This window comes from Nicotiana attenuata, chromosome 11 (genome assembly GCF_001879085.1).
Source record: "Nicotiana attenuata strain UT chromosome 11, NIATTr2, whole genome shotgun sequence".
NCBI classification, from domain to species: domain Eukaryota; kingdom Viridiplantae; phylum Streptophyta; class Magnoliopsida; order Solanales; family Solanaceae; genus Nicotiana; species Nicotiana attenuata.
The window spans coordinates 39,019,976-39,164,154 of NC_031999.1; the positions used below are offsets into that span (position 1 = coordinate 39,019,976).

General features: G+C 42.4%; 1 long non-coding RNA gene across 1 annotated transcript; it reads right to left on the reverse strand.

The window, feature by feature from the left end:
• Nucleotides 38,456–41,703, reverse strand: LOC109234369. The gene is made up of 4 exons (XR_002069195.1): nucleotides 41,302–41,703; nucleotides 39,619–39,773; nucleotides 39,307–39,402; nucleotides 38,456–38,709 (listed from the first exon to the last, which is right to left on the reverse strand). It is a non-coding gene; the product is annotated as an uncharacterized LOC109234369 (long non-coding RNA).

Here is a 144,179-nt window from a genome sequence, read left to right on the forward strand (position 1 = left end):
ATTCTACTCACTATTCATTAAAAATCTTGCATCTAGGGATTGTTTGAGCTATTCATTAGCAGTGTTGTAGTAAATAGGTTAGTTCCCTATGGGATTCGATTTCGGACTTGAACTGGATTATATTTGCAGCGAATGCTTAGTCCTATTAATAAGGCATAGTTCGGCGTGATCAGGAATCAAGGGGGATTTCAATGAGGTAAGTATTTTGAGCCCTAATACGTGTGATTATGGTAATTTTTAGTTGTTTAAGCATGAACTTGGTAGAAATTAAGAATGAAATTGAGGGGTTAGGGCTTGGAAATTGAAGAGTTTAATTTGAAGATTTGAGGGACTATTTGATGTCGGATTTTGATAATTTTGGTAAGTATAGACTCATGAGTGGAAGGACTTTCTAGTTTTGTGATTTTTGTCGGATTCCGAGATGTGGGCCCGGGCCCGGGTTTGGGTGAATTTCGGGATTTTGGTCTAAATTGATAGTTTTTCATATGGAATTGGTTTCTTGGCCTATATTGATTGCATTGTATTGCTTTTGGTCAGACTCGGGACGTTTGGAGGCCGATTCCTGAGGCAAGGGCGTCGCAGAGTAGGGATTTGACTGGTTTGAGGTAAGTAATGATTGTAAATCTTATCCTGAGGGTATGAAGCCCCGAATTTGACATTGTTTCACTATTTTGAGGTGATGCACATGCTAGATGACGAGCGTGTGGGCGTGCACCGTTGGGGATTGTGACTTGGTACGTCCCGTAGCAACTATTAAGTTGCGTATTTGACTGAAAACTATATAATACTTATGTGTTAGAAAGAATTCTATAACTTGGGTTGGAAGCCATATTTTGGGCCTCGTGCCAAAGTTGTTCGGACCCTTAGGGGCCTTTTCTTATTATTTCCTCACTGTTTTGATTTAAGATATGTACTCAGTCATGCTATGTTTTACTGATTTCATAACTCAGTCTTTATTACTCTATTTTGATGCATAAAATGATATTTTGGGCTTAACACCCTGTTTTTTTGATAGCCCGAGTGGCTTGAGAGGTTTATGGCCGAGTGAGGCCAAGGGCCTGTTTTTGTGAGGATATTTATGGGATCGGGCTGCACGTCGTAAGATGTTGTTACTGATTCATGATTTTGTGAGGCAGAGGGCCTGATTGATTTATGCCACGAGGTGGCTTGTTATAGCGCTTGGGCTGTTAGAGCCTCTCCGGAGTATGCACACCCCTAGTGAGCGCGGGTACCCTCAGTGATTGGAATGATGTTTTGCCCGAGGGGCTGTTCTTGATTCATGTTGTGCCCGAGGGGCTGCTTACGAGTGACTGTGAGGTTTGTCAGAGGGGCTGATTCTATGCGATGTTATATCCGAGGGGCGGTTTGTGATTCATGTTGCCCGAGGGGCTGTATACGAACTATGTTTTTACCCGAGGGGCTATTATGATTTTCATCAGTTTTACTCTAAATTGCATTTAGCTTTTGTTAAATCTATTGAAAAGCTTCTTCAAATGATTTTTTACTGAAAAACTGGGTTTTTAAACGAGAGGATTTGACTCATATATTGATTTGAAAGCATGTTGAACTTATTGAGTTTTTATGACATGGATTTTATGTGTTCCCTACTGCTCAGTCTTTATTTACCTTTATTACTTACTGAGTTGGCGTACTCACATTACTCCTTGCACCTTGTGTGCAGATCCAGGAGTTGCTGGACGTGCTAGCGAGCGTTGATTTTCATCCGTCGCGGATATTTTGAAGTTGGCAAGGTAGTTGCATAGCGATCGTAACCTTGCCCTTCTCCCTCCTATCTCCCTATAGATATTAGTAGTTGATTTCCAGACTATTTTAGTCTTGCTTTATTTCGGAACAATTTTAGTATTTTCTCATGACTTAGTGACACCTAGGTCGGGCTTTTATTTCCGCTGTTGGTCCGAATTTATCACTTTTATGGAAATTTCAGTATGAAAAAGGTTATTATCTAAATTTTAATGAAATGTCGAATTATTTTGGGAATTTGTTGGCTGGCCTAGTTCCATGATAGGCGTCATTACAGCGGGGTTAGTTTTGGGATCGTGACAGTGTCGTTTGTATAAAGTGACGTGATGGAAAGGGAGTTGTTAGGGGATAATGGCTGATAGTTTAGCACATATTTTTATTTTAATATTATTTTATTACTTTTTATTTATTTATTTAAAGAAAGGTAAAGTAAAATACATAAATAAAAACGTTAACCCACTTGTTTTAGACAAAGAAAAAATATAAATAAACTAAATTAAATATATACACTATAATTTGAATGATACTAAGAAAATATATAGTCACTAGCTTACTTGTAAAACCGTAAATTAGAAAAAACTAAAAAAAGTTTTTGTTGTAATTTTTTTTCTCCTTACAAATAGAAAATAAAATTTGTATGAGTATATGAACATTTTTTGTAATTTCTAGTTTTTGTTTCGAAAATAAAACCTATTAAAAGTAAGATAAAAGTTTAAAATACGAAGATTAGACCTCAAAGAAATATTTACACTAAAATATTATTAAATTTGGGTATGGTCAAAAATAAGTTGTTCACAGCATGCCCCTCTTTGCTTGGAAACCTCAAGAGCTTTCAGGCATAGTAAATGAACACGGTGTCTAATTTTTTACCTTACTATTATGTGAAAAGGAAAAGAAGATAAAAGAAAAAGATGCGATCGAGCCATGGTTTTAGGAAGCCTACATATCCTGGGTTATAAGGGGAATCGAGCCACGTGTAGTTCAAGTGAAAAATGACTGATAGAGTATATTTAGATGGAGAGTCGAGCGAACTACCGTCGAGGTTCCGATCCGCGGTTCCTACTGTTACATCAAAATGAAAAGGAAAGTAAATACTCTTGAAATCTAAGAGTTACAAAATTCCTATCTTAATGCCGTTTCGATGCTCTCGATGCAATAGACTATGAAATATTCTCACATGGTTGTTTCTTGATCAGATGATGAGAAGATTGATCTTGAGACCCTATGTCTCTGCAAGCATTATGTCAAAGTTTGTTGTAGCCGGTACTGAGATCAAAAATTCCACTTTCTTTGGCAAGAGCTGGAATCTTAATTTTTACACCTCCAATCCGTGATTTGCGGAAAAACCTACAAGCCATCACAAACAAACAAAACGAACAAAAAAATTCTGTCCCAGTTTGCACAGGAAATTTTTGTGAGTTATTAAAAACATAATAAACTATCTTTGCTATTGAAGAATGAAGAATTGAAAAGATATGGTTTATTTTAATTATAGGGGATGTCGTACCCTATGTTAACAAGAAGGAAGGCAACTAGGGAGTAACGACCCAACCGGTCGTTTTGAGAATTTACACTTTGCTCGGTTGTTTGAGCGCATGAGTAGTTCCATATGATGTATTACGACTTATGTGTATCGTCGTTTTTGATTTTCAGGTTATTCATAATTTATTTGGAAGAATGATTCTCAGCTAGAAGATTTAAATTTGAAAGGTTTGACTAAGTCTTTAATTTTTAGTATTTGACCTCGGATTGGATTTTTGATGTTTCTGTTAGCTCCGTTGGGTGAATTTGGAGCTAGGAGCGCATCCAGATCGTGATTTGGAGGTCCGTAGTGGAATTTGGCTTGAAATGGCGAAAGTTGGGATTTCAGAAAGTTTAACTGGGAGTGGACTTCTTTATATCAATTTCGGAAGATGGAGTAGGTCCGTAATGTCAAATGTGACTTTTGTGCAAATCGGACGTGATTTGATAGGTTTTAGCATCAGTTGTGGAAGTGGAGGTTTCAAAGTTCAATGATTTCGAATTGAGGTGTGAGTCGTCATTTCGATGTTGTTATGTGTTTTTTGAGGCCCCGAGTAGGTCCGTGTTATCTTATATGACTTGTTGGTATGTTTCGACGGGGTCCCTACGGACTCGGGCGTGTTTTGGATTCATTTCAGATCATTTTCTTCAATGTTGCTATTGCTGGTGCTGGTGGGACCGCACTTGCGGTTGGTATGTGCAGGTGCGGTGGTCGTAGAAGCGACAAAGTGGTCGCATGAGCGAAAATAGTGCTGGGTGAGGAATATCGCAGAAGCGAAGACTTGGGCGCATATGCGGATGTGTAGGTGTCAAGTGATGGAGAGCAGGAGCGAGGTTTTTTGCAGGTGCGGATGGTGGCTCGCACCTGCAATGTCGCATAAGCGGGTATGTTGTTCGTAGGTGCGAGGGTCGATTCCTCAGTTGATTCTGCAGAAGCGGAGGTTATGTCGCAGAAGCGATGCCGCAGAAGCGGCTAATGTGTTCGCAGATGCGGAAGTGCTGGACAGAATGTTAAATACAAGGGTTCGCGATTTTGGCTTCATTTTTACATTTCCAAGTGCGGATTGGGCAATTTTGGAGCAATATTCATCACAAGGATTGGGGTAAGTGTTCTACACTCGTTCTTGGTTATATTTCGTGAATCTATTTTCGATTTTAGCTTTTGGTTGATGAATTGAAAGAGGAAATTGGGGGTTTTGGCCTAAAATTTTATAATATGAATTTTTGAGTTTTAAATAACGAATTTGAGTTGGAATGGAGTGAAACTAGTATGGTTGGACTCGTAATTGAATGGGTTGTCGGATTTTGAGAGTTTTGTCGGGTTTCGAGGTGCGGTCCCAGGTGTGATTTTTGGCCGGATTGGGGATTTGACTTAGGATTCAATCTTTATCATTTGTAATTGCTTCCTTGGGCTTTATCTGATGTATTTGTGTTGCTTTTGGGTAGTTTTTGAGCCGTTCGGATGCGTGATGGAATTCTTGGGGCATCACTTGGTTCGCTCGGCATCTGGAATTGGCTGGCTTAAGATAAGTAACTCTTCTAAACTTAGTGATGAGGTAACCCCGAATTATGTGCTATGTGATTGGAGTTGAGGTGATGCACATGCTAGGTGACGGGCGTGTGGGCGTGCACCCTGTGAGTTGTAACTCTCTTGTTTCCAGGGCACTGTTTAGTCACCCACTTTGTTGATATTTGTGTTTTTCACCATGTGATAAATTAATTGAGCTGTACATCATGCTAGATACCATGTTTTAGGCTTTATGATGATATTGTCGGGACCCCTAGCGGTCGTTTCTTGCTGTCCTCTCATCGATTTCATTGATATTTCGTACTCAGTCAAATTCATGTATTCATATCATATCTCAGTCTCAGTTGTTACTTACTGATAAATCATATCATTATTCCGAGTCAGTTTTCATGACATTGTGAGCCCGCAGGTGAGACTGGAGAGATTTATGACTGAGCGAGGTCGAGAAATTGATTTTGAGTGACAGTTATGGGCGGGCTGCACACCGCAACAGTTATATTGATGATTATGATAGCGCTTGGCCTGAAGGAGCCCCTCCGGAGTGTACACACTCCTAGTGAGCGCAGATGATATTATTGAGTAATGGATTTCCCTAGACATGGATTTGTTCGAAGTATCTGATATCTAGAGATGGATTTCTCCACAGGGTTGGATTGCCCTTTTTCCTCGGTACTGGTGACTTATAGTCAGTGTTGTATATGTTCCGGGATGGATTTCCCTGGGCCACATGGTCCATATACAGTACAGAGTGGTTGAGCATTCGTATATGTAATGCAACCAGGGGATGTAGTACCATGTGTTGGCAATAAGATGAGGATCGTGCACTGTGGGATGCTACTAGGAAATGTCGTACCCTATGTTGGCAGAAAGTAATGCAGGTAGTGGATGTAGTACCATGTGTGTGCAATAAGACGAGGCTCGTGGCACTCTGGGATGCTACTAGGGAATGTCGTACCCTGTGTTGTCAATAATGCATCCAGGGGATATAGTACCCTGTGTTGGCAATAAGATGAGGCTCATGGCACTCGGGATGCAATTAGGGAATGTCGTACCCTATGTTGGCAGAATGTAATGCAACCAAGAGATGTAGTATCCTATATTGAAGATAGGGTATTGGTTCGCTACAATGAAAATAAAAATAAAATGATGATATGTATATTGGAAGAAAATCAAGGATTTGTAAACTTCACTTGGTGGTATTCATCTTTTCACGAACTTTTCCAAAAATTGTTCTGTTCTGTTTTGAACAAAGAAAGATTCGTTAGTTTAAAATGGTGATCAGTTTGTGGCCTTGATTATTTCACTCTCTTGATCTTGGCTCATCTTCTTTAATGATTTCAACTGCAACTGGTTATTTCCTTAATAATAACTGCATTTCTGAACCCAATGAACCATCGGCTTTTCCAATCTTTGCCATGATGGTTGGTCGCGTGAGACTTAACCTATTCAACTTTATATTGCCTTTGTGGGCATTTCTCTTTTGACTTCTTTCTTCCAAATTCTTCAATTTCGGAGCATTGAAAAACTTTTGGCTATTCAAACTTTGCCAATGATTGTTAGTCGTGTGGGGCTTAACCTTTCAGCTTTATACAAAGTTCGAATTCAAATTAATTGTCCCCAGTGGAGTCGCTAGAGCTGTCACACCTCTTTTTTCCCACACAACGCCTATTACGCGGTTGAGTTATAAGAGTTTTTCCAATTAAAGTGACGTTTTGAAAAAGGATTATTATTATTTGGAGTCGCTACTTGGAAATTAGTTTTGGTGTTTCAAGTCACCTTTTATTTGAATCCCTCGTCAAACGGATGATTTGACTCTAAATTTATGGTCTACGAAAACTGAAGACTGAGTAAGGAATTCTGTTGACCGAGGCAAAGGTGTAAGGAACCCCTCGAGTCGTGTGGTTCTAGCATGGTCCCTTTTATTGATTAATGTAATACTTAAATCAATTTTTGGATATTCTTGTAATTTATTGATCATGGTTTGCCTACTATCGCTTAATTAATTATTATATTTTATTAACTATTTTCATCAAGATGCAGTACGCACACAAGGTATTCTTCTTTGAAGTTGGATGTTAAACCAAGGTATGGGAATGTACACATGGTTAAAACATAATTATTGTAAATTTAAAGGTAACAAGACGTGGAATGCACACATGATCCTTATATTATTTAAGAATATCAATCCAAGGTACGGGTATGAAGGCTAATAGCGTGTAACGACCCAGCCAGTTATTTTGAGAGTTAGAGCCCCGATCCCCTATTAACTGCTTTCCCCATATCTATTTCTGCTATTGTGACTCGCCGGGAGGTTTCATTTTTGTTTTTTTGAAGTATTTGGGACACTTAGTCCCTAAGCGGAGGCTTAAGTCTAAGAATTGGGACTGTGGTCCAAACTGTGTGAAGACGATTCCGTAGTGGAGTTCCGTCGATTCCGTTAGCTCCGTTGGGTTATTTTGCGCTTAGGGGCGTGTCCGGATTATGTTTTGGAGGTCTGTAGCTCAGTTGAATTTTTGGAGATTTGGACCAGTAGTGGAATTTTTTATATCGGGATCGGAATCCAATTTCGGAAGTTGTAGTAGGTCCGTAGTGTTAAATATGACTTGTGAGCAAAATTTGGGGTCAATCGGACATAGTTTGGTTGGTTTCGGCATTGGTTATCGAATTTGGGAGTTTCAAGTTCTTTAAGTTTGAATTGGAGGATGATTCGTGATTTTAGCGTTGTTTGATGTGATTTGAGGGCTCGACTATGTCCATATGGTGTTTTAGGATTGGTTGGTGTGTTTGGTTGAAGTCCCGAGGGACTCGTATGTGTTTTGAGTGTAGAACGGATTGAGTTTTGGACTTAGGCAGCTGTTGCACCTGGTGCAATCGCACCTGCGCACTTTGGGCCATAGGTGTGGTGTTGCAGAAGCGGCCATCGAGCCACATATGCGGTTTTGGCCCTGTCCAGTTAAGGCTGCAGGGGCGATGTTCGACCGCAGAAGCGGTGGAGGACCACGGGAGCGGGCTCGCAGGTGCGGCCCTGTGCTCGCAGATGCGGTCCCAGCCCATTAACGTTTCCTTCGCACTTGCGATGGATTTTCCGCAGGTCTGGGGCTATAGATGCAGTTGATGGCTCGCAGAAGCGGAATCTGTAGCAGAAAAAAGGAAAATTTTGAGGGTTTGAATTCATTCTTATTTTTGGACTTGGAAGCTCGGAAATCTGTGATTCTTCGAGGGATTTTAGACAGAGCTTTGGGGTAACGATTCCTAACTCGTTTTTGTTGTATTTCATTAATCCATAGTTATTTTCTTCATCAATTAAGGAATTTGGGAGAGAAGTTTGGAAAAAGGGGGAAAAGTTCTTCAATCGAATTTTTGGGTTTTGATTTGGATTTAGACATCGGATTTGGATAAATTTGGTACAAGTGAACTCGTGAGTGAATGGGTGTTCTTATTTGGTAACTTTTACTCGATTTCGAGACGTGGGCTCGGGGTGGCTTTTTGGAGCGAATTTCCAATTTCTTGTTTTAGCTTTGATTTCGGTAGCTAGATTAGTTCCTTGTAGTTGTATTCATGTTGTGTAATTGATTTGGCTTGATTTTGGCCATCCGGAGCTAGATATTCGTGGAAGGAGCATTATGACGGATTGATTTGAGCTTGGTTCGAGGTAAGTGGCTTGCCTAACCTTGTGTGGGGGAACTCCCCTTAGGATTTTGTACTGTTTTGATATGTGAGCGCCGTGTACGTGAGGTGACGAATGCGTACACGGGCTATTTGTTGTAAAACTCCATTTTTCACTAATTCATAACCTGTTTTCCTTATTTGAACTACACTAGCATGCCTACGTGTTTTAACTGCCTATCTGAACTCTGTACAACATGCTTGTTGAAATTACTTGCTTTTATTGACTTGAACTTAGTCGAAACTGTAGGTTTTGTTGTTGTATCTGTTATTTCTATTGGATGAGCTGCATATTTACTCTAGGACTACCGAATGGTATTCGTGGAGATCCCCCTGCACTGCATATTTACTTTGGAACTACAGAACGGTATTTCGGGAGATCCCCCTGAACATTTACGCTTGGGACTACGGGACGGTATCTTGAGAGATCCCCTGTTGTTATCACTGTGTTCTGAACTGTTGTCTTTCATTGATTCTATTCCTGTTAGATTTCAGTATTTAATTTTTACTGTGATATTTCATTCTATCTTATTTCATTATGTTTATACCTGTAGGGCCCTGACCAGATCTCATCACTACTCGACCGAGGTTAGGCTTGGCACTTACTGGGTACCGTTGTGGTGTACTCATGCCCTTTCCTGCACTTGTTTTTCGTGTGCAGATCCAGGTTCATCTTACCAGCCTCATCACTAGTTGTAGTTGATGCTGCTAATTGGAGACTTCAAGGTACATCTGCCCGCGCCCGCAGATCCTCGAAGTTCCCCTCTATCCCCCCATATGTTCATTTTTCCTTCTTAATGTAGAAATGATGTATAGAACAGTTAATACTTGTTAGTAGCTTGTGACTTATGGTATTTCAGATTTTGGGAATTGTTTGGTACATTTCAGAGGTGACTATTGTATATGCCGAGTGGCATTCAGTTGCTTATTGGACATTTGTTACTGTTAGTAGTTGATGTTCCCGCTTTTATTTCATTTCTGCAAAGTGTTAGGCTTACCTAGTCGTAGAGACTAGGTGCCGTCACGATAACTCACGGAGGGAGAAATTGTGTCATGACAGGTTGGTATCAGAGATCTAGGTTCATAGGAGTCGTGAGTCACAAGCCGGTTTATTAGAGTCTCTCGGATCGGTATAGAGACTTCTGTGCTTATCTTCGGGAGGCTATGGAACTGTTAGGAAAATTCCACTTCATTTGATTCCTTGTCATGCGAGATTATTGACTTCAAAATTCTAAACTTCTGTCTTCTATTCTCTCATAGATGGTGAGGACACGTGCAGCCGGAGATGATCGGGCACCCACGCCAATTGCTAGAGCCACCCGAGGCCAGGGCCGGGGTAGATGCCGAGGACGCCCACATGATGCAGCTAGAGCACGCGAGCGAGTTGCTACAAAGGAGCCACCAGTAGCTCCAATCGGACCACATGCGCCTAATACGCCTACTGCTACTACTCAGCTCTTCAGGAGACCCTTGCACAGTTCATCAGCATGTACAACACTCTAGCTCAGGCATGGTTGATTCCCCTTGCTGCAGCCAAATCTCGGGCCGGGGAAGAGCACAAACTCCCACCGCCCGCACCCCAGAGCTGTGGGTTCAGGTTGATCAGATCCCAGTGGCTATACCGGTACCACCTATAGCCCCAGCTCAGGCCAAGGGTAAGGCAACAATTTCAGAGGAGGAGCTGTGGAGGCTCGAGAGGTACAAGAAGTAAGACCCTCCTACATTCAATGTTCTAGCATCAGAGGAAGCATAGGGATTTCTGGAGTAGTGCCACCGTATCCTCCGTACTATAGGAATATCAGAGTCGAGTGGGGTTTCTTTCATTGCCTTTCAGCTTTGAGGAGCAGACTATCAGTGGTGGCGTACTTATGAGTTGGATAGTCCGGTTGAGGCGGCTTCCCTTACATGGACTCAATTCTCAGACATGTTTTGAGAGAGTACGTCCCTTAGAGCCTCAGGAACGCATGACGCTCGGAGTTTGAGCAGTTGCACTAGGGTATGACAATTTCAGAGTATGCAGTCCGTTTCAATGACATGGATAGACATGCACCGGCCTTGGTTTCTACAATTCGAGAGAGGGTCCACTAGTTTATTGAGGGACTCATTCCCATCATCAGGACTAGCATGGTCCGAGAGTTAGAGATGGATATCTCGTATTAGCAAGTGGTGAGTATTGCTAGGAGGGTAGAGGGAATGCTTGCTTGGGATAGGGAGGAGAGAGAGGCCAAGTGGTCTCGAGAGTCGGGCCATTTTTCTGGTGCTCGTGCCCTAGCTGCACTTTGTCATGGTAGGGGCTATATAAGTCACCCCGTTCATTCAACTCTTCCAGCTGCCAGTGGTATTCGAACTCCTACTAGACCTTAGGAGCCTTATTATGCACCTCCAGTATCTAATGTGCCTCCTGCACGGGGTGCTATCAGCAGTCAGTCCAGCAGACCTGACCCGAGCGATTCACAGCTGCTACATCCTCCTAGAGCTTGTTTTGAGTGTGTCAACACTCGCCATATGGTGAGGGATTTCCCCAGACTTAGGAGGGGTGCACCTCCACAAACTTCTCAGCCACAACGTTCTCCACTAAGTCCTCAGGCTATGATTACAGCACCAGCTGCCACCCCACCTACTCAGCTAGCTCAAGGTGGAGGCCGGGGAGGTGGAGGTCTCCCCAAAGAGGGAGGCCGGGCCAGATACTATGCCCTTCCTGCTCGTACAGAGGCTGTTTGCTTCCGATTCAGTCATTACAGGTATTGTTCCAATCTATCATAGAGATGCATCGGTTCTATTCGATCCAGGCTCCAGTTATTCTTTGAGTTTTCGTGTTTATGTGTCTACTCTTGCGGGAGATTTTGTTGTTCTGGACCGCATGTATCGATTGTGTTTGATTACTCTTAGTGGTTTTGAGACCAACGCTGATTTATTATTGCTCATCATGGTAGATTTTGATGTTATCTTGGGCATGGACTGGTTATTGCCCCATTATGCTCTTCGTGATTGTCACGCCAAGACCGTGACGTTGGATATGCCAGGTGTACCGCGATTAGAGTGGATGGGTATCTTAGATTACACTCCCAGCAGAGTTATTTCATTTCTTAAAGCTCAACAAATGGTTGAGAAGGGGTTTGAAGCGTATCTAGCCTATGTGAGAGATGTCAGTATTGATACCCCTATAGTTGAGTCAGTCCAAGTGGTGAGGGATTTCCCTGATTTGTTTCCAGCTGATCTTTCGGGCATGCCGCTCGACAGAGATATTGATTTTGGCATTGATTTGTTGCCGGACTCTCAGCCCATCTCTATTCCTCCTTACTGTATGGACCCTCATGAGTTGAAGGAGTTGAAGGAACAATTACAGGAATTGCTTGATAAGGGCTTCATTCGGCCCAGTGTGTGACATTGGGGAGCTCCTGTCTTGTTTGTGAAGAAAAAGGATGGTTCTATGTGTATGTGCATTGATTATCTCGAGTTAAACAAAGTTACAGTGAAGAACCGGTATCATTTACCTCGTATTGATGACCTATTTGATAAGCTACAGGGTGCCAGGGTGTTTTCCAAGATTTACTTGCGATCAGGTTATCAACAGTTGAAGATTCGGGAGCTAGATATCCTGAAGAGTGCTTTCAGGACTCGGCATGGTCATTACGAGCTCCTTGTAATGTCATTTGGGCTGACCAACGCCCCAAGAGCATTTATGCATTTAATACATAGTGTATTTTGGCCTTATCTTGACTCGTTCATCATTGTCTTTATTGATGAAATTCTGGTGTACTCCCAAAGTCGGAAAGATCATGAGCATCACTTGAGGATAGTTCTTCAGACCTTAATAGAAAAGAAGCTATATGCAAAGTTCCCAAAATGTGAGTTCTGGTTGGATTCTGTGGCATTTTTGGGTCACGTGGTGTCGAGTGAAGGGATCAAGGTGGATCCGAAGAAAGTGGAAGCGATGCAGAGTTGGTCCAGACTATCCTCAGCTACAGAGATCGGGAGCTTTGTTGGTTTGGCAGGTTATTATTGTCAATTTGTTGAGGGATTCTCATTTATTGCAACACTTATGACTAGGCTGACCTAGAAGGGTGCTTCGTTCAGGTGGACGCAAGAGTATGAGGAGAGCTTCCAGAAGCTCAAGACAGCTTTGACTACAGCCCTAGTATGGGTATTACCTTCAAGTTCGGGGTCTTATAAAGTTTATTATAATGCATCGCGAGTTGGTCTCGACGCGTTGTTAATGCAGGACCATAGGATGATTGTCTACGCATCCAGACAGCTGAAGGTGCATGAAAAGAACCATCCTATCCGCGACCTTGAGTTAGCTGCTATTTTTCATGCCCTAAAGATATGGAGGCACTATTTGCATGGTGTCCCTTGTGAAATCTACACTAATCACAGGAGTTTGCAGCATCTATTCAAGCAGAAGGATCTTAATTTGCGTCAGAGGAGGGGGTTGAGCTGCTTAAGGATTATGACATCACCATTTGCTACCACCCTAGGAAGGCCAATGTAGTGGCCAATGCCTTGAGTCGCCGGGCAGAGAGTTTGGGGAGTTTAGCATATCTACCAGCAGTAGAGAGGCCCATGGCGTTGGATGTTCAGGCCTTAGCAAGCCAGTTTGTGAGGTTGGATATTTCTGAGCTGAGTTGATTATTGGCTTCTATGGTCTCTCGGTCTTCTCTTTATGATTGTATCTGGGAGCGTCAGTATGATGACCCCCATCTACTTGTCCTTAGGGACACGGTCCGGCATGGTGATGTTAAGGAGGTCACTATTGGGGATGGTGCATTAAGGATGCAAGGTAGGATATGTGTGCCTAATGTAGACGGTTTGCATGAGTTGATTCTTCAGGAGGCTCATAGCTCGCGGTACTCCATTCATCAGAGTGCCGCGAAGATGTATCAAGACTTGAGGCAGCATTATTGGTGGCGTAGGATGAAGAAAGACATAGTGGAGTATGTTGCTCGGCGTCTAAATTGTCAGCAGGTGAAGTATGAGAATCAGGCCGGGTGGATTGCTTTAGAAGTTGGAGATTCCGAAGTGGAAATGGGAGCGGATCACTATAGATTTCGTTGTTGGACTCCCACGGGCTCAGCGGAAGTTTGATGCAGTATGGGTGATTGTGGAAAGGCTGACCAAGTCAGCTCATTTCCTTCCAGTGATGACTACCTATTCTTCCGAGCAGCTAGCTCGAGTTTATATCTGGGAGATTGTCGAACTTCATGGCCTGCTGGTATCTATCATCTCTAACCGGGGAACGCAGTTTACATCACGGTTCTGGAGAGCCATACTGCATGAGTTGGGTACTCGGGTGGAGTTGAGCACATCACTTCACCCTTAGACGAACGGGCACTCCGAGGGCACAATTAAGATTCTTGAGGATATGCTTCGTTCGTGTGTGATGGGGTTTTGAGGTTCTTGGGATCAGTTCTTTCCACTTGCGGAGTTTGCCTACAACAACAGTTATCAGTCCAGCATTCAGATGGCACCGTATAAGGCTTTGCATGGTAGGTGGTGTCGGTCCCCAGTAGGTTGGTTCAAGCCTGTCGAGGCTAGATTATTGTATACGGACTTGGTTCAGTATGCCTTGGAGAAGGTTAAGGTGATTCAGGATAGACTTCGCACATCCTAGTCCAGACAAAAGATATATGCGGACCGGAAGGTTTGCGATATAGCATTCATTGTTGGAGAGCGGGTCTTGCTCCGAGGTTCGCCTATGAAGGGTGTCATGAGGTACGAAAAGAAAGGCAAGATGAGCCCCAGGTTCATTGGTCCATTTAAGTTCTTGCAACGAATTGGGGAGGTTGCTCATGAGCTTGCCTTACCTCCCGGCTGTCACGCCCCGATCTTGGGGGCGAGACTGGCACCTGGTGCCTCACCTATCCTTGCGTACCAACTTGCAACTAAGGAACTCTGAACATATGATGTCATACTTTGGCCATGGGACACATTGCAAGACAACTGCGAAATGTCAATATAATACTGGGCCGACAAGGCCATCACAATTATTACAGCTGACAAACCAACCAAATGTACATACAAGGCCTACAAGCCCAACATGAAAGGCATGGAGCTTACTGATTAAGCTGAACTTGGGCAACACTTAATGAGGAGGCCTACTCGTCTGTCTGTCTGAACCTGCACGCATGAATGCAACACCCCCAGAAAAGGGACGTCAGTACGAAATAATGTACCGAGTATGTAAGGCAATATACTGAAAGCTGAAATTGAACTAATAATAATAACAGCAAGTAGCTGAAGTCAAAGATAATCTGAAGATATGCTTACCTATTGGTACTGACTCAACTCTCTCAATATAGTAAGTAAAATAGTTGTCCGGCCCTATAAGGCTCGGTATATATATATAACTGCTCTGCCGTAGTAGGCTTGCTCATAGGCGCTCGACCATACTAGGCTTTGTATCTCGACCAACTGGGCTCGCTCATAGGCGCTCGGCCACAGTAGGCTCGGTATATAACTTACCATCTGATCAAATGTTGCCCAATAGGGGCCTGTCCATCGATTATAGCTCAATGGTAATGAAAATACTGTAATACTGTATATATACATTCTCTGCTCTCTTGACTGGAATAAGACAATACTCAATTGAATATGAAGTACCGATAAGGAGAATTCTGTAATTTATGGGACTAGGAAAATATACATAAATTCCAGAATATGAATTTCTCTTTATGGCTCATTATCAAACTCGTGTAATTACGAGATCATGCAAAATGAAGAAAGAGATTAGCCTTAACATACCTGGAGTAGGAAAAAATTCTCATGATATTCTTGGAAAAGGTTGCACCGTACTCCCTTAGAATTGTAAAATCCCGTTGCTATAACGCAGTGTAACTTTGTATGAAAATTATGCCAATAATGCGACACTTTGCTTAACTAATTCACGTTTCTTCTGATCAATTATGAGTCTTAGAAATTGGAATTTTGAAGCTCTACCCGTAAGCTCTTTTTTGTACATTTATGCAACTTCCTCTTAGTTTATACATAGTAGTCCTTGTAAGACACCAATTCTAATATACACATGCCACCTAGCATATAAATAAATAGTCATCATATGGGCTTTGCATGGCTGCCACACAAGGCTTAAGACTTAACCAAATCATTATCAATTACCAGTTTAATTAACTTGGTAATTTCCCACTAATCTAATAATTAACCAATTATTCACATAATTAAGAATTATCTCAAATTACTTAAAATACTACTCACTTTTCACATACCTTATACACCTTACTATCATGGTCATGTGGTACCTCGTATGGTACTAGTCCATAAATAGCGAGTATTTTAGATCGGTCGTGTTTTATCCCAACATGCCAAACTTGGACGGAAATTCATTTTCTTTGACATCCTTCCCCTCTTACCTTCAAGAATTTACTTATCACTTGTTTGAAATAGTCTAATACTTATAATCCCAAAATAAATCTCATTCCTGAACATACGTCGATTAACGTATGAAAATGTGGAATGTAATATCTCATTGCCGAGCTTATGTCAATTTATTTATGGTGTACTTCTACGTACGAAAATATTGGGTGTAACACCGGCCTAGCAGGAGTCCATCCGGTATTTCATGTTTCGATGCTCCAGAGGTATCGCGGCGATCCGTCTCATGTGTTGCTTTTCAGCTCAGTCCAGTTGGAAGATGATCTATCTTATGTTGAGGAGCCAGTGGCTATTTTGGACAGGCAGGTTCAAAAGCTGAGGTCAAAGAACATTGCATCAGTGAAGGTTCAGTAATGGGGTCAGCCGGTTAAGGAGGCAACCTGGGAGACCGAGCAGGATATGCACGGACGTTATCCTCATCTTTTCACCAATTCAAGTATGTCGCTATGCTCGTTCGAGGACGAACGATTATTTTAAGAGGGGGAGGATGTAACAACCTGGCCGATCGATTTAAGTGTAAGAGCCCTGATCCCCTATTAACTGCTTTGCCCATATCTATTTCTGCTATTGTGACCGTCGGGAGGTTTCATTTTGGTTTTTGGAAGTGTTTGGGACACTTAGTCCCTAAATAGAGGCTTAAGTCTTAGAATTTGGACCGTGGATGGAACTATATGAATACGATTCCAGAATGGAGTTCTGTTGATTTCGTTAGCTCCATTGGGTGATTTTGGGCTTAGGGGCATGTCCGGATTGTGGTTTGGAGGTCCTTAGCTCATTTACACTTGAAATGGTGAAAGTTAAATTTTTGGAGATTTGGACCGGTAGTGCTATTTTCGATATCGGTGTCGGATTCTAAATCTAGAAGTTGGAGTAGCTCCGTAGTGTTGAATATGACTTGTGTGCAAAATTTGGGGACAATCGGACGTGGTTTGGTTGGTTTCGGCATCGGTTGTCGAATTTGGATGTTTTAAGTTCTTTAAGTTTGAATTGGAGGATGATTCGTAATTTTAACATTGTTTGATGTGATTTGAGGGATCGACTAAGTCCATATGGTATTTTAGGATTGGCTGGTATATTTGGTTGAAGTCCCGGGGGCCTCGGGTGTGTTTCGGATGTTCAACAGATTGAGTTTGGGACTTAGGCAATTGCAGAAACTGCTGCACTTGGTGTAATCGCACCTGCGCACTTTGGGCGGTAGGTGCGATGTTGCAGAAGCGGCCATGGAGCCGTAGATGCGGTTTTGGACCTGTCCATCTGAGGTCATAGGTGCGATGTTAGACTGCAGAAGCGGCGGAGGACCGCAGGAGCGGGCGCGTAGGTGTGGGCCAGTGCTCACAGATGCGATCCCAGCCAATTTAAGTTGCCTTTGCACCTGCGATGGATTTTTTGCAGGTACGGGACTGCAGATGCGGTTGAAGGCTCGCAAAAGCAGAATCTCTCGCAGAAAAAGGGGAAATTTTGAGGGTTTGAATTCATTCTTCATTTTTGGACATCGGAGCTGGGAAATTAGCAATTCTTCAAGGGATTTTGAGAGAGAGCTTTGGGGTAACGATTCCTAACTCTTTTTTGGTTGTATTTCATTAATCCATAGTTGTTTTCTTCATCAAATTAAGGAATTTGGGTGAGAAGTTGGGAAAATGGGGGAAAAGTTCTTCAACCGAATTTTTGGATTTTGATTGGGATTTAGACATCAGAATTGGATAAATTTGGTACGAGTGAACTCGTGCGGGAATGGGTGTTCATATTTGGTAACTTTTACTCGATTCCTAGACGTAGGCCCGGAGAGGCTTTTTGGGGTGAATTTCCAATTTCTTGTTTTAGCTTTGATTTCGGTAGCTAGATTAGTTCCTTGTAGTTGTAATCATGTTGTGTAATTGATTTGGCTAGATTTGGACCATCCAGAGCCGGATATTCGTGGAAAGAACATTGTGACGGATTGATTTGAGCTTGGTTCGAAGTAAGTGGCTTGCCTAACCATGTATGGGGGAACTCCCCTCAGGATTTGGTACTGTTTTGATATGTGAGCGCCGTGTACGTGAGGTGACGAGTACGTACACAGGCTATTTGTTGTAAAACTCCATTTTCCACTAATTCATAACCTGTTTTTCCTTATTTGAACTACACTAGCATGCCTACACATCTTAACTGCCTATCTGAACTCTGTACAGCATGCTTGTTGAAATTACTTGCTTTCCTTGACTTGAACTTAGTCGAAACTGTAGGTTTTATTGCTGTATCTGTTATTTCTATTGGATGAGCCGCATATTTACTCTAGGACTACGGAATGGTATTCCTGGAGATCCCCCTGCACTGCATATTTACTTTGGGACTACGGAACGGTATTTCGGGAGATCCCCCTGAACATTTACGCTTGGGACTACGGGACGGTATCTTGAGAGATCCCCTGTTGTTATCACTGTGTTCTGAACTGTTGTCTTTCATTGATTCTATTCCTGATAGATTTTCGTATTTAGTTTTTACTGTTGTATTTCATTCTGTCTTATTTCATTATATTTATAATAGTAGGGCCCTAACCTGATCTCGTCACTACTCGATCGAGGTTAGGCTTGGCACATACTGGGTACCGTTGTGGTGTACTCATGCCCTTTCCTGCACATATTTTTCGTGTGCAGATCTAAGTTCATCTTACCAGCCTCATCAGTAGTTGCAGTCGCTGCTGCTTATTGAAGACTTCAAGGTACATCTGCCCGCGCCCGCAGATCCTCGGAGTCCCCCTCTATCCCCCCTATGTTCATTTTTCCTTCTTTCTGTAGAAATGATGTATAGAATAGTTAGGACTTCTTAGTAGCTTGTGACTTACGGTATTCTGAGTTTTGGGAATTGTGGTACATTTAAGAGGTGATAATTGTATATGCCGAGTGGTGTCACACCTCCTTTTTATTACACCCGCAAGGGTATAAAGGAGTTTTTCCACTTAAAGGACAATCGAAACGGGATTTATTATTAAGATTCAGAGTCCCCACTTGGGAGATTAATGGTGTCCCAAGTCACCGGTTGAATCCCGAACCGAGGAAATTATGACTTTGTTAACAGTCCGCGAACCAGAAATCCGAGTAAGAAATTCTATTAACCCGGGAGAAGGTGTTAGGCATTCCCAGGTTCCGTGGTTCTAGCACGGTCGCTCAACTGTTATATTTGGATTTATCTGATTTCAAAACATGTTTTAGCTTATGTACTTTTTAACCGTAAACTGCTTTTATTATTATTATTTTAACGAGAATTGCAACGTCGTGAAAACGTGTCTCGAACCACGTCACATAAATGCACCCATGGTTGTTGACACATTTCAACTTCATTGAGATTTGGATTTGGGTCACATAAATGTGCACTCGAGTTTAGGAAGGTAAAATTATTAAAAGGGCGCCTAGAGTGGCTAGCGTATTATTATCTTTGCGGGAGGCCGTGAAATTCACTAAACGGCACGCTCGAATTCTAAGTATTTTAATATAAGCATTTATTGAGGGCCCTGCAATTTGTGCATTTTTGTTTGGCGAGGCTCATCTCAATTATTATTTAAAGGCTAGTCCTAAAGTAAACTATGATTTTCTATTTTTAGTCTCTAATAACAAAAGGAAAGTCCTAATTAATGAATATTATAAATTTTGGGCCTCGAGTTAAAGTCCGACTTCAAGCAAAAGGGGGAACCTCTTAGTTTGAACCCGCTACCTAACTTGAAGCCCACAGCCTGCCATTTAAGTACCAACAAACCAATTGCCATTTCAGTATTGGGCCCAAAGAGCCCAAGCTACATGATACATGCACATATGGACAAAATTCCCAATAGACACAGACATTAGGCCTGAGATTAGCCCAAATCGGACAAGCGTATCAGGCTGCGTTGGGGCGATCAGAAGATCGAATCCCTGGAGCTGGCAAGCCACTGATTTGCTCAAACCTTTGCCCACCAAAATTATTCCAAACTCTTATGAGTGCATTCAATAATTGACAATAAGGTAAACAATGTATTCTTATTCAAGTTAACAGGATATTGATTACAAGTTAAGAGCCTAAATTCATACTTTGTCCATATCTAATTATCAAACAACTAACTAACTCAAATCAGTCAACAATTGATATTGCATGCTTAATACAAGTGAACTATTAATACTAACTACTGACCTAGAATTGCCAACGCTTGCCTTAAAACAATGTACTCAAGGAAACACAGGTTTTGACATTGAAAACTAGCCTACTTATATTAACTATTGCATTATGAAGTTGTTTAGGAAGCACGTTCGGCTTAGCATTGAACTCGATGTGGCCATCACCCATTGATTTCAACTTAATTGCATGTTTAAACTATTTCTGATTTTTAAATTTTAAACAGAAAAATGCTAAGCATAAAACAAGTACTAATTACAGCTAATAACTACAAATTAACAGTCCAAATAGTCCAATTAGGTACAAATTACACAGTCCGAGTTTCATTGATTATAGATCTAATTAGACTGCATTATACAGTTATATATCATTGATATCTAATTAACTACAGATGCGTCTTCCAGCAAACAAATGCTTGAATACTTTCATTTCATGTTCAATCTCGAAGCTACATAAACTTTGAGTTCAAATGTGTACCTGGGATTGAAATGCAAAAGTGAAGAAGAAATGGAGGTCAATGAAGCAGTGATGAACAGCAGCCCAGACTCAAAACAATGAAATCAATTTCAGCTCCTAAATTAACACAGCAAAACCAGGAACAAACAGCACCAGATCCAACACCAAAAGCACATGAAATCCAAACACAAATGGACCAAAATATGCTCAAAACCAACCAGAAACTCACTGAACTCGAACCAAACCCAAATCTAAAGATATTCAGGCCATTTTTACTCTTCTGTCGACTGGGAATCTCATCTACACCTGAAAATCTAACTCAAACTCTAAGAGAAATTCCAATAGAACATGACTTTTATAGAATTTTTCTACTGTTTTTGAGTTTTCCTGTTTGAATTTTTTTTGAGTTTTAGACTTCAGATCTGGAAATTGAGAGAATATTTTTGGGGGAAATTTTTAGGGGCTGAAACTTTGGGAATTTTTCAGGGGTTCCAAAACTTGTGATTCAAGGCACTATTCATGCCTTTTTATAGGCCAAATGAGGGGCAACCCCCAAATTTTCTGTTTTCCTTATTAGTCCCTCACTTATTAACTTGTTACTCAAGTTAGTGCACTATGTTTCTTGCAATTACTACTAAATCCCTAGTCTAGAAGGTCCTAGAAGACTCTAATATTAACTACCATGTTCTACTCAATTTCAAATTTCTAAACTATCCCTGAACTTTCACCTAAACTACAACTATAACCAAACAATTTCCAAATTTCAGAATTGAACTACTGAAGAGTAACCCCGACTTAAACTATTATTGGACTACTAAAGTAATAATCAACCACACAAGTGAAAAGAACCATTAACAAGTCCTGGATTCTAAAAACCGCGGATTCAACTGAATTAACTCAGAACACTGAAATTATAACAGGACAAAAAATCAAATTCACCCAAACTAATTAGTAAAAATAAAGATCAAGCACCAAACATGGTTTAATCAATCAGAACAAAAACTGAACTAAAAATCGAGCTATCCCTCACTAATGACAAAATTACAGAGTAAATTCATGCTAGTCGTTATCAGTGAGCTAAAATTCGAATAAACATGAAGATAAACACATAAGAACAGACAAAATAGATTTGACTACTGATTCTAAACGGAATGCCAAAATCGAAAGGAAAACAAAACCTAGATTAATTAATTTTTAAAGCAATAAGGGTCATGGAAGAGAAACAAGTGAAGAAGACCCAAGAAAACTCGCCTATGAGGTCCTAGGGTTCTTCCACTTCTTGGATTTGAAATTGGAACAACTCCAGCAATATTTGGACGTCACTGGTGGTGGATTCTTCATGAGGAGAGTAAGGAGGCTTTACGGTGTAATTTTGGTGGTGAATGGAGCCGGCGCCGCCGTGTGCGGTGGTGGCGCCGCCTAGGGTTTGGAAGATTTGGGGCTTTTGGTTGGGAGTTGGAGGAAAACAATGCCGGATATGGGACGGGGAGACGAAGACGAGGGGATGGTATGAATTTGGGTAGGTTTGGTTGTCCTCTGCCGCCGTGGGCGATTTTCGGCGGCGGAATTAGGGTGGAGGAAGGCGGTGTTACACTGGAGGTCTAGAGAGAGACGAAACGCAGGGGGGAGGGGTATGGTCAATCCGACCATTTTATATTTACGTGACTCCAATTCTTGGTCGTTGATCTGATCAACCTCGACGGCCAAGATCTTCCCCTGATGAAACGGGGTCGTTTTGTGTGGGGTGTGGGACTGGACCGGGTTGGGACGTGGGTTGGGCTGGCCTGGGGTGTGTTTGGGCCGGGCAAAAATTAATTAAATTGGCCCAAATCAAGTCTTCATGGAAACAGCCCTTTTCTTTAATTTGTTTCTTTTGTTGTTTCTNATCAAGTCTTCATGGAAACAACCATTTTCTTTAATTTGTTTTCTTTTGTGTTTCTCTTTTTATTTCTTTTGTTTATTTTCATTTTGTATTTTATATATTTTCTGATTTTATTAAATGCTAAACTTAAAATAAAATCAACAATTAACAATTACAAATGCAAAATGGACTATTTGTGTTATTTTCTTTATATTTAAAAGCAACTTAACTACTAATTAATCCTAAAATATGAAATTAAATCTAAACAAATGCCAAGTGTATTTTTTTATATTTTTCATATGAATTAAAATGCACAAATAAAATGCAAACAATTAACATAAAATGTCCTAAAAATCCACAAAATTGCAAAATAATGAAAGAAATTATTTTGTTTGAATTTTTGGGAATAATTCATATAGGGCAAAAATCACGTGCTCACAGCTGCCCCTCTTTTCTCGGGAACACGAAGAGTTCTCGGGCAAAGATAAGTGAGTGGATACGAGCGATTTTTGCCCGTTTGAATATTCCGTGTGAAGCATTCTTGAAGAGTCGACCACACCCTGCTTCGGAGGTTGCCTACATATCCTTGGCTAAAAATGAATCAGGTCGGTGTAGTTCGGGAAGGTTTGGTTGCTGGGACTACCAGGAGCTGTGATTTCACTGCTATTGCTGCTGCTACTGCTCGCTGACCTCCTTATTACACCATGTCAAAATAAAAAGAAGCTAGCCTAAGCTATGACCTATGAATTACAAAAAGGTCCTATCTATGTCTTCAAACTTGCTCTTGTGTTGCCTTGAACTTGTATTCTTCCGCTGGGATCCTTGCGTTGTTGCCTTGAATTGTGATTGGAGATGTTTTGCCATTCCTCCGAGTGATGCTTGACTGCTGAAGTTTGAAATATATGCCTCCATTCTCCGGGCGGGCTCCTGATTGCTGACGCTTGAAAAGTATTCCCTTATTCTCCAGGTGGGCTCCTGATTGCTGAACTTGAAACGTATTCCCTTGTTCTCCAGGTGGGCTCCTGATTGCTGAACTTGAAACGTATTCCGTTGTTCTCCAGGTGGGTTCCTGACTTCAACAAAACAGACAAACAAAGAAAATTTTCTGCCCCAGTGTAGTGGCTGGGCACATCATGTTATCAAATATTAAAAATTAAAGGATAGAATTTGAATTGTACTTCCCTTGTTCTCCAGGTGGGCACCTGATTGTTGAAACTCGAAATGTATTCCCTTTTTCTCCAGGTGGGCTCCTGATTGCTGAACTTGAAAAGTATTCCCTTATTCTCTAGGTGGGCTCCTGACTTCAACAAAATCGGCAAAACAAAGAAAATTTTCTGCCCCAGTTTTGCACTAGGAAGATTTGTGAGTTTGTTAGCAAAATGTAGATCACCTAAGCTATTGATGCAATGATGAGAGTAAAACTAAAGACTTGACTGGAATGCACGATCCTGTGAGTAAAACCAAGGACATTTGACTAGCAAATTCATAAGACTAGGTCTTCTATCTTAGGAGAAAGATTCCTCAGACTAAGATTTTGATCCTAGGAGAAGATTCATCAGACTAGGTTTTCTATCTTAGGAGAAAAGTTCATCAGACTAAGATTTGATCCTAGGAGAAAATTCATCAGACTAGGTTTTCTATCTTAGGAGAAAGATTCATCAGACTAAGATTTAGATCCTAGGAGAAAATTCATCAGACTAGGTTTTCTATCTTAGGAGAAAGATTCATCAGACTAAGATATAGATCCTGGGAGAAAGTTCATCAGACTAGGTTGTCTATCTTAGGAGAAGAATTCATCAGACTAAGATTTTGACCTAGGAGAAAGTTCATCAAACTAAGATTTAGATCCTAGGAGAAAATTCATCAGACTAGGTTTTCTATCTTAGGAGAAAGATTCATCGGACTAAGATGTTGATCCTAGGTGAAAATTCATCAGACTAGGTTTTCTATCTTAGGAGAAAGATTCATCGGACTAAGATGTTGATCCTAGGAGAAGATTCATCAGACTAGGTCCATTTTCATTATCTTAGGAGAAAGATTCATCAGACTAAGATTTTTATCCTAGGAGAAAGTTCATCAGACTAGGTTGTATATCTTAGGAGAACAATTCATCAGACTAAGATTTAGATCCTAGGAGAAAGTTCATCAGACTAGGTTTTCTATCTTAGGAGAAAGATTCATCGGACTAAGATGTTGATCCTAGGAGAAGATTCATCAGAATAGGTTCATTTTCATTATCTTAGGAGAAAGATTCATCAGAATAAGATTTCTATCTTGGAGAAAAATCCATCAGACTAGGACTTTTCATTCTAGGGGGAAAAAATGTGAAAACCAATGGCAGCATTTTATGCACGCTAACAAGACAGGCAAGGGCGAAGATTTGAGAAACTTCCCTTTTGTCGGCTCTCCTCTTCTTCCTTTTCTTTTTCTTTCATTTCTTTTTTTTTTAATTGTTGAACCAACTTTCTTGCACTGCTTTGTTCCTGTTTCAAACAAAGAAAACTTGTGAGTTTAAAATGTGATGGTTAGTTTGTGGCCTTGAACTTTGAGGCCGGCTGCTTCTGCATTTGCCAAGATGACTGATTTCCACTCGAAGACCTTGCTTGTTCCCGACATTCTCTACTTGTTGCATTGCATGAACTGGCATCCCCCAACCCTTTTGTCTCATATGAATCCCAAAGCACGTCTATTGCTCCCACTTCGTGTACATGATGTTCTTTCTTGACTTAACCACTGACCTCGGCCTTGAAGTTTATTGTTCCTTTACCCGCCTTGATAACTGATTCTCACTTGGAGACCTTGCTAACCACTTCCTTTGTTACCCTTAACGCAGAAAATACCTCTGATCCGTTCACCAAACACCCTCCATCTGATATGTACCAAACCTTTCGTTTTTTCCCGAAAATACCTTTGATCCGTTCACCCTAAACCCTTTCATTTGTTGCGTTGTTTCATAAATTGACAAATACCAAGCCCTTGCATTTCAAAAGGATCCCAAAGCATGTAGATTGTTTCCAACTCAGTGTGCCTGCTGTTTTTCCTAACTTATGACGATTTGATATGCTGGCCAGATCCTGTTTTGTTCAATTGGAAAGCTGGTGGCAGATTTTGAAGTCATTTCTCACTTGTTATGACCAAACAGACTAAGGAAGAGGGAGTAAATAAGACAAAAGGAACAGAGTAAAGGATAATGAAAAGAGATGATTCCTAACAAGAAAACTACAACGTAGAAACCTATCGAATGTGGATACCGACTCTGATGACCTTGACATGCACCTGCAGCCTATTCTGTTAAGAAAATCTGATGTTCAGTTCTTTTTGTACCCTTTCGCTGTGAAACTGGGCTTCAATGCTCCGCTTATCCGATTTGAATCACAATCCTTTTCGACTTGTAGTGCCCGAAGGGTTTTCACCATCAAGCCTCTCTAATTTTGGGCTTTTCTCTCACCTCACCATCGCCTTATGGTGCCCGTGAAAGTTTTCACCAATAAGACTCTCTCATTTTCGATTTCTCTCAGCTTTCGTCGCCTTGGGATACCCGTGAGGGTTCTCATCAACAAGACACTCTCATTCTTCATTTCCTTCGTTTGGACCGGAGTGTTGCCCCTGATATGATTCACCTCTACTCGCTTGACTTGGCATCTCTCGAAGACTGATCATAAGGTCTTCCTTTGGACTATAATGTGGGCTTTTGGATAGGGTTAGGAAGAAAGGGTATCAAAGGCTCAAAACAATTCAACATGGGTTCAAAATTACAACTTTCGGAATCAGATTTCCCACAACAACCACAACTTCTGCCCCAGTTTCTTCCTTGGGGACTTTGGACTTTTATTTCGGTGTGACTGAACCTCAAAGAGAGGCTGCCTACGTACCCTTTCGGGATCAAGTCAAACATAGTTCAGGTCATAGAATTACTTCGTTGTTGCGATCTTTCCCTTTCTTCCACTTTTCTTTTCTTTCTTTTCATTTCTTTTCTTTTCCTTCTCTTTTCTTTTCTTTTCTTTTCTTTTCTCTTCTTTTTTTCTTTTCTTTTCTTTTTCTCTTCTTTTTCTTTTCTTTTCTTTTCTTTTCTCTTCTTTTTTATTTCATTGTTTTTCTCTTGTTTCTCCACCTACTTTCCCCGCTCGGGCTTACGAGTTTTATTATTGATTCCGAAAGAAGGGTATGAAAGAAAATAACTGAGGCTCAAAGGGGTAACAAAGGATAAAGTGTTTGGATAGCAGAACAAAATGCCTTCGTCATTTCAATCTCCAAAACATGCCAAGTACAAACTACACAATTAAACAAACTAAGGAAAACATACGTAAGATCTTTTGATTGCACCAGAATTACTAACCATATCCACACATTTGCCTTCTACATTTGTCAATTACCCAGCACCATTGGACAACAATCTCGGTACCACGAACGGCCCCTGTAGACTTGGGGGAAAACTTGCCTTTGGTTTCAAACCGATGCAACATGATGCATTTCAACAGTATTTCTTTATGTTCTGTCTACCCTAGTTTCACACAATTTGGGCTCGAAGTGATTTCAAAATGCCCTTACTTATTCCCTCGAATGTCCTTACATCTTCAGCATTGTTTCTTCGCTTCATTACTAAACTGTCTTTTAAAACCAGGCTGAGAATTATGTTAGCATGTCATGTCACCAGAACCAACATGAAAAGAATTGTAAAAGGAGAAGAAAACTAAACAAAATGACTAGAAATGGCAGGAAACAGAGAATCGCATTAGACTGACGGTGGAAGGGTTTAAACAACAGAACAAACAAGCAAACCTAGACAGCACTAAACAAGCTATTACGTCTAAACAAACACGGCAAAGTGAAAAGATAGAAGGGTTTGAGTCACAAGACAATATCTGAATTACAACCCTGAAATAACCCGGACAACAGAAATGACAACAAAATAAACCACCAACACTCCACTCCGGCTGACCAAGAAATGGAGCGTCTTCCCAATTACCAAGCATGACATTTTAACCACTGAGTTTCGCATCAATGTTGCTGGAGCCTTCACCAATTTCAATATTGCTGATTTCATTCAACAAGTTTCCGAGAGGGTTCTCGTACTCCCTGTCACCATGGATCTTCCCCACAAAATGTGCATCATCATGTGCAGTTAAAGGCTTCTGTGCAATGTTCTGGGTGGCACTGTCCTGGACTGCAATTATCCCTTCCTGAATCATTCTTTCTATCTCTCTTTTCAAATCCTGGCAACTTTTGACATTGTGACCCTAGACATTGGAATGGTATTCACACCTTTTAGAAGGGTCAAAGCTTCTTGCACTCTTGTCCACATGATTCGGAGGAATGGGTGCAATCAGGTTATATTGCTTTAGTTTCTCAAACAAGTTTGCATACGACTCTCCCAAGGGGGTGAAAGTTTCCTGCTTCTGTGCCCTCTCTTGCTTGAAATTTTGGCTGGCCCGCAAACCTGCTCCAGGGGGATTCTTGTAGGCTCTTGGGGTGGGTAGGTGTTTTGAGTTGGGTAAGCATTTTGTGGGGTGGGTGCGCGCCATTGCGCATGGGTAGGATGTTGGGGATATGTTTGGGCATGGTGGACAGAGAAGTGGGGATAGTGTTGTGGTGGGCTATGTGGAGTGTGGGGGTAGGTTTGGGGATGGGGTCGAGGTTGGTTGTAATATGGTGATGGGCCCCTGGACCAAGCTCTTGATTCAACTACTGCCACATTTTCTTTCCTTTTCTTTACCACTACCCCTCCAGTGCCGCTCTGGACAGCCTGGGTAGTTGCCTTGATCGCGGAATAGCTCATGATTTTGTTGGATTTAAGCCCCTCCTCCACCATACTTCCCATTTTCACTACTTCGTTGAAAGATTTTCCCACTGCCGACACCAAGTGACCATAGTAGGTGGGCTCCAAAGCCTGCAAGAAGTAATCAACAATCTCGCTTTCTTTCATTGGAGGATCGACTCTTGCCGCCTGCTCTCTCCACCGAAAACCATACTCTCTGAAGCTTTCCCCGGGCTTCTTCTCAATTTTGGTCAGTGACAGACGGTCCGGGACAATTTCGAGATTATATTGAAAGTGGTCTGCAAACGCTTGGGCCAAATCATCCCACGCGTACCATCGGGCATGATCCTGTCGCGTGTACCATTCCAAGGCCACACCACTTAGACTTTGACTAAAGTACGCCATCAATAATTCATCCCTTCCCCCAGCTCCTCTCATTTTGCTGCAGAATCCCCTTAAATGGGCTACCGGATCACCATGTCCATCATATAAGTCAAACTTGGGTAGCTTGAATCCTGCTGGCAACTGGACATCGGGAAACAAGCACAAATCCTTGTAGGCCACACTGACTTGGCCACCCAATCCTTGCATGTTCCTGAAGGATTGCTCCAGGCTTTTTACTTTTCGAAACATCTCTTCCTGTTCCGGATTCTTAAGCGGCTTGTCAGTTTCCACCGGGAGCTCAAGGTGAGGGGTGTAGGAATATGGCTCAGGAGCTTTAAAGGTAGGCTCAGGAGGGTAGTACTGGCTGTCGTGAGTTTGAAACAATGGCTCACTGGAAGATCTTTGCAATGTGGCAGGTGGAGGCGTCACAAAGACAGGGGTGATTGGTGGAGGAGGGTTTTGTTTGGGTAGTGGAGCTTGGGGAGGATAGGAGGTGGTGCCATAACTATGTTGGTAGAAAGGGAAAGTTGGCGAGGAATTCACAGTAGGAGGCTCCTGGGACTGAGCCAAAGGTGGAATATATGCTGGATTGGCGGGATAAACTGGCACTGGCTGACCCTTAGCCCAGGCCTGATGCATCTCGGCCATCTGCTGCCTCAACTTATACATCTCTTCCCTCATTGCTTTGACATCCACCACGTCTACCTCTTTTGACGGGTCCATGATACTGGTATCTGATTCTTGGCCTGTCTTGTTCAGTTTATTTTTTGACCGGGTGTTGTAGGAATAGGTTGCCAGGATGCCAACCAACTAAACCACCTGCCTGGACTCATCATCAACGGCTTTGTTAGCAGTTAGAGCGTTAACAAATAGATAACTGCACATTTGGGGAATGAATGCACCTAAGTAGTTAACCATTTCTATTATGACTTTGCTTGGTTGCATGCGTCATCCCGGCTTTCATTTTTCTTTATTTGCCATGCCTTTCCTCTCATTCTTCCCTCGTGTTTTCCATTGTTTGTTTCTTGCCTTTCCCTATTTTCTTTTGCTTGTCTCTTTTATTTTTCCCTCTTTTCTTTTTTTTCTTTTTGCCTTGGTTTTTCCTTGTTCCTATTCGCTCCTTTCCTCAAAATTGTTTGTCCGCTCTTTTCTTTCCTTTGCTCCCTTTTTATTTTCTCTTGTTTGCTTTTGTTTCTTTCGTTTGGTTTCTTATTTTCTTTTTGTTTTTGTTTTTCCCTCTTTTGTTTTTCTTTCCTCTCTTGTTTTTCACTTCTTTCCTTTCATTCTTTTCTTGATTTTTCCTTTTTTTCATTTAGTTACGGTCGAATCCTATGGAGATTGCCTACGTATCACAACCCCGCGTGAATCAGACCGAGCGTAGTTCTTGCAAACAAATGCGAAAATAATAAAACGATTTTGGGGAATTTTTCTCAATTTTTCATTAATAACAACTGCGATTACAAAAGCTACCAGACTATTTGTTTTTCTTTTTCTCAAAAAGGGGAGTTACAAAAACAGACTCAAAAACAAAAATACAGACTCGATTAATTAGGAATACATCAAAGCTTCAAACCCTAGGGCCCGCGGGGCATCACCCGGCATTGCCACGGGCCTGCGCAAGACTGAGAAGGTTTCAATGTCAACTGGGTCATCCTGGACAAGGAGTTCTAAGGGAAAGTGTGACTATTTAAAGAAAGCTGACTTATTGTGACTTAAAAGAAAAGTGGCTATTTTTCAAAAATTTTATTTAAGAAAGCAAAGACTTGGTTTTGCAAATATGGCCTCTCAGCACTTCCGGGAGGGAGATTTTAAGGTTGTGCCCGCAAACCGTTTTAAAAATGACTCAGGGTGGCTGTTCTTGCAAAAACAGCCTTCCGGCGCCCTTTTGGGGACATTCGGCTTATTTTAAACAAGAATGGCGGCACCCGACTTATTTTGACAAAAAGTTAAAGTCTTGGTATTTTTGGCTATTTTTGAAAAAGGGTGCCTACGTATCTCACGTCCGGTGAGAATCAAACCAGCATAGTTCGGGCCAATAAAACTAACGATTTTCGAAAACAAGACTCTTTTTTTATTGACAAATACACTATTCCAACAAACTATTTTCTTCTCTTTTTTTTTCTTTTTTTTTCAAAAATATTCGGCAGAGTTTCGGCACTAGTTGGGTATTGGTGTTTCTAAAATAGGTAATTGGCTCTGCTATTTCTCTCCCTTTTTCAAAAATTTTTTCTAAATACTCCCAAGCCGGTCAGCATGCAAGTCCGAGACAAATAAATGCACATGCAACACGTAAGATGCATCAGGATGGTCTTTGTCATTTCAGGTTACCTGTCCTAGACGGACCCAACCCCTGTGTTGAGTCCCCTAAGTCAAATGCACATGATGCAAATAAGCATTCCTATTATGGATCCGGCATGATGTCAAGTTATTCTAGGTTCAAAACCTAGGTATATGTCCTAGACTGTGTACCCGAGCGGACAACTCGAGTCGAGGAGGGGGCTACGTACCGAGGACCCGCAAGATCGTCCGGCTTAGTAACTAGTCCGAGCCTCTTTCTTATTTCAGGGTATAGTAAGCACATCCCCGGAGGTGAGAAGAGAAGGGTATCGGCACAGCTTATATACAGTTCAGATAATATCAAAGCGGTAAAGCATTTAGCACAATTAGCAGGAAACATGTAGGAAAATCAGATAAAGCCAAACATAACAATTATTCTAAGCTCGAATTCTTAAACCCTGAACCGAAGTTCTGGGTTTGTGTCCCCAGCAGAGTCGCCAGAGCTATCACACCTCCTTTTCACTACACCCGCAAGGGTGTAAAGGAGTTTTTCCACTTAAAGGACAATCGGAATGGGATTTATTATTAAGATTCAGAGTCGCCACTTGGGAGATTAATGGTGTCCCAAGTCACCGGTTGAATCCCGAACCGAGGAAATTATAACTCTGTTAACAGTCTGCGAACCAGAAATCCGAGTAAGGAATTCTGTTAACCCGGGAGAAGGTGTTAGGCATTCCCGGGTTCCGTGGTTCTAGCACGGTCGCTCAACTGTTATATTTGGATTTATCTGATTTCAAAACATGTTATAGCTTATGTGCTTTTTAACCGTAAATCGCTTTTATTATTATTTTAACGAGAATTGCAACGTCGTGAAAATGTGTCTCAAACCACGTCACATAAATGCACCCATGGTTGTTGACACATTTCGACTTCGTTGAGATTTGGATTTGGGTCATATAAATGTGCACCCGAGTTTAGGAAGGTAAAATTATTAAAAGCGCACCTAGAGTGGCTAGCGTATTATTATCTTTGCGGGAGGCTGTGAAATTTACTAAACGGCACGCTCGAATTTTAAGTATTTTAATATAAGCATTTAATGAGGGCCCCGCAATTTGTGCATTTTTGTTTGGCGAGGCTCATCTCAATTATTATTTAAAGGCTAAGACAGATATTTTACAGAAGCTAAACATTGTGACTAAGAAATCCTCATATTCAAAAGTAACGTAGATATTTTCATATTTAAATGTAATGCTAAGACAGTAGCTTGTATCTCAACAAACAAATACATAGTAGAACTAAAATCTTCCACAGATTATTGTGCACATAAAATAACTAAGCAAGAGAGGAGTAAAAACCTTTGCAATGAAGCTTTTCAATATATTTTGAGAAAAATCCTACAATATCAACAGATGAGCGAAAATTGCGACCGCGAGCTGGATCCCCAAACTCGAACTGAACATACGTCTCTCCAAATTACTCTTGCTATAAAACAAGCTCGTATTTTATCTTTGTTACCCTTTCTCAATAATGAGAAACAATTTGAAAGAATCGAGTCGACCGCTAGAACTACTGGTTCTAAAGCCCGAAATAAATAGGCTTACTTTTTCTTCACTTGAATCATAATTACAAGAATCTAGATTTGAGTGAATCTAGATTTGAGTATCGTGTCGTAAGAAAAAAAAATGAATCGGAAAAAAAGATTTCTTTTTGTATTGAATTGAACGTGTTTATTCATTTTGACTACTTTAGCATATTTTCTCATACTAATTTCTACTCTACCTTCCCGGAGTTCATTCTCCGGAGAACTCCATTTAAATTATCTGGTGGACTCTTTCCAATCTACTTCCTTTATGATTTCGTTCGAAATCATATAAAGACAATTCCTATTTGATATAGCTATTTGTGCAAGTATTTTACGGTTAAGAAGCAATTGTCTCTTGTACAGATCGTGTATTAATCTACTATAACTATAGGATACTCCCCTTTCGCGAATTACAGTGTTTATCCTAAAGGTGTTTAACGGGTGGGCCGGGCCGGGCCGGGCCTATTTTTTTGGACCCGTACGGGTTACGGTCCGGGCCGGTTACGGGTTGGGTCTTAACGGATTTAGCGGGTTCGGGTTCATCCGGGTAATAATTGAACCATAAGGGTTACGGGTTGAGGGGGCCGGGCAGGGCCGGGTGTAGAATAATTTTAATTTTTTTTTTTGGATTTTGTATAAATATTGTAAGTTATAGTATTAATACAAAGTACTAACATAAAGAATACAAGGAAGATGGGAAAAAATTGCACTTATAAATTGCAAGTGCTATATTTATTTCAAAATTACAAAATTAAAGTTTGCATTTAAAAAGTAAATTAACAAATAAATAGTAAACTAAATTTTCATGCATAATAAATTAATAATACTTCAAATTAATCTAACAAACTAAATCATTAAGCATAAATACGTCTAATAATTTAAAATAACACAAATTGTCTTAAAATCTTAAAATAACACATATATAGCATATTTTAAAAATAATACGTTACCATCATATTCTATGATTTGAGCATTTATAGTTTTATACCCTAAATATATACACTATATGTTAAATTCCAACAATTTTAAATTATGTTAATTAGTATACAATAATTGGTATATTTATAGTATATTCATGGTATATTTATAGTATATTCATGGTATATTTATAGTATATTTACGGTATATTCATGTTATATTCACGTTCCGGGCCAGGCCGGTTAACCGGTTTAACGGCACTGTTCATCTAACGGGTTTTACCGGGCCGGGTAACCCGTTTCAAAAATTTAAACCATCCAAACCCATCCCAACCCCCCTACCCAGCCCAGCCCAGCCCCCCCTTACCGGTCCAGGCCTGTTTCGGGTTCTACCGGTCTGGGCCGATCCGGAACCTGGCTGACCCGGCCCGTTTAACACCCTTAGTTTATCCGAGTGATCCACAAACGACGTGTTTTCTAAAACACTCTGAAATCTCTTCTCTAATTATTTCTTTTACCTTCCTCTTAATTTTATTTTCTTCTCTCAAGTCTCGTTCTTTCTGCCTCCTCATTTTGAATGTGCTTTTTTCCTTTTGTTTATACATTAATGTGCTTTTAACTGTGTGATGATAATTGAATGGGAAATTATGGAGATTGTGTACTGTGTGTGCATATGACGTGAGGGAGTGGAGGTAAATTGTGAGACAGTCGTTTGTATAAAGTGACGTGATGGAAAGGGAGTTGTTAGGGGATAATGGCTGATAGTTTAGCACATATTTTTATTTTAATATTATTTTATTACTTTTTATTTATTTATTTAAAGAAAGGTAAAGTAAAATACATAAATAAAAATGTTAACCCACTTCTTTTAGACAAAGAAAAAATATAAATAAATTAAATTAAATATATACACTATAATTTGAATGATACTAAGAAAAATATATAAAGTCACTAGCTTACTTGTAAAATTGTAAATTAAAAGAAACCAAATATCTTTTTTGTTGTAAATTTTCTTTTTCTCCTTACAAATAGAAAGTACATTTTAAGTGTAAGTATATAAACATTTTTTGTAATTTTAATTTTTTTTTCAAAAATAAAACCCATTAGAAGTAAGATAAAAGTATAAAATATGAACATTAGACCTAAAAGAAATATTTACACTAAAATAGTATAAAGTTTTAGGTGTGGTCAAAAATTAGTTATTCACAACAATTACTCACAATACTCATGCATTATCAACAAGGTGACAATTCACATATCATGCAACTATAGTTCTAATATGACATTTGAGCTTCAAGAATTGATTTTACTCAACGAGGGCTCTTGTTCTATCATGTAGATCATGGTGGGCACCAAACTGTTTATCGTGAAAATGGTAATAACAATTAAATTTATTGATGGGACTCTAAAAATACGTGATCTATTTTTATGCTAGTTGTACAATAGTTGATGCTATGTATATGAAGTTTAAGGACGAGATGCATACTAAAATGGAGTCGTAATCGAACCGAAAGATAGCTGTTCAGGGCCTCGAGCTAGTCGATTTAAGGCCTCGAGGTAGATTCTCGAGCTCGGGCTCGGGCTAGTAGGGGCAGTCAGGGAAGGGCTAACAGATGCGATAATATTAAAGGAGGCTTTTTATGGTCAATGATAAACAATAAATGAAGAACACGTATGAAGATAATGAAATAATGCAACAATATCGAGAGGGTGTATTAGAGAGAAAAGAGAGAGAGAGTTATCATATATTTCATATAGAGTATATGGAGCAACATCAGTCCCTGTAAAGTAATAAAGATCCCCTTTATATAGAAGGGGGAAAGCTTATATGGTAAGACATACATTAATTGTAAAGATACGGAGATGGGACAACTAGATGTGACACCCTGATCTGAATTCAGGGTAGGTCGGCTAGGCCTTGTCAGACTCAGCCGCGTCTTGGGAACTCCCATTTTTATATTAGCCTCGACCAATATTCTCTTCAGGTCGGGTGTGGTTGGGCTCCGAGGAAGGAAACTTGGACGCATCTCTGTAGCCTCGAGGCTTCGAGGTAATTTTCCGAAACGCCTTAATGACTGGAAATCGGAACCCCCGATTCTGCCGTATACAGACTCCAAACTATTCCTCCTCTACGTTCCATTTGCCAAGCTCACTTAAAAAGTTAGCACCCAAACATTAGATCAATGAAAGGTTCACTCTTCTCTCACAAAAGAATGTCACAAGTACGACTTCAAGTACCATACGCTTTTCCCTCATGTAAATCACCACTAATGTAAGCTCACTCGATTCAAAATCAAGCAGGACTTCTTTCGGGTTATAATGAAGGCTTTTGGATTGGGGTAGGATACCATATGAGTAAGTGGTTACACCTTTCCTTAAGCACTCCACATTTTCATTTCTTGGCTGACAACTACCAATTCTTAGAGGCATTCTCTTTTTCTTGGGGGCTAGAGATACTTGATATCACTCTTTCTTGTTCATTTTATTCTTTTTCTCCCTTGATGCTCATGTCAGGAACCATTACCTCTTTTTGAATCCGTCAATCGTTCTTTTTATTCTCTTTCTTGCATTTTCTTTTTGCATTCTTTCTCTTTTCTTGCCTTTTCTTTTCATAGGGATCATTTATTTTCTCTTTTTGATACCTTGATACCTTTTTTAATATCCACTTATTTCACAAGAGTGTTACGGAAGGTCCGGGTGCCAAGAAAGGATTACGACAAAGCGGGTAAAGACTTATATCATGGTTATCGAATGAGAAAAATAATAGGCTCAAAGGGGGTTGACTAGGGATGACAACATTGGTTGGCTATAGAATGTTTAAATAGACCAAGGAAAGCCTACAATAATTTCCCAAACCAAGCAAACTTAGGATTTCACGTAGAAGCACATTTGCGGCAAGTTCTAGACCATTCGCATGGGTACTTGAACTAGCAACGAAAGATAACCTCAAACCTCACGTAACTAGATTGTAAAAGAGGATAGAGTCGAGAGCCTACAACAACCACAATCAAGTTAAAGATCACTATTGTCCAATAAACCACTTAATGATTATTAAAGTCAACTCAAGAGTCTCAATTTCACTAACTAGAGCTATTTTCTTTCAAAAACCTTGTTTCAAATCAGCAGCACATAGTTAAGTATATTGGTTCCATATGAAGCATGAATGACTCTTTTTTCGAGAATGACTTGATTAGGCCTTTTATTCATTACTATTACTATTATTATTACCTAAACACAAAGAAACAGACACATTCCCTTAAAAAGGTTGTCACACCATCCATCATCGGGAAGAGTCACCCGGTTCACATAAAAAACTACCCTTAGAAAGAACTGTAATATTAAGAAAACCAAAGGCTTATTATTTACGAAAACATAAAAAGAAACTACTAAAAAAATAAGAACTAAAGTGGAAAATTAAAGAAGATAATGAACAATAACTACTAAAGATAGATAAACTAAAAATAAGAAAAGGAACAGAATCATCAAATTATTATAGTCCAAATGTATCCAAAATGTGTCAATGTCAAATCAAATAAACTCCATCCCCCGAATAAAAGTAAGCATTGTCCCTAATGCTTAACAAAATAATAGCGAAAAGAGAGAGGGTGAAGAAAACTCCCTAAGAATCCTTGGACATCTCAGTGTCCCCAGCAATATCATCTCCCGTTGGGTCAGCCAACTGTATCTCATCATCATCATATCTGGGATTGGCAGGAGTGGCAAACATTTCACGCACTACCTCAGGCATGGCTCATCAAACTAGCCACCTGGTGCAGCCGGTGCATATGGATCTGAGATGGACTAGTCCGGGTCAAGTAACATAGCAGAAGGTAGATCCCCAGCCGTCGCAAGTCTAGTCACCTCTTTCCTAAGCTTGTCAATCGATCTCTTGCTTGCCTGGGACTTCCTCATCTTCTTCACTTCTTTGGACAACTCCTCAACAACTGACTCGTGCTGTACCAAAGTGTCCTTGATCATCTTCTGGCTGTCCAGAATCTTCTTCAACTTCTCATCAAGATCATAGGAGACCTATGGCCTATGTAAATGACTGCGTTGCAACAATACTAGATATGTCAGACAGCTTTGAAGTTGTTGTCTGCATCCAGTTGTTAATACTCGCCAATGTGTGGGAGACTCGCAAAGCAGATAATGGAGATGTAGTCATCGGCACGGGCCTCGGAGTGGTAGCAGGGGCTTCCCTGGGGGCTATGGTAGGACCTGAGGGTGGTGGCGGAGGCATAGCAGCAACACTAGAAGAGGGTCAGCATAGGTAGATAGAATGTCATCTATCACAGTGACTACCACTATCGGCTAATCAGACTGGCCTGTGGTGGTAGAAGGCTGAGCTCTTTTCTTTGGGTTGGTCACATCCATCAACGAATACCAGTAAAATGGCTTCTTCGGCGTCACCTTGGTATCATATGATCTTGGCTCTACCTTTGCATCAGTGAGGTACTCCATGATAGTGTTGGGATAAGGGTAGGACGTGTTGGTCTGCTGTGCTACCAATAAAATGTTGGACGACATCATGACATCCACATTAATTGGGTACCCAAACATGATAGAAGCCACAAGAACAACAAGAGGAAGTGGCAGATGAGTCTTATTTTGGCACGGATCAAGTCTGCTACAAACAAAGGTCTACTATCCCTTTGCCTCAAAGCTCAATATGATTCACTGAATGGGAACCCCAGCAATGATTCATGGTGGTGGTGGCCCTGGTGGTGTAAGATCTCCGTTAGCTATGGTCGTACTTCTTCATTCATAGCACACTTCTCTAGATAACACATCGGCTCCAAGTCCTCAAACCCCAAGTACGCATCTAGTGTGTGCTGATCAAACCACTACAACAAATTAGGCATTTAACCACACCTGAAAAGTGTGGTCTAAACTATCAGAAAGTGTGGCTTTTGATCATAGACCACACTTTTGGACCTACGGCAACGCTTTTCAAGGGGTGGCCTAAACAAGCGTAACATTTGCCCTAAGGCTACGCTTTTCATAAGGCAAAGGCTACACTTGCCTATGGCCACCCGTTTCATGTCCTAAGGCTACATTTCTAAAGCGAGGCCTTTATTACCTCATAGGCCACGCTTTTCAAGTGTGGCTCCTAAAGCTGCACTTCTAAAGCGTGGTCTTTGTTACTATGCTTTTAAAAAAAATTATATTTTTTTTGTATGTACCCTATAATTGTTTTTATTAATAAATACATATTTTATCATATATTTGAGGTCATTACTTAAGTATAAAGATCTCAAGTACTTCATTAATCAATAAAAAACGAGATTGTTTTAAACACATACATGCGCAATTTACTTCGAAAAAAGGAATACATTTTATGTACTGCAATCAACCAATAAAGCAAATTGCTTCAAGTAGCGTGCTAAATACGAACTTTACAAAATCAAATGTATTGTCCAAAGTCTCATCATTAACTTCAAATGTATCAAACCGACTTTGGCCACCACTTTTAATTGCATCACAAGAATTTTCCTACAAATTGAAAAAAAAACAAATATTAGATAGAAACCAATAGAGTGAAAACTAAAGGGAGAAGATTTCACACATAATTTTCGTACATAATGAATAAATATGGAGATTATCATCAGAACTCATATTCAATATAACAAAGGAACAACATGTTACTTAAATTCAATTCACACACCAGGTGCACTTGCCAAAATGTTGCATTCGTGGTAACATAACATCACAAAAATGCAATAAGATGAAAATATTCAATCAGATCAGAAGCTAGACTACGTTTCTATTTTCGATGGTGACTCAAAAACAGAACCCTCTAGCTCTATGTACTAGCAGTAGCACCAGGTGAAAATCCCTATGAAAATGGTAATACTAATGCATAAAAGAGAATTCAACATCCCAACAATAGTACTAACATCTTACTTTAGCATGTATAAATAATAAATGAATAAAAAAGTACCTTTTCAAGAATTGGACTATGAGTTAGAACAGAGGAATCTAAAAAATTTTGGTCTCTAGCAGCCTGTGCGTTACTTGAATCAACGTAGAAGGATAAGGTAGCTAACACACATCTAAATGACATATGACGAAGTTATAAATTATAAGTACCTTGACTGATTCTAGTGTTCATTCAGTTTGATTAATACTTGCAAAACGTAAACCCCTTTGATGTCAAGGTCACAATTCTTCATTGGCACAACAAACCTATAAAAGAAAAGAGTGATGTGAAATCTTTAGTTAGAAACTTTATTAGATGCGTTTCTTTATTTGTGGAGAAACGGAAAAAAAATATTTCAGTACGTGTAAGTTTTTATTCTCTCTCACAATATGAGAAGTTTTTAGCTACAACACTAATAAACAGTTATATTAGAGCAAGCCTGTCTTTGGATTTCAATCAGTAGATATTTTCAGAAAGGAGACCTGCAAGTTGAATCGCATCTTCTTGTCGGTAAACCACTGCAAAGTTTGACAACAGACAAGAAATTCTTGAATCATCCATTCTTGTAGAAGTTTCAAAAGGAGTGGAGCTAGACACAAGATAATAATGTCTAGTACTGACTCCCCTAAGCTCAATACTACAAAAGGCAAGAATAATAGTTAGACATAGAAGAGTGCTTAAGCCTACAATTGTATCGAACTAGTGAGTTAGTTGAATATTACGTAGATGTCTAATCATATACAAAAAGTAGTAGCACCAGAAAAACAGGGACAATTTTCATGTGCGAGAAAATTTATCTTTGACAAGCATAGCTATATCCCAGTATCATAGAGCATGTCTTCGACAAATACAAGTATTGTTTTGGTGGACGCCAGATGATTTTAAAAAATAAATATTGGCTAAAATAGACTACTATAGCAGGCAAGTAATTTCACCATATTAAGAACAATTTACTTAAGACGCATATAGAATAAGTTTTACATAAAGAGGCAAATCAAAAGTTTCAATTTTGTTGTTGTTGTTTTTTAGGGGAGAGGGGAGGCTGATAATTTCTTCACTTTGTTAGTAAGCTTTAATGAGACATGATAGCAACAGTCACTATGCTACAATAGAAAATGATAATTGTATTCTTTGTTTACTGAATGATGTAAAAGAATTAAATATAATATTTACTAAAAAGAATAATGTCAATCTACAGACAAATACATAATTTTGGACAAGAAATTGTAGAATAGCATGAAAACATGAAAATGACAAACTCAACAATATTTAAGACTTCTAGGCAATTCAGACAGAAGGCAATTAAATTTCATAAAAGAGCTTCAAGGGTAGTATAAGTCAAACATATACATAATTCAGGAAGAAGTAATTAAATCATGTAATATAGGACCATGAAACTACCTTGACTTTTTTCCCACTCTGAGACAATAATAGTATATGGCCATTTTACATACAAGCCAAGATATTTTATCTGCTGCTACTTTGTTCAAATTGTTCTTCCTCTAACTAAAATTGTATAATTTCTTATAGCACTCTTATTGATTCACTATATTAAATCCAAGCATGTAATTATTTAGCCAAATGTCTCCGATCCAATCAAACAATTTGTGTAGTCTCAAAATATTTGAGTTCTCCATTAAAAACAAAAGCTTTTAGTTTTATTCAAGTCAATCAAGTTGAGTTTCATCAAAGAACTTTGATATAGCTAAATCCTTGAGTTTCGTAGCTCTTTGTCATTTAAGTTGAAAGTTCAAATACCCTTGGCAATCTCGTACTCTTCCTTCATTTCCCAGAACAAGTAAAACAAACTTGAGTTTTTTGTTGTTGAAAGAAATGCTTTATTGACAGGAATAAAGGTATTTAAAAGTAGGTGAAACATTTTAGACGATAAAGGCAGTATAAAAATTCTAATATAATTATTTCAAGCCTCTCATGCTAAACCCACAAATGATCTATCCAAAAACTGAGACATTAAAAGATCTACAAATCGTGTAACACAAGTTTTTCCCAATTTCATAAGAAACGGACAATATCATAAATTCTCTGAGAAATCCATTTACTCCATATTCAGAAGAAAATCTAAATACTAATTTTTTTCGATTAAACCCAGAAACTGAATGAAAGTAAAATATCCTGTATATGGTCTCAAAAGAAATAGAAAAAACCTGAATGCCGAATCTTTCTTGTTGTCTTGAGAAACTGACTTATGTAACTCATATATTAGGAGATATCAAATAAAGTAAATTAGATCTCCTGCTTGTCAAGAACATCACCATTTGGGTGAAATCATTTTCTTCTTTCCCCTTTTTGACGAAGATTGGGTGCAATGGACATTTTTTTTTTTAAAATCAAGTGAAGAAGGTTGTGGGTTTCAAACCCTAGAGTAAAGGGGCAACTGGAATCGCTTAGACTTTTAGTGAAAATTTTTAGAGGGGAAGTGGAAAATTTTAGAGGGAATAGCTTAAGTGGGAAATTTTTGTGCGTATTTTTTTTTAATTCAAACCACGTCTGCACCGCATTACTTTTTATGTACCAAGGACAAGGATAACGCTTGTAAAGTGTTTCTTAATATCTGAATAAGCGTTCTCAAAAATTTTAACACTAGGCAATACTTGCAATGTGTAGTCATTGCACACAAAAAGCACGCTTTACCGGTGTAGCCCAAACTCCGTTGCCAAAAGCTCTTATCAAAGGACACCCTTACAAAAGCATTCCTATTGCTATTTTTTGGCAACATTTTTGAAGTGTTGCCTATAATAAGTGTTACCTTAGGCCAATTTTGTTGTAGTGAACCTCACCTTAAGGTTGCGTAATTTAGTCACCTTCGTCCCCTTCTTGATGGGAGAAACATTGCGTAGAACTCTCAGATGAGGTACTCCTTGGAATCCTCAACTCTATTAGTAAACCACATCCAAGCCTTTCTTGCTCTGAACTACCTCAACACTGCCAGGTTGTATTTATCTTAATCCTTCAACACAAACTGTCGCTCAAGTGTCAAGGATCTTGTCGACCACCATATGCGAAAGTTAGTGAAGGCAGCTAAGCTAACGATCCTATCCTCCCATATCTACTTTATCTTTGATCTCTCTACACCCGTAGATGTACCATCTCCCACTTTACCATCATCTGGGATATCCTGTACAGTCTGTGCATATGTGTCTTAGGCAGCTACTGGCTCAGAGGTCTGGCTAGCACTGTCGGACCCCTCGGAACTACTGTGAGATGAAGAGGCCTCATCTATGAGCTGAAATTGCCCCTGTAGCCTAGACTGTGTGGCTTCATGCTCTTCCAAAATAGAGGCTAAGTTGCCCTCGGATGCTTCCCTAGACAGGACATAACAACTAGATTCGGAGAGGTTTGTACCCCTCCCTCTGCCTGCAATAGTCTTCTTTCGGATAGTTTTCGGCTAGCCAAGGGGCAAGGTACCTCTACCTGGACCCCTAGAAGATCCACCTCCTCCTTTTGTAGTTTCTTTGTGTCCTCGTGAGAGAACCATTGTCTATATCAAAGCAAAGAGGATTGTTAGTTGCATGTTGTCATTCAATACATTCAAGACATATGTAGACAAGGAAAATCATTATTGACATAGTGAGGTTACGACAAAAACAACAGGCTGCTAGAACTGGGAGCTGCGGTATGCACATTTTTTATGTGCGGCTGCAGAAAGGAAGTGCAGACCGCACATTTGCAAGTGCGGCTGCACTTCAGTCAAAAAACATCAGAGGCTCAGAAGCCTACTCTATGAAGATAGTGCGGAGGCTATTTTGTGGCCGCATAATACATATGCAGTCTGCACAATTTGGAGTGCGGCGTCACTAAGATTTTTACGGTCCGCACAATTGAAGTGCAGCCGCAGAAGTACCCGCCTGCAGCAGGTTACCCAAAACACCAAACTGCGGATCGCACAAACTCAAGTGCGGCCGCAGATTTCAAAAGTTACGAAGAGGCTGTCTTTTTTTAGTTTAGATGTTACCATTACTTGTAAAATAGACATGGCACCATGGTTTACACATGAAATTTTACTAACCCAACCCGTTATGGTATATATTAACAACTACCACGTTCAAATCTACCCCACATGGACATATGGATGAACTCTAATAACAGATTGCCTAAAAATATACTAAAATTTCGAAAATTAAATGAACACAAAAATTTAACATGAAATGAAGCATACCAGATAGAGTGAGTACACTGGGTGTGTAATAACAGGTAGGTGTCTGTAGGGACAGTGGAAATCTCTCAAGAAACTTGCAAAGTAATAGTGATTGTGAGGAGAGTGAAGAGTGTAAAATGAACTGAAACTTCTATTTATACCAAGAGCCTTAAGAGGGAAAAGGGATCATGTGCGGCCATAGATTTCCATGTGCGGATCGCACACTATAACCTAGGTCAGCCTTCTCTGATCTTAATTTGTGGTCCGCACGTTTTTTAGTGCGGCCATAGATTTCCACTTGCGGTCGCAGATTAGCCCCGCACTGACAGCCTCAAACTTCAGAGAGTTGACATTTTTACACTTTGGCAAGATTCCAATTGTGCGGTCCGCATGTGAAATATACAGTCGCGAATGTCCGTCTGCTGTGCCACATGAAATTGCGCGGTCTGCACAAATAAAGTGCGGTCAGCAGATCCTTGAACACAGCCAATATTTATTTTTATTTTTAGTTCACCCTTCTTGCAAGTCATAGATGAACCTGTAGCACACTTCAAATCAAGTTATAACACAAATAACATCTAACTACAAAAGAAAAAGGAAAAGAACATGGGTTGCCTCCTAGAAGCGCCTGATTTAACGTCGCAGTACGACACAATGCCAAATCTCTCTCAAGTGAAGTAAAGGATTGCCACCATGTGGCTATCTCCAACCTTGCCCAAGTAGTGCTTCACCCGGTGACCATCGACTCAGAATACTTATTGTTTTTGTTCTTCAAGTCTAATGCACCAAAAGGTGTGAAACCAATAATTTTAAATGGACCACTCCACTTGGATTTTAGTATCCAGGGAAACATTCTCAACATTGAGTTAAACAACAATACAATGTCGCCCACCTTAAAATCTTTGTTCCAAATGTATTTTTCATTAAGATATTTCATCTTTTTTTTACAAGGATGAACTCGCATATGCATGGTACCAGAACTCATCCAATTCATTCAAATGTGCAACTTGCAAGTTAATGGCTACATCCCTATCAAGATTCAACTTCTTTAGAGCCCACATTGCCTTTTGCTCTAGTTCCACCTGAAGATGACAAGATTTTCCAAACACCAACCAGTATGGAGACATTCCGATAGGTGTTTTGTAAGCCGTCTGACAAGCCTATAACGCATCGTCAAGCTTCTTGTATCAATCCGTCTGATTAGCGTTCACCATTTTAGACGTGATACTCTTTCTCTCCCGGTTTGAGAATTCCACTTGCCCACTAGCTTGTAGGTGATAGGGAGTTGTGACCTTGTGAGTAACACCGTACTTGATAGGTAAAGTGTCAAAATTTTTGTTGCAAAAGTGTGACCCAACATCGCTTATGATTGCACATGGAGTACCAAATCATGTAAAAATATTTTTCTTCGAGAAAGACACTACACTTCTCGCCTCATTGTTGGATAAACCGATGGCCTCAACACGTTTGGATGCATAATCCATCGTGATCAAGATGTAGGTGTTTCCACAAGAGCTCACAAAAGGGAACATGAAGTAAATACCCCAAACATCGAAAATAGATATCTCCAAAATGGTTATGAGAGGCATTTCATTTTTCTTTGAGATTCCAGTGGCTCGTTGACATTCATCACATCTTTTAACCAACTCACTAGCATCCTTATAAAGAGTATGCCAACTGAAACCACAACGAAGCACTTTGGCCGTCGTTGTTGCTTTACCATGATGATCACCATATGGCAAAGAATGACAAGCCCCAAGAATATCACCTTGCTCTTCTTCCAGTACGCACCTTCTAATCACCCCATCCGTACAAATCCAGAAAAGGTATGGTTCATCCCAATAATATTCTTGACAATCTCTTTTGAGCTTCTTCCTTTGGTTTGAAGAGAACTCATCCGGAATGATTCCACACACAAGAAACTTTGCCAAGTATGTGAACCATGGCACCTCTTTCATTGAAATTGCCAAAAGTTTCTCATTGAGGAAGGAGTCATTGATTTCAAGGCCATCATGCGGCCCTCCCCTCCTCTTCCAAACGAGACAAGTGGTCCGCCACTTGGTTTTCACTAGCTTTTCTATCTTGGATGTCAATATCAAACTCTTGCAACAAAAGCACCCATCTCATCAACTGAGCTTCGGAGTCCTTTTTGCTCATAACACAACGAAGTGTCGCATGATCCGTGTGAACAAACACTTTTGCACCCATCAAGTACGGGCAGAACTTCTCAATTGCAAATAAAATAGCAAGGATCTCTTTCTCTGTAATGGTATAGTTGATTTTGGCACTATCGATGGTCTTATTAGCATAGTAGACCGTATGAAAAATCTTGTTAATACGTTGCCACAATAGTAAGACTTCCTCCATCATTGCACACTTCTCCAAATACTCCTTTGGCTCAACATCCTCGAAGCACAAGTATGCGTTTAGCGTATATTTATCAAACCTGACCTTGAGGTTGTGTACTTTGGTCACCTTCGTCCCTTTTTTTATATGAGCCATATTGGCATTGAATTCACGGACGAGGTATTCTTTGGAATCATCTACCCTCTGGGTGAACCTCATCTACCCCTTTCGTTCCCTAAACTGTCTCAATATAGCTGGGTTGTACTTCTCCAAATCCTTCAACGAAAACTGTCGCTCAAGAGTTATCGACGTCACTGGCCACCACATATGAAAACCGGTAAAGGCGGCTAGGCTGACAAAGTGATCCTCCAAAGCTTCTTTCTTATTTGATCTTTCAGGCCCTGTAGATGTAGCATCTCCCCCTCTACCATCATCGGGGTTATTATGTGTTATATGTGCCTCAAGGACTGGTGTAGCTGATGGCTTAGAAGCCTGACTATCACTCTCTGGTCCCTCAAAGGTGCTGTGGGATGAAGACGGCTTGTCCCTAAGCTGGTATTCTTCTGCGGCCTTGACTGTGTGGCCAATTTCTCTTCTTGAATAGAGGCTGAGTTTCCTTTTGACACTTCCCTAGATGGGACATAAAAGTTAGACTCGGAGAGGTCTGCACCTCTCCCTCTGCCGGATGTTCCTTATTTATTATCATCTTCTTTTGGCCAAGGGGCAAGGCACTTTTGCCTCGACCCCGAGAAGATTCATCTCTCCCTCTTGAAGTGTCGCCTCGTCCTCTTGATTATACCTTTGTCAGTATCAAGCAAAGGAGATTGTTAGTTGCAGTTCATTGTTCAAACACATAAAGGAGAAATACAAGAAAAGGAGAAACCATAGGACATAATGAGGGTTGTACGGTTGAGTCATGCTTGCAGGATAAGGGATATGCAGTCTGCATAATTTAACCTGCGGCCGCAGATGGGGGCTCGCGATCTGCATATTTTTGTTGTGCGGCCGTAGGCCCGTATGTCATATGTATAAGTTTGTATATCATGTTGGGTCGTCATATGTTGAGTACTGACGAGTTTTCTGGCTCATTTACCCATGATAGTATGATAAGAAAGATACGTTACATTGGTACTCGGTTGAGTAAGGCACCGGGTGCCTGTCGCGGCCCTTCGGTTTGGGTCGTGACAGAAACCTTGTGAAAATATTCTTCTTCGAGAAAGCCACCACATTTCTTGCCTTATTGTTGAGTAAAGCAACGACCTCAACCCATTTGGACACATAATCCACCGTGACCATGATGTAGGTGTTCCCACAGGAACTCATAAAAGGGCCCATGAAGTCAATACCCCACACATCGATAATATCAATCTCCAAAATGGTTGTGAGAGGCACTTTATTTTTCTTTGAGATTCCATTGGCACGTTGACTTTCATCACCTCTTTAACTCACTAGCATCTTTGTAAAGAGTAGGCCAATAGACACCACAACTAAACACTTTGTCCGCTGTTCTTGCTCCACCATGATGGCCACCATATGGAGAAGAATGATAAGCCTCAAAACTTCACCTTGCTCTTCTTCCGATGCACATCTTCTAATCACCCAATCCTTACAAATTCGGAAAAGGTATGGTTTATCCCAATAATAATCTTGACAATCCCATTTGAGCTTTTTCCTTTGGCTTGAAGAGAACTCATACGGATTGATTCCACACACAAGAAAATTTGCTAAATCCGCGAACCATGGCACCTCTTTCATTAAAATAGTCAAGAGCTGCTCATTGGGGAAGGAGTCATTGATATCAAGGCCATCAGGCAGCCTCCCCTCCTCCTCCAAACGAGACAAGTGGTCCGCCACTTGGTTTTCACTATCTTTTCTATACTGGATGTCAATATCAAACTCTTGCAACAAGAGCACCCATCTCATCAACTGAGCTTCAGAGTCCTTTTTGCTCAGAACATAACGAAGTGCCACATGATCCGTGTGGACAGACACTTTTGCACCAACCAAGTACGGGCAAAACTTCTCAATTACAAACAAAATAGCAAGGAGCTCTTTCTCTATCACGGTATCATTGATTTGGGCACTATCCATGGTCTTATTAGCATAGTAGACCGTATGAAAAATCTTGTTGATGCGTTTCCCCAAAATAGCCCTAACCGCTTCATCACTTGCATCACATATGAGTTCAAAAGGCACACTCTAATTTGGAGCGATGATGATGGGAGTAGTTTTCAACTTGAGCTTCAACAATTCAAAAGATCTCATGCACTCATCATTGAAGTTAAACTTAGAATCCTTCTCAAGAAGCTTGCACAACGGGTTCACCACATTAGAGAAATCTTTGATGAAGCGCCGGTAAAAACCCGCGTGGCCTAAGAAACTTTGCATACCCTTCATCGAAGTTGGGGTGAAAGCTTAGAAATCACCTCAATCTCTTCCTTGGCAACTTCAATTCCATTCCTTCAGATTTTGTGGCCAAGGACAATGCCTTCCTCGACCATGAAATGTCATTTATCCCGATTGAGCACCAAATTGGCTTCTTCACATCTAGCCAACACTTTGTCCAAATTTTCTAGAAAATCATCAAAAGAATCTCCAACCACCGAGAAGTCATCCATGAAAACTTCAAGGTAGTCCTCTGCCTTGTCCGTGAAAATAGCCATCATACACCTTTGAAAAGTCGTCGGTGCATTGCACAAACCAAATGGCATCCGCTTGAAAGCAAAAGTACCATAGGGACATGTAAAGGTTGTTTTCTCTTGATCTTCCAGAGCAATGAGAATTTTGTTGTAGCCTGAGTACCCATCAAGAAAGCAATAGAAAGCACGGCCGGCCAATCTATCGAGCATTCGATCTAAGAAAGGAAGTGGAAAGTGATCCTTCCTTATGACTTTGTTGAGCTTGCGATAGTCCGTACACACCCTCCAACCGGTCACCGTTCTTGTAGGAATCAACTCATTCTTGTCATTTCTGGCCACCGTCATGCCCCCTTCTTTGGGACACATTGAACTGGAGAAGTCCACGAACTATTAGAGATGGAGTAGACAACTCCGACATCCAACCATTTGATAATCTCCTTCTTGACAACTTTTTGCATAGCCTCGTTGAGCCTCCTTTGATTTTCAATAGATGGTTTGATGCCATCCTCCAATTTGATCTTATGAATGCAAAAGGCGGGGCTTATCCCTTTAATATCCGCCAAGGTCCACCCTATAGCCTTCTTCCTCTTTTGTAGCACCGCAAATGTGGAATCTACCTGCACGTTAGTCAAATAAGAGGAAAGAATAACCGGTAAAGTAGAACAAGGACCAAGAAATTCATACCGAAGATATGGAGGCAATGGCTTCAACTCCAAGGTAGGAGGCTCTTCAATAGAAGGCTTTGTAGGAGGAGTTGTCCTATTTTCAAGATATAAGGACAATTTCCGGCAGTGCATAGTTGTACGACCCCATTCCTTGCGAAGAGTTCACACATTCCATGAAGCCATCCATCTCGTTATCATCAAAGTTGAGCAAGACCGCCTCCAACGTATCACCAACATTGATTGTAGCACTTTTTTCATCAGCAATAAGATCAGTCACAAAGTCCACAAAAGAACACACCTCATTGCTATTTGGTTTTCGCATGGACTTACACACGTGAAATACCACTTTTTCATCACCAAACCAAAAAGTGAGTTCTCCGGCTTCTACATCACAAAGAGCCTTACCCGTAGCAAGGAAAGGTCTCCCAAGAATGATTGGCACATCATAATCTACTTCACAATCTAGAATGGCAAAGTCCGTCCGAAGAATGAATTTATCAACCCAGACCAAAACTTCTTCAATCACACTCAATTTTTCATGGTACGATCGGCCATTTGCAATCTCATAAAAGTGGGTCTTGGTTGCCCAATCCCCAAAGTCTTGAAAACCGAATAGGGCATCAAATTTATACTTGCCCCAAGCAAAGAGATTTTTCAAACTCGGCACTCCCAATTGTTCAAGGAATCGTGAAAGCACCGGGATCCTCCAACTTAGGAGGCATTGAAGGAACAATCGCACTCACTTGATGAGTGACTCTGATAGTCTAAAAATTCATCGAACGCTTCTTCGTCACAATATCTTTCATAAACTTTGCATAACCGGGCATTTGTTCCAAACTTTATACCAATGTCGAAGACTCTTCATCCTTTGAATGAACTTCTTGAATTGATTCTTGCCATTTTACTTGGCAAGTCTTTGAGGGTATGAAGGTGGAGACTTAGGCAATGGTGCCTTTGCCTTTTGCACTACCGTCTCTGGTATGTCAATTATGTGTTCCCTAGATGGGTTCACCTCCTCTTGAGTCTCTTCCACACTATCATCAATATCAATCTGAACTTTCTCATTTGCTTGAACAACATTGTTTGGGATCTCTTCTTCTTGCATTATTTGGCCATCATCAACAAGCCACCTTCCACTTGAAGTGGGTGCATTCCTGCCTCTTCCACTTCTTGTGATAACCACCATACCATGACCCGTATTGTTACCACTCTTCGGGTTTACCACCGTGTCACTTGGTAGTGAACCCTTAGGATGAGAATTTAGAGCTTGAGAGATTTTCCCCATTTGAACATCTAGATTTCGGATTGATGTGTTGTATAAGGCAAGTTGGGCATCCGAATCAGTATTCTTTTCCATTATTTGCTTTAACATACATTCAATACGTCCCATCTTATTATTTGAAGAACTTGAACCATGGTAAGGATAAGGAGGTGGGTTGTCGGTTGTTGATACATTGGGGGCCTTTAAAAACTCGACCCCCGATTACCTTGATTGTTACCCCAACTACCTTGGCGTTGTCCCCCCAATTTCCTTCGTTGTTTCCACTCCAGTTTCCTTGATTATTGTTGTTTTTCCAATTCCCTTGATTGTTAGAACTCCAATTGCCATGGTTATTTTGTGGTCGCCATTGTTGTAGGTTTGGACTTTGGAAGATGTTTCTTTTCCCTTGGAAATTGTTCACATATTGCACTTAATCTTGTTGCTCATTATAAGAATCATCTTGATCAAAACCGCCATCATATTTCACATAGTTCTCCACTTGGGCTTGCATTTGTGGACCCTTAGTCCTCTTCTTGTTCAACAAAACATCCATTCCCTCCATAGCATGAACTCTCTTAGGGGCTTGCACTTTATTTAGTTGGGCCTTTGCTAGTTGAGTCATGGTAGTGGCCAATTCGGCAATGGCTTGCCCATGATCTTGCAATTCTTTGTGGAGGTGGATCATATTCGGATCCCCTTGTGGGACATTGTCCCGGGATTTCCAAGCTGATGACGTCTCCGCTATTTCATCTAGAATGTCACACGCCTTCGCATAAGGCATAGTTATGAAGTTCCTACCGGCTAGTTTATTAACTACACACTGGTTGATTGTGTCAATCCCACGATAAAAGGGTTGTTGCAACATGTTCTCCATCATATCGTTGTTGGGACATTCCTTAACCATTGTTCTGTAGCGCTCCCAAATTTTGCGTAGTGGTTCATTCGGCTCTTGTTTGAATGCCGACATCTCATCTCAAAGTGTATCCATGTGCCCGGGAGAGAAAAACTTAGAAATGAACTTGGCCGCCAACTCATCCCAACTGTGAATTGAATGTTTCGGCAAACGTTCAAACCAATCTAAATCTTTCCCCCGTAGAGAGAAGGGAAAAATCCTTAGCCTCAATGCATCCTTAGAAATATTAGTTTGCTTTCTCCCCCAGTATGTATCCATAAAGCCCTTCAAATGTTTATAAGCATTTTGAGTTGGAGCACCGTTAAAGAAACCCAATAGCTCAAGCAAACTGAGCATCACATTGGCGATTGGAAAGTTGTCCTCACTAATACGGGGAGGGACTATTTCACTAGAACCTTCATTGGGCAATATCCAGTATGGAGGCAATTGTGGTAGATGTGGTGGAGGTGAGGATTAAACAAGCATGTTGTCTTGTGGTCCCCGGCCTCTTCGATTAGCTTGTGGCACTTGAGGTGCCTCATTGAGTTGTTCCTCCTCACCATCAAAGTCCCCTAAAGGCAAATTTCTGGGATCATCATTGCCATGATTGTACCAACGATTTCTTAAACATGTTATTATCACGAAATGGAAAGAAGATATTTCAAAAACACACTCAAATATATAGCTAACACCATTTTAACTCCCCTGAAACGGTGCCAAAAGTTGATCAACTCCCAATACACACTCAACAATGAGTGGAAGAGATCGCTGGAAGAATAGTACCCAATTGTGAGTCGGGGCCAATTTCCTCAGGGAGATAAGTTAGGGTGTTAGAGTGTATACTTGATGCGTGAAGAAGAAATAGCCTAAATACACTTCCAATCAAGTTTGTTTTGCAAATTACTTCTATAAACTACACTATCAATGTTTAACTAGAGAGATGAAACTAAAAGTTGACTAATTATTTTTGGTTGTTTTCAAATAGGTAAAAAGCCTAGGGATGTAACCTTCGCCTAGGTGTTCGCCTAATTTGTTAATTACGTTAACACTTGATTTATTGATTGGGGTGTATTACAGCTCTCAACTCTAAGTTACACACTCAATACCTCTCGATCATAGAGTGATTTTGCCCAATTTTGCTTTCTCAAGCCCAAATGGGTATTATGCTAAGTAGTTGATATGAGCTCAAGTTGGTTTTTTCCTATCTCTAGTTCAAGCCCTTTAATTAGGCTAGTCAAATCCTTGACTAGCTCAATTTCTTGTTAGCTAAGCTTTCTTAGACAAGGTCTCTCTTTCTCAATTAAAGACCAAGTCAAAAGGCACTTATCAATGTTTGCAACCATTAATTTTAAAGTTAATGCATGAACAAGGCTAAATAACAAGCACCTAATCATAAACAAGCATTAAATTAAATACCCATAAGGTTTACACACTAGGGTTGGGTTACAACCATAGTAAATGTCTAGCTACTCATAGTGGAGAATGAAGAAAACAAAGAAGAAACACTAATTAAAGCCATAATATAAAATTAAAATGATAAACTATGATGTTTTTATCCCAAAATGATCAAAAATCACCCAAAATGGTAAAATACAACGGCTACATCTAAAAAAACTTCAAAACTTGACTAAAAATTGATTCTCGTCTATTTATAGTAGCCCAAAATTCATTGACAAAAATGCCCTTCGGTATGTTCTGCGGCCACATTATTCCTTGTGTGGTCCGCACATTGATTGAATCTGTAAGTTGAGAGATTTTGTAGCCACACCATTTGATATGCTGCTGCATTTAAACTTCTACGGCCACAAAGGCTTCAATCTTGGTCATTTTGCACACTTTCTGAACTTTTTGAATTCTTGTCAGTGCGACCATGTTCTGTGGCCGCACAAATTGTGTGTGGTGAGGATTTCTCTTCAATCTCTTATGGGTTTCTACATCAGATCTGCCACAGCAGAGAGATTTTTGCGGTCCGCACTCTTCTGCGGCCCTAGAAATACTTCTGCGGACCACACTTCTAGTCTGTTGCGCTTCTTATTGCCATGTGAGCCAGAATACTCCTTTTTGAGTTGAATTTCTTCATTAGAGTCCAAATATCCAACATTCCTACAATTTTAATACTTTCATTAGTTTTGGGAACATAAATCAACACTTTCGGACTAAAACTAAAGGAAGAAGATACTAATAAATGGTTAAAATCCACACTTTTCACAAACGTTCGAAAAACTTCCTCAAGTCGTCCAAATGTTTTGAACTCTTTCGGGACTTGATGATAACATCATCCACCTATACCTCGATCTCTTTGTGAATCATGTGGTGAAAGAGGGTTGTCATGGCCCTCATATAAGTAGCATCAATGTTTTGAGATGAACGACATGACTCTGTAGCAGTAAACTCCCCAAGGTGTAGTGAACACTGTCTTTTGTACATCTTTTTCGTGCATCGGGATCTTGTGGTACGTAGCGGAACAATCTACGAATGACTGCAATTCATGCTTCGTGTAGTTGTCGATGAGGATGTGAATATCCGGCAAAGGGAAATCATCCTTCGGGTTGGCTTTGTTGAGATATCGATAATCCGCACATATCTGATCTTCCCATCCTTGTTGGGAACTGGGATGATATTTTCCAACTATGTGGAATAATTGGTGACCCTCACTATATTCGCCACTATGTGCTTGGTTACTTCTTCTTTTTTCCTTAAACTCAAGTCAAGTTTGAACTTTCTAGGTTTTTGTTTGACGAGTGATTTAGCAAGATCGGTAGGCAATCGATGCGAAACGATATCAGTGCTTAACCCAGGCATGTCATTGTATGACCTGTCATGGGCGGCTTTCCATCCTTGTCCCATGATCCCAACACCTAGCGCCATGGTCGGCCTAGTGGTCTTGGCCACGCCAAGTGTCAATCGCGCATGTGCCTATGTCGCCCCTAGCGAGCTGCAGACAGGTGCCAACAGCGCCGTGCGCACTGACTCTGATGCTAAAGACAAGGTTGCGGCCAACGGATAGGCTTCTACTTTGTAGGAATCTAAGTCCCTTTCATTGTAAATATAAAGCAGTTTTATTTCATGTATTTCCATTATGTCTCCATAGCGTAGTTAGGTCAAGTCCTGTAACTTTGATTTATTTTTTTAAGCACAATTAGGGGGGGGGGGGGTCAAGCAACCAAACTTTCTTGTAAGTAAACAATTGTCTAAATTGGTGTCTCTCCCCCTCGACACCGTGTTGCTTTTCTGTAGTAGAATTCATTAATGTAGTCAAGCTTTCTTTCATTCTCAGTTCTCTTTTCTGTTCTCTCAATTTCTCTTGACATTGGTTTTCTCATACGGCACTGACAATCTTGTCTAGCGTAGGGAGGGGACCTCAATTGGCAGATAGTAACTACACGAATATCGGTTGCTTAGCCTTACGCCGTCCTTCCAAGGAATCTCAGAAACGCGTCGCGTAACATTTGGTATCAAAGCCTAGGCTCGACATCGGACGAGGGAACACATTGCCATTACCACTATTTCTGACCATGGTGAATCATGAGGACCGCATTGCAGCCCTCGAAGAGACGGTTGACGTATTACGACCCATCATGGATATAGTGCCTAATCTAAGAACTAACCTAGTGCAAAGGTTGGATGACCTGGACCGGAGGATGCGGCAGGCCGAAAGTGACATAGCGAACATCAGTCGTGACTCTAAGGGAGACGGGCACAATGAAGCCATAGAGGCAATCGAACCTTTTGGTAAATTCGAGGGCCTCCAACAGGAGCGTGCCGAGGATTTAGCCTTCAAGGCATAAGAGACAGACAAGGTGATGGCCATGCAACAAACTATAGAAAACTTGACAGACCAGCACAATGTTGTCAATGTCGCACTACAAGACCTACTTTGAGGAGGCGGAAATCAGATCGAGGGTGTGGTGAACCTCGCCCAGGTGCCACAAAAGCTTGATATTCCCGGGCCAAAACCAAAAAATGGAGCTAGGAATGCCAAAGAAGTGGAGAAGTTCATCTTCAACATCGAACAGAACTTCAATGTTGTGGTGGAGTTAGAAGAAGTGAAAAATTTACAAACTGCTGCCATGTATCTACAGGTGAGGCTAAACTATGGTGGTGGCTGAAATACGAAGCCATTAGGGCCGGTGAGGATACCCTCGATACATGGGCTGAACGGAAGGCAGCCATAGGCCTACAGTTCATCCCCAAAAATGTTGAGTGTAATACAAGAAGAAAGCTACGGGAGCTCCGCCAGACCAAGTCAGTGCAGGACCACGTGCGGTCATTCTCCGCGCTCATGCTGAGCATACCGAATATGAGAGACAAAGACAAACTCTTTACATTCCTAGAAGGTTTGAAACCTTATGCCTGTATAGAACTATAATGACCAAGGGTAGACACATTACCCAAGGTGATCCAAGCAGCGGAATGCCTTGGTGGCTATCAAGTGGAATCTCAGAAGGATAGGCCTCAACTGCCTATCCGAGGGGGATACAAAGGGGGCCATCCTGGAAATGGTGGCCCTAGCAGAAGTGGATGAGAACGATGTGCTACCAAATCTAAGGCCCCTGTCTCAGGCAACAATAGTGTTGCATCGAGGAACAACGATCGGGGGAGGAAGCCCCCTTCAAGATGCCCTCATTGCGGCGGGCCACATTAGAATAATAAATTCCCAATACATAGATGAACGCCCATCAAACTTTTGATGGTGGGATGGATGACGACACATATGATGCTGACTAGACCAAACCTTTAGGTGCCTTCAACGCACTTGTTTGTTATATTTCTGAGGCCGTAGCGGGGACCAGTACTGATATCCTCAAAAAGAAGGACCAATGCCCATTGACCAAGAAAGAGAAAAGGAAGGCAGATGATGGGCCTCATTTTAACCAAGGGAAGACCTTGATGTTCGCCGATATGAAAGCTAATGGCAAGCCCTTTCGGGCGATGATAGACATGGCACTACCCACAACTACTTAGCCTCAACTCAGGTAGAATGCCTTGGTCTAGTTGTGGGAAAGGGCAGAGGTCGTGTCAAGGCTATGATCTCACCGCCTTAGTCGGTGGGTAGAATATCCAAACGAGTGCCAGGGAATCTTGGTCCTTATGAAGGAAAAGTCTACTTGCGCGTGGTGTTCATTACTTCGAGTTGATAGTTGGGCTGGAATTCATAAGGCAAACCAACACCATTCCGGTACCTTATGCCGACATGCTACTGATGAAGGGAGCAAAAGGGGCCAGCCCTATATTCTTCCCTGCACAACCATAAAGATGGCCGCTGAGAACATCTCGACCTTGTAGTTGAAGAAGGGAGTCAAAAGACATGAACCTACATTCCTGGATACCCTCTATTGAAGATACAAAACTCTCTTCGGGTCCCATTCCTGCACCCGTGAAGGAGATGCTACTGGAGTTTGAAGATGTCATGCCACAAGACATGCCAAAGCTACTCCTGCCTAGGTGCCAAAATTTGACGAGCTCATAACATACACTTAAATATGCTCGCTAGTCGAATATAGTAAAATATGATATCGTATCCACATGGATTGGATTTAAACAGTACTATCATAGTTTGTAGCTTGATTGCTATCCAAAATGATCAACAGTTGAGATTTATGTGATTAAAACTACAATTAACTAAGGATCTAGAGCTATTGACTAGTGACGATCAACGTAAGTAATGAGCAAGGAAAGATATCAATTGGAGAAAATAGGGTATTGATAGGATAGGTGTAAGACAATTGTTTGGGGTTTAACTCTAGATAATTCACTTCTAATGTTCAAGTGATTCTCTCGAATTCACTCGATTATTACTTCAACCATTTAGTAGAAACTCCTCTCTCGATTAAGTCTCCACCTCACAAAATAAACCAATTTAAGCACCATGAAGATATGTAAGAATTTGTAGTGGACTTGTCTTTAGGAGAACCTCTCTCGATTATCCTCCTAACTAGGTTTAATCAATAATTCAATTAGCCTCTTTCGATAGCTTTTCTGTCAAACTACTTGTCCAGCTTTTCTCTATAGAGCTTTCGGGGAAAGGTAGAGCAGGCATTTGCTCGCTCACATCATGTTCCTCCCTTCTCAAAGTTTCCTCCTTCTTCTTGGTTTCAGCTGTCTTTTGGCCTTTCTTCTTCTTATCAACTTCAATTTTCAACTTCGCCCCATTTTTTTTCCAGGTAGCACCTCTGTTTGGACCGGAATGGGATCTTTCAATACTTGTCCGCTTCTCAAGGTGACAGCATTCATTGTTTCTTTTGGGATTCTTCTCAGTATCAGCTAGAGAGTTTTTGGAATTCTCTCAAACAATATAGATGCAATTTGTCCCACTTGCTTCTCCAAGTTTCTCAAACCTGTGCCAAGTTCTTTGATAGCTGCACCATGTTCCCGTATAGCTGAGCTATGAGCTTCAAGTCTATCATTAGTTTTAGTAATAAAAGCCTACATTAGATCTTCCATGCCATATTAAGTAGGCTGTTGAGGCTGAAACTGCTGCCTCTGCTGATTTTGGAAGTATGGAGTTCCTTGTCCCATAAATCTGGGGTTGTTTTGTATCCATGCATTTGATGTGCCACCGGGAGATCTCCATGAAAAACCGGGGTGCTTCTGACCTATTGCATTGATGTTATAATTCCCAACAGCATTAACTTCCTCAATTGAGGCTTGACACTCATGAGTAGGGTGTCCCCTTCCACATATATCACATGCTGCATGAGGCTCATTGTTCTAAGGTCAGCTTCCTTATTTTTTTGGCCATGGCATCAAGTTGTACCTGCACAGATATGGTAGCATCAACTTGGTGAACACCAGTTGATCTTCTTCTTTCAGCAATCTCAAAAGGCCACTGATTTGCATCTTCAGATAACTCGTCTAGAATTATGACTATCTCCTCTGGAGTCTTTTTCATCAACGGGCCTCCAGCTGCATTGCTCAATGTTCTGCGTGAGGCTGGTGTCAATCCATCCCAAAAGTTTTGGAGTTGCATCCAGAGTTCAATTCCACTATTTTGACACTTTCGAACTAACTCCTTAAACCTCTCCCATGATTCAAACACAGTTTTAGTCTCGTTCTGACAGAAGTTATGGATTTCGTTTCTAAACTTGCGCATTTTAGCTGATGAGAAATATTTATCGAGCAATTTTCTGGTCATCTCATCCCATGTTCTAATCGATCCCTTGGGCAAGCTTCGAAGCTAGTGCTTTGCATCATCTTTGAGTGTGAAAGGGAATGCCCTTAAGTAAACTGCATCTTGTGACACACCATTGTATTGAAAGGTGTTCATAATCTCTTTGAAGTCCATTAGATGGTTGTTTGGATCTTCGTTTGTCTTTCCTATGAAGAAACATAAATTTTGAAGGGTTTGGAGCAACCCTTGATTCAACTCAAAATTATTAGTTGCAACTGGAGGAGGTCTAATACTTCATAATCCTTGGTTGTAGACCGCTCTAGCATAATCGCCAAGTGGTCTCCCAGCACCAGGAGCTATGTTTCCGAACTGGTCTGGAACCAAAGGTTAATTATGAGCAATTCTCCGAGCCCTCTCCTCTTTATATATAATTTGAGCATCTCCAATAGTTGTTTCCTTAGCATCCCGTGCAGCTTTTTCTCTTTGTCGGGCTACCTCGCTTGTAGCCAAATCAATATTATCATCATCTCCGGCCATAATTTCATTGGTTGAGGATTGCCCAAGCTTCTCTAGATTCTTGGGGATATTCCTTTCCTTCTCAACTATCGCAGTTGTTTCTCGATTTCTGGTTGATATGGTAGCACTTCCTTCCCAGAAGATCGTTTTATGCACCAATATAACCTGTAGCCTGCGCTCAGTCAAACAACACCAAACGTAAAAAGAGAAAAAGAAAATAAAAAGAAATATTCCTAAATTAGCACTACAAACTATCTCCAACACTATTGATTGCCAATCACTGGCTTGACGCCAAAATTTGACGAGCTCAGAACATGCACTTATATATGCTCGCTACTCGAATATAGTAAAATACTATATTGTGTCCACAAGAATTGGAGTTAAATAGTATTATCATAGTTTGTAGCTAGATTTCCATCAAAGATGATCAACCGTTGAGATTTATGTGATTAAAACTACCATTAACTAAGGATCTAGAGCTATGTATACGGTAAAAATCAGAAGGTCCGATTTTGTTATCACTAAGGCACCTCGTGAAGACCGTCCCAAAAGGCTCGAGGTTGGGTTCGGGATTCGACCCTCGAGGGTTCCTAATGTTCGACCTCGAGATAGTGCAAATCAATAATTATCATGAGAAAGCAGGAAGTTCCCAAGGCATATGATCTAAAGCTGACAAAACCTGCAAGAGAAGCCCTGGTCTGTACCAAACTAGCAAATAGTTGTACCAGCTATTTTTCTTTGTAATAAATGCATCTACACCATGTTCGGATTTCCCCTCATATATAAAGGGGGTCCTTATCATTTTGTAAGGGATATGTGGAATACAACATTCAATACAAGAACATTCTCTCCTCTCTAACTTAAACATATTCTCTTGATTTCACTACTTATATTTATTGCCTACATTTATTGTGTGCTATTAATTGTTCTTCATTTACTATTCATTATTGGTCATAAAGAGCCTTCATCAAAGCTCTAAAAGTTGTTTGTCCTTCATCTAGTGTCCATAGCCTAGCATCGAGTTTGACCTCGAGGCCCCGGATAACCAGGCTCGTGTCCCCGATTCTCATCCACTTGGTTTGCTTGAACATACTATCTTCGAGCTCTTATCTTATTTTCTAGTCTCTTACTTAGCATCTATTGCTTAAGAACTAGCATAAAAATAAATCACGTATTTTTAGAACCACAAAATCAAATCTAATTGTTATTACCATTTTCATAGTAAACACGCTATTGACTAGTGACGATCGACGAAAGTAATGAGCAAGGAAAGATATCAATTGGAGAAAATAGGGTTTTGATAGGATAGGTACAAAACAATTGTTTGGGGTTTAACTCTAGATAATTCACTTCTAATATTCAAGTGATTCTCTCGAACACTCGATTATTAGTTCAACCATTTAGTAGAAACTCCTCTCTCGATTAAGTCTCAGCCTCACAAGACAAATAAATTTACGCTCTATTAAGATATGTAAGAATTCGTGGTGGATTGGTCTTTAGGAGAACCTCTCTGGATTATCCTCCTAACTAGGTTTAATCAACAATTCAATTAGCCTCTTTCGATTACAAAGTAGAATTAATGAATTCAACTAACATAATAATGCGAAGATATCACAAGTTATGCCACTCTCGATTACATGAACAAGTGAATGTAGATGCAATGTTTAAAACATCCAAAACGATTGAATGCATAAAACTACAGTTATAATCCACAAACAAATATCAATACACCAAATCCATCAAACCCTAAAGAGATCTACTCCATAGATATGGAGTAATTCAACATAAATATGTTTAAGTTAAAGGAAAACATAAAACGATCCAAACTCTTGTCTTGAGTGATGATTGAATGATGAAATCCTTGTGATTTTGCTTCTTCGCCTCCTCCGTAGCTTCTTTAGGTCTCAGATGGGTCAGAAGTCCCAAAATAATGTTTTCCATGTATATATACCAATTAGGGTCGGACCTAAGTGAAAAACACCTTTTCCTACGCGAAATAGGACAATTACTCTGTAAAATTTGTACATGCGGGGTGCTGGTGGGACTTATCACTACATGCTGCTCCACGCGCTACGGCTGTGGTGATTTCTCAGAGGCCGGAATTATCTTGACTTTTTTATATCCAGATGTAGCCCTCATCCCCTGAACACGATCTCGGCTTAATTCCTTGGGCTTTTACTCAGACTTCAAAGCTCCAAATAGCTTGAATTAGTTCTATAACATCTACATCACTTGGAATCACTCCTACAAGTCATAAAAGACACAATTAGTGCAAAATACTAGCAATTAAAGTGCAGCCAATTAGTGTGTAATAAGCGACTAAAACACGAGATTATAGCATACCATCAACTGTGGACCATGAGATTAAGTTGGTGTCAGGTGCGAAGCCACCCGCCCAGGCGCCTTACAGAATGTCACAACCTGAGCTCACCAAGCTTCGGAGACAGTTGACGGAAATGCTAGACACGGGGATCATTGTGACCTCCAAGTCCCTTTATGGGTCCCATGTGCTATTCTAAAAGAAATAGGATGGCACCCTACGGCGTTATGTGGATTATCGGGCCCTAAGCAAAATCACCGTGAAGAACAAGTACTCTGTCCCGCTAATGGCAGACTTGTTCGATAGATTGGGTGGTCCCACAGTGTTCACCAAAATTGACCTGAAGGCAGGTTACTGGGAAGTCTAAATTGCTGAAGGAGATGAACACAAGACGACTTGTGTGACAAGATATGGGTCGTACGACTTCTTGGTCATGCCATTCAGCTTGACTACTGCCCCAGCCACATTTTGCACATTGGTGAACTAAGTCTTTTGAGAGTACATCAACAAGTTCGTAGTAGTCTACTTGGACGACATTGTGATATATAGCAAGATGTTGGAGGAACACTTGGAGTACCCGCGGAAGGTCCTAGCCCGACTATGGGAGAACGAACTATCTGTGAAGTTGTCCATGTGTACATTCGCCCAAAAGCAGATTGACTTCCTCGAATATGTCATCAAGGAAAGATAGACCAACAAAAGATTCAGGTTGTTACAGATTGGCCGTCTCCCAAGGATATCTATGCCTTGAGGGCTTGTGAAACTTTTATCGGTGATTTATGAAGGATTACTCGCTCATTGCATTGCCATTGACAGAACTCCTAAAGAAAGTTACGCCTTGGGATTGGGGTCCCAAGCGAGCGGTGGCCTTCAAGGCATTGAAAGCGGTTATGTCTAGTAGCCCCGTCTTGGCCCTTTCTGGTTTGGCCAAGCCATTCGAAGTACAGTCGGATGCCTCCCACTATGCTCTAGGTGGAGTCTTGCTACAAGAGGGGTATCTTGTAGCGTACGAGAGCCAAAAGTTGAAGGATGCAGAACGACGCTATGCCGCCCACGAAAAAGAATTATTGGTTGTCGTCTATTCCTTACGCCTTTGGAGGCACTATCTGCTGGTAACCCTATTAGTGGCCAAGACAGACAACACTATTGTTAGCCGTTTCATGACCAAGCCAAATTTGAATGGCCGACAGGACAAGTGGCAGGAATTCCCAGTGGAATTTCATTTCAACCTAGAGTATCAAAGCGGGAATACCAACCAAGTTGCTGATGCACTCAGTCGAAGGGCCGACTTAGCATCGGTGTGCCTACTTGCCACCCTAAGGGGGAGCGAATCGGCCACCACTATAAGAGGCCAGATACAAGATCTACTCCCAATGAATCCTGCTGCATAGTATTTGGTTGACTTGGTAGGACATGGTAAGACTCGTCAATCTACATGGAAGATGGGTTCCTCAAGGTGAAAGGGAACCAAATTTATGTTCCTAAAGGAGGAGATCTACGAAGGACTCTTTTGATGGAATGCCATGATACTTTGTGGGCTAGCCATCCAGGTGAAGAATGCACCATGGCGTTGTTGAACCGTGCTTATTATTGGCCTCAAATGGCTGATGATGTTGCTCAGTATGTGAAAACCTGCTTTGTATTTCAGAAAGACAAGTCAGACCACTTGACACAAGCGGGACTTTTGGATATATTTTCTATTCCAAAGAGACCTTGGGAAAGCGTTTCACTTCATTTCATCACCGGGCTACCCAAGGTCGGAGATCTCACAACTATCTTAGTTGTAGTATATCGATTTTCCAAGTATGCTACATTTATAGGTGCCCCACAATATATATCAGCAGAAGATACAGCTCAACTCTTCTTCCCTCATGTCAAATATTGGGGTCTGCCTAAATACATCGTTAGTGATCGCGACTCTTGCTTCATTAGCAACTATTGGACTTAGCTCTTTAAGTGCCTCGGGACCAAATTGAGCCATAGTTCAAGTTTTCATCTACAATTTGATGGCCAGACAGAGCGGTTGAATGGCATGCTGGCGGAATATCTCCGCCATTTTGTTACCGGATAGCAGAAGAATTGGTGAAGCTTCTGGATGCTGCTTAACTGTGTTTCAATTCACAAAAGAGCTCTAGTACAAAAAACTGCTTTTGAAATTGTTATCAGGTGTATTTAGTCTGATTCAAGACTAGGGAAATTGATGTACGTTTGACTTCGATTGCCAAGAAATAAATGAAGATCACCAAGATCTTTCATGGCGAAGTGTGTACCTAGTCGCTGAATGAAATAAGGGAGAGGAGCTGAAAGCCACTCTTTAGTTGGGTTACAACAACCGCTACTACCATACACTGTGAATGCTCCAAACATGTTGAAATCCCCTGAGCGACAAGCTTCTCGAAGGAATGGAAGCGAAGTTTGGAGATAGTGAAGAGATATCTGGTCAATGCCCAAAAGTGGATGAAGAAGCATGCCGATAAAAATTGTCTCTTTGTTGAATACCATGTAGGAGACAAAGTGATGGTGAAAATTCCAAAGCAATTCTTTTTTTATAGGGGTCCATGACCCTCGCTATTGCAAATATACATTGGACCTTTGTCCGTTGAGAAGAACATTGGGAAAGTTGCATACCGGGTGGATAGCCCAGCCCGGTGGAAGATTCATCCAGTCTTCCATGTCAGTCTTCTAAAATCTTTTCGAGAAGACATGGAGGAACCTTCATGGAGCCAACTCACAATACTGTACGCGGCTAAAATCGGAGAGCCCGATTTTACGACCGTTGTACCTCGCCGAAGTTTCACCTTGAAGACCCGAGGCACAGCTCGGCGTTCGTCCTCGAGGATCCTTAATGACTGACCTCGGGGCAGTGCAAATTGATGGTTATCATGGGCGAGCGGGAAGTTCCCAAGGCGCGTGATCAAAGCTGACAAAACATGCAAGAGAAGCACTAGTCTGTACCAAACTAGCGAATAGTTGTACCACCTATATTTTTCTTGTAATAATTACCCATGTACTATGTTGGGGTTTCCCTTCCTATATAAACGGGACCCTTACTATTTTGTAAATATATACAACACACTACATTGAATATAAGAACAAGAACATTCTCTGCTCTCTAATTTAAACTTATTCTCCTTTGATCTTATTACTTACATTTATTGCTTACATTTATTACATATTCATTGATCGTTCTTTATTTACTGCTCATTATTGATCATAAAGAGCCCCCATCAAGGCCATTTAGAACTGTTAGTTCTCCGTTGGCTGTTCACAGCCTAACGTATAACTCGACCTCGAGGCCCCGTACCAGCCAGCTTGAGGCCCTGATTCTTAGCCATTTGGTTTGCTTAATATGTTACCTTTAAGCTCTTATCCTATTTTCTAATCTCACACTTAGCATCCATTGCTTAACAAACTAGCATAAAAATAAATTACGTATTATTAAAACCACAAAATCAAATCTAATTGTAATAACCATTTTCAAGGTAAACAGTTTGGCGCCCACCGTGGGGCTAAAAAATAGTTGTGATTGTTTTCCTGCTGGTTTGCTACATAACGCAAGTTGTTTTTCACGCTTTTTCTTGTCCAAGAATCTTTGGTTTCAGGTCAAAATGTCAAACTCGGTGGATGCATAGGAGAACAACGGTCCTGAGGACCATGGAAAGAATGATATAGCTGGTCTAGGTATTGGTGTACCACCACGAAACCCTGAGGATGCACCAAAACCAATTCCCATGGACGTTGTCGCACGCAACGACCAACACGTCGATATATGTCCCATACCAACAGGATTATAAACCAAGAGAACCAACAGGGAGCTCGAAAAAAATCCAGCCCGAAAAGAAAGAGAGGCCGACGGAGAAACAGAACGGAAAAACCCCAGCACGTCGTTCATATGATCATCGAAGGGACCGATGTTCCCCAAGGACCCGTGATCAAGCGGACAAATCCGGGGCTGCATGCCCGAGGGAGTCCTTGCCTTAAGTGAAGAGGACTTCGAGACCTTGTCTCATCCCCATAACGACGCATTGGTAATTTTATTTCTCTTGAATAACGTTCAAATTACACGTGTACTCGTAGATCCAGGTAGCTCGGCCAATGTAATCAGGTCGAAGGTGGTGGAGCAACTCGAATTGCTCGATAAAATCATACCTACCTCCCGAGTCCTCAGCGGTTTCAACAAGGCCGGCGAAACAACAAAAGGGGAGATCACCCTCCCGGTCAACGTGTCCGATACAGTTCGAAACACAAAATTTCATGTCATTGAAGGTGACATGAGATATAATGCATTACTTGGAAGGCCATGGATACACACATGAGGACAGTACCGTCAACTCTTCACCAGAAGATAAAGTTTTCGACAGAAGACGGTATAAAAACGGTATATGGAGAACAACATGCAACGAAGAAGATGTTCGCAGTTCATGAGGAGCCAACAACCTCAATACCCACCACCTCAGAGGAGCCGGAGGACAAACATACCCCCGAGAACGATGAAGAAGACTTCCTGGCCGCCCGAACCTTCATTGCCCCCGAAGAATCGGATGCCACAAAAATCAACGGTTGAAGAGCTGGAACAAGCCGTTTTGATCGAGCATCTCCCATATCGGAAGGCATACCTGGGAACGGGATTAACCCCCGAACTCAGGAGAAAATTAATTCAATTCCTTATTAATATCATTGATTGCTTTGCGTAGTCCCATTTAGATATCACAGGGATCCCGCCGGAAATTACCACCCATCGACTAAGTGTCAACCCCAGGTTCAAACCGGTGAAGCAAAAAAGAAGACCTCAGTCCGAGGTAAAACGTGCGTTCATCAAGGATGAGGTAACAAAACTCATCAAAATAGGATCTATTAGGGAAGTAGAATATCCCGAATGATTAGCCAACGTGGTGGTAGTTCGCAAAAAAGGGAATAGTTAAAAATGTGCGTAGATTATAAATATTTGAATAGAGCATGCCCCAAAGATTCATTCCCGTTTCCCGACATCGACCGCTTGATCGATGCTACGGCAGGCCACGAGATCCTCACCTTTCTCGATGCCTTCTCGGGGTATAATCAAATTCAGATGAACCCCGAGGATAGGGAAAAAAACTTGTTCATCACGAAGTACGATACGTACTGCTATAAGGTGATGCCCTTCGGGCTAAAAAATGCAGGAGCCACATACCAACGCCTAGTTAATAAAATGTTCAAAAACCAAATAGGCAATTCCATGGAAGTTTACATTGATGATATGTTAGTTAAGTCCCTGCGTGCAGAGGACCATTTAACTCATTTGCAGGAGACATTCGACATCCTCAGAAGCTACAACATGAAACTCAATCCCAAGAAATGTACCTTCGGAGTGGGTTTGGGCAAATTTTTAGGCTTCACTGTGTCAAACAGGGGGATTGAGATAAATCCCGATAAAATCAAAGACATCGAACAAATCTCGATAGTGAACAATGTAAAGGTCGTACAATGGCTGATTGGACGAATAGCAGCTTTGGGCCGATTCATATCAAGGTCATCAGACAGGAGTCATCATTTCTTCTCCCTACTTAAAAAGAAAAACAGCTTCGAATGGACTCCGGAATGCCAACGTGCTTTAGAGGAGTTGAAGCGATACCTGACAAACCCACCTTTACTCTACACCCCAAAGGAGGATGAGACACTATATTTGTACCTGGCTGTGTCCGAGGTAGCGGTAAGTGGTGTGCTAGTTCGAGAAGAGCAAGGTACGCAATCCCTATCTATTATGTAAGTCAGACCCTGGGAGATTCCGAAACCAGGTATCCGCACCTAGAAAAGTTAGCTCTTGCATTAATAAGTGCATCTCGAAAATTAAAGCCTTATTTCCAATGCCATCGTATTTGTGTTTTAAAAATGTATCTTCTCCAAAGCATATTGCATAAGCCCGAACTGTCAGGCCGTCTGGCCAAATGGGCAATTGAACTCGGGGGGTACGATATCAAATACCAACCCCGAACGGCCATCATGTCCCAGATCCTGATGGATTTTGTGGCCGACTTCACACCTGCCCTCGTGCCCGAGGTAGAGAAAGAACTCCTACTAATAACGGGCGCATCTTCAGGGGTATGGACCTTGTTTACAGACGGCGTCTCGAACGTGAAATGGTCCAGACTCGGCATAGTCCTGAAGCCACCTACGGGCGGCATGATTAGGCAATCTATGAAAACTACGAAATTGACTAACAACAAAGCCGAGTATGAGGCTATGATTGCAGGTCTGGAATTGGCCAAAGGCCTAGGAGAAGAAGTCATTGAAGCAAAATGTGATTCCCTTCTGGTAGTAAATCAGTTAAATGGGTCCTACAAGCTCGGTACCATGGAAGGCGAACAGCTTCCGAGCAATTAGAACATATCAATGCTCAAAACGCTACTACTGCTAAGGAGATCGATGGAAAATGCCGAAGCATCCCCCCAGCTTGAAGACCTTAGGTTTTAAAGCATGCGTTGCACTCTTTTCCTTCGATCGGGATATTATCCCAGGAAGGGTTTTACCGACAAGGCTTTTAACGAGGCAACATCAATATGCTACCTGAGGAAAACTTAACAAGTATTCAAGGCTTCTCTTCAACCAACCTCGAATATTGGGGGGCACCCCGGGAGATCACCCCCTCAAAGAAGTCAAGATCGCAAAAATAGGGTCTCAATAGGAAAATGATGTATCGGGCCAAACGGTCGAATGAACCGTGTCCGCATTGAATAATTGAACCCTTGACGGCGAAAACATGTATACTTGTGCCAAGTATTCAAGGAATATTTTTCCATCAAACGCTTTGCGCTTCAAAGAAATTCGATATTTTTTCAAGAAACGGCTCCAGAGCCAGAAATTTCCCGAGCACTCGGGGACTGATATCAAAAACTCAAAGTCATACGACCTCTATGTCGGAAACATCAAACTCGTAAGCCCTCAATGAGGCAACTCCTAGTTTACACAAAATGGCTCCAGAGCCAAAAGACTCTCCACGTCTCGGGGACTGTCGCTAACTGTCACCACACCGATCTGTCAAACTCGAGGTTATAAGACCCCATGCGGGCAACCTCAAGCTCACAAAACTTTTACAAGGCAATACCAAATCTGTGAGACCTCAAGCAAGGCATGAGTTATACTTTTACCAAGTAACCAAATCTGTAAGACCTCAAATAAGGCATGATAAAATTTATGAGAGCTTAAAAGAGGCGTAATCCCGATCTTAAAGTTGAGGCTATATATTCGAACTTGTAAGACCCCTAAAAAGGCATACCCTCGATATAGACGACGAAGCTACATCACTCGGGGACTAATTGGCTATGGCCAAATACAATGACTACGATCACAAGGCTGTACCAGCCAAACTAACACGACTCGGGGTCGCCCGACCGTCGCCAATAAACTCACAGGCCTTCAAATTACTTCGAAAATACTTCGAAAAGAACCGGTTAATCAGGCTACCCTCGGCATAAGCAAAGGAGCTTCGACCATGTCAGCTCCGATCAGCAGGCTTCGAAACATTTAGCCATCGAGCGAAACCTCCCGAGGTGCTCGCCCATCATCACATAACGGCTCGCAATCGAGGTTCTTATCGAACCATCGAAGAGTCAGACGAACACAAAGAACTTCAATGAGGGAAAAATAAGCCTATACTAGAGGTCGTACCGACCCTACGCTTAAGAGCCACCGTCGCCACCTTAAACTAATAGTCATACCGACCCTAAGCGTAAGAGCCACTGTCGCCAGCTTAAACTAATGATTGTACCGACCCAACATGTAAGAGCCACTATCGCCAGCCTATATTAGAGGTCGTACTGACCCAACGCGTAAGAGCCCAGACGCCAGCTTAAAATTCAAAAGCCTAAGGGTCAATGAGCTCGAGTCAAAATCCGACTCGAAGACTGAGCCCGAGACAGTTAACAAAAAGGTGCCTAAAGGCAAATGCATAAGAGCCTAAGCGCTAGCCTATATTAAAGGTCGAACCGACCCGACACGTAAGAGCACTAGAGCCTGCCTAGAATATCCTAAGGGACGATACGATAAACCTAAAGGTCAATAAGCTCGATTCAAAATATGACTCGGGGACTAAGCCCCAAAACGATCAACTCTCGGCTATTACAAACCGCTCAGCGGCAGTAGGAGCCTAAGGTTTAAATCTTAGTTCCAAAATTTCGGATCAATTATCAAACAAGCATCGCAGATTGTTCCTAAATAAGCAAAGGAAAAACAGAAAAGCCTTTACATATATGTTAGAAGGTTCACAAGGGTGCATTTACAAGGCCTAAATTCGAAGCCCCTACAAGGGCAAAAAGGAAATAAAACCCTAATCTACCACCGAGGCTATGCCTTCGGCGGCTCCTTCGAAAATTCCGCTGTCAACAGCACCAGCCGTGACCCTCGAGTTTTTAATGGCCTCTTCCCCTTTGGGGATTTCGCCTCCATCTTCATCGTCTCCTAAGCCACTGGTCGACTCGCCTTTAGAAGAAAGCAGGGTCGCGACCTCCTCCTCTAGGGTCTTCACCCTCTCGATCTCGGCAGACAAATCGATTCCCCCCCCCCCCCCATGCACATCCTCGAGAGCCCGTTTCCAAGATTCTAACCAGGAATGCTCCACAGCTTAGGTCAGTCGCAGCTTGGCCTATTCGAATACCTTCCTGGCCTGGGCATTTGCAGTAGCGGCATCCTTTTTATGCGAAGATACGAATACCTCGGCTTTGGCCCTAACCTCGGATAGAGCAGCGACCAACTCAGTATGTAGACCCTTATACTTATTGCTTTCCGCCCTCGCGTCATCATGTTGATGCCCAACCGAGACCACCTCCCCCTGGAGGGTATCTTTCTCAGAGATTACCTCACTCATGTGCCGTCTGAGTTCGAGAATTTCAGAGTCCCTGGCTCAGAGTTCGTCCTGCATTAGGACATCTTTCTTCTCAAGCTGCAAAGATCGACCCCAAAGGTGTTAAACACTGAAGTCAGATAAGCATGTAGACAAAAAAACAAACAAGAGTTGTATAACCTGCTCAGTGAGATAAATCCTTTCTCGGGACGCCGCCTCCAAACAATCCCTGAGGCCACGGAGTTCCTCCTCCCTCTTGGTAGAAAGAGCTGTGAGCTCATCAGCTTCCAATGTAAGCTTCTTGTGTTCACCCTCATAACGAGCCAGCTCGCTTTGAAACCTGGCGAAGGTCTGATTGTAAAGCACCTTGGCCTGAGACCATGAATGAAACAAGGTTAGCAAGTCACAAAATCAGGGCACCAAGCAGAATTAACTGAAAAATTACCCGCTCACAGAGCCTGTCGATGTCACTAAAAATAAGTGAGGCATCAAGATCAGGCTTTTCCTCAGGTACAGCAAAAAGCCTTTCGAATACATTTTTATCTCCGACGGACGCCCCCACATCGGAAGACTCTTTATTTTGGGCATTCTGCATCTCTTTTAGAGAAAAAGTTGATCCCAAAGGGGAATCGCTCACTTCAATAACCCCGACTAGATCAGTCGGGGCCATCTCCTATTTCTGGGAAGCTTCAAAGCTAGGCTCCCCCAGACCGCCTAATGAACGCACCTCCGTTCGTGGAAATTTTTTGTCGTCAATTAAATCGGGGGTATCACCCGAAGCACCCTCGAAGGTCTCTTCAGTCCGAGTTAGGACAACAGCAGAATCAAGTTCCGATTTAGAAGCCATCGACTCTGCAGTATATGGGACAGTCAGGTTTTCTCTCCCTGCGGGAGCTTTCGGGGAATCATCTTTTCTTTCGCCCTCAGCTCGGGGACTTCCCGACACTTCTGGAGTTAAGACCGCCGAACCGACCTTAGGTTCTTCCACTTTGGCTTTCTTGGGTTTCGGCGGTTGAATCGACAATCTCCTTCGTCTTTTCTTCTTTTTATCAGGTTTCGGGGAATTCTCTTCACCAAGCAGTGCTTCCCTCATCAGGAAGACCTCCCCCAAACCTGCACAAATGTAAACATAGGGAATGAGGACTTTATCAGTGATAGTTCTTCCCTGAGGTACAATTACAGCAGAAGTAAAGGCTCACCATGGTCCTTGGCTTTCCATCGAGCCTGGGACAGAACACGCCACACGCGCTCAACGTATGGGCAAATTGAATCCAGCTAGTTGACCCAACCCGAGAGATCCTTAACCGCATTAGGATACACTACGACGGCTGCATCAGCGAAGGAAGTCAGTTGGTAGGGAAATGTACCCAAAAAGAAACAAGAGAACATTTAATTAGGATATCTACTTACGTTTCATGTTACACCGTTTGGGGAACAGTATCCTCCCCGCTGGGACCAGGTCCGAAGTCCTAACTCGGACGAAATGACTCATCCACTCTCCATTCCTAACCTTGTCGGTACAGGCAAATAGGGCTCTCGAGGCCCGACAGTTGAGCTTAATCAGGACCCCATGGAAGAGTCGGGGTCTGTACATTTTGACCAGGTGATCGAGGGTTAAGGGCATCCCCTTACTCGTGTCCACGTAATATCTGGTCATGTAAACAAAGCGACAGAACGAAGGATGAATTTGGCCCAGAGTCACTCGATATCGTTCATAGAAGTCGAGGATCACGGGGTCTATTGAAGGCGAGGATGGCTCCACCGGGCCAATGGTGAATGGATACGTATACACATTGAGGAAACCGGCCTTGTGCGTCGTTATGTCCTCCCCCCGGGAAAGAATCTCCACTAACACCGCGTCCCCCCAGCGGCAATCGGTCTTCACCCTTTTGGCGTCTGCTATTAAACTGATATATCGGGACACAAGTTCGCATCGCCCCGGCTTCGAGGAGGGTTTTTGGTCTTAAAATCGGAGGTCATTTCAAAGGCTCCTGGAACACATTCCCCAACGAGAGGGGGCTCTGTTGCTTTGCCCTTAGACGAGATCAAGGAAGAGGAAGGTGCATCTTTCGGAGAAACAGAGGTGGAAGTTTTCTCCATTATTGTTAAGAGATTTCAGAGGAGAAATGAAAATTGCGCTTCAGAAGAGAGAAATTGCGCTTTAGAAGAGAGCACAGGGGAGAAGTAAAAAAGAACTCTTTTAGGGGCTTGGTGATGCAGTGGAAAATAAGAGGCGAAAGGAGAAGTATTTATAGAGAGCTAACGTGTACGTTGGAGCAAGCCAAATGACAGCCAACCCCTGTAATTAATTCGGAGACTTCCAAAAAGGGTTGCGTGGACGCGGCCTTTAGACACCTTTTTTTGTCACGTCAATCGCTCGACAGGGCATGACTACCGTCGTGATGGAAGTATCGAAGGGGCGAGGATTCGAGATCGTTTCTTATCATTTTTACTCTAAGAAACGCGGGGACTATCTGTACGCGGCTAAAATCAGAGAGCCCGACTTTACGACCGTTGTATCTCGCCGAAGTTTAACCTTGAAGGCCCGAGGCACAACTAGAGGTTCGTCCTCGAGGATCCTTTATGACCGACCTCAGGGCAGTGCAAATCGATGGTTATCATGGGCGAGCGGGAAGTTCCCAAGGCGAGTGATCAAAGCTGACAAAACCTGCTAGAGAAGCACTAGTCTATACCAAACTAGCGAATAGCTGTACCAGCTATATTTTCTTTGTAATAATTACTCATGTACAATGTAGGGGTTTCCCTTCCTATATAAAGGGGGCCCTTACTATTTTGTAAAAGATATACAACACACAACATTGAATACAAGAAATAGAACATTCTCTGCTCTCTAGCTTAAACATATTCTCCTCTTATCATATTACTTACATTATTGCTTACATTTATTGTATTTTATTGATTGCTCTTCATTCATTACTCATCATTGATCATAAAAGGCCCTCGTCGAGGCCCTTAGAACTGTTAGTTCTCCACCGACTGTCAATAGCCTAGCGCCTAGCTCGACCTTGAGACCCCGTATCGGCCAGCTAGAGGCCCCGATTCTCAGCCACTCGGTTTGTTTAGTACGTTACCTTCAAGCTCGTATCCTATTTTCTAGTCTCACACTTAGCATCCATTGCATAACAAACTAGCATAAAAATAAATCACGTATTTTAGAACAAAAAAATCAAATCTAATTGTAATTACCATTTTTAAGGTAAACAAGCATCTCAAAAAATATGGATCCGAAGATGCACCCCTTCTATTGTCATGTATTGTTGACAATGTCCAAGTGAAGAAGCCTTTCAAGTTTCTCAAATTTTGGGCTAAAGATGAGACCTTTCTGAATGTGATAAAGGAGAATTGGGTAATTGATACTATGGGGAATCATTTCATTATGTTCCAAAGTAAGTTGAAGAAAGTAAAGTCAGCTTTGACAGCCTAGAGTAAGGAAACTTTTGGAGACATCTTCAAACAAATTGCAGCGTCGGAGGATATCATAAAGGTTCATGAAATTGAGTTTGAGTTGAATCCAACGGTCCAGAATAGGGCAAAACTGCACAAGGTAGAAGCTGACCTCACAAGGTTCTATCATCTTGAAGAAGAATTTTGGAGGCAAAAGGCTGGAATGCAATGGTTTCAGGATGGTGACAGGAATACTAAGTTTTTTCATGCTCATGTGAGGGGAAAGAGGAAAAGACTACAACTATCCAGAATCTTAGATAAAAACAGGAATTGGCTTGACTCTCAAGAAGATATGTCAAGGGAGGCAGTAGAATTCTTCCAAGCTCAATTTACTGAAGAGAGGGTTCCTACCAACTTTGACATCATTCAGTACGTCCCTAAGTTGGTGTCTATTGAACAGAATGAATTATTGTGGCAAGAACCAGCCATGGAGGAGGTGAAGGCAGTAGTATTTGGGCTAAATGGAGACAGTGCCAGTGGTCCAGATGGATTCAGTGGACATTTTTACGAGGCAAGTTGGGAGATTATTAGGGAAGATGTGCTTCATATGGTAAGAGCTTTTTTTTGTGGTGCAGAATTACCAAAATTCATCATACATACAAATCTTGTATTGCTTCCAAAGTAGAAGAATGTGGCAACATTTTCAGACATGAGACCAATTAGTGTGAGCAATTTTTCCAATAAGATCATCTCCAGTGTAATTCATGAGAGGTTAGTAGAGTTTCTTCATTCTCTAATCTCTCCTAATCAGGTTGGATTTGTTAAGGGCAGGAGTATAGTGGAAAATATTTTACTTACACAAGAGATCATAACTGATATAAGGTTGAGAGGGAAGCCATCCAATATGGTGATCAAATTAGACATGGCAAAGTCTTATGATAGAGTGTCATAGTTGTTCTTGACAAAGGTGTTGAGGCAGATGGGGTTCGGTGAGATCTTCATTGACATGATATTCAAATTAGTATCCAACAATTGGTATTCAGTACTATTGAATGGGCAGGCCAATGGATTCTGCAAATCTACAAGGGGTGTCAAGCAAGGAGATCATTTATCTCCTACTTTATTCATTCTGGCAGCAGAGGTTCTTGGGAGAGCATTGGATCAATTATTTGATCATCCAGATTTCATAGGCTTTGGCATGCCAAAGTGGAGCCAGAATATCAACTACTTATCCTATGCAGACGACACAATCATATTCTATTCTTCTCACTATGGAGCAGTCCAGCTTGTCATGAATGTTTTGGAAGATTACGAGGCAGCCTCTGCGCAGAAAATAAACAAAGTGAAATCTTCCTTTTATATGCATGAAGGAGCACCAGCAGATGAAGTGAATATTGTACATTTGATCACTAAATTCCGAAGACATTCCTTCCCATTTACTTACTTATGATGTCGAATTTTCTATTGTAGAAGGAGGAAGGAGTTCTACAAGAACGTTCTATTCAAAGTACAGGAGAGATTATCATCATGGAAGGGAAAGTTACATTCAATTGGTGGTAGGGAAGTATTGATTGCACATTTGTTAGAGATCATGTCAATTCACCTTCTTTCAGCAGTGAACCCTCCAGTATATGTGATCAAACAATTAAACAAGATGTTTTCTAGGTTCTTTTGGAGCAATTCAGGTAATGGAAGGTTAAGACACTAGGCTTCTTGGGATACTTTGTGTCTTCCTAAATATGAAGGAGGACTTGGTTTTAGATCAATGTATGATGTGGCCAAGGCTTTGTTTGCAAAACTGTGGTGGAACTATAGAACTAAGGACTCTTTATGGAGTGCTTTCACGAGGATTAAATATTGTAAGAAGATAAATGAAGTTGTAGATCCATGGAGACGGGGTTCTCAAGTGTGGAGAAAGATGCTCCAAATGAGGGATGAGGTGGAACATCAAATTTGGTGGCGGTTGAAGAGTGGGATTCTTGGTTTTGGTTTGATAATTGGACTTTTGGGAGCTCTTTATCATGCAACAGGTCCAGAGCATTGGTGTGATGAATCTTATATATATATTGATGAGGTGATAGAAAATGGTGCACGGAATGAAGGTCTTTTGAGAGAATTAATGCCTGATGAGTTAGCCGATCACATAATGGATACAATCTCACCACCTTCAGATTTCTCAATAAAGGATAAACCATAGCGGAAGCTAGAAACAAAAGGGAAATTCTCAGTGAAGTCGGCTTGGCAATTCATAAGGAAGAGAATGGCAGAAAGCAAATTTTATAAAATTTTCTGGGTGAAGGGTGTGCCTTTCAAGATTAGTTTTTTCATGTGGAGACTCTGGAAGGAAAAACTACCATATGATTTGTTCTTAAGGTTGGGATACTTCAAAACATCAAGATGATGGTGTTGTAGCAATCCTAAAGAAGAGACAATGTCCCATGTTTTCATGACATCTCCAGCAGCCAATTTAGTATGGAACTACTTTGGCGCCCCAGTATGGATCAGAACTAAAGGGAAGCAACTAGCTCAAGTAATAAATGAGTGGTGGCTTAAATTAGGAAACTCTAGTATGAAGGCAGTTTACCAAGCAATGCCATCCATAATAGTGTGGCATTTATGGAAGAAAAGGAATTCTGGCAAACATGGGAAGAATGTAGCTTTTAATAGGTTGATATTCCAGATTTCAACCACAATTCATATGTTCTTGAAGGTAAGAAGACCAGGGTTCAAAGGAGTTACTTCCAATTGGCCAGACTTACATGAGAAATTGCAAAATCATCTCCCCAGATTAAAATATACTCAGGTGTTATGGCAGCTGCCTCCGAATGGTTGGATAAAATGTAATACTGATAGTGCTTGTAGAGGAGACAATGAGGGAGCTTCCTATGGTTTTTGCTTTAGGGATGGTGTTGGAGACTTTATATATGCCCAGGCAGATGTTGTGGATGAGGCAACAAATAACATTGCTGAAGCTCGGGCCATTCTGGAAACACTCAGGTACACACTTCAAATGCAGATTCCTCCTTGTATTACTGAGACTGACTCATTATTGATGAAGAAAGTGTTAGATGAGGTTTGGGAACCACTTGGAACATTTCTAATCAGGTGGATGAAATCAAAGCTCTTACGTCTAAAGGTGTTTTCCAGATTGTGCATGTGTTGAGGGAAGGAAACAAGTTAGCAGATCACCTAGCTAACTTGACATTAGATCAGGAACATATGATTCAGGTGGCAATCTGTCACACCCCGAACCTGGAGAGGCGTGGATGGCACCCAGTGTCGCCCTGGCCCGAGCGAACCACTCTGTAACACATTCATTCCTTTTGTAACTATCATGGGCCAACATGGCCACAATAGAAATGCACAACTATAACTGGAAAACACTATTTCGCTGAACCATTTTTCTTAAAACATGAAAACATATGGGCTGGAAAGGTCTCTAACATACTGTACAAAATGAACATTTGTCTACAAAGCCTCTAAGATAATTCAACATAATAGGGACAGGGTACCGGCCTACCCATAAGTCTGTAGAAAAAATCTGACACGATGACTAACCCTTTCTCCAAGTCCATTTTATCATCGGATAGCTAACCCTTTCTCCAAGTTGATGTTATAAACGTCAATACCACACAAGAGGGGGGGGTGATTTGTGTGGTACCTAATTTTCGCGTTAGAAGAACCTGGTTCTTCTAAGTGTTCTAACTACAGCAGTTTGCGGAATAATAAATGCTGAAAGTAAAGTGCACAGAGATTTTTACGTGGAAAACACCTGGCTCAAAAGGTGAAAAAAACACGACCTACTACTCAGTAGGATTTTCCCAAACTCTACTAAAATCACTGAGCCAAAAACTGCATTTACAAAACTTTTTGTAAACCCAAGGATTAACTCTAATCCCAGTGTAGCACACAGCCTCAACTGTTGCGACACTTTCAAGTTAACTCTAACTTGAATACTCAATATACCTATTACAATTGTTTCTATGAAAGCGGAAAGGTACAATATGAAAACCTACTACAATTGAACTAGACTTAGAATAAACACAATGATGAAACTGGTTCTTCTATCTTAGTTCATGTAGCTTCAGACGTGCACACTTGTATCTCGCATATATTGCTTGCAAATCAGACTTGATCTTTTTGCTCTCAAATATGCTTAACTTCTGCTTATGTGCAACCACCTGTAAAAGAGAACAATCGTTATTTTTATAGAGTTAGTAATCAGAGTTTGATAAGAACTCGAATTGTGGATCCTTTGACAATTCGAGTCCAAGAACAACTCTAACTCCTAATCCATATCCTTGATCCGGATATAANCCTCCCGGTCAACGTGTCCGATACAGTTCGAAACACAAAATTTCATGTCGTCGAAGGTGACATGAGATATAATGCATTACTTGGAAGACCATGCATACACAACATGAGGGCCGTACTGTCAACACTTCACAGAAGATAAAGTTTTCAACAGAAGACGGTATAAAAATAGTATATGGAGAATAGCTTGCGGCAAAGGAGATGTTTGCGGTTCAACAGTCCCCCGAGAACGATGAAGAAGACTTCCTGGCCCCCCGAACCTTCATTGCCCCCGAAGAATCAGACGCAACAAAATCAACAGTTGAAGAGCTGGAACAAGCCATTTTTATCGAGCATCTCCCATATCGGAAGGTATACCAGGGAACGGGATTGATCCTCGAACTCAGGAGAGCGTTCATTCAATTCCTTATTAATAACATCGATTGCTTTGTGTGGTCCCATTTAGATATGACAAGGATCCCACAAGAAATAACCACCTATCGACTAAGTGTGGACCCCAGGTTCAAATCGGCGAAGCAAAAAAGAAGACCTCGGTTTGAGGTAAAACACGCGTTCATCAAGGATGAGGTAACAAAACTCCTCAAGATAGGATCTATTAGGGAAGTAAAATATCCCGAATGGTTGGCCAATGTGGTGGTAGTTCCCAAAAAGGGAATAAGTTAAGAATGTGCGTAGATTATAAAGACTTGAATAGAGCATACCCCAAAGATTCATTCCCGTTGCCCAACATCGACTGGTTGAGTGATGCTACGGCCGGCCACGAGATCCTCACCTTTCTCGACGCCTACTCAGGCTATAATAAAATTCAGATGAACCCCGAGATAGTGAAAAAACTTCATTCATCACGAAGTACGGTACGTAATGCTATAATGTGATGCCCTTCTGGCTAAAAAATGCAGGAGCCACATACCAACACATAGTTAATAAGATGGTCGAAAACCAAATAGGCAATTTCATGGAAGTTTACATTGATGATATGTTAGTTAAGTCCCTGCGCGCAGAGGACCATTTAACTCATTTGCAGGAGACATTCGATATCCTCAGAAGCTACAACATGAAACTAAATCCCGAGAAATATGCCTTCGGAGTGGGTTCTGGCAAGTTCTTAGGCTTCATGGTGTCAAACAGGGGGATTGAGATCAATCCCGATAAAATCAAAGCCATAGAAGAGATCACGGTGGTGAACAATGTAAAGGCCGTGCAATGACTCACTGGACGAATAACAGCTTTGGGCCGATTCATATCAAGGTCATCAGACATGAATCATCATTTCTTCTCTCTACTCAAAAAGAAAAACAACTTCGAATGGACTCCGGAATGCCAACGTGCTTTAGAGGAGTTGAAGCCATACCTGACGAACCCACCTTTACTCCACACCCCCAAAGGAGGATGAAACACTGTATTTGTACCTGGCTGTGTCCGAGTAGCGGTAAGTGGTGTGCTGGTTCGAGAAGAGCAAGATACGCAATTCCCTGTCTATTGTGTAAGTCGGACCCTGGGAGATGCCGAAACTAGGTATCCGCATCTAGAAAAGTTAGCTCTTGGATTAATAAGTGCATCTTGAAAATTAAGGCCTTATTTCCAATGCCATCGTATTTGTGTTTTAACAACATATCCTCTAAGAAGCATATTGCATAAGCCCGAGCTGTCAGGCCGCCTGGCCAAACGGGCAATCGAACTCGGGGGGTACGATATCTAATACCGACCCCGAACAGCTATCAAGTCCAAAATTCTGGTAGATTTTGTGGCCGACTTCACGCCTGCCCTCGTGCCCGAGGTAAAGAAAGAACTTCTACTAAAAAAGCGCACATCTTTGGGGGTATGGACCTTGTTCACCGACGGCGCCTCGAACATGAAAGGGTCCGGACTCGGTATAGTCCTGAACCCACCTACGTGCAGCATGATTAGGCAACATATAAAAATTACGAAATTGAATAACAACGAAGCCGAGTATGAGGATATGATTGCAGGTCTAGAATTGGCCAAAAGCCTAGGAGCAGAAGTCATCGAAGCAAAATGTGATTCCCTTCTGGTAGTAAATGAGGTAAATGGGAGCTTCGAGGTTCGAGAAGACAGGATGCACAGATACCTAGACAAAATTCAAGTCATACTGCACCGCTTCAAAGAATGGACCTTGGCCCACATACCTCGAGAACAGAATAGCGAGGTCGATGCCCTCGCAAACCTAGGGTCATCTGTCGAGGAAGATGACCTACTTCCCGGGGCTATTGTTCAGCTATCAAAATCAATGATCGAGGAAGGCCACGCCGAGATCAAGTCCACCAGCCTGACATGGGATTGAAGAAACAAATATATCGATTATTTGAAAAGTGGGAAGTTACCCGCGGCCCGAAAGAGTCGAGGGCTCTGCGAACCAAAGCAGCCTGATTCTCGTTCGACAAAAATGGAACTCAGTACGGGAGAACCTTTGATGGGCCCCTAGCAGTATGTCTGGGGCCGGGGGACAGAGATTACGTGCTCCGAGAAATCCATGAGGGCACCTGCGAAAATCACTCCTGTGCCGATTCTTTAGTCTAAAAGGTGATTAGAGCAGGTTAAAATTGGGACAGCATGGAGAAAGATACCAAAGAATTCGTCCGAAAATGCGATAAATGCGAGAGATTCGCACCGATGATTCACCAACCCGGTGAACAGCTACATTCGGTCTTATCACCATGGCCATTCATGAAGTGGGGAATGGACATCGTCGGACCACTATCGACGGCGCCAGGTAAAGCTAGATTTATTTTATTTATGACTGACTATTTCTCAAAATGGGTGGAAGCACAGGCCTTCGAAAAGATAAGAGAAAAAGAAGTCATCAACTTCATCTGGGACCATATCATGTGCCGGTTCGGAATTCCTTCTGAGATAATGTGTGATGATGGGAAACTGTTCATCGGAAGCAAAGTAACACAGTTCCTTGAGGTCGGAGAACCAAGCGCTAGGGTCCGACACGCCACCGAAAGCTCAAACAACAAAGCCATGACTACGGCTCTCGAGCTATTGGATGAAAAGCGAGAAGCTTCGTTGGTCCGAATGGCCGCCCAAAAATAAAGGATCGAAAGGTACTATAACAAAAGAACAAATCTCCGACATTTCGAAGTCGGGGACTTGGTCCTGTGGAAAGTCACCTTGAACACTCGAAACCCTAATGAAGGAAAGCTAGGCCAGAACTGGGAAGGACCGTACCGCGTCCTCGGAGTGATCGGCAAAGGGACCTACAAATTACCATGGAAGCCGAACAACTTCCGAGCAATTGGAACATATCAATGCTCGAATGCTACTACTGCTAAGGAGTCCGATGGGAAACGCCGAAGCATCCCCCAGCTTGAAGACCTTAGGTTTCAAAGCATGCGTTGCACTCTTTTCCTTCGACCGGGTTTTTATCCCAAGAAGGATTTTACCGGCAAGGTTTTTAACGAGGCAACATCGATATGCTACCTAATGAGAACTTAACAAGTATTCAAGGCTTCTCTTCAATCAACCTCGAATACTGGGGGGCATCCCCCCGGGAGATCACCCCCTCAAAGAAGTCAAGATGTGCCGAATAGGGTCTCAATAGGGAAATGATGTATCGGGCCAAACGGTCGAATGAACTGTGTCCGCATAGAATAATTGAACCCTTGACGGTGAAAACATGTATACTTGTGCCGAGTAATCAAGGAATATTTTTCCATCAAAAAACTTTGCGCTCCAAAGAAATCCGCTATTTTTTCAGAAAGATAGCTCCCGAGCCAGAAATTTCTCGAGCACTCGGGGATTGACGTCAAGAACTCGAAGTCATATGACCTCCGGGAACCTTCGAACTCGCAAGCCCTCAATGAGGCAACTCCAAGTTTACACAAAACGGCTCCAGAGCTAAAAGACTCCCGACGTATCGGGGACTGTCACGACACCGGTTTATCAAACTCGAGGCAATAAGACCCCATGCGGGCAACCTCGAGCTCATAAGACCTTCACAAGGCAATACCAAATCTGTAAGACCTCAAGCAAGGCATGAGATATACTTGTACCAAGTAACCAAATTTGTAAGACCTCAAGCAAGGCATGAGCTATACTCGCACCAAGTAACCAAATCTGTAAGACCTCAAGTGAGGCATGTCAAAAGTAATAAGACCTTACAAAAGGCATAATACCGATCTTAAAGATGAGGCTATATATTCAAACTTGTAAGACCGCTAAAAAGGCATACCCTCGATATAGACGCCGAAGTTACTTCATTCGGGGACTAAAAGGCTACGGCCAAATACAATGACAATGGTCACAAGGCTGTACCAACCAAACTAACGCGACTCGGGGATGCCCGACCGTCGCCAATAAACTCACAGGCCTTCAAATTACTTCAAAAATACATCGAAAAGAACCGGTTAATCAGGCTACCCTCGGCATAGGCAAAAGAGCTTCGACCATGTCAGCTCCGAACATCGGGCTTCAAAACATTCAGCCCTTGAGTGATTCCCTCCAAGGTGCTAATTTATCGCTGCATAACATCTCACAATCAAGGTTCTTATCGAACCATCGAAGAGTCGGGCGAACATAAATTCTTCAAAAAAGTCTTTAACGAGGGAAAAATAAGCATATAGTAGAGGTCGCACCGACCCTACGCGTAAGAGCCACTGCCGCCAGCATAAACTAATGGGCGTACTGACCCTACGCGTAAGAGCCACTGCCGCCAACTTAAACTAATGGTTGTACCGACCCTACGCGTAAGAGCTACTGATGCCAGCTTAAACCAATGGTCGTACCCACACAACGCGTAAGAGCCACTGTCGCCAGCCTATATTAAAGGTCGAATCGACAAAACGCGTAAGAGCCCAGACGCCAGCTTAAAATTCAAAAACCTAAGGGCCAAAATCCAATTCAAAGACTGAACCCGAAACATTAACTAAAAGGTGCCTAAAGGCAAAACGGTAAGAGCCCAAGCGCCAGCCTATACTAATGGTCGAACCGACCCGACGCGTAAGGGTAGTAGGGCCTGCCAAGAACAGCCTCAGGGCTGATATGATAAACCTAAAGGTCAATAAGCTCAAGTAAAAATATCACTCGGGGACTAAGCCCCAAAACGATCAACTCTCGGCCGTTACAAACCGCTCAGCGGCAGTAGGTGACTAAGGGTTTAAATCTGAGGTCCAAAATTTCGGATCAATTATCAAACAAGCGTCGCAGATTGTTCCTAAAGAAGCAAAGGAAAAACAGAAAGCCTTTACATATAGGATAAAAGATTCACAAGGGTGCATTTACAAGGCCTATGTCTAGAGCCCCTACAAGGGCAAAAAGCAAATAAAACCCTAATCTACCACCGAGGCTATGCCTTCGACGGCTCCCTCGGAAATTGTGCTATCAACAGCACCAGCCGTAACCCCGGGGTTTTCAACAGCCTCTTCCCCTTCGGGGATCTGGCCTCCATCTTCATCGTCTCCCGAGCCACTGCTCAACTCGCGTTCAGAAGAAAGCTGGGCCGCGACCTCCTCCTCTAGGGTCTTCACCCTCTCGATCTCGGCGGACAAATCGATGCCCCCCGTATATACATCCTCGAGAGCCCGTCTCCGAGATTCTAACTGGGCATGCTCCACAGCTCGGGTCAGTCGCAGCTCAGCCTCTTCGGACACCTTCCTGGCCTGAGCATTTGCAGTAGCGGCATCCTCTTTATGCAAAGACACGAACGCCTCGGCTTTGGCCCTAACCTCGGATAGCACCTACCAACTCAGTAGATAGACCCTTATACTTATTGCTTTTTGCCCTCGCGTCATCAAGTTGATGCTCGACCGAGACCACCTCCCCCTGGAGGGTATCTCTCTCAGAGACTACCTCACTCGTGCGCCGTCTGAGGTCAAGAATTTCAGAGTCCCTGGCTCGGACTTCCTCCTGCATTAGGGCATCTTTCTTCTCAAGCTGCAAAAATCGACCCCGAAGGTGTTAAACACTAAAGTCAGATAAACGTATGGACCAAAAACAAGCAAGAGCTGTATAACCTGCTCAGTGAGATGAATTCTTTCTTGGGACGCTGCTTCCAAAAAATCCCGAAAGCCACGGAGTTCCTCCTCCCTCTTGGTAGAAGGAGCTCTGAGCTCATCAGCTGCCAAGGTAAGCTGCTTGTGCTCACCCTCGTAACGAGCCAGCTCGCTTTGAAACCTGGCGAAGTTCTTATTATAAAGCACATTGGCCTGAGACCATGTAAGAAACAAGGTTAGCAAGTCAAAAAATCAGGGCACCAAGAAGAATTCAATAAAAAATTACCCACTCACAGAGCCTGTCGATCTCACTGAAAATAAGCGAGGCACCAAGCTCAGGCTTTTCCTCGGGTGCAGTAAAAAGCCTTACAAACACATTTTTATCTCCGACGGACGCCCCTACGCTAAAAGATTCTTTATTTTTGGCATCCTGCATCTCCCTCGGAGAAAAAGTTGATCCCAAAGGGGAATCGCTCACTTCAATAACCCCGACTAGATCAATCGGGGCCGTCTCCTATTTCTTGGAAGCTTCAAATCTAGGCTCCCCCAGACCGCCTAATGAACGCATCTTCGCTCGGGGAAGCTTTTTGTCGTCAATTAACTCGGGGATATCACCTGAAGCACCTTCGAAGGTTTCTTCAGACCGAGATAGGGCAACAGCGGAATCAAGTTCCGATTTAGAAGCCATCGACCCTGCAGTATATGGGACAGTCAGGTTTTCTCCCTCGCGGGAGCTTCTGAGGAATCATCTTTTCCTTCGCCCTCAGCTCGGGGACTCCCCAGCACTTCTGGAGTTAAGGCTGCCGAATAGGCCTTTGATTCTTCCCCTTTGGCGTTCTTGGATTTTGGGGGACAAATCTACAACCTCCTACGTCTTTTCTTCTCTTCATCAGGTTTAGGGGTATTCGCTTCATCAAGTGGTGCTTCCCTCATCAAGAAGACCTCCCCCTGACCTGCAAAAATATAAACATAGGGAATGAGGCCTTTGTCTGTGATAGTTCTTCTGTAAGGTATAGTTGCAGCAGAAGTAAAAGCTCACCGTGGTCCTTGGCTTCCCATCGAGCCTGGGATAGGACGCGCCACACACGCTCGACGTATGGGCAAATTGAATACAGCTGGTTGACCCAACCCGAGAGATCCTTAACCGTATTGGGATACACTGCGACGGCTGCACCAGCAAAGAAAGTCAGTTGGTAGGGAAATGTACTCGAAAAGAAACAAGAGAACATTTGATTAGCGTATCAATATACGTTTCATGTTCCGCCGTTCGGGGAACAGCATCCTCCCCGCTGGGATCAGGTTCGAAGTCCTAACTCGGATGAAACGGCTCATCCACCCTCCATTCCTAACCTCGTTGGTACAAGAAAATAGGGCTCTCAAGGCCCAACAGTGGAGCTTAATCAGGTCCCCACGGAAGAGTCGGGGACTGTACATTCTAACCAGGTGGTCGAGGGTGAAGGGCATCCCCTTAATCATGTTCGCGTAATATCTGGTCATGTAAACAAAGCGCCAGAACGAAGAATGAATTTGGCCCAGAGTCACTCGATATAGTTCGCATAAGTCGAGGATCATGGGGTCTATTGAAGGCGAGGATGGCTCCACCGGGCCAAGGGTGAATGGATAGGTATACACACTGAGGAAACCAACCTTGTGCATCGTTATGTCCTCCCCCCGGGAAGGAATCTCCACTAACATCGCGTCCCCCTAGCGGCAGTCAGTTTTTACCCTTTTGACGTCTGCTATTAAACTGATATATCGGGACACAGGTTCGCATCACCCCGGCCTCGAGGAGGGTTTTTCGGTCTTAAAATCGGAGGGCATTTCAAAGGCTCCTGGAACGCATTCCCCAATGACAGGGGGCTCTGTTGCTTTTCCCTTAGACGAGAGCAAGGAAGAGGAAGGAACACCTTCCTGAGAAACAGAGGTGGAAGTTTTCGCCATTCTTGTTAAGAAATTTCAAGGAGAAATGAAAATTGCGCTTCAGAATAAAGCGTAGGGGAGAAGTAAAAAGGACTCTTTTAGATGCTTGGTGATGCAGTTGAAAATAAGAGGCGAAAGGAGAAGTATTTATAGAGATCATGCGTGTACGTTGGAGCAGACCAGAGGACAACCAACCGTTGTAATTAATTTGGAGACTTCTAAGAAGGGCTGCGTGGACGCGGTCTTTAGATAACTTATTTTGCCACGTCAATCGCTCGATAGGGCATGACTACCGTCGTAATGGAAGTATCGAAGGTGTAAGGATTTGAGATCGTTTCTTATCATTTTTACTCTAAGAAACGTGGGGACTATCTATACGCGGCTCAAATCGGAGAGCCCGATTTTACGACCGTTGTACCTCGCCGAAGTTTCACCTTAAAGGCCCGAGGCAAAGCTTGGGGTTCTTCCTCGAGGATCCTTTATGACCGACCTCGTGGCAGTGCAAATCAATGGTTATCATGGGCGAGTGGGAAGTTCCCGAGGCGTGTGATCAAAGCTGACAAAACCTGTAAGAGAAGCACTAGTCTGTACCAAACTAGCGAATAGTTGTACCGGCTATGTTTTCCTTATAATAATTACCCATGTACTATGTTGGGATTTCCCCTCCTATATAAAGTGGACCCTTACTGTTTTGTAAATATATACAACATACTACATTGAATACAAGAACAAGAACATTCTCTACTCTATAACTTAAACTTATTCTCCTTTGATCTTATTACTTACATTTATTGATTACATTTATTACATATTCACTGATCGTTCTTCATTTATTGCTCATTATTGATCATAAAGAGCCCTCATCAAGGCCTTTTAGAATTGTTAGTGCTTCGTCGGCTGTTCACAGCCTAACATATAACTTGACCTCGAGGCCCCGTACCAGCCAGCACGAAGCCCCGATTCTCAGCCATTCGGTTTTCTTAATACGTTACCTTCAAGCTCTTATCCTATTTTCTAATCTCACACTTATCATCCATTTCTTAACAAACTAGCATAAAAATAAATCACGTATTTTTAGAACCACAAAATAATATCTAATTGTAATTACTATTTTCAAGGTAAACAAATACCAAGAATTCAAGGCCCTAATTCAATCAGGAAAAGGCGGGTAGAAGCTATTCTCGATGATTGAGTGCTTCATGCTTCAAGAATGATCACCAAGAGTTCTTGGTGAAATGGCAAGGATGTGATGCAGAAGTGAATACTTGGGAGAGGGGAACACACCTCAATGACTATAAGAGCCTGATCGATGATTATTTTGCAAGTAGGGCGTCAAGGACGTCGTCAACTCAGATGGGGCAGAATGTCTTGCGCGGCTTTCCAGCCATGCCCAATGACCCCTTGGACGCGCCCCATGGTATCCTGGAAAGCCTCCCAATGCCTAGCGCCATGGTTGGCCCCGTGGTCTTGGTCGCGCCAAGTGACAAGCGCACCTGTGCCTATGTCATCCCGCCTATAGCCCTCGCTAGTGCCCAGGCGTAGGCAGATGCCAATAGTGCCGCACACGCATACTTTGATGCTAAAGATAAGGTTGTTGCCAATGGACCGGCTTCTAATTTGTACGAATCAATGTTCTTTTCACTGTTAATATATAGTAGTTTATTTCATGTATTTCCATTATGTCTCCCTTCCTTAGTTAGGTAAAGTCCTGTAACTTTGGTTTATTTTTTTTAAGAACTATTAGGGGGGATCAAGCAATCAAACTTTCTAGCAAGCAAACAATTCTATGTACTGGTGTCTCTCCCCCTCGACACCTGGTTGCTTTTCTGTAATAGCTTTCATTAACGCAATAGCTTTCTTTCATTCTCAATTCTCTTTTCTGTTCTCTCAATTGCTCTTGACATTGGTTTTTCCGTACGGCACTAACAATCTCGTCTAGCATGCAGAGGGGATAGTAACTACACGGACATCGGTTGCTTAGACTTACGTCTCCCTTCCAAGGAATCTCAGGAAGGCTCCACATAACAAATCATTCGAACACATCGATGTATTATCGGAGGAGCTCGGCCAATAGTTCCTTCTGCCATGCTTCTAGATGGATATTGATTCGGGTTTCTTTTACATCATCTTCGCTTCCCAGATTGACCGCTTCTGTCTCTTCAAGGACAGTCTTTTTCTGGCTTTCCAATTGTTTGATTTCTTGAGGGACATTACTTGACATCATGCTTTTATCGTATTCCTCATAATCAGGATTTTTTTGCTCGAGGTTTTTTTTACATTTCATGATCGCGGAAAACAAGTTTTATCGTTTTGATTGTTGGAAAAAAACTATGTATAAAATGAAGCGATAAATAAATTAGCAATAATTTTAAAAAAGCATTTCTTTTTATTTTATCAAAAAACGAACATCTGAGCATTCAAAAAGGCAAAGGACACGATTCAAGCCTCAATTGACCGTGTGCTCTTTTCAAAAAATTTATAATTCCACACTACCAAGACTTCCGACGAACCAAAGATGGACTGCCGGTCAAATTTTGCATGTTTTCTCCTGGTTCGGCATCCCGAATGGTCGGTGTCTTGATATTAACTCTTTCACAGCATTCTTCGATCATGGTCACGAATAGCCTTCCCATTCCATCGACGATGTCATCCTCTGATGTTGTGCTCTGATCCGTACCTGAAACACGATATGGCACAAAATCTTTCTTCCCGAAACTACCGGTACAAGTCCTCCCAGTCAAAGGTTGATACCCTATGGTGGCTCTACCTTTCTACCCATTTGGTTCGATCAGCTTCGTTATCCCATCTGATTGGGCTCCCAGCCCGGTTCCTGGTCTGTATCCATACTTCATCATTTCCCTCATGGTCATCTTTGATCTATACGACGACTGTATTCCTAGTTTTTATCTTGGTCTCTTCTATTTCCGTGGTCCACATGATCTCAACTGCATAGAAAGCGACTCTGTCAAATCCTTTTATGAATGGGCATGTTCCAAATAAGTTGATTGGCTCCATTCGCCGTGGATTACGATCTCTTGACAACCCCATTCGAACTTTAGGCATTGGTGTAGGGTATATGGGGCAGCCCCTGCCATGTGTATCCAAGGTCTTCCTAATAGTAGGTTGTATGAAGTTGAATTATCCATCACTTGGAATAGAATGGGAAACTCAAATGGTCCAATTTGTAGTGCTAAATAAATATCTCTAATGACGTCCTTCTATGACCCGTCAAAAGCTCTTACCCTCACATGACTTTCCTTGACTTCTCTTAGATGGATACCAAGCTCTCGTAAAGTATAGAGCGGGTAGATATTGACTCCTAATCCTCCATTAACTAGTACTCGGGACACCACCTTATCTCCATATTTGAAAATGATATGTAAAGCTTTGTTTTGACCCACGCCTTCGATAGGAAAGTTCATCTCGTTGGAAAGTAATCATATTTGCTAGACCGTTTTCCCAATGGTTGCTGCCAATACCTCACTGGTAGGTTGCTCGGCATGCTCACCCCACTTAACAATTTCATCAAGGCATCTTTATGACTGTCACAACTCATCCATAAATCCATGATTGATATTTACGTCGGGGTTTTCTTAAGTTGTTCCTCTATGGAGTATTCTCTGGTTGACGTCTTCTTCCTAAATTCTGAGTCCTCCAAGTCAGTTATATTTCTTCTCTGAATCTGTTCCCTTCATAGATTCCTCCGATTTACATCCTCATGAGCATAACACATCCCCGACCTGGTCATACCGTGAGCTTCTGCGGTAACTCTGGACCACCACTGTAGGTTTCATTTGTACTATGATCGTCGAATCCTTTGAGGTAAGACCCTTGCAGCCTCAGTGTTCCATATTGGGATAATGGTTGCTTTCAAGTAATATTCTTCATCGAGGGTGATCATATTTGCTCCTTGATTCAGGTGATTTGGCATCGGGTTCAGATTCACATTAGGCAAAGCTAGGGTACACTAAATGGCTCCACTTTTAATTAATGACTCAATTTCGTTTTTAGGTCTAAAACAATTCTCAGTACCATACCCAAGTATGTTTGAGTGGTACACGCACCATTTGGTTGATCAAATTATTGTTAGGGACACTCATGAACCCTTCCTTCTATCGGATGTATCAAACCTGCTCTCCTCAGTCTTTCAAACAGTTGAGCCAGAGGTTCAGCAATCGTGGTGTAGTTTCTAGGACCTCTCTATTTAAAATTTGGGCGAGGACGGGCTGCATAGGTGGTCGGTTTTGATGAGTGGTAGTTTGAAATGTAGCATACGGTTGTGGTAGGTTTGGATTTATATGGGCTCGAGACGGGTTATATTAAGGTTGAGGGTTGTAATATGGTTGTGTTCTATAGACTGGGGCATAAGCAGGTGGGTGTGGGGAATGGGTGTTGGAGAATAAGAGGTGTTTCCATGATGTGGATTGAACTGGTAATAGGGAATGATTGCTAATACCTCTTCTTTTTTCTTCTTTTCGCTGCCTATTGATCCTGATTGGATGCTGTGCTAGCTTCTTGCAATGTGGCCATGGATTGTACTTTACCGGACTTTATACCTTCTTCTAAGAAATCTCCCATTTTGACTAGTTCAAGGAATTTTTGCCCCATCATGACCATCATTTTCTCAAAGTAAATCCCTTCTTGAGCCCTGATGAAATACATAGTCAGCTCATTATTGTCCAACGGACGTTTTACCTTGGCAGCCTCTAATCTACATCGACGTTCAAATTCTTGGAATGATTTGGATGACATCTTTTTCAAGTTTACCAGCGCAAACCTATCAGGAGTAATTTCTATGTTGAATCGGAAGCGACTCATGAAATCTTCCGTCATGCCCTGCCATGTCCTCTAGTTTGCGGATCTTGTCTAGTATACCAAGTAAGTACTTCCCCGGTCAAGCTCCTTATGAACAGCTTCATTCTCATCTTCTCATATCTTCCTACTCCAACTAGCTTATCACAGTAGGCTCTCAAGTGTGCATGGGGATCAACTATCCCATCAAAGATATCAAACTTAGGAGGCTTGTATCCTGCTGGCATATCCACATCAGGATGGATACACAGATCTTCATAGTCTAAAATTTAGCTTTCTCGAGCGACCTGAAGGTTCTTCATTTGTTTTCTTAATGCTCGTAATTGCTCAGACACTGATTCCTCCTCCATCCGCTCGTTCATTTCCCTCGTGAATCCCATGAGTTTGGTTCCGAAGGGATCATTGTCGTTGTCGTTACCAGATCTGTTGCCATTCCTCCCAGCTCCGTCGAAGCCAACATCACCCCTCGGGTTGTTGTTACCAACTCTTAAAGTTGTTTGATTTGCGGGAGCACCAGGAGGAATAGGTCCTCTTTCATTCGTGTTGTTGGAAATACTTGATAATGCATGCTATAGTTCCGTCATGGCCTGGTCTTGCCTTGAGAGATGGCCCATGATGGCCTTTTGCTGCTCCCTCAAGATCCTTATTATTTCCTCAACGTGCTCATCCTCAGCGCCATTAGGAGTCACCTCCTGCACATGTTGGGGGTAAGCCTGCCATAGACTGGAGTTTCTACATCCCCCTCGTTGTGGGTATCACTGATCGAATCCTCATGTTAAGGCAGGTTTTTTTTTTGCCTCAACGTTGTGTGCGATGTTGAAATTGTTAGGTGCCCTTCTAACGTTGTAACAGAGGAGGCTACTCGGGAATTGCAACAATTGTAAGTTTGATCAGACATTTCCTCTGTTACAATTTTTATTGAATTCCCATTTATAGCAATACCTAGGGAACAAGATCCGGATGAAGCCCCTCTTAAACAACAGTAATGGGGGCCATTGATGAAAATGTAACGGCAGAGTATGAATGCCAAAATTCTATGCAACGACTGCATATTTAATGCGGATGAATACTCTTCATTAAATGCCATCTGATCACAAAACATTTGTTTGCTTCTATTGACTGTGTTCCCTTCAACACCTACCCGATACCAATCAAAGTTGTTGTCCTCGGTCTTGTTTTTCATTCGCTTCATCTTCAGTTTGCCTCTGGTTCCACGTGTCATGTAATCACTTGAGCATTTAATATAAACCTATTTCACCCTATACATACATGTTTTCAAGCCATTTTTCTGTTTTCAATATTTTCCTTTTTCCTTCTTTCTCTATCAATTTTCTAGCAGTATACTTCATGCTTTGATCATGTCTTTTGAAAATCACACTCGTTCATTAGTTTATCTGGCCAACCTTCATTATAAACATTCTATCAAGAGTTTGAAAACATGAGATCTAATGAGAAGTATAAATTAAACCTAATTTAAGCTAATGATCTGAGTAACTGTCCATATGAATTTGTTTGTTAAATGACCTATTACTAGTACTAGCCCCCCATGTCTTAACAATGATAAACTTTGGGGTAACGAAAGTCTTTTTTTAGGGTGAGGAGGGGACATGAATCTTTTGAGATGGCCCTTTTATCAGAAGTAAAGGTGATTCCTCAATAGGAATGGTGGATTCTAGAAGCTACAAAATATGAGATATAATCGATAAAAAGAACTTCGTGGTAAGGAGTGGTTCTTTACTTTTTAGTAGGCCTATTCAGAACAAATGCGGATTAATCAAGTAGAAATTGATCATAAATTTGAAATTCATGTGTTCTCCTGATTCCTTGCTTACCACTGAACCTACAATCTATTTATGCTACTGAGTTCAAAGTTTATTAATATATGTTCGTATTTTTTGAATTTCTAAACACATATATAAATGAGTCTAATAACACAAATGACCTCGAAAGAAGCTGGTCTTGAACTTTTGGCCTTTGGGGTAGGTGTGACGACACAATAGGTCGGTTTGAGGACTAGCTTCCTTTTCTATGTTTTGAGACCTCTTGTAACTTTATTTTATGATTTATGACTTGTGAGTGTGGTCCCTGTCGTTTTTCGGAATGTTTATATGTGAAATTTTTAAGGAAATGTGATTTTGACTTAAAATGAGGCTATAGTTGAACATGGTTAACGTTCTTGGTAAAAGACCTCAGATCGATATTTTAACGATTCCGGTAGGTTCGTACAATATTTTTGGACTTGTACGCATGTTTGGGCGGGGTCCTGGGTGACTAGAGGCCGTTTAGGCGCATTATGTAAAAATTGGAAAAATAAGTTTATAAGTTAAAATCTCGAGTTTTAATGATCGATTCTTGATATTTGATGTTGTTTTAATGAATTGTGATAAAAAGCGAGTTTTTTTGATGTAATTTTACTTGTGTGAATGTTAATATTGGATCCTAAGGGGCTCGGCGAGATTGGAATGTCTTTTGGAATATTTTGGACAGCTATTAAAAATCAGGTATGTTGACTTGAAGGCCTCACATTTCTTAAGACCTTATCGCAATTCAAATCCTCACATTTGCGATGTCGGGATTGCAAAAGCAAAAATGGGCTAGAAGTTAGGATTTTACTTTTGCGAATGAAGCGTCGCATCTAAAAACTGGATGGGGGTCACATCTACGATTTGAGTGTTGCTATAACGATCCAGCCGGTCATTTTGAATATTTTATCCCTTGTTCCCTACTTGATGCTTTACATATGCGTATTTTGTTGTTATATGAGTTACAGGATTGGTTGTTTTGGCATTGGGGATGTTTTGAATTGAATTGGAACACTTAGTCTCAAGGCTGAGTGCTTAAGTTGTAAGAGTTGATCGGAGTTTGACATCTGTGTAGACGACCCCGATCGTAGGTTCGTACGATATTTTTGGACTTGTACGCATGTTTGGGCGGGGTCCTGGGTGACTAGAGGCTATTTAGGCGCATTATGTAAAAATTGGAAAAATAAGTTTATAAGTTAAAATCTAAAGTTTTAATGATCGATTCTTGATATTTGATGTTATTTTATTGAATTGTGATAAAGAACGAGTTTTTATGACGTTATTACACTTGTGTGAATGTTCATATTGGATCCTAAGGGGCTCGACGAGATTGGAATGTCTTTTAGAATATTTTGGACAACTATTAAAAATCTGGTATGTTGACTTGAAGGTCTCACATTTCTTAAGACCTTATCGCAATTCAAATCCTCACATTTGCGATGTCGGGATTGCAAATGCAAAAATGGGCTAGGAGCTAGGATTTTACTTTTGTGAAGGAAGCGTCGCATCTGCAAATTAGATGGGGTCGCATTTACGATTTGAGTGTCGCTATAAAGATACAGTCAGTCGTTTTGAATATTTTATCCCTTGTTCCATACTTGATGCTTTACATATGCGTATTTTGTTGTTATATGACTTACAGGATTGGTTGTTTTAGCTTCGGGGATGTTTTGAATTGAATTGAACACTTAGTCTCAAGGCTGGGTGCTTAAGTTGTAAGAGTTGATTGGAGTTTGACATCTGTGTAGACGACCCCAAAATGGCATTTTGATGGTTCCAATAGGATCGTATGGTGATTTTAGACTTGGGCGTATGTCCGATTTTTGATTTGGAGGTCTATAGGTTAATTTGGTACTTTTTGGAGAATGTTAGAAACTTGAAGGTTTCTAAGGTTCATAGGTTTTATTAAGAGTTTACTTTGATGTTATCGGGTTCATATTCTAGTTTTGGGAGCTGCAGTAGGTCCGTTGTGTTATTTGGGACTTGTATGCAAAATTTGAGTTCATTCCGAGTTGATTTGACATGGTTCAGCATGAGTTTTGGAAGTTAGAAGTTCATTAGTTCCTTATACTTGAATTAAGGTGTGAGTCATAGTTTTGATGTTATTTTGTGTGATTTTAGGCCTCGAGTAGGTCCATATTATATTTTGGGATTAGTTTGTGTGGTTGGACGGGGTCCCGGACATGTTTCTGATTGATTTCAATCATTTTGGACTATGTTAGCATTGCTCAGATTTCTGAGTTCTGGTGTGTTCGCATCTGCGAAAGTTTGGTCGCAGATGCAGCATGGGATGCGCATGCGAGATTTAGGCCTGGTAGAGGAAGTCCACAGATGCGGCACTAGAGCACAGATAAGCTTGTGCAGGAGCGATGGTTTCCACAAAAGCGGGCTTGTAGGTGGAAAGAGAGGGTCCGCAGAAGTGGATGATCGGAAGATTAGTGACTTACCCATAAGTGTATATATATATATATGTGCATAGGACAGTATGTGTATGGCCCTGTAAAAATTTCACCTAGAACCCAGGGTTTTGAGGTGTCAAGGTAGACTTATGTGTTGGGGAGTTGAAGAAAAGTTTTGGTAGAGCAGGGCATTTCTGCGGTCCATTCTGCGATCGAAGAACCTATATGTGGATCGTAGATCCACCGCAGAGTGAAGCAGAGAATTGGCAAAACATTCATCGCAGAAGCCAACATGAGAAATTTCGAAAGGAGGTTCTGTGGTCCCTTCTGCGACCATAGAATTGGTATGCGGATCGGAGAGCTGTCGCATACCTGCACAGAAAATGTCTAGTTCCGGGGACCATTATGTTGTCCATTTTGCGGACCGCAGAAGTGTTATGTAGTCGCATATGTGATCGTAGATCTTCATCGGGGCTTCATTTTCCTAATGTTATAACGACCCCATGTCGTTTTATTTAGCCATCGCGAACATTTTTGAGGGATTATCTAGTATCTTAGAGAGAGCAGAGAGCTATTCTTAGAGAGAGAAAGGGGAGGACTCAAGGATTTCACTGCTCAACTTGGATCAAGCCTTGGAATTTCATCAAAAGGAGCTTGCTAGGGTTTCTAAAAGGTAAGAGTTTCTTCCCCCAATTCTCCAATTTCGAATTTTGGGTTGGTTATGGGTGATGAGGGTAGACGCATCACATGCACGAGCTAATAAGGGGTGTGGGAAAGTTATTGGACAACTTTGGATTATTTTGTTGTTGAATTGGTTGGGGAAAGATTGGGTTGTCATTGTAGCAGCACTTGCCATACGAATTCCCCTAATCGTGCTTGTAGTTCTTCCCTCTTCATCGTTAATAGTGTCGGGACGTTGTTATTACACCACGGAAGGCTCTTTCGTGGTATGAAGGCTAAACTCTCCTTCTAGTATCGGAATTCCTGAATTCTTGCAAAACTCCATCGGGTGTAGTTCAAACTTGAAACACTATTGAGGTGGGATATTCAAGCTAGTAGATTGATTCTCAAATTGCATAATGTGTCCAAACCCTCGTGTGTTAATGATCCTCTATTTGACCTTATTATGTTATACCCCTTTTAGGAGGAAAATTTTGTACGAAGTCAATATGATGAAATTCTTATTTCTCATATGATGAAATCTTATGAACTTACACTTTTTAAGGCCAAAGAGGTCGAACGGTTGATTGAAAAGAAATATCTTGTATAGACTACTATCATTTTGGTAGTTCGAAGTGCGGCATTGTGAAACAACTCCACCCGCACACATTGGGGTAAGGTGATGGGGCCGCTTTGTGTAAAGATTGTGATTGTGAATACACCTCCACCCGCACACATTGGGGTGAGGCAGCGGGGCCTCTTTGTGTAGAGATTGTGATTTTGAATACACATCCACCCGCACACATTGGGGTGAGGTGGGAGGCCACTTTGTGTAGAGGTTGTAATTGTGAATACACCTTAACCCGCACACATTGGGGTTAGCGGCGGGGCTGCTTTGTGTAAAGATTGTGATTGTGATTACACCTCCACCCACAGACATTGTGGTGAGGTAGCAGGGCCACTTTGCGTAGAGTTGTGGCATTGTGGTAGAGGTCATATAGGGGATTCCCAATTTGAAATTTACAAATGTTTTTGAAAGCTTTAAATTATTTTGCTATTGTTTTTACGGCTATTTAAGCTCTTTTATTGCTACCATGATTCGTCATATTCATGTTGTGCTACCAATCCTTGAAGGGGGTGTTTGTTTTTCATACTAGTACTACTCGACATGTACTAACATCTCTTTTGCGGGGGCCGCTGCATTTTTAATGGATGCAGGTGGTTCCACAGCAGGCGACTTTGATCAGTGATAGCGGTGCACCCTTTTCCCAACTGACTTGGTGAGCCCCACTTCATTTCGGGGTCGTATATCTTTTGCTCCTTGTACATTTAGTTTTGAGGTATAGCCGGGGCCTTGTTTCCAACACTATCATTGTGCTCTTTTTTTATATTAAAGGCTCCGTAGACATAGCTTGGGCAGTATGTTGCCGTTGGGAAGGTCAAACTAGTAACGATGTGTTTGAACCACATGTACCACTTCAAACTATGAAAGTGTATGTGTTTTGAGACTTAAAATGGTATAACTAATGTTAATGAATTGATCTTCTCCTAAATCATGGGGGAGTTCAGGTAGGAGTTATTGTACAGGCTTGCTCAGCCGGGTTATCTCGGTTGAGCGCCGTCACGCTCCCAAAGGTCGGGGTGTGACAAGCTTGGTATCAGAGCCTAAGGTTTTAAAGTGTCCTAGGATGTCTCAAAGCCGTGTCTAGTAGAGTCCTTCTTATCGGTGTGTTATCGGTCACATCTATAATTAGGAGGCTACTTGGGAATTTAGAAATAATACCCTTCTTTTATGTTCTAGATCGTGCAATAGAGCTGATTGTATGACTGTTCCTCCTCTAATTCGTGCATTGCTCTAATTTTCAATATATGGCGCCTAGGAAGAAAGCAAAAACTGGCCAAGGAGCCAATGCCACCCCAGGAGTGGCAGTAGATTCTATACCTAATGACTTGGGTGAGCACCCGAGGGGTGAGGACATTCCCCCAGTTACTACATTGTCGAATTCTACTACTCCTACTCTGACTACACCAATCCCTATTTCTACCGAGGGTACAGCTATTCCACCCCCAGCTGATATTCCAATTCCACCTTCATCCCCAACTTCCAGTTTCGGTGTTTTTGATGGGGATATTAGGGGAGAAATACAGATGTTGGCCCAGATAGTGGCATCACAAGCCCAGAGATCAAATTATGCACCTGCTTCTTCCAGCCAACAAGGGCATTCTGCTAGTTCTAGGGTGAACAAGTTTCTTCAGTTGGATCTTCCAGTGTTCACGTGTTCTAATCCCGAGGAGGACCTCCAAGATTTATTGATGAGATGCACAAAACTCTTTGAGTCATGTGTGCTACTGAGACGGAGGGAGTGGAGGTGGCCTCCTACCGCCTGAAAGAGGTGGCTTATTCTTGGTTCGAGATGTGGGAGTAGTACCGTGAGGAGGGGATCTCTCTCGCGAGGTGGAGTGAGTTTGGCGACGCTTTCATCGACCATTTCTTGCCTGCCGAGACTAAGGCAGCCCATGCCACTGAGTTTGAGAGTCTGAGCGTGTGGGAGTATCATATGAGGTTCGCACGCCTGTCCAAGTATGATATCAACATATTGCCCACTATGGAGGCTAGAGTGCGCCAGTTTGTGCAGGACCTTTGCCCCTTGATTATTAATGAGGCCGCTATAGTTGCCTTGAATTCTGATATATACTATGGTAAGATGGTGACATTTTCTGAAGCCACAGATACCCGTAAACTGAAGAATAAAATGGAGAAAGAGCGTAGCAACAGGGCCCGGTCGGCGGGCAACTTTAGTGGTACTTTTGGTGGTGGTAGTGGCAGGTCAGCATTTATGGGAGTGGTCATCAGGGCCATCCAATTCTTTTCTCAATCTTCAGTCAGTGCACCGCCATCAGGGCCCAGTCAACAGCAGTGGAGCCGTTTTAGGCCAAGTCAAGTGTAAGGCCCCGTAAAAGTTTGCCTAAAATCAGGGAGTTCGTGGTGCCAAGGTAGACGTATGTGTTATTCATTGTAGAGATTCTTCGCGGCTCGCAAGCTCGCTGCGGTACGGTCTTTTTGGGTTGAACAATGCGTTGGGGAGTTAAAGGAAAACATTAGGCAGAAGAAGGCATTTCTCCGGTCCACTATGTGGCCGTAGAATCACTCTGTGGGCCGCAGAATGGCCGCGGAGTGAGGCACAAAACTGGGCAAGTTCTGGATGGAATTTTGCGGTCAATTATGCGACTACAAAGTGGTTTCATGGGCCGCACACTGTTCGTAGAACCAACATGGAAGGATTTCGAATGGAAGTTCTGTGGTGCATTACGCGACCGAAGAACAGGCCTACGAGCCACAAAATGACCGCATACCCAGGTACATGTGCCCAGTTTCGGAGGTGTTTACCGTGAAAATGGTAATAACAATTGAATTTTTTGATGGGACTCTAAAAATATGTGATCTATTTTTATGCTAGTTGTTAAGCAGATGATGCTATGTGTATGAAGTTTAGAGACGAAGTAAGAACTAAAAGTAAGATGATAATCAAACCAAGAGGCTGACAATCGAGGCCCCGGACTTGTCGATATGAGGGCCTCGGGGTCGATTCAGTGGCTCGATAATGTGCTATCGGGGGCGATCGGGGTACGACTAACAGTTATGTCGAAATTAAAAAAGGCTCTTTATGGCCAATGATAAGAAATAAATGATGAACAAGTATGAAGATAATAAATGAAAGCAATAATAACAAGAAAGTATGTTAGAAAGCAGAGAGAATGTTCTTCATATATTCGTGTGGAGTAACTGAAGCAATAGAGAGTACAAAAATGACAAGGATCCCCTTTATATAGGAGGGGAATCCCAACACAATACAAAATGCATTAAGTACAAAGATAAGGAGATGGGACAACTGAATGACACCCTGACTCGGATTCGGAATGGACCGGCAGACTTTGTCAGCCCTAGGCGTGTGCCTTGGGAACCCTCCACTTCTACCACTATCGCGATCAATGCCACCATGGGGTCGAGTTTTGTCGACCCTCGAGGAAGGATGCTCGACCATGGCCTCGAGCCTTCAAGGTGATCTTCTGAAATGCCTTAATGATGAGAAATTGGACCCTTCGACTTTGCCGTATACAGATAGTCCCCGCGTTTCTTAGAGAAGAGCGATAAGAAATGTTTATGATACCCGACTCTACGGATTTCCCGTGATGTCATTGTACCGATGATATCAACCTATGACGTAAGCCTTCACGATAACCGGCGCATCCCATGGACTTGTCTTTTCAATGACATTCAATGTGTTGTCGATTCCCATTCTTCAAAGCGACATTATCGCTGCCTACTCGGTTTTCAAATAATGCATTGATTGTGTCCGCCGATCCGTCTTCCAAAGGTATTGATGACCTTGTTGACCGTGTGATTACCCCCTATAAATGGAGGCCTTCCGGTGTTATCTTTTTATCCAAGTGCCTTTCAACATCTTTCCATCCCTTTCTTCTTACTATCCTTTTCTATTGTTATCAACCATGCTTAGGGCCTATGGCCTCAAAATTATATGGCGGCGTTCTTACCAGCCATGCAATGACCCTTTGCCCAGGCTTTCCCTTGCCGAGCGGGATTTTGTTGTTTTGTCCTTGTTGTCGTTATTACGGCTGCCATTGTTGTCGCCATTGGCTCGAGGCGATGAGATAGGGGGGCCGATCTTTTCCAACTCAGAAGGACGTTTGGGCTCTACACCGCTGCTCACTCTCCTACCCTGGCCTGGTGTGGCACTTCATCCCTTGGGTTTCCTAAGGGATAAAATGGCACAACCAGCCGTTAGACTTCCTCGGCGCGACGTCCCAGAAGCTGGGTTCGGAGCGGCCGTGCATGTAGGGTTGATGCCCGCCAAATCTTCAACCTTTGGCTTCGGCGGGCTATGTCTCTTTTTTCTGCTTCTTTCCGCCTCACTGTCCTCTTCTTCATCTCCCCATTTTTCTCTTCTTTATCTTCGCCCTCGGGGGTATTATTCTGTGGGATTGAGATGGGAACCTAGAGGAGGTGGCGGCCGAAGATATCACCATCGAGGATGCACGTTCGAGGAGAAGGTGCTCGGAGATGCTGCTACCAGAGATGGACCCTCGAGAGTAGACTAGGTTATAGGGTTTTGCTGTAAGTGCACCCTTTCACTTCTTTGTTTCTGTGTAAGGACCCCTCGTGGACTTTTGTAACCATGTGTAAGGACCCCTCGTGGGCTGTTGTAATCGAATGTTCATGAATAGAAAAATGCATCTTCAATTCTATCTTTGGTGCTTGTTGTTCTTCCTTTTATTTGTGCTTACGGAAACCTTGAATGCATGATCCCAGCGGTAGTTATCGATATAGAGCCCAAGTGGGAGTGTATTTCTCTGACCTTTGGTTGTTTAGTACGGCTCCCCGTGGAACCGTTTGCCTTTCCTCGGATTGGACCGATAGATTCGGGTCGTCGGAACCCTTACTTCGGGCTGAATGAGGATAACACTTCAAACCTTCAGACTTTCGAGAACGGTCTTTAGGCCATGCAATACTCTTCCAGGGAAATTCGCTCGGGAGCCCTAGGATCGGGTCTGCCTTTAAGCTCTCGAGGGCAGTCTCCAAGCGGGGTTCATTCAGACCTGAGCCACCCGGAAACCTTCTTTGAATTTAGCGTAGGTAGCCCTATGGCGTCGTAGGTAGATCACAATACGAGGTTTTACCCGAACTTGAATGGTACCCCGTGGTCAAGCCCATATGGGTGGAGTTCAAATGCTTATTTCTTTGGAGCTTAACCTCTTCTTGGTGGAGATCCTCGAGGTCGGGTACCACCTCGGGATTGGCGATAATGTTGTCAGCTACCTGGAGCCTAACTTTTCTTTGGTGGAGGTCTTCGAGGTCGGGTACCACCTCGAGACTGGCGAAGATGTCATTGGCTTCCTAGAGCCTAACTTTCCTTATCAGAGATCCTCGTGGTCAGGTATCACCTCGGGATTGATGATGCCATTGGCCTTTTACGCAGGCGGTTCATAGCCGCTTTTCCCATATATAGGGTCGTTCGAGTCCCTTTGGAGATCCTATTATTTCAAGAGGTTACTTTTACTTTTCTGTGTTGAACCTTCGTTATTTTAGTGCTGACGTACTTGCACAAATTTCTGCCCTAGCTCTCTGATTTTGCCACCTCCATGACCACTACATCGGGATCTGTTTGACAGAGAGGGGAGAAATCCGCCTCCGATATTCAGGACCAACGAGAGTGTACCTCGAAGATTGCTTCTTCGATAAGAGAAGAACACCTTGGGTTAGTGAGAAAAGACTGTGGCTGGGGGAAGAAAGCAATGTTGCAGATACTTTCCCTGGATGAGGGCATCACGGATCGTGTCGATAGATTCTTGAATGTGTACACGTATCCTTTCACACTGGGCCCCCTTGATAGGGTTGTGCTAGATTTCTGTTTGAAGTATCGGGTTACTTTAGCGTAGATCCTTTCGTCATTTTGGCGGATAGTGTTGATGATGAGATTTTTCACGGAGAAGGCGGGGCTTGACTTCACGCTCAGTCATCTCATCAGGCTGTACCGTCCCTTTCATCATCGGGGCCTGTTAACCTTGCGATGCCGGTCGACCACGCCCTTCGTCATCGATGATGAGGAGGATGGGGATCGAGAGTGGATGAGTCAATTCGTCAGAGTCCGAACGACTGACATTATCCCTATGGAGCTTATGTCATTCCCTGAAGAATGGAATTATACACGTAAGTGGCACATTCCATACCTTCTCAGTTTTGCTTGTGGCGAAGGCTGATATCGTGACCGTGCCATCTTTTATTCTTCTGCAGCGATTACATGGGCACCAGGTGACGTTCCCGATCTGCCGAATTGGGTTCGGAAGTTGGTGAACCACTCGACTTGTGACGAGCGCAGGTGGCGAGCTATGTCCCGGGGTAGATGGGAAGCAAAACATCATGGTGAGTGTTGTGCTATTTTTTCCTTTCCCTTCCTTCATTTGGAGAGGAAATTTCCCTTTCTGCATGTTAATCTTGTTGCTGTAGGAATCGGAGAGCCTTCCGAGGCGAGGCCGTGCTCCTTTGAGGAGGGGGAATGGTCGGTAGCCTTCGGGCTAAAGAACGACAATAATAAGTGGGAGATGCCTTTACAGGGTGATGGCGCTCAAAATAGAGCGAGGCTGGACCCGGGTTCCAGAACGGAAGCATCATTCGAGCCTGTTGTGCCCGTGGTCCCCGGTTCTGAAAAGGTGGTTTCTCCGTTGCTACTGCCTTGTCATTCTGCTGATAGTGCTTCGGGGGATACTAGAAACTCAGCGTCGTCTACTCCGAGCGACCGTGTCTTGACCGGAGTCAATTCTTTTAGAGCCGAGGGAGCTAGGTTAATGGATGCACGTTCGGCCTTCGAGGAAGAACAGGGGCTTTAATTCGTGGTGAGTTTCGACATTGGCCCTTTGAATTTCGCACCTTGCCTTTCTTATTGGGTTTCCTATTGCAGGCCTTTGACAGACTTAAGTTTGGGCTGCTTCGTCGTGAAACTCGGCTATGGAAAGCTCTGGATGAGGAGAGATCCCTTAGGCTCCTTTGCGATGAAAAGGAAGCCGAGCTGGAACACTTGCGGTATTAGGCGAGCCAGAGCTTGAATTATGAGAGCTTCTTGGAGGAGCAGGTAACGTTCCGCCTCGGGTGAGTATGCGCCCCGCCTTCTGGCTCCTAAGGCTAATACTTCGTTTATTTTAGTTGTAGAAAAGGACGGATCCCCTGGAGCTTCTTCGGGATAAAGCCGGCCGAGCCGAGAGTGAAATGATGAGTTAAGAGCTCTAGCATAGGTTCAGGCTTTAGAGGAGAGGGATGCCCTAGCTAAAGTTCCAGATCTCGAGGTCCAACTCTGCTTAGCCTGTGACAATGCTTTAGCTCAAGCGGACGCGATTGCGAAGCTCGAATCCAAGCTTTCGAAGGTAAGGGCCGAGATCGTTGATGCCCGATCTGAAGCTGTAATGAGCGGAACTAAGGCTGACCAGGAGATGGCGATCAACTTAAAGGATGCTACTGATGCTCAATCTGAGTTGAGAAGGATCCTCGATTGTTAAAGGAGGATTAAAGAATATGCTCGTTGCAAGTCTCGAAGGAAGACTCTCGAGGAGATCTGTGCTAGGGTTTGTTCTCTCAGATGAGTTAGCGCGAGCGAGGGCGTACGAGTGTGATGCTTGGTTACTTCTATCTGACGTTGGGGAAAGCGAAGATGAGGCCGGCAGGCCGTAGCTCCCAAGGGGAGCATAGATTTTGCCATCTATATGTAGTATTTTCAAAGCATGTTTGTAGATGGAGACTGCATTTTTCGTATATGTGTATAATGAAACCCTTACGGCTTTATTTCTTCTGTATCTCTTTCTGTCTCGAATTTGGCCAGGCGAACTGGTCTTTGATTTGGTAGGAATCCATAGATTCACGATATGGCCCTGGGGCTCATTAAGCTGGCGATAATGGCTCTTATGCCTCGGGTCGAAGTGACCTTTCAGTGTAAGCTGGCGTTTGAGCTCTTATGCTTTTTGCCCTGGGCATTTTTAGGTAACAATTTTGGGTTCAGTCTCCGAATCGGGTTGCGATTCGAGCTCATTCGACCCTCAAGTTTTCAGATTTGCATGGGCTGGCGACAATGGCTCTTACGCCTTCGGTCGAAGCGACCTTTTATGTGGGCTTTATTTTTCCCTCGTTAAGGACTTTTGTGATGATTTTTTCCTGACTCTTCGACGGTTCGAGAAGAACCTCGATTACGAGCCGTTTTGTGGCGATGATCGAGCACCTCGGGAGGTTTGGCTCGGAGGCTGAGTAGCTCGAAGCCTGTGATTTGGAGCTGACATGGTCGAAGCTCCTTTGCCTATGCCGAGGGTAGCCTGTTTAATCTGTTCTTTTCGAAGTAGATTCGAAGTAATTGTAGGCCTGTGATTTTGTAGCGATGGTCGGGGTCCCCGAGTCGAGTTAGTTTGGCTTGTACAGCCTTATGAGCGTAGTCATTTGTGCTTGACCGGAGCCGTTTTTGATCCCAAGTGAAGTATTTTGGACGTCTATATCGGGGTATGCCTTTTTAGGGGTATTACAAGTTCGATATATAGCCTAAACTTTTGAGATCGGGTTTTACGCCTTTATCAAGGTCTTACAAAATGTTCATGTCGTTGAGGTCTTACAGTTTTAGATACTTGGTACAAGTATGGTTCATGCCTTGCTCGAGGTCTTACAGATGTTGCCACTCGGTACAAGTGTGATTCATGCCTTGCTCGAGGTCTTACAGATATTGTTGCTGCCTATGTAGGTCTTACGAGGCCGAGTCTACCCGCTTGGGGTCTTATGGTCTCAGATTTTGTAATAAATGCTGCTTGGCGACAGTCCTCGAGTTAACAAGGGCATCCTGGCTCAGAAGCCGTTTACTTGTAAGCTTGGTGTTGCCTGATTGAGGGCTTACGACTTTGGCGATTCCGACCCTAAGGTTATACGATTTTTGAGATTTTGACGCCAGTCCCCGAGTCTTCGAGGCACTTTCGGCCTTGGAGTCATTTCGTGATTTTTATGTTGCCTCGTTGAGAGCTTGTGAGCTTGGAGTCCCGACCTGGAGGTCGTTCGGAGATAGATTTGTCGACGCCAGTCCCCGACTGTTCGGGATGCTTTGACGGAGGAATTGTTTTTTGTGAAAATGTTAATTTTCTTTTGGAGTGTGAAATGCTCCGAAAAAGGGTATTCTTCGATTACTTGGTACAAGTATACATGTTCTCGCCGTTGGGGGCCTGGCTATACAGACACGGCTTGCTCGACCGTTTGGCCCGGTACATCATTTTCCTATAGGGACTTCATTTGGCGTTTCTTGGTTTTCTCGATGAACGGCCTTCCGGGGGGATGCCCCGCAGTGTTCGAGGTTGATTGCAAAAGAAGCCTTGAATACTTGTGGAGTCTTCCTTAGGTAGCATGCGGATGTTGCCTCGTTAAAAACCTTGCCGGTAAAAACCCTTTTCGGGATAAAAACTTGGCCGAAGGAAAAGAGTGCAACGGATGCTTTAAAACCTTAAGGTCTTCGAGCTGGATCAGTGTCTCGACCACTTCTATTAGGCGCCTGCATAAGATTTAGTGCAAAATATAAAATGAAAAAGGGATATGGCGATACCTTAGCGTGGGATATGCCGACGATGTTACGAGGTCTGATATATCTCAGTCGCTTGCGATGAGGATGAAGTACGGTCCTCTGTTTTGTTTAATCGGGCTTGACCGAAGATGTAGTTTGATCATTCTTTGGTTCTTTCGCAGGTGGAGGTATCAGTGTTGGTGCTATATCGTGCACATCGAACATTTCCCTAGCCGCATGTTGTTCCCCGTAGATAGTTTTAATCCCATCCCTTGTCGGGAATTTCATCATTTGGTGGAGGGTGGATGGTACTGCTCTCATGCAGTGTATCCATGGTCTCCCGAACAGGGCGTTGTACCTCATGTCTCCTTCGATGACATGGAATTTGACGTTCTGGATCGTGCCGGCCACGTTGACCGGGAGGGTGATTTCTCCTTTTGTCGTTTCGCTTGCCATGTTGAATCCGTTGAGGACTCGAGTGGCGGGCACGATTTGGTCAAGTAGTCCAAGCCGCACTATTACCCTCGACCTGATAATGTTGGCCGAGCTACCTGGATCCATGAGTACACATTTTACTTGAAATGTATTTACGAGGAAAGAGATTACCAGTGCGTCCTTGTGAGGTTTAGATAAGGTCTTAGTGTCCTCTTCGCTGAACGTGAGGGCGTCCTCGGGTATGTACCCCCGGGTTCGCTTTTCTCTAGTGATGGATATTTTGGTACTTCTCATCACAGATTCTTGCGGGGCATCAACGCCTCCCAAGATCATGTGGATGACATGTTACGGCTCGTTCGTTTCGTTCTTCTTGGTCGCCTCTCTTTCTCGAAATTGGTTTTTGGCCCGATCACTTAGGAATTCCCGGAGATGACCCTTGTTGAGTAGTCTGGCTACTTCCTCTCGGAGCTGGTGGAAATCCTCGGTCCTGTGGCCATGTGTGTTGTGAAATTCACACATTAAGTTATGATTCCTTTGTGAAGGATCCGATTGTACAGGCCTGGGCCACTTGGCGTCTTTCATTTTGCTGATGGCGAAGATAATATCCGATATATCGACGTTGAAGTTGTATTCTGACAGGCGAGGCGCCTCTGCTGGTCCTGCATTCCTCTCGAATCTGGATTTGTTGATGAATCCCCGAGGATTCTGTCCTCGGTCTATCCTTGGGTCATTTCGAGGTGGGTTACGCCTCGGGGCGTTCCTTCGGTCTTCGATGTATGGCTGATATCTTTCCTTGTTTGGCTTTGGCCCCTTCGCCAGGAGCTTGCTTGGGTATACCGAGCCCGAGGGGGCTCCCAGCCAATCATCCTCGACCCTGATTTTTGACTGGTATCGGTTATGAATATCCGACCAAGTCATGGCGGGGTACTCGACCAGATTCTCTTTCAGCTGCTTCGAAGCTACCGAGCTTCGCTCGTTTAGACTTTGAGTGAAGGCCTGTACCGCCCAGTCGTCGGAGACCGGTGGTAGTTCCATTCTTTCCATTTGAAAGCGCGATACAAATTATCGCAACATCTCGTTCTCCCTTTGCTTGATTTTGAAGACGTTGGATTTCCTGGTGGCCACCTTGATGGCCCCGGCATGCGCCTTTATGAAGGAATCTGCCAACATGGCAAATGATTCTATAGAGTTTGGGTCCAAGTTATGATACCACATCATCGCCCCTTTAGAAAGTGTTACTTAAATTTTTTCAGCAGGACGGACTCGATCTCGTCGTCCTTCATGTCGCTGCCCTTTACTGCACAGGTGTAAACGGTAAAGTGTTCGTTGGGGTCCGAGGTACCATTGTACTTCGAAAGATCCGGCATTCTCAACTTCTTTGGAATGGGTTTCGGGGCCGCTTCCTGTGGGAACGGCTTCTGCACGAACTTCTTTGAGTCTACGCCCTTCAAGATCGGGGGCTCTCCTGGAATTTGGTTCAACCCTGGAGTTGTAAGTCTCAACCTTCTTATCGTTGGCTTCTATCATTTTCTCGCCCGATTCGATCCTTCTGGTGAGGTCCTCAAGCATCTTTATGATGGCGGGATCGGCTATCGACCCATTATTGCTTGACCTTTCCGGTACCTGTTCGGCCGGGGGAGCTGTCCCCGGTGCTACTGTGCTAGGAGTTTTCTGGTGACTTTGTAGCTGAGCAATAGCCAGCTGTTGTTCCTGCAACATTTAAAAAATAACATGAAGGCTAACTTCCTGTTCTTCCCGAGCTGGGGGTTTTTTGGGCTTCCTGTTGGTCGCCTTGGTGTGTGCTCCTGTTAGTGTGGGAGCTTATTTCAACGTGTTGAGCATCGCATAAGACTTCGTCCACCGGAATCGGTCCTGGTGCGTTCTCAAGGTTTTGTGGTGGTTCACCAACACCTGGAACAGCCACACCATTCTCTCTGTGGTTCTCAATCTTGTTCACTGAATCAGACATTACGACCTGAAATCAAAGATCTTTGGACAAGAAAAAGCGTGAAAGATAACTTGCGTTGTGTAATGGAACCAGCAAGAAAATAATCACTATTATTTTTAGCCCCACGGTGGGCGCCAAACTTTTTACCGTGAAAATGGTAATAACAATTGAATTTGTTGATGGGACTCTAAAAATATGTGATCTATTTTTATGCTAGTTGTTAAGCAGATGATGCTATGTGTATGAAGTTTAGAGACGAAGTAAGAACTAAAAATGAGATGATAATCAAACTAAGAGGCTGAAAATCGAGGCCTCAAACTTGTCGATATCAGGGCCTCGGGGTTGATTCAGTGCCTTGATAATGTGGTATCAGGGGCGATCCGGGTATGACTAACAGTTATGTCAAAATTAATAAAGGCTCTTTATATCCAATGATAAGCAATAAATGATGAACAAGTATGAAGATAATAAATGAAAGCAATAATAACAAGAAATTATGTTAGAAAGCAGAGAGAATGTTCTTCATATATTCATATGGAGTAACTGTAGCAACAGGGAGTACAAAAATCACAAGGATCCCCTTTATATAGGAGGGGAATCCCAACATATTACAAAATGCATTAAGTACAAAGATATGGAGATGGGACAACTGAATGACACCCTGACTCGGATTCGGAATGGACCAGCAGACTTTGTCATCCCTAGGCGTGTGCCTTGGGAACCTTCCACTTCTACCACTATCGTTATCAATGCTACCATGGGGTCGAGTGTCATCGACCCTCGAGGAAGGATGCTCGACCATGGCCTCGAGCCTTCGAGGTGATCTTTCGAAGTTCCTTAATGACGAGAAATTGGACTCTCCGATTTTGCCGTATACAGGAGGGTCATTTTGCGGCCCATTTCGCAAATCGCAGAAGCATTATGTAGTCGCATATGCAACCGCAGATTGTGTTTCGGAGCTTCACTTTTCTGGTTGTATAAACCCGACCCCATTCTTATAAAACATATTTTGGGGTCATTTTAGAAGGTTCAAACTTATAATTTTAGAGTGGGAAGTGCTCTAGAGTGTGAGAGGGTTCCTCAACCAGTTGTTCCTCAATTCGTGCTCAAATCTTAGAAGATTAACAAGGAAAACTCATTAGATCTTCATCCTAGAGGTAAGATTCTACACCCTAACCCTCAATTCAATAATTTAACTAAAAATGGGCAATTAGTAAGGAAATTCTTGGGTGTGGGAGTTGTTCATTTTGCATGCATGTGATATCAAGGGTTGTAGGAAGATTCTTGAGCTAAAAATGATAAATAATGGGTTGTGGGATGATGGAATCCACCATAGAAGGACCTTGAAACCTTAATGCACACCTAGTGTTTGATAAAATGCTCAAATAAGCCGGAACCATGATCATCTTCCTAATTTTTGGTTCAATTTGTTATATTTCTGAAATATATCGAAGTTGCTAAGATTTCGGAGCATTTTAGATTTTAAGGAAGCAAGTGAGGTATGTCGGCTAAATTTTTCTCTTAGAATTGAGCCCCACATTACCCTTGTAAGTTCCGAGTTGTTCATCATAAATCGATTATTTTGAATAAGCTTTGTGATAAAAGATATATGTTCAATACTTGTTCCAAAGGTTATTATTATGTTGTATTACTACTTGTCAATGTGTTAAAAGTATGGGTTGCATAGCTAAATGTTATAACTTCGAGTCGTGTTTCAAATGAAAGCTATGATACCAAATTGTGTAGAGATTGTGATCGTAATTACACCTCCACCCGCATACATTGGGGTGAGGCGGCAGGGCCGCTTTGTGTATATATTAGAGGCTCCGTAGACATAGTGGGCAGTATGTTGGCGTTGGGAAGGTCAAACTAGTAATGTTGTGTTTGTACCACATGTACCACTTTAAACTATGAAAGTGTATGTATTTTGAGACTTAAAATGGTGTAACTATTGTTAATGAATTGATGTTGATTGCATGATCCTGGTGTAACTATTCCAGTACATATGCTATATGTACTGGAAACAATCAAATTATGGAACTTCATCTATAAAAATTTTCTAGCCAACTTACCTTATTCTGGGAATCTTACTTACCTTGTTCTAACTAGTAACATATCTAAGTATTGAATTTTCCAACTTACCTTACAAAGGATGTAGACCGAAAAGGGAAGGCTCTGTTGGCGAAGAACATCTAATGTTGTATATACATCTAATCTGTGTCAAGATACACCTGAACTTGTTCCCATATGCTATATGTACTGGAAACCATCAAATTATGGAACTTCATCTATAAAATTCTTCGAGCCAACTTACCTTATTCTGGGAATCATACTTACCTTGTTCTGACTAGTAACATATCTAAGTATTGAATTTCCAACTTACCTTACAGAGGATGTAGACTGAAAAGGGAAGGCTCTATTGGCGAAGAACATCTAATGTCGTATATACATCTAATATGTGTCATGATATACCTGAACTTGTTCCCATATACTATATGTACTGGAAACTATCATATTATGGAACTTCATCTATAAAATTCTTCTAGCCATCATACCTTATTCTGGGATTCATACTTACCTTATTCTGACTAGTAACATATCTAATTATTGAATTTTCCAACTTACATTACAAAGGATGTAGACGGAAAAGGGAAGGCTCTGTTGGCGAAGAACATCTACTGTCGTATATACATCTAATATGTGTCATGATATGCCTAAACTTGTTCCCATATGCTATATGTACTGGANTATATATATATATATATATATATATATATATATATATATATATATATATATATATATATATATATATATATATATATATCCATTCATCAATACGTAACATGAGTGGCGGGATTTACGCTCAATCAACTTATATTCTTATTGCTAAACTTATCATATTCTATAATTTGTGACTTCATAGGTAACGTATATCATCTCGTAAAATCACCCTCATATATAATCAACCTTATTTAACTTGAGAACAATGTAACTATCTTCGTGAGTCTTTATTAGTTTTATGAACACAAACATGTAAGAATTGGAAGTTGTGGCATTCCTTAGGTCGAATCGTTCTTATCATTCAGTAAACTATACATTATGCTACCTTGTTGAACTAATCGTGTATAACTATCCCTCAATATACGGACCCTATATTGCTTCTGATTTGTTAAACCATTCGTACATAATTTTTAATTCACATCTAGACGCCTTGTTACATAAAGACAAGGACCTTTTGGAAGGCTCTATTTACTTCTTAAGAATACATGAGACGACGACTAACACAATCCATTTCAGCATTCATATGACTATTTCTAGACATGTGAACGGACCTTAATCGTCGGAATAATACATATACAAAGTCATTCCCCCTTGAATTCCTTATAAAGGCAACGTAACTTATGGAATCATGCCTAATAAAAGAAAATAAGACCTTACATACCTCATAATATCCAGTCCAATCCTCAAGCTAACTTAACTTACAGCTTCTATGTCTACAAGCAATGAACAATACTTACGTCACAATATGAATGCCATAACTTATCGCATTTGACCGACACACTTTATTTTATGATAAAATGGGAAGTACCTTTCCCTGTTTATACGACTTCCCACAAGTTACAACAACCAACAACAGCCCAAACAACATCAACCATACTCATAATAAGTCGTTCAATACAATTTAATATTCCCGACAAGCGGCAAGCTCAGTTTGTGTCTAAACATCTGTAGTTTTAAACCCCTTCTTCCTTCCAGAATTTATCAACAACATTAACCGCCACATATTCAATTATGCCTACAAATGTTTAGCCACAATACAACTTTGAAATGACCCCATAACATTCCAACAATTTCAGCAACTCAAAACTTATTTTTCAGATTACTAAAACACGTTTTCAACTTTTGTTTTCTTTCAAATCGAGCAACACAACCAACAATACATAATTAAGCCTCTTCTCATATAAAACAGCCATGAATTCAAATTAATATTAAGTTCACAACCAGCCAACAGTGATCGAGCTACAACTCTTAGAAGCTGAGATAAGGGAAAGAGAAGCATAAACTTACCTTGAAGTAAGTAGAACCCACGAAAACTAGTCACTCTTAATCAAAAACCAGTCCCTCTTAATCAAAAATCAGTCCCCTATGCAGCTACATGAAAGAGAAAGGGAAATTAGCAAGTTGTCCGGGTTTTTCGGCACTAGAATCACTTTGTATCATCCGAAATCACCTAGGATTTGTGTTAGATTTTTGGGGGAGGAGTTGCTGCGTTTCAATCTGAATTTCATAGTCTGAAAAATGAGAAAAAGAAATGATTTAATTCAGCCTTTAAAAGGCCCCTTAGCCGCCCCTTTTTGGGGATTTATTTGGTCCCTTCATTTAAACAAGTAGGTGACATACCTACTTGTCACCTACTAGTCTTTGCAAACTTGTGAAAATGCAAATATCTCTCTCCTCTGATATCGAATCAACTCTTTAATGAGTTCGCAACTAGACTCATAGAAATTCAATTTGGTTGGTGGATCACCCCATAACTCCAAGTATATTGGTAGAAATACTCAATGATATTAGACCTAAATTTTAGCACAATTTATGAACGTAACTTGTGACGACTTTTGTCGACTTTTGTTTCACAACTCGCTCGACTTCAAAACTTAACACACGGATATCATACGACTAATATACCTCATAACATCATCTTATTATTATTTTAAGCACCCTAGTCTGATCCAAAAATTTCGGGTTACAATATTCCCAACTTGTCGACTTTCAAAGAAACTTATTTTCTTCGAATCGTTTAACTTCTAAATCTTCCAACCCTCTTGGTACATGATGTTCATGATCTTAAATGTTTGTAACCTTAAGTTAACATGATTAACTTACTTTATATACTTTCAAAGAGGATCTCATTTTCGAGCTGATATCAATTGACTTACGACATACGTTTACGTACGAAAACATGGGGTGTAATAGCTTTATTGTTTGGTCTTGTTTCCTATGGATTTTATAGTTTATATTAATTTGTCGATTGGTTCGCAGGTTGATTCGCATGGGAAGGGCTTTTAGGAATATTTATTCATGCATTTTAAGGTAAGTAACATATTTAAACTTTGTTTAAGGGAAATTATCCTTGTGAACTATGACACTTGAGACATTTTAGGGGTGATGCATGTGCTAGGTGACGTACATCAGGGTATTCATATCTGGGTAGACTTTAGGATACTATGAGACTGGTTTGCTTTCATGCCTCGTTATATCCGTGTTTTCGCTACTTGAATGATACCTGAGCTATGATTTATGTTAGAAATTATCTAGGCTATGTGCTTAATTGTTTTAGACATAATAGAACTTTTCTTGTTGTTTGGAGTTTTTCTTTATTGTAGTCATAAATCTTCATACATGTGTTATATCTCAGTCTTTATATATTATTTGTATATCATATCATATGTTGTTGATGCCTTCTATATGTGGTACTATTTGGGCTTAGTTCTATCAGATTTGGGCTATTGAGACTTGAGCGGTTGATGAATGAGGTGGGTCATAGAGCCTTATTTTGATTTAAAGTGGATCGGGTTGCTACGCCGCAACGGATTGACATTTGGATCGGGTTGCACCCCGCAATGGTTATATTGATTATTTATTAAAGGTTGAGCAAGCATCCTCCCCTCCTTAGTATGTTATTACACTGAGCGCAGGCATAGAGTTATATATGTGCTTTAGTGAGTGGCATCTATGCCAGGCACCCGTACAGTGCTGAGTGTGGTTGTGTGTGTGATGGTGAGGGGCACTTGTGTCAGGAACCGTGAAAGTGCTCAGAGTAAGTGTACTTGATGATTTTGATAGTGATGTTATTGACTTTACATATATATATTTGACATGTAGGCATAGAGATATATATTCCTCATGCTGGCTGGTAAACAAAATGTCTAGTCTGTTGTTCAAAGTTTGGAAAATCACAGTTTCCTTGATAAACTCACATTTTAGAAATTTCTATGAAAGATTGGGCTTGAGTGTTATACTTGGTAAGCATGTCTAATTTTCCGTAGTTTTGAACGAGATGAATATGATATCTTGTACATGGTATGGTATCCAGGCGTGTTTCAGATTGATTTTGGATCATTTTGAACTATGTTGGCATTGCTGAGATTCTGAGTTCTGGTGTGTTCGCATATGCGGAAGTTGGACGTTGAAGCGGCTTGGGAAGTGCTGATGCAAGATTTGGGCCTGGTAAAGGAAGCCCGCAGATGCGGCATTGTAGCATACATGCTCTTGTACAGGAGAGATAGGTTTCCGCAGAACTGGACACACATATGCTAAGGGAGGGTCCACAGAAGAAAATGGTCGGACGATTAGTGACTTCTGCATCTCTGATGGATATTCCGCATATGCGGCATCGCAGATGCAACATTTTGGACCACAATTGCGGAAATGCTAGGCAAACTTTATATTTCGAAGAGTTTGGTCATTTATCATTATTTAGAGTCGTGGAGCTCGGCTAGAGGCGATTTTGGAGAGGAATTTACCACAATTAAAGGGGTAAGTAATCTTTACTTGATTTTGGTATTAGATAATAATTACCCATGGATTATTACACCTACCTTATGTGAATTAAAGGTGAAATTTGGGGATTTTTTTCTATGGTTTTGGAGTAGTGAAAATTGATGATTTGAGGTTGGATTTGGGTAAAACACATATATTTAGACTCATATCAGAATAGGTGTTCGGGATTTGTATGTGTTTGACGGGTTCCGAAGTGCGGGCCTGGGGTTGACTTTTCATATTTGATTCAAGATCATTGATTTATTGATTGGGCTTATTTCATGTGGCTTTTATTGATGATAAAAGTAGTTTTGGCTAGATTCGAGAAGTTTGGAGGTCGATTCACATAGGAAAGGCTTTTAGGAGTATTGATTCACATGTTTTGAGGTAAGTAACATATCTAAATTTGTTTGAGGGCAATTATCCCTGTGAGCTATGATACTTGAGATGTTTTAGGGGTGACGCACGTGTTAGGTGACGGGCGTGTGTGCATACACAGGGATATTCATGATCCTGGTAGACTTTAGGCTACTATGGGACTAGTTTGCTTTTATGCCTCGTTATATACGTGTTTTCTCGACTTGAATGATAATTTGAGCTATGATTTATGTTAGAAATTGTACTTAATTGTTTGAGACGTGATAGAGTTATTCTTGCTGTTTATCTTGATTGCAGTCATATTCTCAGTCATAATTCTTCATCTATATGTTATATCTTAGTCTTTTATACAATTTATATGTCATATCACATGTTGTTGATGCCATTTATATATGGTACCATTTGGGCTGAGTTCTATAAGATGTGCGCCATTGAGACTTGAGTGGTTGATGGTCGAGATGCGCTATAGAGCCATATTGTGATTTTTAGTGGATCAGCTTGCACGTCGCAATTGATTGATAGTTGGATCGGGTTAAAAAATGCAATGTTTATATTGATTATTGATTAATGCTTGGGCTAGGATACGCCCCTCCAGTGTCTGGTAATACAGTGAGCACAAACACAAAGTTATATACGTGCTTTGGTGAGGGTCATCTTTGCCAGGCACCCGTATAGTGTTGATTCTGGTTATGTGTGTGATGGTGAGGGGCACTTGTTCCAGGCACCATGAGAGTGCTCAGAGCGAATGTACTTTATGATTTTATAGTGATGTAATTGACTTGACATGTATATTTGACATGTAGGTATAGAAATGCATTTTTCTCATGCTGGCTGGTAAAAGAAATGTCTTATCTGTTGTTCAAAGTTTAGAAAATTATAGTTTCCTTGCTAAACTCACATTTTAGAAATTTCGGTGAAAGATTGGGCTTGATTGTTATACTTGGAAAGCATGTCTAATTTTCCGTAGTTTTGAACGAGAGGAACATGATATCTAGTACATGGTGTGGTACCCCGACATGTTTCGGATTGATTTCGGATCATTTTGAACTATGTTGGTATTGTTGAGATTCTGAGTTCTGGTGTGTTCGCATATGCGGAAGTATGGACGTTGATGCGGCTTGGGATGCGCTGATGCAAGATTTGGGCCCGGTAAGGAAAGTACACAGATGCGGCATTGCAGCGCAGATGCGCTTGCGCAGCAGCGATAGGTTTCACAAAAGTGGACTCACATGTGCTAAGGGAGGGTTTGCAGAAGCAAAAGATCGGACGATTAGTGACTTCTGCATCAGTGATGGATATTTCGCAGATGCTACATTTTGGACCACAATTGTAGAAACGTTGGGCAGACTTTATATTTCAAAGAGTTTGGTCATTTATCATTTTTTGGAGTCGTTGAGCTCGGCTAGAGGCGAATTTTTGGAGATGAATTTACCACAATTAAAGGGGTAAGTAATCTTTACTTGATTTTGGTGTTAGATAATAATTACCCATGGATTATTACACCTAGTTTATTTGAACTAAAGGTGAAATTTGGGGATTTTTTACTATGGTTTTGGAGAAAAAAAATTGATGATTTGAGGTTGGATTTGGGTAAAACACATATATTTAGACTCGTATCGGAATGGGATTCGGGATTTGTATATTTTGACGGGTTCCGAGGTGCGGGATTAGGGGTTGACTTTTCATATTTGATTCAAGATCATAGCTTTATTGTTTGGGCTTATTTCATGTGGCTTTTATTGATGATATTATGTTTTTTGGCTGGATTCGAGAAGTTTGGAGGTCGATTCACATGGGAAGGGCTTTTAGGAGTATTCATTCACGTCTTTTGAGGTAAGTAATATTTCTAAATTTTTTTAGGGTAATTATCCCTGCGAGCTATGATACTTGAGAAGTTTAAGGGATGACGGGCATGTGTGCATACACGGGGATATTCATGATCACGGTAGACTTTAGGCTACTATGAGACTAGTTTTCTTTCATGCCTCGTTATATCCGTGTTTTCTCTACTTGAATGATAATTTGAGCTATGATTTATGTTAGAAATTATACTTAATTGTTAGAGATATGATAGAGTTATTCTTGTTGTTTTGAGTTGTTTGCCCTGATTATAGTCATATTTTCGGTCATAATTCTTCATCTTTATGTTATATCTCAGTCTCTTTACATTATTTATATGCCATATCACATGTTGTTGATGCCTTCTATATGTGGTATTGTTTGGCTGAGGTCTATGAGATGTGCGCCACTAAGACTTGAGTGGCTGATGGCTGAGATGGGCCATAGAGTCGTGTTGTGATTTATAGTGGATCGGGTTGAACGCTGAATTGATTGGTATTTGGATCGGGTTGCAAACAGCAATGGTTATATTGATTATTGAGTAGTGCTTGGGCTAGGATCCGCCTCTCTAGTCTATGGTAATACAGTGAGCGCAGACATAAAGTATATACGTGTTTTGCTGAGGTTCATCTGTGCCAGGCACTCGTATAGTGCTAAGTCTGGTTGTGTGAGTGATGGTGAGGGGCACTTGTTCCAGGCACCATGAGAGTGCTCAGAGTGATGTGTTTGAACAATATTTGACTAGATTGCGTTGGTTTGGAGGCTTGTTCTAAAAGGAAAAGTCGTGTTGGGCTGTTGACTTATATCCGAAAAGAGGTAAGTATCGTGGATAACATTGACTTGAAAGAATTAGGACTTGTTTTTTCTATTCGCTACATGATTTATTTGTGGAGACGACATATATGCAAGGTGGTGAGTGTATAAGTGTTTTCATGGGTACAAGCACGCGGGGTGGACTACTTAATTTCTTGTCTTTAATTATATCATCTCTTCATTTATTCCATGTTTTTACTCATTATATGCTTTATCTGCTTCATGTCATTACTTGTTAAATATATGCCTTCTTATGTTACACGCCTCTATTTTCTATATGTTTCCATGTTTCCATGCCTTATTTATTGTCCACCTTTACTCCTCCTAAGATCTTACTTGTTAGTAGATAAATGCTCTTACTTGTCTCATGCCATTACTTGTTTATTCACCTTACTTGCTTTCCATTTCACTTTACTATGTTATATTGAATTGTTTTGGAGAATTAATATGTTTTGATTCCTTTTCGTGTATGTTGTGAGATACGCCGTAGTTTGTTATAGTATTATTATATATATGTGGATCAGGTTGCACGCCAAAATAGGATTATATATATGTGGATCGGGTTCCACGCCACAACAATATTATACATATGTGGGTTGGGTTGCACAGAACAACACTATTGTACTGATAACTGTGATATTAACACGTTTTATGCCCATACTTGCCTATACTTTATGTATGAATTGTCATAAAATAGACCCAGAATGCTTACAAAGTGCGCTTGATTGCAGGTTTGAGCGACAAGATGACAAAAGTCAAAAATCAGCCCGAAACGGAGTGAAACCTGCTCAAGTGTCAAAAATCATTGAAGAAGGGACAAGAGGACCTAGCGCGGACCGCACTGATTTGCTGCGCGGCCGCGCTAGGAGATTCAGAGAGCATCCATTTCAGGGGTTTCCATGCGCGGTCAGCGCCCCTTTCTACGCGGTCAGGCTAGTGTCCACGCGGTCGCGTTTCATTGTTGTGCGGTCCGCGCCCATTAGCCTGCGCGGCCGCGGTACCTCTTTGTGCGGTCCGCGTCCCCAACTTCAGAAGTGAATGATCGAAGGCCAAGACCCCTACGCGGCCGCGCTGCATTTTTGCGCGGTCCGCGCCAGCCCCGCAGAGGTATTTTTGTCAAGTTTTTCTAGCCTAGTATAAATAGAATATTTTATTATTTCTAGGTTAAGTTTTAGATATCAGACAACAACAGCACTCGTGAGACTCATGTTTTAGCCTATTTTGGGCATTTTCATCTTGTTTTATCGTGGATTCTTGTAGATTAACATTCTAGTTAATTAATATGTTGATTTTATCTACTAATTCTTCAATTTCTGTTGCTATTATGGCTAGCAAAACCCTTTAGCTAGGGTTGTGGCTCAACCCTAGTGTGGGTAATTAATGGGTGTGATTGTTTAATGCTTGAATGATGTTGGGTATTTGATATTTGGGTTAATTTTATGTTTTAACTAGGATTTGGTGGTTGCAAACACTAAGTCTAGCTTAGTGGGTCTTGACACTTCTTGAGAAAGAGTGTCTATGACTCCAAAATTAACCCAACAAAGAATTGGGATGGACCCATGAGAATGGTAGTCCCAATTAACGGGTAAAACCTCGAGAGAGTAATTACCCAACTTGAACCCTAAGTTGCTTGGGCTTGATTAGCCTACCCAATTGGTCTCGAGAGAGTCAATTGGGCAAAACCACTCTTTCTACCGAGAGGTGTGAGAGTGAGTGCAATCGTGCAACGGTTATAGCATAAGCCCCATAATCATCATTCTTGTATTAGGAATCTCTACGCGTTAGTTGACCACCTAGGTAAATGCCACAACCCTAGTGCCTTTCTCTATCTTGCATACAACCTAGAATTAATATCTTAGCATAATTTAGTAGTATAATTAGTAGTTGTTAAATTGTAGTTGATAATCATAAAACCCCAAAATGATAGAAGATCAATTAGAAGCAAACACGCATTTCTAGGCTAAGCAAATATCCAACTCCCGTTCTAGCTCCCTGTGGAAATTGACCCCGATACCACTATTAGGTAAAAGTATTAGCGCCCACTCTTCCTAAGGTTGAGTCCGCTGCGCGATATCACTTTTTGGCGCCATTGCCGGGGAGCTTACGGTGTTGACTATTTGTGTAGCTAGTTTTGTGTTTTGCTTCTCTTTCCTTCTTTTTACTAACTTTATTTGTGTTGATCCATCGGCTCTAAACGGAAATGACCCTCTTGGCAATGCCTTGGCGGGGGAGGAGGTTGAAGATGTTGAGCAAGATGAGCTTCCGGTACCTCAAGTACCACGGAGAGGTAGAAATGCCAATGCTAATGTACATGACAACAATCCTATTCTAGACCGTCCTCCGCCACCGCCAAGAGCGGTCCCAAGAGTGCTTCCTAATCAAGGGTACGCGAGTGCCATCGTTCCTCCCCGAATCCGGGCCGGGAACTTTCAAATCACAAATGTCATGTTGACCTTGCTCGAGAAAAGGGGATATTTTACGGGCGCCTCCGACCAAAATGCATACAAGCACTTGAAGGGGATCGTAGATACTTGCTGGGGCAGCAAACAAACAAACGTGTCAGAGGATGCGTTGAGATTGAGGCTTTTCCCGTTTTCTCTTCGGGGCAAAGCATTGGACTGTTTAGAAAGGTTACCAAATCATTCTATCACCACATGGGGTGAATTGGCGGACAAATTTATTGCCAAGTTCTTTTCTCCAAGTCATATGGCAGCTCTTCGGGACGAGATTCTACCCTTTAAGCAAATGCCAACGGAGCCATTGCATGAGATCTGGGAGCGATATAGAACAATAGTGAAGGAATGCCGTAACAACGTCATGACTGAGGCGATGATCCAACAGACTTTCTATAGGGGCATCAACACCACAAATCAATGCATTGTGAACCAATTGGCCGGTGGGTACTTTATGAAACTTTCTTACCAAGAGGCATGTGACGTACTTGATGAAATGGCGGACACCTCTTCGGCATGGCAAAGCCGAGCGAATGTACCCCAAGGTGACCCCACGGTCATCCATTTGCACAAGGAGTTGAGTGATCGTGGCCAAGCTATTGCCGAACTTACAACAACAATGAATCAGTTGGCGAAGGTGCAATTGCAACAAGTACAAAACCCGCGCCAAGTCAATGCAATGGAGAATGTTTCTATGCTAAAAAGGAGGCAAAGAGGGCAACAACAAACTCAAGGTAACGGTGAGCAGTTTGACAACAACAATGATGGTGGTGGTTATTCGAACGAGTGTTTTGATGATCAAAGTGAGGAATGCCAATATGTCAATAACTACCAAGGAAATAGAGGAAATCAAGGGAATCAACAATGGCGCCCCAAGGCAATTGGGGCAATCAACAAGGAGGCGGCAATTGGAATAACAATAATCCACAACAAGGTGGCAACAATTGGAACAATAACAATCAGAACAACAATTGGGGTAATCAAGGTAATAACCAAGGCAATTGGAATGGGAACAACAACAATAGCAATCAAGAACAATAGCAATCAAGGAGGGTGGAATAATGGTGGTAGGGGGCAAGGCTTTCAAAGGCCCCCCATGTTCCAACAACCAAACAATCCACCCCCCTTTCAGTCACAAGGGCCTAGTTCTTCTAGAAGTGATATGGGACGGATAGAAATAATGTTCGAGCAGATGATGAAAAAGAACCAAGATTCTGATGCACAATTGGCTTCGCATAACACATCTATCGGGAACCTAGAGGTGCAAATAGGACAAATCTCTCAAGCTTTAAATACCCGACCAAAAGGTGCGCTACCAAGTGATACGGTAGTGAACCCGAAGGGGGGTAACAATCATGTGATGGCGGTTACAACTAGGAGTGGAAGAGGCAGTGATGTGCATGCCTCGGTTGAGAATCAAGTTGTGAATGATGAAATTGAGTTGCATGATGATGATGCACCTTTGAATGTTGACAATGTGGTTGAACCAATAGTGAAAAATGATGTGCGGATTGATATTGATGATCAGGTCGGGGTAGAGACTCAAGATACTGTGAACCCGTCTAGGGAACACATTATTGATATACCCGAGCCGGCGGTCCCAAGGCAAAGGCACCCTTGCCTAGACCACCTCCACCATATCCTCAGCGGTTAGAAAAGCAAAAGAACGACAATCAGTTCAAGAAATTCATAGACATGATGAAGAGCCTCACAATCAATGTTCCTTTAGTGGAGGCACTTGAACAAATGCCTGGGTACGCAAAATTTATGAAGGACTTAGTCACCAAGAAGCGTTCTATGGAGTGTGAAACAATAAAGATGACGCACCAAGTTAGTGCGATTGTGCATTCTATGGCCCCGAAACTAGAAGACCCTGGAGCTTTCACTATTCCTTGCACTATCGGAAGTGCGGACTTTGCTAAGGCCCTATGTGACTTGGGGGCTAGCATTAATCTGATGCCGTACTCAGTCTTCAAGACTTTGGGAATTGGGCAACCTAGGCCAACCTCAATGAGACTTCAAATGGAGGACCGGTCGATGAAGAGGCCTTTAGGTATAATCGATGATGTGCTTGTCCGGGTGGACAAATTCATATTGCCGGCCGACTTTGTCATATTGGATTGCGAAGTGGATTTCGAAGTGCCTATTATTCTTGGAAGACCTTTCCTAGCTACGGGGAAGGCATTGGTTGATGTGGAAGCAGGGGAGTTAACATTCCGTGTGGGAGATGAGAAGGTGGTATTTCATGTGTGCAAGTCAATGAGGCAACCCAATAGTACGGAGGTGTGTTCATTTGTGGACATTGTCACGGCGGTGATAGTGGATGACACAAGTGCTTTGATTAATGTTGAAGATCCTCTTGAAGCCGTGCTTCTTAACATGGATGCCAATGATGATGCCGGTAGAGTGGAGTGCGTGAATGCATTGCATGGAATGGGTTCATATTCATATGAGCCTAGGAAACTATCTTTGGATCTTGAAAATCGCAAAACTCCGCCAACCAAGCCATCAATTGAGGAGCCACCGGTGTTGGAGTTGAAACCACTTCCTCCACACCTCAGGTATGAATTCTTGGGCTCTAATTCTACTCTTCCAGTTATTCTTTCTTCTTGCCTTACTAACTTGCAGGTTGAGGCCACTGTGGAGGTGCTTCAAAAGCGAAAAAGGGCAATAGGATGGACTTTGGCGGACATCAGGGGAATAAGCCCCGCATTTTGCATGCATAAGATCATCTTGGAGGAGGATGCACGGCCATCTCTTGAACATCAAAGGAGACTCAACGAGGTGATGCAAGAAGTAGTAAAGAAAGAGGTTATCAAGTGGCTTGACGCCGGTGTGGTTTACCCGATCTCGGACAGTTCATGGACCTCTCCGGTCCAATGTGTGCCAAAGAAGGGTGGAATGACGGTAGTGACCAATGCCAACAATGAGTTGATTCCTACTCGGACAGTTACGGGTTGGAGAGTGTGTATGGACTATAGAAAGCTGAACAAGGTGACAAGAAAAGATCATTTCCCACTACCATTCTTGGACCAAATGCTTGATCGTCTTGCGGGCCGGGCCTTTTATTGTTTTCTAGATGGCTACTCGGGGTATAATCAAATTCTCATTGCCCCGGAGGATCAGGAGAAGACAACCTTTACATGTCCTTATGGCACGTTCGCTTTCTCGAGAATGCCATTCGGACTATGTAATGCCCCAGCGACCTTCCAAAGATGTATGATGGCAATTTTCACCGACATGGTGGAGGATATCTTGGAGGTATTCATGGACGACTTCAGTGTGGTGGGAGATTCATTTGAAGAATGTTTGGTGAACTTGGATAGGGTTTTGGCAAGATGTGAAGAAACCAACCTTGTGCTCAACTGGGAGAAATGTCACTTTATGGTGCAAGAGGGAATTGTATTGGGTCACAAAATCTCAAGGCAAGGAATTGAAGTTGATAAGGCAAAAATAGAGGTTATCTCAAGGCTCCCTCCCCCTACTTCTGTCAAAGGGGTGAGGAGTTTTCTTGGTCATGCCGGGTTCTACCGGCGATTCATTAAAGATTTTTCAAAAATTGTGAACCCGCTTTGCAAGTTGTTAGAGAAGGATGTCAAGTTTATTTTTGATGAGAAGTGCATGGAGTCTTTTGAGCTACTGAAACACAAGTTGACAACAACCCCTATAATCACTGCACCTAATTGGGATTTGCCTTTTGAACTTATGTGCGATGCGAGTGATGTAGCGGTTGGGGCGGTGCTAGGCCAAAGAATCAACAAAATGTTCCATCCTGTGTATTATGCTAGCAAGACTATGAATGAGGCCCAGAGAAACTACACAGTGACAGAAAAGGAGCTATTGGCTATTGTGTTCGCGATGGAGAAATTTAGACCTTACCTTATGGGGGCAAAGGTGATCATACACACGGACCATGCAGCCCTTCGGTATTTGATGACTAAGAAGGATTCGAAAGCAAGATTGATGAGATGGGTGCTACTCCTTCAGGAATTTGATTTAGAGATTGTGGATAGAAAGGGAAGCGAGAATCAAGTTGCAGACCATTTGTCCCGATTAGAGGAAGATGGGAGACCAAGTGATGGTATTGAGATTAATGATAGGTTCCCTGACGAGCAGCTTCTTTCCGTTTCTATGTGTGAAATGCCATGGTTCGCGGACATCGCCAACTTCATTGTGACTGGTAACGTCCCGTGTGAGCTCTCTTCCAACCAAAGGAAGAAACTCAAGCGGGATAGTTTGGATTTCTATTGGGATGATCCGTATTTGTTTAGAATTTGCACGGATGGAGTGATAAGGAGATGTGTACCGGAAAGTGAACAAATGAGCATATTGGAGGCTTGTCACTCTTCTCCCTATGGTGGTCATCACGGGGGGGTGAGGACAGCCTCAAAAGTTTTGAGTTGTGGCTTCTATTGGCCCACGCTGTTCAAGGATGCTAGTGAATTGGTGAAGAGATGTGATGCATGTCAAAGAGCCGGCGGTATTTCCAAGAAGGATGAGATGCCCCTCAATACAATTCTTGAGGTGGATATTTTTGATGTTTGGGGCATCGATTTCATGGGTCCGTTCGTGAGCTCCTGTGGTAATACTTACATTCTCGTGGCGGTGGACTATGTTTCAAAATGGGTGGAAGCCGTGGCTCTACCCAACAATGAAGCCCGAAGTGTTGTAGCATTTTTGAAAAAGAGTATCTTTACGAGATTTGGTACTCCTCGGGCCATTATTAGTGATGGGGGGTCCCATTTTTGCAACAAGGCTTTTGATTCATTGCTTGCTAAGTATGGAGTTAATCACAAAGTGACCACCCCCTATCATCCACAAGCTAGTGGACAAGTGGAAGTCTCAAATCGGGAGATAAAGAGTATTCTGTCCAAAACGGTGAATGCTAATAGGACCGATTGGTCGAAGAAATTGGATGATGCTCTTTGGGCTTATCGGACGGCTTACAAGACTCCAATTGGTATGTCTCCGTATCGGTTGGTGTTTGGTAAAGCTTGCCATCTTCCAGTGGAACTTGAGCACAAGGCTATGTGGGCATTGAGGAAGTTGAACTTGGAATGGGATGTTGCAGCAAATCTCCGAGTGGAGCAATTGAATGAGCTTGATGAGTTTAGATTTCATGCCTACTCCAGCTCGTCTTTGTACAAGGACAAGATGAAGTACCTCCATGACAAGTATGCTCAGGGTAAAGAATTCAAGGTGGGTGACATGGTTCTTCTTTTCAACTCCCGGTTGAGGTTATTCCCGGGAAAGCTCAAGTCTAGGTGGAGTGGTCCATTTGAAGTTGTTGGGGTGACCCCATTTGGTGCTATTGATCTCAAGAACAAAAATGGTGAAGTTTTCCGAGTCAATGGGCATCGTGTGAAGCATTACTTGGGGAAGATTGATGACAGCCACGTGGTGGCACTCCTTCATTTGAAGTGATATTATGGTAAAATGCGTCGTGCCGCGACGTTAAATCAGGCGCTTCTTGGGAGGCAACCCATGTCTTTTTCTTTCTTTTTATTTTTCCGTTGTAGATTAGGATTTTTCAACTCATGGTTTGTGAGATGTTGCAGGGTTGATGTTGGACCAGTGCAGGGCAAAAGTAGCAAAAATTTTAAGGTCTCTGAAGTTTGCCTACGCGGCCGCGCACCAAAACAGTGCGGTCCGCGTAGGCTGGTGAAATGGGAGCTGAGTCTCTGAAGTTTGCTGCGCGGTCCGCGTGACATTTTTGTGCGGTCCGCGCGGGAGAAGCCCAAATTACATACTCTCTGAAGTTTCCCACGCGGCCGCGCACCAAAACAGTGCGGTCCGCGTGGGTTGTTCAGGCAATTAAGGATGCTGGAAATCCAGCGCGGTCCGCGGCCATTTCTGCGCGGCCGCGCTGGTGGGTAAGTAATGGGTCCCACAGTGTTTTCTATAAATAGAGACCTAGGCTTCATTTTAACCTTTTCGCCAATTTTCTACCTGAGCTCTAAATTTTCACTGTGCATCAAAAGAACTTGCTTCAAGTAGTTGAAACTTTCACAACCCCTGGTAACATTCCTCACTAATCTCATTCATAGTTTAATCTTTTTATTTTTATTTGCTTCCTATTAGTATAACTTCTTATTTTCTTCTTTCTCTCTTAGTTTTACTTGTTAGGGTAGATTTTGTGTGTTTATGTGAAACAATGGGCATGAATTCTTGATTAGTAACTGAGTAGGGACAATTAGGACCCATAATTTGAACAAAAAATTGGACTTAAATGAAAATCCCCATACTCAGTTCATTGTCTGCCCTACGCGGCCGCGCGTCCTTTCTGCGCGGTCCGCGCCAGCCTAGCGCGGCCGCGGTCCAAATCAGTGCGGACCGCGTCGGTGAGATTCAGAGAGGGGTTTCTCTGGAACATCTTAAGCGCGGTCCGCGCTCCAGTTTTACGCGGTCCGCGCTACCCCAGCGCGTCCGCGTGGCACTTTTGCGCGGTCCGCGCCCCTTCTATTCTGCAACCCTGTTTCTAAACCATGCTTTCAACTGTACCATCCAATTCACTGCATATGCTTCAACTAACAATGTTAGACTTTTCTTTGCAGATCATGGTAAAGCAACGAGGAGGAAAAGAACAACAACCCGGGAGGGGTGGCTCCTCCCGAGGGGGAAAAGGAAAGCGGGTTGTTAAACTCACTCCCCAGACTCGGGAGAATATAAAAAAGACCCGCAAGATAATACGGGAAGCTGATAGAGCTGCCTCCCACTCTTCGGGGAGTGAGTATGCCCCATCCCGGAGTATTACTTCTGAATCTGCTCCAACTCACATGTCTCTCTCGCTCCAATTGCATGACTCTCCCTCAGCTTCACCTACCTCCAAGGGACCAGCTGATAAAAGCCTCAAAAAACCGGTGAATGTAGTTTTGGACTCGTCTGATGAGTCCGAAGATAGAAGTGAGGCACAATACTCCACCTCCCCCACAGCTTCATTATCTGGGGAGAGTGCAGGATATGGTGAGGGGGGTGAGCCCCAAGTTGGTGGTGTTGATAGAACAAGAAAACCGGAAGCATGGGCTGATAGATTTGTAAGTGAAATAGCCTTCCACAGATTTCGAGAGTGGTGGCCCAAAAGAAAATTGATTCCGGAGAGGCAATTTATTGACTCTGATCTTCTTCCTCTAAACCCACATGTGCAAGCACAATTCCGTACTAGAGAGGGTTGGGGGTTCTTCAAGGAACGTTGCATAGTCGCAAATGAACATATGGTGAAAGAATTTTACTGCAATGTTTATCATGTAGTGAAAGACTCAAAGGCGACACAAGTGAGGGACAAAGTGGTGATGTTTGATGGGAAGTCTCTGAATGAGTTTTTGGGGTTCAACGAAGAGGACGAAACCCAATACTTAGAAAAGCTGGCAATGAAAGAAGAGGTTCGCCCGTGGTTGGCCCAGCACTTGGCAGCCCCGGGCACTGTCCCAGTTTGGTTGAAAGCAGGGGAGAAGATTCTGAGAAACACGTTCAGTTTTGAAGCAAAGGGTTGGTTGACCTTCGTGTGTAGTAGGCTTGATCCCTCCACTCATGATCACACAGTTCCTATTCCCCGTGCAGTGTTAGTGGCATCTATTATGGCTGGTTTTCCTCTGAATGTGGGCAACATCATGTCAAGGGTGATTTCTACGGTCGGGCAGGAGACCAACACAAACTACCCCTTCCCGAACACTCTTTCCCTGTACTTTAGAGAATTGAAGGTGAAGAAGAAGAGGTTTGATGTCCAGGTAGATCCAGTGGCCCCCTACTCATGGTACAGTCAGTTGGGTCCCGACAACCCAAAGAGGTCCAAAAAGCCTCAGGCATCCACTTCCACCGCACCTGGCCAGTCTGAGGAGCCAGCGGTTATTGAGCAGTCCACTGAGCCTTCCACCATCCCTGCTACCAGTGAGACATTGCCTCAGGGCCCTTCTACTATTGCTGGTCCATCTACTGCAGCAGACCCGGATGTCCCTTCATCGAAGACTCACCGGTTCACTGCCCACCAGCTTGCTCAGTCTCTAGCCAGTTTGAACAACTGGATGTCAGCTGCGACATCCAAGTTGTCAAACTTGGCCACTGTAGTTCAGGCACAGTCAGCCCCTTCCACAGTTGAGATCCCTCCTTCTATTGAGGAGACACTGAAGAAGATCCTGGCCAACCAGGAAAAGATGATGGAGACACAGAATGCCTTGGCTAAGGCAGTTGGAGCACACAGCACAGCATTGGGTAAACTAGCTAGGGAGCACAGGAAATTGAGGAAGCAAAAGGCCTCCAAGGAGTCAGTGATGAAGTTGAGGGAGGATGTGGATAAGCTTTTGGCGGATCAGATGCCACTTGACTTACTCTTCGGGGAGCCAACTGTAGATCCAGCAGCAGTTCAGCCACAGCAGGAGGAGACTCCCAGGCCGAGGAAGAAGAGGAAACTCCCTAGCACTGAGGGAGTTGTGATAGAGGTGGCCCAGGTTCATGAGGGTACATCCAGTGTTCCACCGGTGGTTCAGCCTGTCCTTGATCCAGCTCATGTCCCAGCAGCACAGCAGCAGCAGGTCGGAGACCAGTCTGAGGTCCCGGCTACTACAGAGGATCCAGGGACGACAGGAGACCCCACGCATGTGGACTAGGCTTGAGGGGCCTTTCTATATCCTTTTACTCTGTTTTTGAGCTTATCTTGGTAGTTGGCATTGGGGACAATGCCAGCTTTTATTCGTGGGGGTGCGCCCTACCATTTTGATTCTGATACACTGGATGACTGTATATATTTATTTCATTTCTAGTCTATGTTTTGGATTGTCTTTGATTTTTAAATAGTTGGCCTGTATATAACTTTTAACTTTGGCTACTTTTAGACTCTTATGTATATATTCATCCCGTTGTATATTCTACTCCCCATTGTACATATTCATTTGGTTTTTCTATTTTCGTTCAAATTTTTCGTTTTCAGCCTAGTAGTGAGGCTCGTAGCCTTTTGTTTCGGTTTTAGTGTTTTCAATAAGCCCTTGGTTTTCTTAATGCCACGGTTCTTTCCAAGGGTAGTGTGTTGTGCGAACCGGGTGGCTCTTCCCAATGATAGATGGCGTGACAACCTTCTTAAGGGTTTGAGTCCGTTTTTGATTTTTCTTCTTTTGATTTTCAATATTTTGTAGTTAAGAGGACCTCAGGCAAGCTTCACTTGGGCCTAACACATTTGCCTTTGATCCCATGGTCAAAGACATAATGTTGTGTTTAGGATGGTGAAAATTGTGGCCTTGAGACTCTTGTGTTGACCAAACAATCATCATATGGTCGTGTGGGGCCATTGTGCGCTTGAATTGGAACTAAGGTCGTTGTGGGCTCTCAACTCGATGTCTTTAGCAATCCTTGAGTGTGTGTGGTGAGAATTCGAATTGTGAGTCTAAGCTCCAAGCCGATGGTCTAGAACTTGCCCTGAATGTTTGTTGAGGCGAAATCATAGGTGAAACTTGACTTGAGAAGTGAATATAGGCCCTCCTTGATCCGAACTTCCAAATTTGAACAATTTCCATGACCTACCAATGAAATGATCCCTAGTTCAACCCTTTTGAGCCTTAAACCTTCTTCTTTCATGAACCAAAGCTACAAGCCTATACCCGTTCTCAATGAGACCCTCTCTTGGCACCCAAATCTTCCCTTGAGCAATGGCAAATATCTAAGTTTGGGGGGTTGAGACAAGAAAGGCATCAATGCGGTAAAGAGGCACAAAAGCAAAAGAAAAGGGAGGCAATGAAAAAGAGAAAAAGACAAAAAGAAATACAAAAGTGAATAAGAACCGGAAAAGGGGATTCAAAGAAAACAAAGTGAAAAAGGTTGTGTAAAAGTAGAAAAAGGAGAAAGGTTTGAATTGCAAAAGAAAGAGTGACAATGTGTCTCTCTAACCCCTTGAAAGAATTGAAAGAAGTGAAATACTCAAATGAGTCAAAAAGTATGCCATAATGAATCAAAAGAAGTGCTAAAGGGAAGATTGAACCTAAATGAACAAAAACATGTCCTACCTTCACCCAAAAGCCTTCACAATGACTCCTCAAAAGCCCTATATGATCTTGAGTTGAGGGAAGCCTACATTAGTGGATACTTACATAAGGGGCAAGCATATGGTACCTAAAGCTGGACTTATGACCTTCTTTGTGAGAGAAATGAGTGAAAAATCCATCAACCTCGGGTTGTGTGTCATTACTCTAAAAAGTGAGGTTCGCTTAGGGAGAGTTGAGGATGTGTGAGTTTGGGTTCCACAAAGACCAAGGTATTTGAGAAAAGCGCCTTGATGAAATGAGTCAACCCTTGATGCTCTCGTGTCACATTCGATCCATAGTTCTTAAAAGACTAAAAATGTGTTAATGATGCATTCGTATTAAGGGCAATTGTTAGTCCCAATTGATGCGTGATGAGGCTTCCTTAGGATAAGCTGGAATTACTTGGATGTTTCCTTTTTAGGGGTGGGTCTTCTTTTATTTGCTTGAGGACAAGCAAAGGTTTAAGTTTGGGGGAGTTGATAACTGTGATTTTAACACGTTTTATGCCCATACTTGCCTATGCTTTATGTATGAATTGTCATAAAATAGACCCAGAATGCTTACAAAGTGCGCTTGATTGCAGGTTTGAGCGACAAGATGACGAAAGTCAAAAATCAGCTCGAAACGGAGTGAAACCTGCTCAAGTGTCAAAAATCATTGAAGTAGGGACAAGAGGACCTAGCGCGGACCGCACTGATTTGCTGCGCGGCCGCGCTAGGAGATTCAGAGAGCATCCATTTCAGGGGTTTCCATGCGCGGTCAGCGCTCCTTTCTACGCAGTCAGCGCTGGTGTCCACGCGGTCGCGCTTCATTGTTGTGCGGTCCGCGCCCATTAGCCTGCGCGGCCGCGCTACCTCTTTGTGCGGTCCGCGTCCCCAGCTTCAGAAGTGAATGATCGAAGGCCAAGACCCCTACGCGGCCGCGCTGCATTTTTGCGCGGTCCGCGCCAGCCCCGCAGGGGTATTTTGTCCAGTTTTTCTAGCCTAGTATAAATAGAATATTTTATTATTTCTAGGTTAAGTTTTAGATATCAGATAGCAGCAGCACTCGTGAGACTCAAGTTTTAGCCTATTTTGGGCATTTTCATCTTGTTTTATCATGGATTCTTGTAGATTAACATTCTGGTTAATTAATATGTTGATTTTATCTACTAATTCTTCAATTTCTGTTGCTATTATGGCTAGCTAAACCCTTTACCTAGGGTTGTGGCTCAACCCTAGTGTGGGTAATTAATGGGTGTGATTGTTTAATGCTTGAATGATGTTGGGTGTTTGATATTTGGGTTAATTTTATGTTTTAACTAGGATTTGGTGGTTGCAAACACTAAGTCTAGCTTAGTGGGTCTTGACACTTCTTGAGAAAGAGTGTCTATGACTCCAAAATTAACCCAACAAGGAATTGGGATGGACCCATGAGAATGGTAGTCCCAATTAACGGGTAAAACCTCGAGAGAGTAATTACCCAACTTGAACCCTAAGTTGCTTGGGCTTGATTAGCCTACCCAATTGGTCTCGAGAGAGTCAATTGGGCAAAATCACTCTTTCTACCGAGAGGTGTGAGAGTGAGTGCAATCGTGCAACGGTTATAGCATAAGCCCCATAATCATCATTCTTGTATTAGGAATCTCTACCCGTTAGTTGACCACCTAGGTAAATGCCACGACCCTAGTGCCTTTCTCTATCTTGAATACAACCTAGAATTAATATCTTAGCATAATTTAGTTATAATTAGTAGTTGTTAAATTGTAGTTGATAATCATAAAAACCCCAAAATGATAGAAGATCAATTAGAAGCAAACACGCATTTCTAGGCTAAGTAAATATCCAACTCCCTTTCTAGCTCCCTGTTGAAATTGACCCTGATACCGCTATTGGGTAAAAGTATTAGCGCCCACTCTTCCTAAGGTTGAGTCCGCTGTGCGATATCATGTACCTATGTGGATTGGGTTGGATGTTGCAACAATATTATATATACATATATGTGGATTGGTTGCATGTCGCAATTGTATTAGTATTATATGTGTGCATCAGCTTGCACACTGCAACAGCGAGGATATATATTGATTATTCTAGGCTGTTGGTTTATGTTACCATGTTGTGTTGTGAGACTGAGAAGTGATGGTATTCTGGGGCACTCTGTCTTTTACTCTTATTTCGATTTTCATGTTAATTAGATATGTCCCAACTTCATTATTGCTTTTCAGCTTGTACTCGCATATGTTTATAGTGAGTATCATATAATAACCTCGTCAATACCTCATCGACGTTAGGCTTGGCACTTACAGAGTGCATGGGGTTGCTTGTAATCATACTACACTTCTGCACTTCTTATGTAGATCCTGGTGTTGGTCCCAGCGGCGCGTACCTAAGATTGCTCGAACCCGTCCATCCAAGAGACTTGAGGCAGAGGTGCACAATGTTCGCAGATCCAAAAGTCCCCTTGCTATCTATATTACTGTTTATTTTGTTTCAGACAGTTGTATTTCATTTTTGACTCTATTTATAGTAATCTAGAAGCTCATGTACTTGTGACACCAATTTCTGGGATTAGTCTAGACATCGTTGTGCTTTTTTAATTTTAGTATTCCAGTCATATTTTTCTTAAAATGTTACTTTGAAATTGTTAAATTGATTAATTTTTAGCTAATGTTGGTTTTCCTAGCAAGCGGATGTCCGGCACCATCACAGCCCCATGGTTGGGATATTGGGACGTGACAACTAAGTATTAGAGCTCTAGGTTGCATAGGTATAACGAATCATGAGCAAGCTTAGTAGAGTCTTGAGGATTTGTACTGAGATGTTTGTATGTATCTTCTAGAGGCTATAAGGGTTTAGGAAATTTCACTTTCTTTCTTTCTCTATCATGCGACTTTGCTCTAACGCTGAGTTTGAATCATTCTTCTCTTATTCTCTCACAGATGGTAATGACACGTACGATATCTATAGTTGATTACGATCTGCAGCCCAGGTTGCAGCCACTATTAGGGGTAGGGACCAGGACCGAGGTAGAGCCAGAGGTAGAGGTAGAGCTTAGCCTAGAGCACGTGGGTTCATTGCTACCCACTGCTTCAGGAGGCCTTAGTACACATGATTGGCTTGATGGAGAGTATGGCACATGCCAGTGTATTTCCTGTGGCAACAGCTGTTTCTCAGGCTGGGGGCAGAGCCCAGACTCGCTCTATTGACGCTCTAGAGCAGATGGCTCACGGGTATATATATATATATATATATATATATATATATATATATATATATATATATATATATATATATACACACACACACACACACACACACACACACACACTCGGATATGGCATGTATCCCACTAGAGGTGGTCGTGTACGAACAAAGCCTGGACCCGAGCGTCCCTCCAATAAGGCAAAAGAAATGCCCGATAGCCGAGGTCAGAAACATGTTCGTTAAGGAAGAGTCTTTGAATGCAGGTGATCATTTAGAGCACCTCCAAGAAACCTTCGTTATCTTGAGGAAGCACAATATGAAGCTCAACCCGAAAAATGTGCGTTCGAGGTTGGCTCTGATAAGGGTTTCTTGGTTTTACAAAGAGGGATCGAGGTAAATCCCGATAAGATCAAAGCCATCGAGGAAATTTTGGACCAGCTGACAAGTGTAAAAGAAGTACAGAGGCTAACCGGAAGTTTGGACGCATTAAGCAGGTTCATCTCTCCATCCTCAAAAAAATGTCATCACTTCTTCTAACTTCTAAAGAAGAAGAACAATTTCAAATGGACCCGGGAATGTCAACAGGTCTTGAAAGACCTGAAATGTTATTTATCGAGGCCCCCGCTACTATCAAGGCGGGGGGAAGGTGAACAACTTCTAATATACCTACCGGCCTCGGAGGTAGCGGTATGTGCTATTCTAGTCCAGGAGGATGAAGGTAGGCAATTTCCTGTCTATTATGTTAGCAAAATTTTATCAGGAGCGGAGATTCGTTATCCGTACCTCGAGAAACTAGCCTTAGCTCTCACAGTCAGATCTCTAAAGCTTAGGCCTTATTTTTAGTGCGACCCGATAGCCGTTGTGACGACCTTCCCCTTGTAGAATGTTCTTCACAAGCCTGAATTGTCAGGCCGGCTGGCCAAATGGGTAGTCAAAATTATTGAGTTCGATATTTAATACAAGCCTAAGACTACGATCAAATCACAAGTTTTGGCTCGACTTTGTGACTGATTTCAGTCCCGGGTAACTGCCCCTGGCTGCTAAAGGAGCGTTGTGTCAGAAACGATATTAGGAGTTTGGACCTTGGACGGAGCTTCCAATGTGAAAGGGTCCAGGCTCAGCGTCGTCCTAATCACTCCCTCGGGGGAAACCCTAAGCCAGGGCATAAAAATTGTTCTGTTTATTAATAACGAAGCCGAGTATGAGGCTTTGGTTGCTGGACTCGAATTGGCCCGGGGACTAGGCTTCGAGGTCATAGAGATCAAATGCGATTCTCAGCTGGTAGTGAATCAAGTGCATGGGATTTTTGACACAAAGGAGGAATGCATGCAGCATTACATGAACAAAGTCCAGGCATTGCTTGCATGATTCAAGGAATGGTCAATAACACACATTCCGAAAGAAGAGAATGTGGAAGCAGATGTGTTAGCTAATTTGGGGTCATCTACATAGATGAAAAGATCCTACTCAGGTACTGTCGTTCAACTTCGGCATTAGGTACTAGATGTTAACGGCCATTGCGAAGTAAATACAACCAACCTAGTCTAGGACTGGAGGAAGGAGTTCATCGAGTATCTTCGGCATGACAAGTTTCCTCAAGACCCGAAGGCATCACGGGCACTACGCACCAAAGCGGCTTACTACAGTCTCTTAGGTGGAAAATTATATAGGAGATCATTCCAAGGACTGTTGGCCCGATCTTTAGGAGCATCGGAGGAAGATTACGTGATGAGAGAGGTCTATGAAAGAATCTGCAGGAACCATTCCTGTGCAGATCCGTTGGTGCTAAAGCTGGTTAGGGCAGGATACTGCTGTCCCCGGATGGAGCAAGACGCAAAGGCTTTATTCAGAAATGCCACAAGTGTTAGCGCCATGCACAGTTGGTGCACCAATCCGTGGAACTCTTGCATTCGGTACTGCCCCCATGGCCATTCATGAGGGATGGATATAGTTGGTACGCTGCCACCGGGTCCCGAAAAGGTAGGATTTCTTTTAATTTTAACCGATTACTTCACTAAATGGGTTGAAGTAGGTCTTTACCAAAAGATCAGTGAGTGCGAAGTGATCGACTTCCTATGGGAGCACATAAATAATCTGTTCGAAATACCGAAAGAGATTTCCTTCGATAGCCGAGCATAGTTCATAGGCTCCAAACTCACAAAATTTCTTGAGACAACCAAAAGGATTACATCTTCATCATACCATCCGGGAGCTAATGGGCTGGAAAAATCGACCAATAAGGTGATTATTGTAAATCTCAAAAAGAGGTTAGAAGCGGATAAAGGCAAGTGGCTTGAAGAGTTACCAGGCGTCTAATGGGCGTACCGAACGATGACAAAATCAAGCATGGGAGAAATACCTTTCGCTCTTGTATACGCCGCAGAAGCTCTAATCCCGATGGAAGTAGGAGAACCAACCTTATGATTCTCTCGAACAGATGAACAAGCAAATAATGAGGAATCGCTGGTAAAGTTGGAACTATTCGATGAACGCAGGGATTTAGAACACATGAGGATGGTGGCTCAGAAGCAAAGGATTGAAGATACTACAACCGGAGGGCCAATCTCCACTACTTTAAAGTAGGAGACTTGGTTTTGAGGAAAGTGACTCAGAACACTCGGGAAATAAATGTTGGGAAGTTAGGTCCAACATGGAAAGGTCCCTACCATGTTTCAGCTTTCACTGGTAAAGGATCTGTGATGACCCAATAGGTCATCTTATAATTTAAAACCAAATTATGTGTTCCGAGTCCTTTAAAACCTCATTTTTATCCCTCCTCGATTTGTGTGCGCAATCCGGGCAAGTTTCTGGAAAGCTTTTGTGTTAAAAGTTGAAAAAATAAGGATTTTTTATTTAAAACTTTATTTGAGTTGACTTCGGTCAACATTTTTGGTAAACGGACCCAAATCCGTGCTTTGACAGTCTAAGGAGGGTCGTACCAATATATGGGACCTGGGCGTATGCCCGGAATCGGATTCAGAGGTCCCTAACTTGAGTTATGAATTTTTGATGAAAATTGTAAGTCTAAAAGTTTTAATGGTTTTTAAGAAATTTTTAGTGCTTGATCTCGTTAGTATCGGATCCGTATTTTAGTTCCGGAGCCCGGTATAGGTCCATTATAAAATTTAGGACTTGTCTCTAAAATTTGGTGAGAAACAGAGTTGGTTTGACGTGATTCGGACGTCCGGTTGTGAAAATAGGAATTTCAAAGTATTCTGGAGAATTTCATTTTATTTGGTGCTAAATTCGTAGTTCTATGTGTTATTTTGGCGATTTGATCGTGCGAGCAAGTCCGTATGATGTTTTAAGAGTTGTGTGCATGTTTGGTGTGGAGCCCCGAGGGTGTGTTTCAGTTCTTGTTGCAAAGACTCTAACCTCGCAATTGCGAGATCAAGCTTTGCATTTGCGACCACTATTGGATTCGCATTTGCGACCTACTCATCGCATTTGCGAAGAGTAGCTGTGGAGGCCAAATGTTCTCAATTGTGAACAATTCCTCGCAATTGTGATGGGAACACGGGAGGGGTGTTTTTCGCATTTGTGATCACATGGTGGCAAATGCGGTCTTGCCCCTGTTTGCATTTGAGAACTATTACACGCATTTGCAAACAATGCAGAGGTGAGAAGGGGTTCGCATTTTCAATGCCTCCTTCACATTTGCAGGCTTCACATTTGCGAAGCCCAGGTCGCATTTGCAACATCTGCAGCTGGGTAAATGAGACTTGATGGGATTTTTCATTCTTCAAATTTTCAAAACCTAAAACACAAGAGGCGATTTTCCAAAGACTTCTTCTTCCCCAAATCATAGGTAAGTGATTCTTAACTAGTTTCTTTCAATCTTTCACTTCATTATACAAGATTTCAACCTAGAATCTAAGGTTTTCATGGTGGAATTGGGGATTTTTCGGTAGAAACTAGGGATTTGATAAATTGGGGATTTAGACCTCGAATTGAGGTCGGATTCCAAAACCAATTACATATCCGGGCTCGAGGGCGAATGGGTAATCGGGTTTTGGTCCGAATTTCGAGTTTGGACCAAGCGTGCCCGGGTGTTGACTTTTTCAATAATGGCCTAAATTGAATTCTTATCGATCGTGGGTGATTCCTAAGGCTTATTTTGAAACGTTTGGTTGGTAATTTTCTAGATATTGTTGGTTTGAAGGCGTGTTTGAAAGGCAAAGTTGTGATTAAGCTTTGAGTAACCTTTGGAGCGAGGTATGTGTTGTGTCTAACCTTTACTTGAGGGAATTAGGAACCTTCGGACTTTGTGTTATGTGAATTCCATGTGAGTGGCGTATATGCAAGGCGACGAGTGCTTATACGCCGCCGAATCATCTGTTTCCCATATTTATCGCTTTTTCTTAATTATTTCCCCTCCTAGCTTATTACATGATCTAAATGCTTTCCATGCTTAATTTCTACGTGTTTATTAATATTTTCTTCTGTTAACCATGTTAGCACTTTTCATAGTTCCCCTAATCCTTGCTATTTGCTTAATTTGACTTGTTCGTACCTTCTAAGTGGAAATTGCTTGTTTTGTCTCGCTGTGTAGTAACATTTGTGTAGATTCTATTGAACAAGTTTCCTTTTGTTCGTTCAGTTTGGTATTTGTTTATTGTAAATGCCTTATGATTTAGCCTGTTGATTGACTGTGTACATTGATTGTTTGGCGCTGATATGGTGGGATCAGGTTGCACGCCGCAACAGGTGTGATAAGGGAGGATTGATATGGCAGAATAAGGGTGAATATGTATGTACGGTGGGATCAGGTTGCACGCTGCAGTAGGTGGAATAAGGGTGGATTGATATGGTGAAATAAGGGTGAATTATGATATTGATCTTGATATATGGTGGGATTAGGTTGCGCACTGCAACAAACATATATATTATTTAGCGTTATTGATATTGTTATGGTGGAATAAGGGAGGATTATGTGTTGTCTGGTGGGATCGGGTTGCGTGCTGCAACAACCTATATGTTTATATTTCTTGAGCTGCGTAGTTCCGATATTTTTACTTGAGCTGGTAGAGATTGGTAATTTCGGATGGCTCTAGTTTATTTTCGAGGCTGTTGTTATTATTTCCTGTTGGCTGTTTAATTCTGTACAGCTGTTTACCGTGAAAATGGTAATAACAATCAAATTTGATTATGGGATTCTAAAAATACGTGATCTATTTTTGTGCCGGTTGCTAAGCAGTTGATGCTATGTGAAAGATTGAGAAACAAGATTAGAGCTTGAGAGCAAGGTGATAATCGAACCGAATGGTTAATAATCAGGGCCTCGAGCTTGCTTATTCGAGGACCTCGGGGTCGAGTCTGAGGCTCGGCTGGGAGCTATCGAGGGTAAGCGATGGGCAACTAACAGTTTGAATAAGATCGATGATGGATCTTTATGGCCAATAATGAGCAATAAATGATGAACAATAAATAGAACACAATGAATGCAAGCAATAAATGAAGTAATGAACTCAATAGAATGTGTTAGAGAGAGAGAGTGTTCTTGTATATTTTTGTATGGAGCAACAGATCTCTATAAAATGACAAGGATCCCCTTTATACATGGGGGAATCCCAATATAGTACAAAAGTACTAATTACAAAGATATGGGGTAGGCATAGCCACTCAATGGACTGATACGGGTCAGAGCTAGACCTCTAGATTTCGTCAGTCCTAGCCATGCGCCTAGGGAAATTCCCACTGTTCCACCGTAACCTATGTCGGGCGTCCCCGAGTCACGTTAGTTTGGCTGGTATAGCCTTTCGACCGTAGTCGTTTGTGTTCGGCCGGAGCCTTTTAAGTCCCGAGTGAAGTAGTTTCGGCATCTATATTGAGGGTATGCCTTTTAAGGGTCTTACAAGTTCGATATATAGCCTTAACTTTGAGATCGGGTTTATGCCTTTAGTAAGGTCTTACAAGTTTTACATGCCTTTGAGGTCTTACAGTTTGGATACTTGGTACAAGTATGGTTCATGCCTTGATTGAGGTCTTACAAATATTGTCACTTGGTACAAGTGTGGTTCATGCCTTGCTTGAGGTCTTACAGATGTCGTCGTTGCCTTATGTAGGTCTTACGAGACCGAGTCTGCCCGCTCGAGGTCTTATGGCCTTAGGTTTTTGATAGGTGGCGATTGTCGACAGTCCCCGAGTTATCGAGGATTTTTCGGCTCGGGAGCCATTGCGATAGAGATGGAGATTTGACGGCAGTCCCCGAGTTATCGAGGATTTCTCGGCTCGGGAGCCATTACTTGCAAACTTGGTGCTGCCTCGTTTGAGGGCTTACGATTCTGGAGTCTCCGACCCAGAGGTCATGTGGCTTTGAGTTTTCGACGCCAGTCCCCGAATGTTCGAGGCGTTTTTGGCTTTAGAGCCATTTTGTGATTTTGATGTTGCCTTGTTGAGGGCATATGAGTATGGAGCTCCGACCCGGAGGTCATTCAGGCAGTCCCCGAGGGTTCGGGACATTTTTGACATAGGAGCCGTTTTTCGAAAAGTACCGAACTTCTTTGAATGCAAAATGCTTCTTGAAATTACTCTTCGATTGCTTGAGCATACATGTCTTTGCTGTTGAGGGCTCGATTATACTATGCGGGCACGGTTCATTCGACCGTTTGGCCCGTTACATAATATTTTCTGTCGAGACCCTATTTAGCATATCTTAGCTTCTCCGAGAAGGTGATCTTCCGGGGGGGATGCCCTACAGTATTCGAGGTTGATTGCAAAAGAAGCCTTAAATACTCGTTGAGTTTTCCTTAGGTACCATATAGGTGTTGCCTCATTAAAAACCTTGCCGGAAAAACCCTTGTTGGGATAAAAATCCGGACGAAGGAAAAGAGTGCAACGCATGCTTTCGAAACCTAAGGCCTTCGAGAAGTGCTTCGGACGTTTTGATTGGGTACCTGCACTCAGGTTAGCGTAGGGTGAAACTGAAAGAATCGTGAGGCGGTCATACCTAGTGTAGATTGTGACGGCGACGTTTCGAGACCTGATATGTTGTAATCGCTTGTGATGAGGACGCAGTACGGTCCCCTGCTTTGTTTAGCCGGGAGTAGCCGAGAGAGTAGCTTGTTATCGCTATTTCACTATTCGTTTATCCTTCGGCTCCTTCAAAGGTGGAGGTACCAGTGTCGGGGCCACATCGTGCACTGCGAACATTTCTCTCGCAACATGATGTTCCCCGTAGATGGTTTTGATCCCATCCTTTGTCGATAATTTCATCATTTGATGGAGGGTGGATGGCACTGCTCTCATGCAGTGTATCCACGGCCTTCCGAGCAAGACGTTGTACCTCATGTCTCCCTCGATGACATGGAATTTGGCATTTTGGGCTGTGTCGGCCACATTGACTGGGAGGGTGATTTCCCCTTTCATTTTTTTGCTTGCCATGTTGAATCCGTTGAGGACTCGAGAGGCGGGTACAATTTGTTCAAGCAGCCCGAGCTGCTCTACCACCTCGATCTGATAATATTGGCCGAGCTACCTAGATCCACAAGTACACGTTTAATTTGAAATGAATTTACAGGGAAGGAGATTACCAGTGCGTCGTTGTGAGGTTGAGACAAGGTCTCGATGTCCTCATCGCTGAATGTAAGGGCAGGTATGTAGCCCCGAGTTCGCTTTTCTCTGGTGATGGATATTTTTGTTCTTCTCATCATGGCCTCCTGTGGGGTATCAATGTCTCCCAAGATCATGTGGATGACATGCTGCGACTCATTCGTTTCGTTTTTTCTTGGCCGTTTCTCTTTCCCGGAACTGATTTTTGGCCCGGTCGCTTAGGGATTCTCGGAGGTGACCTTTGTTGAGTAGTCTGGCTACTTCTTCTCGGAGCTGGTGACAATCCTCGGTCCTGTGGCCGTGCGTGTTGTGAAATTCACACACTAAGTTATGATTCCTTTGCGAAGGATCTGATTGTACAGGCTTGGGCCACCTGGCATCTCTGATTTTACTGATGGCGAACACGATGTCTGATACATCAATGTTGAATTTGTATTCTGACAAGCGAGGTGCCTCTGTTGGCCCTGTGTGCCTATCAAATCCGGCTCTGTTGACGAGTCCCCGAGGATTCTATCCTCGGTCCATCCTTCGATCGTTGCGGGGTATGTTGCGCCTCGGGGCGTTCCTCCTATCTTCGACGTATGGCCGGTACCTTTTTTTGTTTGGTTTTAGCTCCTTTGCCAGAAACCAGTTTGGGCATACCGAGCCCGAGGGCGCCCCTAGCTGGTCGTCCTCGACCCTGATTTTCGACTGGTATAGGTTATGAACATCTGACCAAGTCACGGTCGGGTACTCGATTTGGTTCTGTTTTAGCTATTTTGAAGCCACCGTGCTTCGTTCGTTCAGACCTTGAGTGAAGGCCTGTACCGCCCAGTCATCGGAGACCGGTGGTAGTTCCATTCATTCCATTTGAAAGCGAGATACGAACTCTCGCAGCATCTCATTATCCTTCTGCTTAATCTTGAAAACGTCGGATTTCCTTGTTTCTACCTTGATGGCACCAACATGTGCCTTTATGAAAGAATCCGCCAGCATGGCAAATGAATCTATCGAGTTTGGGGCCAGGTTGTAATACCACATCATTGCCCCTTTAGAGAGCGTTTCCCCGAACTTCTTCAGTAGGACGGACTCGATCTCATCGTCCCTCTGGTCGTTGCCTTTTACCGTACAGGTGTAAGTAGTAACGTGCTCATTGGGGTCCGAGGTTCCGTTGTACTTCGGGAGGTCTGGCATTCTAAACTTCTTCGGAATGGGTTTCAAAGCCGCTTCTTGCGGGAACGGCTTTTGTACGAACTTCTTTGAATCCACACCTTTCAGGATCGGGGGTGCTCCCAGGATCTAGTCGACCCTGGAATTGTAGGTCTCGACCTTTTAGTCATTGGCCTCTATCTTCTTCTCGCCGATTCAATCCTCCTCGTGAGGTCCTCGAGCATTTTTACGATGCCGGGGTCAGCTGCCGACCCGTTGCTGGTTGATCTCTCCGGTGCCTGCTCGGCCGGTGGAGCCGTCCCCGGTGCTACCGCGCTAGGGGTTTTCTGGTGACTTTGCAGCTGAGCAATAGCCAGCTGTTGTGCCTGCAACATTTCAAAAATAACGTGAAGGCTAATCTCCCGTTCTTCCCGAGGTGGGGTTTTCTAGGCTTCTTGTTGGTCGCCTTGGTGTATGCTCCTATTGGTGTGGGAGCTTATTTTGATGTGTTGAGCGTCACGTGAAACCGCGTCCATGGGAATCAGATCCGGTGCGTTCTCAGGGTTTCGTGGTGGTACACCAACACCTGGGACGTCAACACCATTTTCTCCTGTGGTCTTCAAGGTTGATGTTTTCACATGCATTTACTGAATTACACATTTGACCTGAAATCAAAGATCTTGGACAAGAAAAAGTGTGAAAGATAACTTGCGTTACGTGGTTAAACCAGCAAGAAAATAATCACTATTATTTTTAGCCCAACGGTGGGCGCCAAACTATTTACCGTGAAAATGGTAATTACAATTAAATTTGATTATGGGATTCTAAAAATACATGATCTATTTTTATGCGGTTGTTAAGCAGTTGATGCTATGTGAAAGATTTAGAAACAAGATTAGAGCTTGAGAGCAAGGTGATAATCGAACCGAATAGTTAATAATCAGGGCCTTGAGCTTTCTTATTCGAGGACCTTGGGGTCGAGTCTGAGGCTCGGCTGGGAGCTATCGGGGGTAAGCAACGAGCAACTAAGAGTTTGAATAAGATCAATGACGGCTCTTTATGGCCAATAATGAGCAATAAATGATGAACAATAAATAGAACACAATGAATGCAAGCAATAAATGAAGTAATAGAACTCAATAGAATGTGTTAGAGAGAGAGAGTGTTCTTGTATATTTTTGTATGGAGCAACAGATCTCTACAAAATGACAAGGATCCCCTTTACATATAAGGGGGGGAATCCCAATATAGTACAAAAGTATTAATTACAAAGATATGGGGCAGGCATAGCCACTCAATGCACTGATACGGGTCAAAGCTAGACCTCTAGATTTTGTTAGTCCTAGCCATGCGCCTAGGGAAATTCTCACTATTCCACCGTAACCATTGATTTGCGTTGCCTCGAGGCTGGACACTGATGTCCCCTTGGGGTAAGATTCGACCGTGGCCTCTAGCCTATAGAAACCTCGCTCCCGAGGCGTTGTAATGGCCGAAAATCAGACCCTCCGATTTTACCGTATACAATAGCATTTCATCCTCAGACGGACAGACAGTCCGAGCGCACTATTCATATATTGGACGATATGCTTCGCGCGTGTGTTATTGACTTCGGAGGCTCTTGGGATCACTTCTTGCCGCTTGCGGAGTTCGTCTACAACAACATCTATCAGTCGAGCATCCAGATGGCTCCCTATGAGGCATTATATTGTAGACGGTGTCGATTGCCGGTTGGATGGTTTGAGCCGGGGAGGCTCGTTATTGGGTACATATTTGGTACAGGATGCCTTACATAAAGTTAAGATCATTCAGGATAGACTTCACGCAGCTCAGTCCAGGCAGAAGAGTTATGCCGACCATAAGGTCTATGATGTTGCATGCATGGTCGGAGAGAGAGTGTTGCTCCGTGTGTCACCCATGAAGGGTGTAATGAGATTTGGAATGAATGGCAAGTTGAGCCCTAGGTACATCGGGCCTTTTGAGATCCTTGATCGAGTGGGAGAGGTGGCTTACAGACTTGCGTTGCCACCTGGTTTATTAGCGGTCCATCTAGTATTCCATGTATCCATGCTTCGGAAGTATCACGGCGATCCATCCTACGTGTTAGACTTCAGCACTATCCAGCTGGACAAGGATTTGACCTATGAGGAGGAGCAGGTAGCTATTCTAGACCGACTGGCTCGTTAGTTGATATAGAAGAGTTATCCTTCAGTTCGACTGCAGTGGAGGGGTCAGCCTGTTGAGGCAGCTACCTTGGAGTCAGAGTCCGATATGCGCAGTGGATATCCCCACCTTTTTCCTAGCTCATGTACTTTTCTATGTCAATTCAAGGACGAACGGTTATTTTAGAGGTGGAGAATGCGATGACTAGATAGGTCATTTTGTTCTGAGTCCTTTAAAACCTCATTTTTATCTCTCCTCGATTCGCGCGCACAGTCCGGGCATATTTCTAGAAAGCTTTTGTGTTGAAAGTTGAAAAAATAAGGATTTTTGATTAAAAACTTCATCTGAGTTGACTTCGGTCAACATTTTTGGTAAAAGGACCCGATTTCGTGCTTTGACAGACCCGATGGGTCGGTACCGAAATATGGGACCTGGGCGTATGCCGGGAATCGAATTCGGAGGTCCCTAGCTTGAGTTATGAATTTTTGGTGAAAATTGTAACTCTGAAAATTTAATGGTTTTTAAGAAATTTTT